This window comes from Pieris napi, chromosome 23 (genome assembly GCF_905475465.1).
Source record: "Pieris napi chromosome 23, ilPieNapi1.2, whole genome shotgun sequence".
In the NCBI taxonomy this organism is placed as follows: Eukaryota; Metazoa; Arthropoda; class Insecta; order Lepidoptera; family Pieridae; genus Pieris; species Pieris napi.
Window position 1 is genome coordinate 3528545 of NC_062256.1, and position 144179 is coordinate 3672723.

General features: G+C 34.0%; 10 protein-coding genes across 18 annotated transcripts; 6 read left to right on the forward strand and 4 right to left on the reverse strand.

Annotated features, from left to right (window-relative positions):
- Positions 1 to 1092: 1092 nt before the first annotated feature.
- On the reverse strand, positions 1093 to 12287 carry LOC125061313 (zinc finger protein 664-like). Its single transcript, XM_047666697.1, has 9 exons — positions 12116 to 12287; positions 11858 to 11971; positions 11572 to 11714; positions 11000 to 11183; positions 10069 to 10277; positions 9250 to 9363; positions 8201 to 8398; positions 7185 to 7290; positions 1093 to 1200 (listed from the first exon to the last, which is right to left on the reverse strand). Exons 1-9 carry the CDS (start codon positions 12212 to 12214, stop codon positions 1144 to 1146), a joined length of 1224 nt encoding a protein of 407 aa, XP_047522653.1. The 5' UTR covers positions 12215 to 12287; the 3' UTR covers positions 1093 to 1143.
- A 6516-nt stretch (positions 12288 to 18803) lies between these two features.
- On the forward strand, positions 18804 to 23737 carry LOC125061625. Of its 2 annotated transcripts, XM_047667136.1 has the most exons (5): positions 18804 to 18906; positions 19719 to 19788; positions 21241 to 21421; positions 21875 to 22077; positions 23500 to 23737. In XM_047667136.1, the coding sequence occupies exons 2-5, from the start codon at positions 19724 to 19726 to the stop codon at positions 23696 to 23698; spliced, it is 648 nt and encodes a 215-aa protein (XP_047523092.1). In that variant the 5' UTR covers positions 18804 to 18906; positions 19719 to 19723; the 3' UTR covers positions 23699 to 23737. The 2 variants fall into 2 exon arrangements, with proteins under 2 accessions (XP_047523092.1, XP_047523094.1); XM_047667138.1 differs by lacking the exon at positions 18804 to 18906 and having other exon boundaries at positions 19588 to 19788.
- A 1758-nt stretch (positions 23738 to 25495) lies between these two features.
- Positions 25496 to 46090, reverse strand: LOC125061392 (dynamin-1-like protein). 8 transcript variants are annotated; one of them, XM_047666814.1, is made up of 16 exons: positions 45819 to 46090; positions 45380 to 45524; positions 44614 to 44685; positions 44023 to 44231; positions 43526 to 43736; positions 42576 to 42685; positions 41812 to 41949; positions 40484 to 40724; positions 38987 to 39132; positions 37887 to 38030; positions 37135 to 37284; positions 34337 to 34408; positions 33009 to 33132; positions 31711 to 31797; positions 27570 to 27781; positions 25496 to 26652 (listed from the first exon to the last, which is right to left on the reverse strand). In XM_047666814.1, exons 1-16 carry the CDS (start codon positions 45918 to 45920, stop codon positions 26596 to 26598), a joined length of 2220 nt encoding a protein of 739 aa, XP_047522770.1. In that variant the 5' UTR covers positions 45921 to 46090; the 3' UTR covers positions 25496 to 26595. The 8 variants fall into 8 exon arrangements, with proteins under 8 accessions (XP_047522770.1, XP_047522769.1, XP_047522775.1 ...); XM_047666813.1 differs by having other exon boundaries at positions 37117 to 37284; XM_047666819.1 differs by lacking the exon at positions 34337 to 34408.
- Positions 46091 to 49198: 3108 nt separating this feature from the next.
- On the forward strand, positions 49199 to 51125 carry LOC125061603 (TIP41-like protein). The gene is made up of 6 exons (XM_047667111.1): positions 49199 to 49408; positions 49483 to 49640; positions 49744 to 49923; positions 50078 to 50291; positions 50630 to 50788; positions 50950 to 51125. The coding sequence occupies exons 1-6, from the start codon at positions 49376 to 49378 to the stop codon at positions 51046 to 51048; spliced, it is 843 nt and encodes a 280-aa protein (XP_047523067.1). The 5' UTR covers positions 49199 to 49375; the 3' UTR covers positions 51049 to 51125.
- Positions 51126 to 52539: 1414 nt separating this feature from the next.
- LOC125061546 lies at positions 52540 to 65975 on the forward strand. Its single transcript, XM_047667019.1, has 10 exons — positions 52540 to 52555; positions 52996 to 53206; positions 54461 to 54591; positions 55673 to 55930; positions 57029 to 57188; positions 57734 to 57906; positions 59721 to 59892; positions 61085 to 61393; positions 64160 to 64332; positions 65610 to 65975. The coding sequence occupies exons 1-10, from the start codon at positions 52540 to 52542 to the stop codon at positions 65843 to 65845; spliced, it is 1839 nt and encodes a 612-aa protein (XP_047522975.1). The 3' UTR covers positions 65846 to 65975.
- A 1134-nt stretch (positions 65976 to 67109) lies between these two features.
- LOC125061435 (circadian clock-controlled protein daywake-like) lies at positions 67110 to 79491 on the reverse strand. The gene is made up of 5 exons (XM_047666897.1): positions 79335 to 79491; positions 72720 to 72948; positions 70883 to 71019; positions 70177 to 70326; positions 67110 to 68080 (listed from the first exon to the last, which is right to left on the reverse strand). The coding sequence occupies exons 1-5, from the start codon at positions 79396 to 79398 to the stop codon at positions 67920 to 67922; spliced, it is 741 nt and encodes a 246-aa protein (XP_047522853.1). The 5' UTR covers positions 79399 to 79491; the 3' UTR covers positions 67110 to 67919.
- A 17904-nt stretch (positions 79492 to 97395) lies between these two features.
- Positions 97396 to 126306, forward strand: LOC125061429 (TWiK family of potassium channels protein 9). Its single transcript, XM_047666890.1, has 8 exons — positions 97396 to 97520; positions 100689 to 100881; positions 109203 to 109376; positions 110022 to 110145; positions 113144 to 113302; positions 115023 to 115223; positions 116035 to 116252; positions 126001 to 126306. Exons 2-8 carry the CDS (start codon positions 100735 to 100737, stop codon positions 126163 to 126165), a joined length of 1188 nt encoding a protein of 395 aa, XP_047522846.1. The 5' UTR covers positions 97396 to 97520; positions 100689 to 100734; the 3' UTR covers positions 126166 to 126306.
- LOC125061431 (cAMP-dependent protein kinase catalytic subunit alpha-like) lies at positions 104270 to 105623 on the reverse strand. Its single transcript, XM_047666892.1, has one exon. The coding sequence runs from the start codon at positions 105494 to 105496 to the stop codon at positions 104414 to 104416; it is 1083 nt and encodes a 360-aa protein (XP_047522848.1). The 5' UTR covers positions 105497 to 105623; the 3' UTR covers positions 104270 to 104413.
- Positions 105868 to 107081, forward strand: LOC125061433 (cAMP-dependent protein kinase catalytic subunit alpha-like). Its single transcript, XM_047666895.1, has one exon. The coding sequence runs from the start codon at positions 105952 to 105954 to the stop codon at positions 107014 to 107016; it is 1065 nt and encodes a 354-aa protein (XP_047522851.1). The 5' UTR covers positions 105868 to 105951; the 3' UTR covers positions 107017 to 107081.
- Positions 107295 to 108390, forward strand: LOC125061434 (cAMP-dependent protein kinase catalytic subunit beta-like). The gene has a single exon (XM_047666896.1). The coding sequence runs from the start codon at positions 107313 to 107315 to the stop codon at positions 108372 to 108374; it is 1062 nt and encodes a 353-aa protein (XP_047522852.1). The 5' UTR covers positions 107295 to 107312; the 3' UTR covers positions 108375 to 108390.
- Positions 126307 to 144179: the final 17873 nt, after the last annotated feature.

Sequence of the window (144179 nt, forward strand, 5' to 3'; positions counted from 1 at the left end):
TAGTTTGTCATATGCAGGAATCGAGTCTCTAAAATTCGTACTTGATTTTCGAATTGTTTCGATGGTCAGAGATAGTAAATGATCAAAATCCTCCGGCGCCATTCTACAAACGTTTTGGAATTGTCCACTTTCTTCTTGTTTTCGCATATCCGTCATTGTTTCACCTACATTATCCAGTGTCCTTCGATGCATTAAATTTGTAACCCACCAACGTCTCTTCCTTCTTTTATTTTTGAGTTTTCGCGACAAAAATGCAAATGCAGCACTTGCAATAGTGATATCGCTGTCAGAGTCAGACATAACGAAGCACTACCAATACTAACCACAGAATTGACACGAATGAGCAAAGAACATTCGATCTAGCTTTTGTTTACACTAAAAGATTACGAAAGAATGCTCTTGTTCTAGCTCTAGCTCTATGTTCATTTGATGTAAATCGATACCTCTAGCTTTCGTTTACACTAAAAGATTACGAAAGAATGCTCTTGTTCTAGCTCTAGCTCTATGTTCGTTTGATGTAAATCGACCTTAAGTGAAAGTACATTAAAAAAACGAATACAAAGAAAACGTGCAGGACAATGCCGTGTGAACCCAGTCTAACGCGTATTGGACTGTTTAACATTCAATATCGTTTAAAATTTCCACCCCAGTTCGACAGCCTATAACGTGATGTGCTAAGCCAAGTGATATACGCAATTCACTTTTTTCGATTTAACTTTGTTTGATATGGTAGGTATCACTAACTAAAATCAGTGCAAGCATCAGATAATATAAGCAATCCTATATTGGATATATATTACTTTAATTATAGGTAGATTCGGTCCCCATCTGCGGACCAATGTATTTTCTAAGTGCGCATTTAACATTCGCTCGTACGGTGAAGGAAAATATAGTCTCAAAAAGTCGAGGGCGTGTGTTATTTTCTGTTACCTATTAAAAAAAACAAATGATCACGAATCACACAGAAATCTCAGGCCCAGACCTAAAAGGTTGTAACGCTAGTGTTTCTTTATATAACAGCGATTTTTAAACAAGACAGTTATTAAGGAAAATGGGAAGAAAGAAAATAAATAAATAAAAAAAAAGTTTTTGTGTAACAATATTTATTATATGACTTCAATTGCGTATATCTTTTCCCAACCATCATCTTTGGGAGTGAATCTTGAGATGTTTCTTCAAATTCGACTTGTTTGAGAATATCTGAAAATTTAAAACCTAATTAACTGCTTCATCTTAAAAATGTATAATTTCTGAAAGGACGAAGTTCGAAAAGAATAATCCATTGGTCATAGTTAGAACTCACGTATCAATTCCAAATATCAAAAGAAGGTTAGCTGATCCATCCCTGCTAGTACTTGACTCGATCTCCTCTAGCTCTTACTATAAAAGCATCATCACAAACTAACAATGGGCGTTAGAGGCTGACGCAATCGGGAGGCGAATAAGGCTCTGCTGTTACCGCATCACTTAGTGCGATTGTTGGTGACGCCTTGGAGTTTTAATTCACAAACATTCGCGCCACGTAAACAAATGCATTTCCCCAAGTAAAAAAAATACAGTCAAAATCTGTTATAACGACATCGAAAGGACTCAAATTTGGTCGTAAAAACCGATAGTCGAACAGCCGATGACGGTGTTATTAAGTCCCTATACTCTGATTTTTAATTCCGTAGAATTCTAACAGCTATAACTTTTTGACATGTCAGAGATGGCAAACCTTTTTGGCCGGGCACATTTTTCAATTTCAATACGAGTCTGAACATCTGAGTCAATACATACATTTGATTAAGTGCGGGGCTCCACATTAAAAGCGGTTTAACGGCGAGTGATAATTACGTCCCTTTTCATCAGAAACAGTAAAAAAACGCACAAGTAAAGCAAACATTTTTTTTTAAAAGGTTTACTAAACATGGAATTAGTAGGCAGTGATGCCAGCTAAAAAGTAACAAAGTAATTAAAGTTAATTCGATATATTGTTCGTGATATTGAAATATTTGTTATTTTGTTTTAGGTCACTTGAGTAAGTAAAGTTTTTAGATTTACTTTTTTTGTAGGTAAAACGTAAAGAATACGTAGCCTTTTTTTATGCCCTCAAATAAGTCAAATTTGTCCCTTTTTCGGTGGAGAACTTTTTTAGTAGCAACACTTGTGAAATGTCAGACGGAAAAAAAAACAAGAGTATAATACAATATTGATGTGCCTCCGGAAAACATACAGCATTGTATAATGAAGAAGCAATGTATACTTAGCCATGAAGTGCGATACATACCGAGTGAAATAGTTCCGCTTAGATAGAATAGATGGCGCTGTAATCGCCTCAACTTCATACTTATCTTAACCAGCTAGGACGGTGTCATTTCCACAGTCATAGCGTTGTGTACTTTCGCCGCGTGCGGTCGAAACCGAAACAACTCAATAACGACTTAAAACCTTATAGTCTTTCTTAGTGTTAATTATTAGTAAAACGCATTATTATACATCACAATTGCGTAATGGACTCACGATGCCGATAAGGCCGCCGCCGGGGCCGATCAGGCAAGTAGTCTAAAAAAGTGTCGAGCAAGGTCGCGAACAAGACAAAGAGGACTCCACGTGCACCAGCAGCGCGTCTGATAGCGACTCGGAGCGCGAGGGACCGCCACGAAAGAAAAGGAAACGAGTAGCACAGGTAACGGTCGATCCCATGATCGACGCGTAATATAATCAGGTGAGTTTCCTCACAAATTTTATAATGCATCAACGATATTATGTACCAAATGTCAACGCCAGTGCGTCCAATGACGAGGGTACCCACTGACCGACCAACTACTATAGCCATTTTTTATTAATCCGTCGACCCGAAAATCGAAATCTCTGGGCTTGGTCACAAATATTGATCACAAATATTGATGATAAAAAGATTATTAAGAAAGCCGATAAAAAAGAAAAAAATTACAAAATAAATATATAAAAATATAAAAATATAATAATATATTAAGCTTTTAATAAGCGTAATAACCCAACGGAATTAAAACCCGCGATTAAATCTTTTCACAAAAATAACCTATATTGTTGGTAATGAATCACCTTCTTACAAATTGCATGAACAAACCCTGCAAATTGTATGCGGAAAACGAGCGGAAGGTATAGAAACTAGGCGTAAAAGATTAATAAGTAAGATTTCGGACCAAAAGTATTCAAACTGCGCTTAGTAATATACCTCCTAGCGAGGAATTTTTATTTGACAAAAGTAAGCTCGCGTCCCTAATACAATCCCTCGGTGGGCCGCAATTCTGGTTATCTCCGCCGCAACCTTCAAGAGTAAGAGCTTTTTAAACCTAGATACAAAGAATCGTAAGCGTCTACATCCAAATACAGACACCAGGCACAAAATGGAAAAAATAATTTTCGTAATACCCACCTAAAACAAGAAACGACGTTTAACAGGAAAATCGATAGTCATAAACAACTTTAAAACAACAACTTTAAAATTACTATCCAACATAATTCAAGGATTCCGCATACCTCTGTACAAGAAACCGCTTTGTTAATAAATAAATAAACACTTACAATATAAATAAAATAAATCGACTAGTAAGTCAATACGCAACCGAACCGTCACCTACGACATCGCAGATAATCATAGAACTCCTGAAGCAAGGTATCCTACAAACAGTTCTCAACAAAACCCCCAGTTTTATATCCAAAATGGTTCTTCGCAGGAAAAGCAACGGCACGATGCGTTCTGTTGTAGATTTGCGATAACTAAACCGATTCGTAAAGACAAAACATTTTCGGTTGATCACCCACGGCTTAGTCCCAGACTTTCTTCAACTAGGGGACTGGATGATAAATAGATTTATCACAAGCCTATTTCCATCTACCGGCAGCGAGATCACACCGACCTTTCTTAAGGCTCAGCTAAAAAGGGCAGTTATACGAAAACATGACTTGCCTTCCTTTTGGGCTAGCGTCAGTACCACACCTTTTCTCTGCAGTATCATGTTGGGTCGCGGAGACCTTACGTGCGAAGGGATGTCGAGTGCTAGTCTTCCTAGACGACTACCTTCTGGTCAACCAAGACCACTCCAAGTTAAATTCTCAGGCCGCGGAGGCCGTGAGACACTTGGAACACCCGCCAAGTTAGATTCTCAGGCCGCGGAGGCCGTGAAACACTTGGAACACCTAGGTTGGAAAATCAATTACCAAAAAATCCGTATTGGTACCAACCCAAAATTTTGAATACCTTGGAATTCGCTGGAATACTATGGTCAATGTGATGTCGCTACCCAAGGTAAAAATACAGCGCAAAAACCATAGTTATGCGTTGTATTCGCGAGTTACAAAGCTTTGCTAGGGCAAGTAAACTTCGCAAACTTTCAAACTAAACTCGTGCCCCGCGGGAGGCTTCACTGTCGCCAGGTACAGATCTTTCTGCGACAATTCAACAAGATCCGACCCCGTCGAGGTCAACTGCTGCCTCAGATTGTAGGGCAAGAACTGATGTGGTGGCTCGGAGCTACTCATCAGACGACGCCTATACACAAAGAACCTGCAACCCACTTCCTAGCGACGGACGCCTCGGATTGGGGTTGGGGGGGGGTTCACATCTAGACGGAAACCTTGTCTGGAAAATGGTCATACCAATAGAAAACGTGGCACTGCAACAAAAAGGACTTATATGCAGTGATAGCCGCAATAAAAATAAATGTAAAAATATTACAAAACACACACGTGTTAATACAATCGGACAAATGAAACTCTGATTGCATACATTCAAACAGAAGGTGGAACGAAATCGATAGGGTTACTTACACTAACCTTCAAACTATTGCACCTGACGGACAAATTCAACATAACTCTGTCGGTAAATTACCTACCAGGGTGATCATAGCAGACAGATTATAAAGGGGAAAAAAGGCTGCGTAGTGGCACCTTCCTCCTCTAGCATGGGTGTTTTCCCCTCCAAGTCTGTTACCCTGAGTTTTAGCACACCTAAACCGGGCGACGGGAACCTATCTGATAGTTGCTTCAGATTGGCCGCAAGGTTTCTGGCTGCAGGACCTGAAATCTAGGTCTCTAGATCACCCCCACGAAATTCAATACCTATCGCAGACACTCCTAGATACGACAATTGCACTGTCTCCTCCACAAATACAAGCATTGACCCTAAAAGTTTGGGAAATTGGGGGTGGGGTGCCCAAATAATAGACTGGTCCACACTGGAAAAAGATTTACTTTTGAAGAGTTGGTCACTCCACCTGTCCACTTATTTACCCGCAATCAAAAGAGGGCTGTCATGGTGTGACAACTCTCAAGTGAACCCAAAATCCCCTCAAACAGCCGATATTGCAAAAAAATTAATATCACTTTTTCTAAAAGAAAATTTATTAATTTATTTATTTAATTATAAGTAATCTTACAGCTAACATACATAATATTACAAAACAAACACTTAGACAGTACAGAAAGCCAAAACAGGAATTTATCCTATCAACCATCCTTGTTCGCAAATCGGCAATTTTAACTTTTTGCGGTCCCCATGTAGAACAACAAACATTTTCAAATTTTATTATTAAACACATCCTCAGAGTATTAGGAGTAGCTAAACCAAAAGTCGTGAAATCATCCGTCACGTGGGACCCGCGAATAGTACTAGACTGGCTTTCTTCCAACCCTCCTAGGGACACTTTATTCGATACGGCTCGCAGAACAGCCACAGTATTGCATTTAGCATTGGGCCGCAGGGTTAACTTTATTAGAAATTACTGACGAGCAATTCGTGGATGATGGTGGTAACATTTATTTAACACCGGTATTCGAATCTAAGACAGACACTCAAGACGCCAGTCAACATGGAAATTTTCTAAACACCACGATAAAACATATGCCCTATCACTTTAGTGAGACTTCAGTTAGTCCTGACGACTCATTGGTCTAGTGGTTGGTGCCCCTGACTGCGAATCCATGGGTCCCAGGTTCGATTCCCGGCTGGGACGGGCATTGATGTGATGGGCATTTGGCGTTGTGCTTGGGTCTTGGGTGTTTAAATATGTGATTATGTGTCTATCTTTCTATAATATGTATGTGTGTCCGTTGCCTAGTGCCCATGACACAGGCTTCGCCAGCTTAGCATGGGACTGGGTCAGTTGGTGTGGACTGTCTTTAAAAAAAAAAAAAAAAAAAAAAATATTGCTTTGAGTAACAGGTACAACAAGATCTCAAGTAAAAAATCTAAACAATATTTTTTTATCCATCAACAGCAAAATAATTAGGTCGAAAATCAACCAATAGATGAAATTTTTTATTACACGGGGTAATTGGAAATCTTCACACTTTAATCATTACTGCCGCGCTATAGACTCTCGTAGAGAAAACTCATCACTCTTTCTTTAATACATTTGCACCATCGTAATTATAGAAATACCTTGTTGTTATGATAGGAAGTTTATATTATTATGTTAATTGTACATCTAAATCAGATGAGTATATAGTTACTAGTAACTGTAGTTATATTTAGACCGTAACTAAGAATAATAATTGCTAAATACTTATGCTTTGATTAAGAATAATGGCAAGTAAATAAAATAGTTATATAAACAATAACGGCTTTAGCTAAAGCCCGGACCTTAATTCTTCATAATCATCATAGCGTTGTGTTTTATATTGTACTATATACATCCACCAGCAGATAACAAACACGTCTTCATTATACAATGCTGTATGTTTTCCGGAGGCACATCAATATGACGGTTTTACATAACAATAAAACCGATATTATGTGCCGAGAAGGAAAACATACAGCATTGTAGGAAGCTCTTCCTGGTGAAGACTCTATGACTGTGGAAATGACACCGTCCTAGCTGGTTAAGATAAGTATGAAGTTGAGGCGATTACAGCGCCATCTATTCTATCTAAGCGGAACTATTTCACTCGGTATGTATCGCACTTCATGGCTAAGTATACATTGCTTCTTCATTATACAATGCTGTATGTTTTCCTTCTCGGCACATAATATCGGTTTTATTGTTATGTAAAACCGTCATATAATTCAGCCGCGACCTTTGATTTTAGTCAATAAAACCGGTATGTTGTTCTAAACGATGTCGTCGTAATCAGTTTTGACTGTAGTTTCAAAAATCAATAGTTGCATCGGACGCTTGGTCCAAATTATGAAACAATAAAAAATATTTAAATAGAATTACCTTATCGCATATAAAACATTTACTTGTGGATAAATGTGTGCTTCGCCTATGCGACGACAAAGACACAGCTGACGTGAATAATTTCATACAGTCTGCGCACGAGTACCTAAAAAAGCGCATAAGACATATATTTCTGTCTCTTTCCTAAGGAGTCTCCAGATTTAAGAAACATTGATGTATAGGGAACAATTTTACAATTATTTTGCATCAATTTTATTCAATTGAAATACGATTTCATAAAAGTTGAATTATAAATGCAGCTAGGTGAGGGGTACCGGGTTCGATTCCCGGTTCGAGGGCAAGTTTTAATTTAATTTAAAATTTGTTCTCGGCCTTTGGGAGGGTTGTGCGGTACCGGGCGAGTGCCTAAACCGTACATGGAGGAAACGGTCGCATTTCTAAAGACAAGCACGAATTATAAAAAATCCTATACTTGACGCTGGCTAATGCACAAATCGTGCCAGAGCCATTAAAAAAAAAACAAATACATTTTTTCAATTTCGACATTTATACTGTAAGAACACCTCCACTACGAAACCACAATAGTTGCTGTGCGTTTATGTGGTGTCGAAACAGGAGCGAAATTCCATAATCTGACGTACAAAACTGACTATGATGTTGTCTCTTTCTACCGTGATTTCGCCGCCGCCCGTTGGCCGCCATTTTGAAGCGGTTTCGCGTGTGGACGCACGCGTCTGTAGCATTCGATTATTTATAAGAACGAAACAAGAAAGATGGACTTGAAATTTACTGAAAAACTTATACAAGCACTCATAAATATACCAGTTTTGTTAAATACGTTTTGAGGCTACAGGTCATAAGAAACTAATGTTTCGCCGCCCAATCAATCAATACCAGAAGGCTCGCGAGTGCGTTGCCGGCCTTGAAATAATCGGTACGCTCTTTTCTTGAAGGACCCTAAATCGAATTCGAATCTACCTACCTACCTATGTGCCCCCTGCCCCCTTGACAATCAACCACCGAAGCTCTTGTTCGAGGGTACTTTTCTCACTTACATTTTCTCATCAACATGCTTGGACGTCGTTGCAAAGTGCCTCTTCAAACTTTTCTCAGATTTAAAGCTCTTATTACACTCCACACAGTAGAACATCTTCTCATCAGAATGCACCACTTTGTGCGACTTCAAATTGGAGTTAGTCGAGAAAGATTTATCGCATTTTGTGCATTTGAAGGGCTTCACACCTGTATGCATCCTAAAAATTATAATACTTAGAAATATATATATATCTAATATATAAAATTCTCGTGTCGCGGTGTTTGTAGTTAAACTCCTCCGAAACGGCTTGACCGATTCTCATGAAATTTTGTGTGCATATTGGGTATGTCTGAGAATCGGACAACATTTTTTTTTCATCCCCCTAAATGTTAAGGGTAGTCCACCCCTATTTTTTTTTAATTTTTAGATAATTTTTTATGATACAGCATTAAAAAATACATACAACCCCTAATTTTCACCCCTCTACGATCAACCCCTATTTTTTATTATAAATGATATACATGGCAAAACGACGTTTGCCCGGTCAGCTAGTATATATATATATTATAGTAGTACGACTCTCATCTTTAGGTCGTAGGTTCGATCTCTGGCTGTTCAGCAATGGACTTTCTATGTGCGCATTTATCATTCGTTCAAACGGTAAAGGAAAACATCGTGAGGAAACCTATACAAGACGACAGTGTGTGTCAGACACAGAAGGATTTTTTTCTAATGATTTTCACCAATTGTGGTCAGCGAGAATTCAAACTACATCTGATGAAGTTTGAAAAGCTATTTGAAATTTTTTTTAAATGATTTTAGACAATAGAAACTTTGCAACTGTTGCTTGCACAGCAGACGCCACTGGACCAACACTGCTCCTTTATATCCTTTAAACTATAATATTTTTCTAAGGACACGTGCAGAACACGCCTGATGTTACTTGACGCCGCCCCGAACAAGGCTCACAAGTTCCCAGCCTTTTAGAATATTCAGAATTGGTACTCGGAATCTGAAATACTTCGGCTAATGGTGCTGCGATAATAGCTGAACGAGTAGAGTACGAACCTCAAATGAATGATAAGATGCTGTTTCGTTCCAAAACACTTGGCGCACTCGTCGCAAATATATTTTTCTTTCCGTGAATGTATTTTCTTGTGAATATCCAGAGCGTATTGATTGCTGAAACAAAATTTACTTATTTTTAGCCTTAAATAGAATTTTCATTATGGACGGGTAACACAAATAGAATACAGTGTACCGTCTCCTTAAGAAAGACTGTAAGTATGTTTATAAGCAAATTAGGCTAGACTTTAGTTTAGTAAATTAGGCAAAATCGTACAGTCCAAAATTTTCTAAATCATAAAAACAAAACTTATGTGGGTAGTTGAAGCGATCGCTTTTCATAGAAATGTAAGGGTAGTTGCAAAATTTGAAAATCTATTTCTGGATTTACAACTCCCGCTGCGATACGGATACGTAGAACGCTATCGTCCAAATGCGATTTGATTACGAGCTGTGACTGAACCCTTCCTTTGAACAGCAAGGTTTTAATAAGGCAACATAACAGACACATTATAAAAACTTATTTATGATTACATTATGTCCTAAATAAAAATAGAAATATTATTACATTTATCCCTGACAAAATAATGATTTTAAATGCCACTTGAAAGTAATATTAACATTGAAATAGTTTTATACAAAGCAGCCAATCCTAGCATAGCTTGGTTGTATCAACGGGCCTTTTAGTATAGTCATGTTTATGCCATGTTAATAGTAGGCAATGCCTTAAAATGGATGAATGAAATGAACATACCCAAAAGTTCTCCTGCATTTAGCCACTTGTAACTTTATGTAATGAATTTACTAAAAAATATCACTCACTCGAATATCTTCTGGCACTGATCACACTTTGTTAGACTAGGCTCACTCCCACAGTGGAATCGGTGACCCACAGCATGGGCCCACCGCTTAAAACTCACTCCACACAGTACACACTTAAACCGCCTCTTATGAGATAATTTGTGTTGGGACAGCACCAAGTGAGATTTGAAATGCAAGTGACATATGGGACAAATGTGTATCGCTGTGTCCTAGAAGCATTACACAACATGTAATATCTGCACTGTATAACTTACAATAGTTTAGACCACAATGTTCAGTTCTTGTAGCTCTTTGGTCATTGTGATTGCTTGGTTTAAAAACTCTAAATAACTATTAATATAGGAAATTAGTACCAATGCAGAAGAAAAAAAAAGTGTGTGTGAACAAAGTACAGAAGTGAAACAATCTTTAAGTGTTGTTCATATTTATACAAATCTAAAAGTTTAGATTTCCGATACTTAGAGGGACGGAAAAAGGAAGATATGTTAGGAATATAATTAATTTAATTGTCATTCAAATATTAAGTGTCGAATAATAAATAATAAATAATTTACTGAACTTTGATAAAAAAATGTGACAGTAATTTTTTTTCCAACGCCGATAAAGAAGTTTGACTTCAAAATGCAACATGGCGCGTAACCGAAAAACGTGACGATTTGCTACAAAATTTCTCCCATAGTTAGATAAAGAAGTTTCACTTCAATAAACAAATAATTTAATTTTAAAATAATTTACTTTTATGCAACTACAGGGTTGGCCTAGTGGCTAAAGTAACTTTCGAACCAGTGCATTAAAATCCCGGTGGCTGTAAGACCTATATATGGTATACATGGTTGTGGTCCCGCCTTTGTTTAAATTTATTTGATTCCAGATTTGAGATTAAGAAATGAAGCAATATTGTTTATATGTAAAAATAAAATGTATGACTCACATTATCATGTCTCAAATTATGATCCTTGTATGCTTCATGTGACACAAAACCAATTCCACATTTTTCACATTTATACAACATGTTTTTAAATTTGACTGATTTCTTTTTGAATAATATTTCATTTTTTTGGTCATCATGCGATAGGTATGTTACTTCAAAGTTCATGTTGTATGCATTAGTTTCACTAAAATAACAAAAAAACAATAATTTTACTTTCCAACTTAAAGCCATTATTGTTTAGGTGGAAGAATGTCAAATAAAACAATGACATTTTATTTGGAATTGATCAAATGGTGCACTATGAATAAGACCTTATGTATATAATTTGTACAAAAATATTTTTGAAGCTAAGTCATTTTTACAGTAATATATATTGGTCAATATCGTGAGCTAAAAAGCTAGTATGTATTTGATAAAAGCAATCAATACACTAAAAATTACCAAAATAATAAGTACTGTACACTACACACTAGTAAGAGTTTAAAAAAAATTGACTAGATGGAAATTTTATTATAATACATACTCTATACTTGTAAAATTTTACTAATATAATGATGATGTAGAATGCTTACCTTATATTCTCACCAACATTTTCTTCTGAATAGTCTAAATCATCAATTCCAATATTATTAACATCATTTTCGTAAGTTTCTTCTTTAATGTATATTTCTCTGATTGTAGGTGGGATATTAATCGAATCCAATTTCTGAATATTCTGAAAACAGTATTGTTTACATATTAAATGTTTATATAGTGGAAAGTAGTAAAGTATATAATATTTCATGTGTGTTACCTATTAAGTTAAACTGCCATTCAAGGGTGACAAATGATATGTTATAAGTAAAATGCTTTACCTACCAATTCTTGATCCTTATATCTCCCTCTGTCTTTGGGATGCAGCAAAAGCAATATAAACCTTTCCATCTTCAAAAGAGTCTGACAACACCATTCACATAAAAATATATTGTTCTCCTGAAATTAAAATAATATTGATAATAAATAATTGATTTATTTATAAAAAAAATTGGGAATATTATAAACAAAATCTGTTTATGTACCAACTATTCTCGTTTGAGGAGTGAGCTCGTAGCAGTGAAAGCAATGAAGTAAAATTACCTGAATACCAAAATTTTCTAAAAATTTCATCCATTTTAAATCCAGTGGTGAACCCAATCTTTGTAAACATATATTACAAGACTGATCTTCTTTATCCATCTTAAAATAAATAAGATATATCTGTATAGTTTAAATACGCCTTGATAATAGGAAAATGAAAATAATAAATTTTTTTTTTTTTTTTTTTTTTTTTTTTTTTTCCTTTATGGCTCTGGCACGGTTTGTGCATTAGCCAGTGTCAAGTAGGTATAAGATTTTTATAAGTCGCTGTTTTAATTATTTACAGTTTATGAATAATAAAAAACGAAGGAAACTTATCGCGACATAACGTAGATGATTGAAAACGCATTAAATTTACAACAAAATCAGAATAGTTACATAAGGGGAAAAATTAATCAAAATTATAGTTTAATGTTATTATTTACAATAAATATACTTATAATACTATATACAAGGGGATTTAAATCTCGAAGAAGTAAAGAAATATTGGTAGGAAGGGGAACAGAGAGAGATACTAAAGAAGTGTATAAGGAAGAATGGTCATATTTAGGACAAGAAAAGAAAACATGATTCAGGTCAGAATAGCTCTCGCCACACTCACAGGCGGTACTAGTTACGATACCAAGTTTGTGCAAATGAACTGGAAGGCTGTTATGTCCCAGACGCATACGGATTATAGTAGAAGTGGTGGTTTTACCAAGCGACAATTTGGCAAACCATGGCTTCCTGGGAACGGAAGACTGTATAGCATACAAGAAACGACCCTTAATCCGGCCTTTCTCTTCCCAACACATATTCCACGATTTGTGGAGATATATGCCGGGCAAAGCAGCAAGATCATGGCCAAAATTCTTGTACGGGTGTACGTCACCGGTCTCAGTAGCACTGTTAGCCAAACTGTCAGCTTTTACATTTCCAGAGATACCACAGTGACTAGGTATCCAACAGAATGAAACTAAATAGTTGTGTAATTGGCAGTGCAACAGCTTTCTCTTACATTCAAATATTACATGAAAAAATGGGTTAAGTTTTAGTGAAAATTTTGCTAAGCTCTGTAAAGCACTTAAGGAATCGGTAAATATAACGGTTTTTTTGAGTTTGAAACACAACACATATTCAAGAGCTTTTAGTAGTCCAAAACATTCACCGGTAAAGACCGATGATTCCGGAGGTAATTTAATTTTCTGAACTATGTTGTATTGTTTGTGAAACACTCCAACACCAACACACCCATTGGAGTGTTTAGATGAATCTGTGTACATTTGATGCCAGTTAGGCCATTTGCTATTGACATTGCAATTAAAAATTGCATTGGCATTAAAATCAGATTTTTCAATGCCAAGAGAAAAGCAAATCTCTGGAGAAAGAAGAAGAGAATCATAAGAAGAGCTAAATAGAGGAAGTACATTAAAGGAATGAGTTGGGGCTTGTAATTGTTTGAATTTCAGGAAGCTTTTTAATAGACAAGGTATAGGTTTATGTGAAGAGGGTAATTTTAGAGAAAGAGACTCCAGTTTGGAGATGAGGGGATGATGGAACTGGACAATTCTAAAAATGAATCTATCTGACAGATATTGACGTCTTAAGTTTAATGGAGGGTCACAACATTCTATTTGCAAAGCATTAACCGGGCTTGATTTCATGGCACCAGAAACAATCCTTAAAGCCCTAGACTGTATGAGGTCTAGTTTTCTAAAGCCAGCTACATTACCTGGATCTAAGAAAAAGGTCCCAAAATCCAGTACACTTCTAATAACAGCATTATACACCAACCTCAATGTGGCTGGGTGAGCACCCCACCAAACTCCACTGAGACATCTCAGCATGTTCAAGTGTCGCTCACATTTACCAACTACAAATTCGCAGTGTGGTTGACCTGTTAGTTTAGAATCAAGTATAACTCCTAAGAACTTTACTTGATTATAAACGGGTAATATATGACGATCATATGTTATAGTAGGTGAGGGAGGAGTTCGGGATTTAGTGAAAAGTACAACGGAACTTTTTGAGGGAGACAGATCTAGGCCATTTGCCTCCATCCAGGATTTTAGCAAAGATAAAGAGGAGGAAACACGTTGTTCAGCAATACTTACACACATATCAGAGGCATAAATAACTAAGTCATCGGCATATTGTAATAAACAAACTGAATCTCCAATTGAATCTTCTAGGTCATATGTATAAATATTGTACAATAAAGGGCTCAGAACAGACCCTTGTGGCAAGCCCCTCCATACCAGCCTACTAGGCATATAAGGGCCGCCAACATCTAAAATAATTTTCCTCTCCGAAAGAAGATTGACAATGAAATTAGTTAAAAAATAAGGAACCTTTAATTTATTTAATTTACTTTTAAGAATATGTAACAAAACGTTATCATAAGCCGAATTAATATCCAAGAAAGCAGCGACTACTGACTTTTTATCTGTGAAAGCATTACGAATGTCCGTAACTAATATGCCTAAATTGTCACATACACTTTTACCTTTTCGAAATCCAAACTGAGTTGGGGACAGATATTCGTTATTTTCTATATACCATTCAAGCCGATTTTTAATTAAATGTTCAACAACTTTTGTTATCACCGATGACAAGACAATCGGACGATATGATTTAATATCAGATCGTACCTTAGACGGTTTTAAAAATGGCAGCACTATTTGACTTCGCCAAGATGGCGGTATGTCATTTGTCAATAGAACTTTATTTATTAAATTTAAAAAGAAATTTAATCCATTTTCACCAAGGTGAGACAGAAATGAATATGGGATCCCATCTTCCCCAGGTGCACTGTCACTGACGTAATTTAATACACCTTTTAATTCCACTAACGTGAAAGGTAGATTTAGAGAGGAAGGGGCGGCATCAGAGTTATTTTGTTTAGAAGAGTGGATAAAGTCTCTAAGTGGAGCAGAAGGAGGAGCCAAGCGATCAAGGAATTGATCAGCTAACTCTATAGGAAGTAACGACGTGTTAGAAGGATTGACAGCTGACCTAAATCTTTTGATATTTCGCCAAATGACAGTTGAATGTGTTCCAGGTGATAAGGTGCTACAAAATTTCCTCCACCCCTCAGATTTCTTTTTTTTAAATAGCTTTTTAACTTCTTTCATCACAGTCATTAAGGTCTCGTAGTTTTCCATAGACATATCATTGCGATAATTATGCTCAGCTGCCTTGCGTTTTTTAATACTTGTGGTACACTCTTCGTCCCACCATGGTGGAGATGGCAACTTATTACTACGCGGATTTTTCTTTGGAAAAACATTATCAGCTGATTCTAATAAAACAGTTTTGAAATAATTACTATCTGTGACATTAATTTCTGAGCAAGTATTAATTTTCTCTTCTACTAATAAAGTGTATTGACTCCATTTAGAGTCAATGATTTTGTGTTTGAGGCGAGAGTTATGAATAAACATGTTACTATTTTTTTTACAGGGAAATGAAATGATTATTGGATAATGATCACTATTGTAAGATGAACACAAAGTAGACCAAGATAGAGAAGATGCTAAATTGGGAGTACAAATGGACAGGTCAATGGCACTAATTGCTTCACCAGGTTTTGTGAGGCGAGTAGGAGAACCCGAGTTTAAAATGCACAGGTTATACATGTCTAAGATATCCAATAATGCATACCCATAACTATTAGAAACCGAGCTACCCCAAGATGTGTGATGAGAGTTGAAATCACCCAGAATCATGAAAGGCTGAGGAAGCACTGAAATTAAGTTTTTAATTTCATTGAAAATTTGCAAGGAGGGGTGAGGGACATAGATAGAGACAAAACAGATATCATCAACAATAGCTGCAATAATAGAAAAGCTGTCACTATGTGAAGGAAGAGGGAAGGAAGAAAAGGTGCTAGAGTTTCTGATGAGCAGGCATACACCACCATACCCATCAGCCCTGTCTTCTCTTAAGCATAAATAACCAGGGATTTTAAATACATGATCTGGCTTTAACCAGGTTTCAGATAGAGAAAAAATAAAAGGATTAAAAGTATTTATAATATGTATAATTTCATGTTTTTTGTTAATTATACTGCGGCAGTTCCATTGAACTAGCCTGTCCATGTTGGCCATTATTAATATGAGTGTAGGTATGAATTAAATTAGCAGCGTGGGACGGTATAGATAAATTGGGTTGTGAAAGTAATTTGATTAATGTAGTAATTAGCTCTGCTATTGTCTGTGAGTTTACATTAGAGGATGATGGATATGCACAACCATTAGATGGCTCTGGTATATTATAGTCTCTTACAAGAGACTCATGTGCAACATGATCGTAACCTTTACTTTGTTGAGGAGGGGTTCTAGGTTTAGTAAAAAAAGTTTTTTTGTAAGATAGTGTACGTGGAGGTGGTGAACCAGGCAAAACTGTATTTCCACCAGGAAGAGATTTATTTGGGATAGAGGATACTATATCTGCAAATGACTTAGATATGGGGGGATGTAGTTTTGATGCTTCAACATAGGACAGGCTATTCTCTGCCATTGATAGTTTAATGTTGGTTTGTCTCACATACTCTGGGCACTTTTTGCTTGAAGCAAAGTGCAGCCCAGAGCATGAGCAGCAAGAACCGTGGTCTTCCTCCACATTACAAGTATTTCCAGTGTGGCCCTGACCACACTTGTAACACCTAGGCTTTGACCTGCATTGGACCTTAGTGTGTCCAAAGCGGCAGCAATTAAAACATTGAATAGTCGGATATATATATAAATTAACGGGCATAGAGTTGTAACACATAAATACACGTTTAGGCAAAACTTGTCCATCAAATGTAAACACAACTGTTTGCGAAGGTTTCCATGTAGGTGTGTTGTTTACCATGACTTTATAGTTAAGTCGCCTGAGTTTCAGAATTTCTCCACACCCAATGGGTACGTTAGTGTTCTCCATAATATCCTCAGGAGACCACTCGGTTGGGACTCCCTTAACTAAACCCATCCTTGTAATATTAAAAGTTGGGATAAAAGCCTTCATGTTGTTAGCAGGTAAGCAGTTTGAAGTGATAAAGCTGTTAGCGTCTGTGTAATTATGAAAAGATAGTGTCATTTTATTTCTACCAATACGTTTTAAGCTTCCATTTACAATATTTTTAAAAAGATAATTTTTTAAAAATCTGCCAAACACAACTGGGTGTAAAGTTGTACTATCATTATCATCACGTTGTATTTTCTGCACATGTACCACAAACGGGCCATGGTCATTGGCATCATAACTAGCCCTACCAATTTGTGTGGGGGTTTTAGGAGAATTGCTGGTGGGAGGAACAGGCATTGAAGTAGTATCAGTGCAAGGAATAGCAGGCAAATTAACAGTGCTCTCAGGAAATACATCTTTACATTGACAGTCTGAGTGTTTACTACTTTCAGTACTACTTTTTCGTTTTTTTTTGTTACAATGTTTACAAACTTTGTGGAGATGGCTGCGCTTCAGCTTCCTTTTAGAAACCAAAGAGCAGTCAGAATCCATACCGGATTCGTTATGCCCCATCCACACGCTTGCCAAACAATGGCAAACAGCCAACAGCAAACAGCAAACACGGACGTGTGGATGGGTGTTTGTCGTTGTTTGCCTGTTTGTGTTTGTGTTGGGCAGTGTTCGGCATCGGTGTCGGTTTATCTTGCCAGATCAAAGGATGTTTGGCAAACAGTTTGCAACGTATCCACACGTTTGGCTGCGATCAGTATGCGCGCGAGCTTGCGGGAGGCGGACGTATTTACTTGATACACTTTTACGTTGGCGCGCAAAGCGTAAAAAATGTCTGATTGGTCAGCACCTACGATTTTGACATTTTGGAAGCTTATCAAAATGAGCTCATTAAATTTTTCTTCTATAAATTGTCTGAAACGAATAAAAACTTTTAAGTAAAATTAAAATAGGTCTAAAGCAGTACCTTGTACGATTTCTATGTATTTTAATCATCAACCATCGTCTTTACTTTCTTCTTTTTTTCCTTTTTTCTTTCTCTTGCTTTAATTTATAATAAAAATATGTCAACCCGAAAGTAATAGCTGCCACAAGCTCGTCGTCCGCCATGTTTGCCGATTCGGAATGTTATGAACGTTCGCCAAGCATGTGGATGGCTGTTTGTGTTGGGTGATTGTGGTTGGTGTTTGGTATTTCGTTTGCTGTTTGCGGTGTTTGTGACAAACAGCCAGCGTGTGGATGCCCCATTAGAAATCGTGATAAATGCAACCGCGGGGGGCGCCGTGCCCCCCGGGTCCGGAGGCTCGTTCATAAAAATCCGAAAAGCTTACCCCAACTCGAAGAAAGTAGAAGAAAATATAAATAATAATACAAACTACAAATATATACAAGTTTGAACTATTCTGATCACCTAATTGATTAAAAATATTATTTTACAACAAATTCAAACAAAAACTGCGCCCGCCAAATTCGAAGGTTTCCCGCGTTTTTTCGTTTTTTTATTTATCTCCGAGATTCAAATTTTTTTTTTTTTTTTTGGAGTTTATGGCCTGGTATCTAGACCTTTAGGCCAAGATTCAAATATAATAATAACAGTGCACAGACTAAAAATACTAAAATAGACGAATAGTGTGTTCTGTCAGTGCTTCGACACATCAATGATCAAGACGACACCTCCTTTCTCACGACAGCCTCGCATTTATGCTATGCGCTATCAAATAACTAATTGTCATTTGTCATCAGCTAATAGCTATTCATTTGTCTTATTTTTAGTGATTGGTCGTTAATTGTTTTGTAATTGAATTAAATTTACATAACTTTTCTAGTTATATATTAAAACATTAAGATTTAAGGTTAGTTAGTTCTGTCTTTAGTTTTATCTTTTTATTCATGATACACAATTATATTTTTTTTATTTACAAAAATTAAGTAGCAATAGGGCCAAATAAAAAAAAAAACAAAGACTTCATTATGCTCAAAAAATATATCTGCAAGTAAATTCTTGTTAGTCCTAAAAAAATGTATGTACTCAAGATAAACACAATTAAAAATATTTATTAAATCTGCAATCCTGTGGAAACTAACAGGACCTCTTACTCAGTCTTGTCTAAAACAAATTCTATTCTTTTTATTAGAATTTACCAGGAGAAGAACTCTACTTTTTGTTTTGTTAAATATTACAATAATGTTACAATCAATCTATAGTATTTCTGTTTAAGAATGAAAGTTGCTTTACAACAATATCTTGTCTATTTTTTAAATTCTATTTATAAATTCTGTAGATCTATACTTTTCTACTCATATGTTAGTCCAGTACATAATATGAACCTAACCCCCAATCTACTACCTATCATATATGTAAATAATAATGCTAGTGCTGATCTAAGCATTTATTGGTGCCTTAACCAAAACCTAAGAGACAAATGGAAGTGGCTACCCACATCATCATAACATCAGTATAACGACTTATATTTTAATAATCAAAAGCAATAAAACCTAAAATGTGTATATTAAATATGTCCATTTTTATGTTGAGCCAAATTTATAACATTAAACATATGTAAAATTAAACTAGTGAGAGGCTGCTAAATACTAGAGTATCCTTGAGGTAACTGGTCATTGTAGACATTATTGTTGGATATTTTAAAAGATCCAATTATTTTAGGAACAATGGCCTTCTCTGTTAGCCCCATAACTGAAAACGACGTAGAGGCTGTGCTCAAATTCATGAAACGGTATAATTCTGATTAAAGGGAAAACTTATGCTTTGCTTTATTTAAAACCAAATAACCAAAGCATGCAATTCACTAAATATTCGCGTAATAGTTTTCATATGCCTCATGTAGCTAGGGAGCTGGTGAGCATTAAGTATATGATTTGCTCATATTTCGTATTGATAGGAATTATACTTCAGATGAATACAATTTTTTTTTTGTGAATTAAGGTCATGGGTTGCTGCGATTTTAAGCTACAGGGATTTAAATCTATAAAAAATTTATACTAAATAATTTGCTCTGCCTCTGGAAAACGACGAAAATCTATGCAGACATCCAGGTCTCTGCATTATCACAAGAGGTAGATGTAAAAATGCAAAAAATCTCTACTAAATCATTTACTCGTAGCTGTAATTGGGTCTATTCGATTTATTAGAACCCCCTGAATACAAAAAAAAAGGTAGCAGACTTTAAAAAAAAATGAAAAACATAAAATTTAAATGGTCTGCTTTCAGAATATCAATGGCCTGGGTCTCATGATTTAATAAGCAATATAAACAGCAGTCAAAGAGGCAGGCAGGAGCAAATGATATACATAGCACAGTTTTTTTGTCGACGCTTTTAAGGCGCTATTAATAGCCAACGCAACGCTACCATGGTGTCAGACCGTTAATATTCATTATCGTATAATTATCGCTATTAATAATTTTGCCACGTGAGCAAATCATATACCTAGATAGTTTGCTCATCAGCTCCCTAGCTAATAAGTCATAAGCCTACATTTGTGAGTTCTGAAATTTGGTACATTCTGTCTTTTGTTTACTGCATTTACATTGTTCTACTTAGATGTTATATATAACATCATATTTCGTAACTAGAACTAGAATAGAATCAATCAAATAATCGCTTAAAACGCTTATATGTGTAAAAGTCTTAAATCATCCAGCGTTGTCTTGATATCAATTGGCGTCACAAATCTCTTCTGAATGGGTAATTCTTTGTTTCACTACAGTTAACAGTCTGTTTGTCTTGTCTGCTTTTCATCAATAAAGTGATAAGAAAGTTTAAATATATATAATAATAGTCTATTAATAATTCGACTGAGATTTGGTTTCTTCCTATTTGTATCTATAATATATACTAATCTTCAAACAGATATTTAAACACATAGCTTTCAACAGTCCCAAATCGTAATTGAACAACAGCAAAGTTGAGATTTAACATTATATTCACAAGAAAGGCTAAATCAGCAGTTTTAAATCAAAATTTGAATGGGAATCCTGCTAGTCTAATCAATTTCAAGTACCACCGATTTGTGTCGTTCTATGACTGTTTCACTACAAAATGCTTTCATTTCTAATCTTGCTCTTTCTTTAAGGCCTCTATTAAAAAAATCCTAACCTCGTACTATAGACCTGCTGATGAAATCATGAAGTTCTAGCTATTTGTTTAAATATACGATATTTATTTCAGAACATTCTATGTCGATGAGCCGATTTACAAGGCTGTAGGGTACTGCACGTCTGAGAATGATGACACATTTGATTCAGATGAATATTGTAGGCACATTTTACCAGGAGTATCCTATCAAGCAAAGGATAACGATGGCAACATTATCGGTGCACTTTTATGCGATATTTGCCCGGTTGCAAATGTGAGTCGTATGAAATCAATTCACTACATATAAAATATATTCACTCATATTAAAATCAGTGGCGATACAACCTTTTTACGTCTGGGCCTCAGATTTCTATATCTGTTTCATGATCATTTGTCAATCTAATTGGCAAGTGATCAGCCTCCTATGCCTGAGATATGCAGTCGACTTTTTGAGTCTAAGGTCTTCATCATCGTTTGAGCGAATGTTAAATGCACACAGAGAGAAAAACCATTGGACTGTGGGATCGAACCTACGACCTCAAGGATGAGAGTCGCACGCTGAAGCCACTAGGCCAATACTCCACATATTAAATATTATGTATTTAATATTAATATCAGTGGAAATTTAATAACATTATAATAATCGTGACTCAAATTTTTCAAAAAAATTTTTTTAAGACACGAGAAAAAATGTTGTAAAGACAATAAATACTCTTATATATTTCAGCCGACAATTTATACCCACGCTCTTAGAGATTGCCGATCTCCAGGATATAAAACAATTATTCAAATGTGTATAGTTCGTGAAATGCTAACAGAAATTTGGAGCAAGTTTCCAAATGATGTGAACTTGATTGAAGTCAAGATGGCGTCTACTGACTCACAATGGCGGAATAAAGGAGTCATGAATCGGCTAATGGTTGAAGTGGAGTAAGTAAAATCTATAATATTAAGCTTCGGATAATATAATGCTATTTGAATAAAACACTATTTTGACCGGATTGAAGTTATGTATTATTATAAATTTACAACTATTTAACATAATTTTAAATTTATCCGACGTTTCGCGTCTAATAAGTAAAAAGTTAAAATAGTGTTTTATTCAAATGAACCTAAGTTATGTTAATCAAAGACAATACTAAATATAATGCTACTCAAATTTCCTTGTATATATGTATATATAAAAATGATAGTTTAGAGATAAAACAGACCTATTTGATTTAGTAAGTACAACATCAAGACAAATTTTCGTACCAACAAAAAAAAATACTATTAATTAAACATTAATAAGTCCCAGAGCCGACAAGCGTACGCACAAACTGACTAACAATTTGCGACTGAGTACAATCGTCTATTGTATTACGGGTACTATTCCTACTGCTTCGCAATCTGCGTAAAAGCGCCCAGAAGTCATCATCTTGACGACTCATTGGTCTAGTGGTTAGTACCCCTGACTGCGAATCCATGGGTCCCGGGTTCGATCCCCGGCTGAGACGAACATCGATGTGATGAGCATTTGGTGTTGTGCTTAGGTCTTGAATGTTTAAATATGTATTTATATGTCTATCTATCTATAATATGTATGTATATCCGTTGCCTAGTACCCATAACACAAGCTTCACCAGCTTAGCATGGGACTAGGTCAATTGGTGTGAATTGTCTTAAAAAAAAAGTATGAGCCTGTGCCATGCCCAAGGCACTGCAAAAGCGTCCCAACAGCATCCAGTACAGTACTTATATATATATTGAGCGCGCATGGCACTTAGCGAACCGGCAGCAACTAACCCATAGTGCGCATGTGTAGAAGTTTTTGTAGTAAGCCTTAAAAAGGGTTAGTCCTTGACATTGTCATCGTTCTGTCTAGACACGGCAAATGGTTGTACAGTACGTGGCAATATTGCACAGTAGCAATCATTACATTGCCGATTTTCCAAATTCTAATTTCCATATACATTATTAGATTTAAGCCCGTCACAGACTTAGCTATAATATATATTAATATACCGTACTATAATATATATTATAGCAAGCTACCACACACTGAGAAATATATATTTTGCCTTCATTTAATTGATGTCTTGCTATACCTTAATATATAGTAATATGCAATAATGTATATTTCGGTATCGCTTGGTGACACAGAAATATATATTATATCTGAGTGTGCGGTCACGCGAAAATTAGTATAGAAAATATATAGTATTATGCCTAGCCATAAAAATATTAATATATATTATAGCTAAGTCTGTGACGGGCTTTATTGTTTATCAAAATTTAGTATTCAGAACTGAATACTTGCATACCTATTTGATATTGGGAGTTTCTGGTACCTCAAGTCTAAGTCCTTTTCAGAAACGCAGCAAAAGAAAACAATATCCGATTACTCCGAATGGAAACCTCCAGTGCGTACTCTGCCAAATCGGCCGAAAGGCGTGGATTTAAGTGTATTTTTAAACGGCTTTATACTGATTTCCAGCTTGACGGTAAACCATTCATTGTAACCGAACCACCACATGTAGACGATCGTGTATATGTGAAGGAACTGTTTTAATTGCTTTTGTACCTTTACTTAATAAATACTCATTTTATAGAATTGTCTATTATTTAAAGCCATCAAATTTAAAAACATGTGTGTACTTATGTACACGCGTTATACTTCTTTTTACAAGATAAAAATCATTTTATTTTTTTCATCTTTCACCTTATTCTACGTTTGTTTAAAAAACGACACTAACAATAGAAAAAAAGGTATTTAATGCATTGAATGTTTTATTATAACGCATTATCTAGTTAAATAAAGTTTATTTAAATATAATAAAAAAAATATTTCCAAATAATTAAAGAAATGGACATTTTTTATTTTAAAATGTTGACTATGCTAACTTGAGGGTGTCGGTTTTTTGTGACGGTATGCACGCGCATCGTAAAAATTTACTCCATTTTCCCTAACGCGCCAAAAGAAGTATAACTTCAAAAACATAATATTTTAAATAAGTTTAGAATTTTTAAATTTCTCGATGTCATTATGTGAGAATGAAATTGAAATGTTCATAAATGAAACAGTATTCTTAACCTTAATACGATTGCCATGTTAGGTCAAAGTTAAAAATCATTCTTATAGGTAACAAAATGTACACTTATGAACGTCAAAAAGAAATATTACATTAAATGCTTCTAATTTTACATTTACTGCCAGTTCTCAAATCAAGGTCGTAGAACGGGAGAGAAGAACTGGCAATAAACTCTCCGCCACTCTTAATCACCAAGTTTTTTTGTTTTACACGTTTTTAAGGAGCTGCAACCATTACACCATGTTCCACATGACATCTTAAGTAATAAATAATAATAAATAAAAGTGTGTGTGTACAAAGTACACATGTCAGAAGTGGAACTTCAGTAGCAAACTAATCTTGAATTGTTGTTCATATTTATACAAATCTAAAAGTTTAGATTTCCGATACTTAGAGGGACGGAAAAAGGAAGATATGTTAGGAATTTAGTTGTCATTAAAATATTAAGTGTCGAATAATAAATAATGTGACGGTAATTTTTTTTCCAACGCCGATAAAGAAGTTTGACTTCGAAAAGGAACATGGCGCGTAACCGAAAAACGTGACGCGTAACGAAAAAATATTACACTAAATTTTTTTCCAACCCCGATAAAGAAGTTTTAAAAAATTCAATTCAATACTTCAATACATTAAAAACAAAGGTTTGTCCTCTATCAGCAGGAGGCATGGTGAAATAGGAGCACGCACTTCTCGTGGGGGTATGTTTTTCAAGGAAAATAAAAGTCAAAAAAGGATGACAATATTATATTAACAGACTTTTAAATACAATCTTATTGCGTAACATTAAATTGTTCATAAGCACACGGAACAATATCAACTTTGGAATACTTTACCAATACATGCAGCTGATTTAGACAAACAACTATTCTATAAAGCCCTGTTCAATAAATTCAAAGATTAACTAACTTTGGAAACAAAAAATATCACATTTCACTTCAAATAGAAATGGTAACTGAAAAAAGCAAAAGTATTGATTCATATTTTGTGGTATTATTCTATTATAATTGCATTTGATTTTTTAAGAGTTCTAGAATCGAATATTTCGGGAAATTAATTCAAGTATTACGTAACGAATGTTGGGGGGGGGGTCCTTTTGTAAAACGTTACGATGCGGGGCGGGGATTGAATTAAGCCGTTATTGTTTATATTATTTTCGACTTTCCAGTACTTTACACCACATAATGGTAACTTTTAGGTATAAAGAGTCACTAGGTGGTCACGAAACGTTTTACTATACTTGGGTACGGAAAAACGTTACGGCGCGTTACATGGGGGGGGGGGGAGTCAATAATCACCAAAAATTGCGTGACGTAATACTTGAACCCAAGGTGATTAATAAACTTTCAGTTTCTATAATTAAAACGAATCGTTTATAGCTGTGATGAGGTTGTCGAATTAAAAGAAAGAACCTTTTTCTAACCATAAACCATACTATTTGATATCGTTAAGGATATTCTTTTTTTTTTAAATAACCAAATCAATAATGCAATTATAATAGTAGATTTATATATTTCATTAATAATCAGGCAGTGAGTATTCCCTGACTAATTTTCACACTATAAAAACATTCAACTAATAAGTGTTCATAATTAATAATTTATACAACTACGAAAAAAATACGAGCCTAATAACAGCCACCGCACTAGATGGCGCTACGCACCACATTTCAAATAATTATCATAACATAAGTAGAAATTATTTTCATTTATCGACAGTACTTGAAACCTATTAGTAATACTAGCCACCGCACACTAGATGGCGCTGAGCACAAAAGTGTTTTTATTGAGTACTGTGCGATGGCCTTAAGTAAGGTCTTAACAGCCTTAAAACTCAGTAAGTATTATAACTTAAATTCATTTCTAACTTGGTTTTCTTAACTAGTTTCCAATATTCTAACTGTCATGTAGCAATAGACAATGCGCATACAAACTAGATACTTCATAGTAGTCGATTTATGCTGTTTTGTTTTGTGAACACAGCCGGGGTTCGAACACACGACCTAAGGGTTGAAAGTTGAGCGCGCTGAAACGTCTCTAACACAAAATGGTTTTAAATAAATTTATGACCACTTTGATAAAAATAACCTTTGATAATTGATTATTAAAAATTATTTGGTTTGTATGCGCCATTTTGAAACGAAGCAAGAGGCACCCGAAATGTTTAAATACATGATGGTCCTACGGTCATTTTAATGCCATTTTGTTATTATTAAATTTTTATCGCTTGACTTCAGTCAATTTGTCAATTTGTAAGGTTAAAACCGTAGATCCTTTCCAACGATAACAGAGATGTTAAAATGACAGCGTAATTCAGTGTGCCCTTAGCTCAGGATGCTATGTACAGAACAAATTAACTAATTCACAGACTAGATGGCGCTTTACCACATGTGCGTTTCACGAATCTCGCTGATAATTTGACCAGCGCGTTGTAGAGCCTGAAAAATCATTAAAATCGTCAAGACTAGACAATTGTCAAGTGTCATCTGTCATAATTGACAAGTTTAAGAGGTAAAATCTCTGTTTATCTAATTTCATTGTGTTCCTACATTTAAATATTGAAAAAAAAAATTATGGAATCATATTTTTTTAAATATTTAATCAACATCAATTACTGTCAAAGAAATACCTCTTTTGACAATTGTCATGTCCAGAGCTGTGTATATTCTGTGCATTGATCACAGAACACATTATTTTATTAGGGTACAAAATTTAAATGGATGCTATTTCCTTTACTTATGTAGTTTCTCTTTTCTTTACTTCTCATTAGGAGCCGTTCAAGTATTACTAAAGCACTATAGGGGGGAGGGGGGGGGGTCTTTGATTTTCTTATTTGGTGATTACGTCAAGAGTAATTATATACTTTTATAAACTGAAACTATGAACGTCAAAATAAGTTAAATTAATTGTAAATTTACATTAACTACCAGTTCGCAAGTCAAGGGCGTAGAGCGGGTAAGAAGAACTGGCAAGAAACTTTAGACCACTCTTTTTAATCGCCAAGTATTGATAAATCAATCACAAGGATTAGGATCATTTAAGTATTCGTCAATTTTTTAAAAAACTTCATTGATTAATTTACGTTTAACGAGGGCTTTGAATTTATTTAGTGATAATTCTCTAATTTCCCTTGGGAGTTTGTTGTAAAAACGAAAACAATTTCCATATAAGGAGTGGTTTATCTTCTGGAGCCTGGTTGGTCGTACACTCAAATTAGTTCTATTTCGCGTATACCATATTACAAGTCACCAATATGTCAAGAATAGACAATATGTGGGGGGAGGATAAATTGCAGTAGATCTGCTCACGTAATCCTTGAACGGATCATTATTGGTAAACATAAAAAAAAACTTACCTTAAGCATGTCGGCAGCCTCCTTCCTCCTCTGAGCGATATGTTCAGACTCGTTGAGGAGGCTCTCGGCCTGGTCTGACTTATAAAGGTGAGTCACCAACTCCGACTGTAGATTATCCTTCACGTAGTTAACCAAGAAATGCATCACCGCTTTGGGCACAGAGTCCTGAATCGACTTTCGAACGATGTAGAAATACGACTTAATCAGTCGTTCTGAAATATTAATATTTTTTATATTTACCTTTTTTTAATCGTTAACATACTATAAACCTCAAGTAGCTATTCATTTCGTGTCATAAATAATACAATAAACGAATATTTATATTAAAGTTGTCAAAACTAAAACGACTCTATAATCTGTTTAAATAAAATAAATCAGTGGCGTTACACCTTTTTAGGTCTGCGCCTCAGATTTTTAATCATTTGTCAATTTAAAAGGCAAGTAGGTGATCAGCCTCCTGATCAGACACACACCGACTTTTTGGGTCTAAATCAATACGGTTTCCTTCTCTATTGGTACAGCCGGGATTGAACCTACGACCTCAGGGATTATCAGATGGAAGCCACTAGGCCAACACTGTTTTTTTTTCTGCTCTCAAATCTGTTTATATAGAAACGGGTTATATTATTACATTATTGATTTTTAGATATTCAATAAACGGTTTAAATCTGATAACTCTATTTAACTACTTATTCGAGGTTTAATATTATGAGTAGGTATTTTATACACTGTACGCATGCAGACACAACATTCGTTAAACTATTGTATTTGGCTTATAATTAGTAATCAAAACACCAACTTTAAAATTATTTGGAAATCCTCGGCTCTGAATAAAAAAAACGAGAAATACCTATACTTTAGACAGAGTTTCTGCGAAAATTCTCGGTAAATTAATTTTAGCCCAGAATTGATTTGCAATAATTTTAAAGTCGGCGTATGTTCCAGAACATTTCATACATATTTAGTGTTTGAGGGTGCAGGTGTGAAATTTCGCGTGATTGTAATGTGTGTAAGAGCTGATTTACACAGGGTCAGTAACTGACTACAAATTCGAGGCAAGTCAGTGCTGACCCGAAAAAAACCCTGTGTAAACTGATTTGAAGTCAGTACAGTGGCTTGAAGTCAGCGCTGACTTGAATATTCGGACACGAATATTTTAAAGTCAGTTGGCGCCCCCCGCCACCCGCGCACCTCCGCGCCAGCCAAATAAACCCCGTGTAAACAGACAAGTCAGTGCGTGGTTAGTCACTGCCGCTGCGTTGTAGAGTGACCACGTTTTTTTCGCTGGCGATAAAAATGAAGCTTAGCGAAGACGAAACCTTAAAATTGGTGCAATTAAATTGCGAAAACGAGTGCCTTTGGGATATTAAATCCCTAAATTACCGCTATAAAGAAATGCGGTCTACAGCGTTGCAAAATATGGCTCAACAAATGCAAATCGAAGGGCTCACTTCTACTGAAGTAAAAAATAAAATTAAAGCCATAAGGGCTACATATTATTACGTTTCAGTTGTTTTCGCGAATTCATTTTTCCCACTGACTTCACATACGTGTGGTCATCGTGAGAAACGCACCACTACTACTTACTTCATGTAAACAGTTAAAGTCAGTCGCGGCGCCGACATTGGCGCTGCGACTGACTTGTCTACTGACCCTGTGTAAATCAGCCTTTAGCTTAGAATTCCGGCCTTATTATAAAACGTGAACTAAAGTTGATTGACCATATTTTTATCTTTACCGTTGTTCTAAGGAAACTACGGAACAACGTAACCGTAACGAACACTGTATTGTGTTCTCTGTTCTCATTTTATAATAAGGCCTTGTTTTTTGTAGATGTTTTAAAATGTCTATCAATTTTGTGAATGCCCAAAACTGATGTTTTGGAATAAGGTCCGAGTTCTATAATCGTTTTCTTATATAACAGTTAATATAATAAAGCTTGAATATTGTTCATAGAAAAATCTTCATCTCGCTAGAACGACTGGTTTTTTTGAGATATAGAACCCGGGCTAAAATATGGACAGAGCGACCTTTATCGGTGATTCGTTGAAGGGAGCGTTTAAGTATTACGTATGCAATTTTTGGAGATAATTGCCCCCCCCCCATGTAACGCGCCGTAACGATTTTCTGTATCCAATAGTAAACGTTTCGTGACCACCCAGAGACTCTTTATACCTAAAAGTTACCATTATGTGGTGTAAAGTCGTGGAAAGTCGAAAATAATATTTACAATAATGCGTAATTCAATCCCCGCCCCGCATCGGAACGTTTTATAAAAGGAAGCCCCCCCCCCCCCCAAATTCGTTACGTAATACTCGAACGGTCCCAACAACTTTGCTGGCGATAGATTATTACGAAGTGTTAATGAGTTTCTGTTAACTATAATTTAAAAAAAAATTAATAAAAAAATGTGTGTCTAACATTAGACATGATACCACTAAGTGATAATTGTGGCCATAGCAAGGAAATTCCATTAGTGCCATGATTCGAATGTACAAGCAGTCCAACACTGCCCTGCTACTCTACATAAATAATTCTTAAATTTTCATATTTTTCCGTTTTCCTATAAAATTTAGTGAAGTTTCTTAGGTTTTGTAATAGGAAAGCTGCTTGACGCAAGTGTGAAGATATTTTTTACATAGGGCCCTTAATAGCCTAGGCACACGACCAGGCAGAAGTGTCAAATCTACACTTTCCTAAAAATTACTTCACTTAAACTAGGTCTGGTCGGCTTGGCGTCTTGGGCCCGGGAAGTGTGAATATTAGATGTTGAATAAAAATACCTATTGGATATTTTGAACAATACATACACAAGACAACACAAGTACGAACACCAGAACATTCAAAAACTACGACATTCAATTAACATACCATTTAAATTATTAAATCGCTAATACTAAACCAAACAAAAGTTAATCGCTAATCTATGGCACGATAAGTCTATGGTTAAACGTGAAAAATATCTATGAGTAGACAGAATTTATCGCGGGGCATCACCTAATAAATGTTTAATTAAAAATCGCATTCATGACGTGCGTGGAACAGAAATATAGAAAAGTTCACATTAAGAATTGTCTAAATCAATTACTTAAAGGCAAAAACTGCCCTTGCCGGCAGAAATTATTAACACCAGAATTAATTTCTAGCCCCAAACAGTGGTTGTGACTATCTTTGTTCGTCCAATTATTACTTATTACCTAGTTTTAAATACCTCTCAATAATATTTCAACACAAATAACATGAAAATAATAGTTCCATCCACGAAGATATGTGCAAAATTTTTCGCTTTATACCGTTGAGTTTAAACACACTATGCGTATGGTTAAGTCAAAGTTAAAATTCCTCATAAAAATATTTGACATCGTATTTTTCGCTCGCTTTTAATACTTTGCACCTTATACAAATCAAGCGGCGCGGTGGACGGAAAACAGCTACCGAATTCAAGATTATTTTACATTACAAATTTTTAATATTACTCTATCGTGTCCCCGAGTTTCTAATTTAAGACTGAATATAATTCGAAATCTTTAAACAGATTTGTAAATAAACTTGATTGGTTGATTAACGGAAGTAAAAATGGAATTATTAAAGTAATTATGTCTGCAATAGAGAAAAATTGGGGAAATATTTGGTTTTTCTGGTTTTCGCCGCGCAGCACGAATCCAGCTACCCACTAAAGTATTTGAAGTAGATTTTAACTCTTAATTAAAAAGTAGCATAGGGAGCGTTCAAGTATTACGTAACGAAATTTTTTTCATTTTGTAAAACGTTACGATGCGGGGATTGAATTACGCGTTATTATTAATATTATTTTCGACTTTCCAGTACTTTACAGCACATAATGGTAACTTTTAGCTATAAAGAGTCACTGGGTGGTCACGAAACGTTTTACTATTGGGTACAGAAAAACGTAACGGCGCGTTACATGGGGGGGGGGGTCCAAAAAATTGCGTGACGTAATACTTGAACGCTCCCATAGCAGAAAATAATACTATGATTATTGAGAAGTACAGACGACATTTGTACATGGTGCACCCAAGCAATTGCGATGTCTTCGTGAATGTAACTATTAATTTGGACAAGCGACAAGCAGATGAGAGGTGGTCGGAAACCAATAAAAAGCATTGCCTATATTCCTCACCGACTAAATCACCCATATGGTTCAAATGCATCATACTGATGCCCTCTACTGTCATTCGATTTTGAGGGGATATCTCGCTCCGTCCACCTAACATTACAAAATTATTAAATGTCATGAAATGTTCAATTAGTAACAATGGTTAATGAAAATAAAACGGCGAACATAAAACATCGTTTATCTGTACATCTAAGAAACATCAGAGATTTTGTGGTAGCTCCGACGCGAACTTTATTTGCTCGAAGATTCAATTAAAGCGGAAACGCGTACAAATAAGAAGAAAACATAGGTACGTTATGCTTCTGCGTATCAAATGTTTAACGTTATTTTTGTATGAGGACATAAATTCTTTCCAAATCTGTCATTATTATTTCTATAATATACAGTGCCACAAACTTTTCTTGGCCGGCGGCTGAAATTGGTACTACCATCGCCATTTTGATATTGTTCAGTTTCTGTAATTTCTTGGCGCGTACAATAAATAATTTTACTATCTAACTAAAATGTATTTATTTTTATTCCTTGCATTATTAATTATAATAGCAAAGTTTGAATTATCGAACTGTTCTGATTGCTACTTAACTTAAAAGATATTATATTAATAATACAGGTAGCAAAACTTATCATATCAGTTCTTCCTAAGTTTGTGTCACATTTATTTAAGCCTAGAACTGTATTTTCTAGATACTAGTAAACATTTTTTTAATAAGTTAGCCTGCATGACTTCTCCCCTTATAATGGTTAATTTTTATTTACTGGCAATACTAATATCCATGACAGCGATGCTCTTACCGGCCAAGAAAAGTTTATGACACTGTACAATAATATAATTGCAATTAAATTTTCTATATAAAACTTGATCAGCGCATCACCGATACTAGATAAACATAGTATAATTACATTACAATACGAAATGTTTACCCTAAGATTGAATGGTAACTTAGCGTGAATTATAACTCCTGTTTGTCCGAATCCAATACGTTTTTGAAGTACCGTGACGTCTCAACTCTAATTCAGAAACGACAGACGAGACAGCGGTAAGTCTGACTCCCGTACGTCAAAAACGTTTTGGATTCTGAGAAGCAGGAGTTTAGTAATCATTATAGAAATCCGGTTCGAAGGACCAAAATGTTCAGTTCAGGGGCATGCTTCAAAATGTAATGTACAATAGCTCGCGCTGGCCCTGTTTCAAAGGAGTTACAAAGTTTGCGTCGGGCGATACACCATAAACTTAAATCACTCTTAAAATCTCAAAAATTTCAATAAAAAATATGAGAAAAACTAAAAATAATAGGACTTACCAATAACATCACAGTCGTGTTGTTCTCTATCCGAGAGCTTTCTCGATGTGTGACTCGGCACTTCGGGTAGAAGGTTCACAGGCTTTTGCGGAGTCATTGATCTATTTTCGGGACTGCCATTCATCTATAAAGATTAAAATTTATTTCTACACTCTTTACATTTTAAATGCAATTATTGTGACCTGAGACCGTAACGCTATTTAGCAATCTCTTCCATACTTCAAAAGAAAGGAAACAATAAAAAAATCTTAAAGGGCGAAACCAATTTTATAATACAAAAAAAAAAACTATGGATCATATCCAATAAGTATCTCAAGTCACAATTTGGTCTTGATCCCTGTCAAATGTGTCAATACTCATGCAGGAAAATATGGTTTGACAGCTGTTGAAACTAGATTTAATTTTGATTTTCTTTTAAAATACGGACCTAAGACATGAAGTCTAACTTATGACAATTACTTAAGCGCGAGCATTGGCGTCTCATCCCTGAGGTCATAGGTTCAAACCCCAGCTGTACACCAATGGGCCTTTCAGTCTATGTGTGAATTTAGTACTCGCTTGTACGGTGAAGGAATACGTCGTGAGAAAAGCCTTAAACCCAAAAAGCCGACGTCGTGTGTCTTTCACACAAAGCCGATCACTTACCTACTAACTCAGAATGATTACGAAACAGATACAGTAATCTGAGACCAATACCAAGGGCCACTGGTGTTTTTTTATTAATTAATAATCCCAAAAAAGTATTTAAAAAAGATTATTTAGAGGACAACCCTCAACCCAACCCTCTTAATATACAAAATGTATTTATATTTTTTGCATACGGCACTCATAAAAATTTTAATCAACTGTATTCCATATCAGGGCCATACAGCGAAAACTTTTGTCTATTATTAGCTATCACAAATAATAAAAATGATGAATTTTCCAACAACAAGACCTAATTCGTTTGAGAATTAATAATGATTCCTTTTCTATTAAAATGTATGGATGAGATAGACTTATCTCAAACGACTCCCGTATATCAAAATAGAGTTAGGGTCTGTTTCACAATGTATGGATAAAGTACCAAATGCAACACATAAATTATTTGGAAGAAAAATTGTGCTATTTGACACTTCATCGGACTTTATGTGACGAATAACGCTGACAGTCGTGAAACGCAACAATAGTGTTTATCATACCAATAAGTAATAAATAGCTAATTTGGAACTTATGTAGAACTTATCCGTACATTGTGAAACAGACCCAAGTCTCATTTCTTAATCACCCTATCTATGAATCAAGCCGAATAGCAATTTTATTTAAATGAATGTGAGTAAAGCTTTTACCTGTGGAGTCTGTGGCGATTCACTATTCTGTGAGGGCAATCTGTCATGTCCGTCAGTAATGGCGGGAACTTGCTGTAATATGCATTTTTTAATGATTTTATAATGCCAAATACTGTAGAACCTCCTAAAGTCTTAATTTATTATCATAAAAAATTCTTCAAGAGAATTGACAACAAAATCTTGCAGCGTATACGGTGGTATACGCAACACTAAGATTTTTCATATACTGCGCCAACGTATTGTACGTTTCATCATCGTATGAAACGTACGTAGAACTTCAACTTTAGAAACCATACGCCATAGTCAACTTAGGGGTTCTACAATATCTTACAAGGTTAATTAATATGAGGTCTACGCTAGGATAACTAGCCGATGTTAAAATCAATTAACAAATTTGGTCTTATTGCTTTACCTTCATCTCTAGTTAATTTTCATTATTTGGGTAAGGAAATGCTTACAAGCATACAATGGGTACAAGTAATATAGAATTTCTTAGCACCACTTTCATGATCGTTATAATTTACGTGGCTAGTATAATGTCGTGTTTGATTCTGGTCATAGCTTTTCCATTAGTTATTTTATTTGCTCTTTTAACAACAATTCCGTACTTCATTTTAGTTGCAGCTATCGACGGCTAACGATAAACGAACGACTGCTAAATTTAAGGTAGTTTGCGCTTAAGATGTATGTTATTTTGTCTGCTTTTAAGTACGATAGTACTGTATGAAACTCGGTTTTTGTGTACCGGCTTTATGCATTAAATAAAACCAAAATCATGCATTTTATTCAACAATGAATCTGTGAAAAATCTAAATCTTAAAACATTGTAAACGTGGATTTTCAAATTATTATATTACGAATAACTGAAGATCAACATAAAATTCTTCCCACAAAAAATCCACCAAAGCGCCTACCCCAAGTTTTAACTATTGGTGACAATAACGTTCCGTTACTCGTAATGTGAAAGAGAGCCCACTTTACAAAGCACATGTGGATGATATGACATTACCTGAACATCCCAAACATTAGCTAGAAACGCCAAAGTGGACCCCCTTTCACCCATTTGCCGGAGCAATTGGCGAAGAAATAACTATACAAAAAAAATCCTATTTAAATAACTTGCAACTTTATTGTCTATGTATACATGACCGACATTCTTTTGTTTTTTTAACTAACCAGACACTCCTCAATGTTGCCATGTGTTATTTTACTTCAAGTATTTTTTGATTGCCATCATATATATTTGCAATTTCAGTACAACAATTATCCCGAAGCTAATTTTTAACTGATTCATTTTTAACTTATTATTATTCTAAGTTAATTTTAACGATAAGCGATTAAGTTAGTTTTGTTAGGCTTGTTACACATTCATCATAAAAACAATGGTCTTACAAAGAATGATTTGTCACGGCAATTTAATTTCAAAGCGATATCCAAGCATTAAGCGATATCAATCACGTGTATGAATACGTTTTATACAATTTTGAACAATTCAATTGACTGGGCAGAATCTTTTTTGACTCCGTTAATTAGTTAGTAGTAGTACCGTGTAAACTCCACGTAACATACCTCGATTTAACGACAAACCCCGGAATCACTCGGCTTTAGTTGGTTTAGCTCGTCTTCCATTCAATGATACACTCAACAGCATTTCACCCACCCTCAATAACGACAACAAGTAAGACTAAAAAGTACTTTTTAAATTGCCAAAATTAGTTAAAACGTTGTTTTGTCGCTTTATTGTCCTAGCGAGAAATAAACTCTCTCGGTACTCGCCATACGTACCGAACTTTCCAAGAAATCTGTTCTTTTTTTACAAATTGCGCATGCTTGGATGTGATTTATCACGAAGATGCCTCAATATCGCAAGATATGAATTAAATAAAAAATACAACCTAACTACTGGTACAGTACAAAAATAACAGACAACGCAATAGCGTTCAAATACGAATGGTTGTTATGTAATTTCTAGCTCTAGTCTGAAATAAACTTTCTTTTTTTAATACAATTTTTGAAGTTATACTTCTTTAGGCGCGTTATGAAAAATTGATGAGAATGAAATTTTACGATGCGCGCGCACCGTGACACAAAATTAACTGAATGAAGTTGCCCACGGAAGATGCTACGGCATTGGACATAATTTAAAAACAACATTCGAATAATAGTAGAATTTATGTTACACTTAATTAATGTAAGAGAATAATAATAAATATTTATTTATTTAATTTTACAAATGTAAACTGAACTTTATTGACTATAATGACTCCTTTTCCAGTCTTTGATTATTTAATTGTAATTAATTATTTGTATGCAATCAAAAACTATTTTGAATAATGCCAAAGAAGTATAACTTCTTACGCGCGTACATAAATACACGCACCCTTTTTTTTTTCAAAATAGGGAGCGATCAAGTTTGGGGGGGGGGGGGGGGGGTTTGGTCCTTTTGTAAAACGTTACGATGCGGGGCGGGGATTGAATTACGCATTATTGTTAATATTATTTTCGACTTTCCAGTACTTTAAACCACATAATGGTTACTTTTAGGTATAAAGAGTCACTTTGGTGGTGACGAAACGTTTTAGTATTGGGTACAGAAAAACGTTACGGCGCGTTACAAAGGGGGGGGGGGGGGGGCGTTACACTTGAACGCTCCCATAGGTACAGTCCCTTAAGTGTCGTTATATAGAGTTTACACTGTATTAAGTTATTAGTTACTTAGTCCAATTGTTGTGTTAATACTACCATGTTAGTGGCACCCTGAAATAATTTGAAAAAATTACTTTAATCATATTATGTACCGGCGATGGAGCTGGTCGAGTGGGTTTGGGGCGAAATTCTTCAAACCCGTCCGTACTTTTCAGTAATCCGGACACCAGAGCAGCCTCGCGGTGGAAATCCGGATGCTTCGTGTTGATGTACGCCAGTTCGATAGCCACTAGGTTTTCCACCTGAAAAATTATAAGAAAATTGTACATTGTATATAAATAATAATCCCCCTCGCACTATGCATTATTTCAGTCTTATGAAAATTTGTAGTAAGTTAATACTCCCCGCTTGCTCTCTCTCTCTCTTGACTCTTCGCCGGAGAGCGACGTACATATTTATGAAGCGTATGGGGATACTATACTTGAAAACGTATATAGAGAAGATTAATGTAGCAAAAAGTTTTCTGGTAAATATATAAAATCACTTTTTATTTTATAATATTTTTTGTTACAATTATGTCTATATAAGATGTATTATATGTGCTATTGTATGTCTATATGTGCTTTATTTTCTTTGGTTACGTTTGTACTCTATAACAGATTTAAATTTTGTTTGTACTATTCAACATACAAATATTTCAAAGCGGCCATGGACTGAGAAATAAATTAAAATTGATTAATTTTAGTAGGGTCGTCCGTGTGACGTCATTAGAACTACCCAAGACAGCCACAACTTTTTGCTTTTGCTTCATATTGAAGAAAATAGCTTTAAAATTTGAGTTATTTTTTTAACCAAGCTGCCAGTTAAATATTTTTTAATTAAAATTTACCCAAGTTTTGCTTACCATAGAATTGGTGGCAGGCAGCCGTGTCCTCAACAACTGGGTAACAACGTCAACTATGCGCTGATGCAGCCGCGGGAACCTCAACAGCTCCTGCTGCACTTCAGTGCCACAATGCTGCACTATACGCTGCATTTCTTCATGGACCTATATAGTTTTATAAATATAGTGTTATTAACCAGTGGTCTGAATTATTTATTATTAATTATTATTAGTTATAATTATTATTATTATAACGCGTTTTCCGTTCCCAATATAACGCGATAATTGCCGACTATAACGCGGAGATTTCTCAAGTTATATTTCTGTAGTGTAAAATTTATAATGATTTATTAAGTCCATAATTAGTTTTGTGTACCTTTGCACGTCTTTCAATTGTGTTGTTCAAAGATTACATTATACTCTGATTTTTAGTTCCGTAGAATTCTGATAGCTATCATTTCTTGACATGTCAGAGGTGGCAAACCTTTTTGGCCGGGCACATTTTTCAATTTCAATACGAGTCTGAACATCTGAGTCTATACATACATTTCATTTGTAAGTGCGATGCTCCACATCAAAAGTGGTTTAACGGCGAGTGATAATTACGTACATTTTCATCACAAACACTAATAAACGCACAAGTAAATATAACATTTTTTTTAAAGGTTTACTAAACCTGAAATGAACCTGACGCCAGCTAAAGAATAAAATAAAGTAATAAAAGTTAATTCGATATATTGTTCGTGATATTGAAATATTTGTTATTTTTGTATTAAGTCACTTGAGTAAGTAAATATTTAGATTTACCTTTTTGTAAAGTACGTAGCATTTTTTTTTATTGCCTTCAAATAAGTCAAATTTGTCCCTTTTTCGGTGGAGCACTTTTTTAGTAGCAACACTTATGAAATTTCAGAATTCTACGAATTGAAAAATCAGAGTATAAATACCCTTATAAAAATCGTGTTCCTAGTTTTTGAATTGTTAAAAAAAAAACGAGAATACTCCTACAACGCGATTTCCTATAACGCGATCCGAGTCTACCGCGTTATGGACGGGAACTGTATTAGCAAAATGTGGAAAGCTAGTGATTCAATATAATGAATAAAACAAATTAGACTTACAAGTTCTACACATCTTTGCGAAGGATCTTCCAGTCTTCTTATCTGCCTTTTAACGAGCAACTCAAACGACACCTCAGGTACAAATAGAGCAGGCCGAGGTCCAGTTGCATTGCGTATAGCAGTTAATATGTCCATACGGGTTAAACCTAAAAACATTGGCTATTAGTTATTATATTAATTTATATATTAATCAAAAATGTGACTTAGCTTGTGTTTAAACACAGCTAAGTCACATTTTGACGTGATAACGTCTTTCAAATCGTTTTAGTCGGGTGACATGTTCAGAAACTTGTGTCACACCAAAACCTCACGAGCGCGATCGCAGGTATAACGAGAGAGAGACGGACCGATCTCCCGTCTCATCTCGAGCGCTGCCAGTCATTCCGTGAATGTATGAAGAAAAATGTATATCATAGTCGAATAAGTAAACTTGTCATTTTACACCCGAAATTTATCATCAAAAGTGTGAATAAAACGATAGATGTAATTTAAAATTTGAAAAAATTGTTATCTTCATTAATTCCTTACTTCCCAAAAACTTATATCACCAATAAGACGTTATCACGTAAACATCTCGATCGTAAACCTACTTTACAAACAACCAATATTTTTTAATTAATTATCCTCCCTGATCTAATTCCTGTATAATATGTTCCTGTGAAAGACTATATAACTTGATACTTATATAACAGTAAAATTATTAAGTATTACTTAAGATGTTATGTGGAACATGGTGTAATGGTTGCAGTTACAAACGTTGTGTAAAACAAAAAACGTGGCGATTAAAGAGTAGCGGAGAGATTATTGCCCGTTCTTCTCTTCCGTTCTACGCGTGATGGTGTAAATTTAAATTTTTACAGTCGTTTATAAGTGTACATTGATTTGGTACATTAATATTAGTAAATTTGTTAGATGTCCTGGAGAACAATAAAGTTTTTTTCTGAATAATAATAAATAAAATATTTATTTTTAATAATAAATTATTACTTAATGTCCTTTTGTCAGTGAAATATATAGTGCAATTAGAATAACAGTATTTTAGAACATTGAACTTAAATGTAGTTTCGGGAGCTGTTTAACCATTTTTACTGTATCAAGTTTGACATTTGACATCTCTCAATATTGTGAATCGAGATACATATTTGAATAGACCTATGATTCATAAAGTCAAAAACATTGCATTTGACAAATCCAATAAATTTTTGACACAATATACACTTATGAACGTCAAAAAAGAAATACATATTAAATGCTTCTAATTTTACATTTACTGCCAGTTCTCTAATCAAGGCCGTAGAATGGAAGAGAAGAACTGGCAATAAACTTTCCGCCACTCTTTAATTGCCAAGATTTTTGTTTTACACAACTTTTGTAAACTGGAACCATTACACCATGTTCCACATGACATCTTAAATAATAAATAAAAATAAATAAAAAACAAAGATCTGTCCACCATGGGAAGACCACGCATACGCGAGTAAAGCGTAAAGCACTCACCAACTAAAGGATGTATGGAATCCAGAGTACGGCCAAAGGTCTCATGGAAAATATAGCATATCCTCGCTCCACCACAGAGCTCGGTAGTTTCAATATTGCGTGCAGTGCCCTCTATCGTCGAACAGTAGGCGCTGGCGAACTTTGTTATAATCTGTAGCAATGTTTGCGATTTGTCTGACACATCCTCGCCGTACGAGTTGAGGAGGGATTGGAATTGGCTTATCATTACATTAACGCGAACCTGAAATGAATTTATATGATCATTAACAAGGTTAATGTGTAACCGCAGGAGTCTTGATTGGCGCGTGGCACTTTAATTCTATGACATGATGTTGTCTTGTATAGTAAGATCAAATATATAAAAAAAAACAGTGGCGCTAAAAATTTTTATGTCTCAGATTTCTGTTTTTTTGTCTTAAATTTCTATATTGTGTCTCAGATTTAAATTTTTTGTGTCTTAGATTTCTATTTTTTGGTCTCAGATTTCTATTTTTTGTGTCTCAGATTTCTATTTTTTGTGTTTCTGATTACTATTTTTTGTGTATCAGGTTTATATTTTTTGTGTCTTAGATTTCCATTTTTTTGTGTCTCAGATTTCTATATTTTGTGTCTCAGATTTCTATTTTTGGTCTCAGATTTCTATTTTTTGTGTCTCAGATTTCTATTTTTTGTGTTTCTGATTACTATTTTTTGTGTATCAGGTTTCTATTTTTTGTATCTTAGATTTCCATTTTTTTGTGTCTCAGATTTCTATTTTTTGTGTCTCAAATTTATATTTTTTGTGTCTCAGATTACTATTTTTTGTGTCTCAGATTTCTATTTTTTGTGTCTCAAATTTCTATTTTATGTGTCTCAGATTACTATTTTTTGTGTCTCAGATTTAAATTTTTTGTGTCTTAGATTACTATTTTTTGTCTCATTTTTCTTAATACGTGATCAGCCTTCTATTCCTCTCACATGTCGACTTTTTGGGTCTGAGACATGCCGGTTTCCTTACAATGTTTTTCTTGCACCGTACAATCTAGTGTTAATTGTACACATAGACAAAATATCCATTGGTGCAAAGCAAAAATAATTGAAAATACATAACTTAAATTCGGTAAAAATATGTTTTATTATCAAGAAAGATTCTGTTTTGTTTTATGTAATAGTAGGCAAACGGGCAGGAGACCCTCACCTCTCACCCGATGTTAAGTGATACCGCCGCCCATGGACACTCACATTGCCCGTAAGCTCGCAAGTGCGTTGTCGGACTTTCACGAATTGGTACGCTCTTTTCGGGAGCTAAAAAAAATTAAGGATTTCTAGCTTTTTGCATTTTTTTTTACCTTAAGTTCTGGTAAGCAATCTCTTATATGGTGCATAAGTAGTCTGTTGAGTGTCTTGGCCAAGTGTGGAGTACCATTTCGAGTTGCGATCGTCGGATATTTTCTTTGAAGGTACGTCGCTTCGTCCTTTAGCGCATCCTACAAGTTTAATACGAACATGTTATTTTTATTGTTTTAAATATTAAATTAAACAAGGAAATTATTATGCAATGAAGTTCAAAGTTTGCAGCAGTCGTGGTGAATAGATTCAAGAATTATCTAAAAAATTAAATGATGCTAAATTTAAATTTATTGCCAGTTCTCAAATCAAATAAAACGGACGAGAAGAACTGGCAATAGACATTACATTTATTACTAACAAAACACACACAGAAACACACAAAATAACAATAATAAAAAATAAAAAAATGTTATGATTCCAAATTTAAATTTACTGCCAGTACTCAATTCAAATAGAACGGACGAGAAGAACTGGTAATAGACATAGACATAACATTTATTACTAACAAAACACATACACAGAAACACAAAATAACAATAATAAAAAAGAATGAGATATAACAAATTTTTTTTAAAACAAGGTTCGTTTTAAGTGTGTAGTGCATGTGAGCAGTATATGTTCTATTAGAAGCAATTTATTCACATGAATAAATTATATTTTGAAGAATGATGAAGATAACAAAATTATATCTGAACGGGGTTTCAAAAATACATACTAAAGTACTTTAACTAGTTTGTGAAGAATTTAGTTATAAAAATAATACCGTTATAGTTTTCTTATCGATAATGTCTTGCTGCGATCGGTTGACGACACCAATGATTCCAAGTTTAACTGGAATCACGCGTCCACACAATATATCTATTGCATCAGTTCCTGAAATAAAAAAACAGAACAATTAAAAATACTATGTCAAACGTATGTATGTTGATATAATTTTGTAACATTTAAAATGGCTATATACCAAATCATATCTCAAGTTAGAATCTTGCCAAAATATCTAAATATAAATATCAAAAATGCAAGTCTTGCTAGATTTAAATTGTTTGCAGTTTAGAATAAGAACCGAAACAAACTTGAATTTAAACACATAACAAATAATGTTTTGACTAGAAGAATGTTGAAATTAAATCATCATGATTAATCAAAATTCCCTTCACAAATGACAACTGAAATGAAACTGAAACACTGAAAACTGATGACTCGACAAATTTTTATCTTTTATTAAGATTGAAGATTGAGAGAGCAGTATTGGCCTTGTGGCTTCAGCGTGCGACTCTCATATCTGAGGTCGTAGGTTCGATCCCGGCTGTGCACCAATGGAATTTCTTTCTATGTGCGCATTTAACACTTGCTCGAACGGTGAAGGAAAACATCGTGAGAAAACCGACATGTCTTAGACCCAAAAAGTCGACGGCGTGTGTCAGGCACTGGAGGCTAATCACCTACTTGCCTATTAGATTTAAAAATGATCATGAAACAGATTCAGAAGAGGTTGTAGAACCACTGATTTTTATTTTTATTTTTTAAGATTAAGATTAGTATATGTATAATTTGCACTTTTTCGTAACAACGAGTTGCCTGAAAGAGATCACTTATAAGCTGCCTTTCTAACCGTTACTGAATTTTATGGTTTGCAAATGTGTGAATATATAAAAAAATATTCATGTCTTCATTACATTAAGAAAATATAAAGCTGGAAATTAATTGTATTACCTGCATCCATCAGGTCTAGTTTGGTAACAACAGCTAGAGTTCTTCTGCCATCAGGGTCCACATCTTTAGCCATTTTGATAGCCTCACTAGTGGCCATATCTGTGTTAGCAGCTGTCACAGCCAATATTATCGAGTTTGGATTGGCAATGTGTTTAAAAATGAGGTTTCTTATTTGATTTTCAATATCTTCCGGTTGATCACCTATTGGCACCTGTAATGATTGATCATAATATTTGAATGTTTTAAATGGATACAAATTGTAGTTTGTTATTATAATTTAACAGTTTAGACTTATATTGATATACATGAAATCATTTTTGAATGCATAGTATGTAATTAAATATACAATAATAGTTAAAATAAATATAATGAAATATGCAGATATTTAAAAACATTACAGTTAGATTAATAGATGCCAGTGTAATTTTATATATAAAACAACATATTATAACAAGTATTATATACATAAGGAAATTATAAAGGAAACACCAGTTTACCTTGGTAATACCAGGAAGATCTACAAGTGTAAGATTTACAACTCTGGTTGAGTAAATCTTTAAATTTATTGGTTCGGGACAAATGCCTTTATTGTTTCCAGCCATCCTATCTGTTTCCCTGTCAATCTCATCCCGTATCTGGTCGAAATCTGTGTAAATCTTTTCTTTTGTATGCAGAAACTTGCCCCATTCTTCTAAATTTACTGTACCTGAAACAATAAAGATTAAATCATTATTCTGCTTTCAGCTAGTTATTTTATGATAAATTAGTTTGTTAACTTAGTGAAATAAGGTGATTAATTTTTAATCTTTAAACTTAACTTAAATTACAAATGTTACTAGTTATCTTCCAGTGAATCTAGTTTAATATGTAATAATATTGTTATCAATAAAATTGTATAAACTACAATAAAAATATGCAGTTGAAAACACTAACACAATAGACAAGTAACACAAACTGCAACTTATTATGCTAGGGAAATACTAAACAAAACAAAATTGGTTTCTACTAGTATGAATTGGTATCAACTAGTAATGATTAATTATTAATGAATAAAAAGTCTATTGATTAGGACATTTATCTACACTAACCTGACATAAATGATTTAGATAGCTGAGAAAGGGGATTCCATGACTCAGTCCCAGCCTGCTGGCTTCTAATTACTGAAGTTATTATTATTACAAATTAAAATAAGCTATACAACTCATTACAACATTATTGAATTATTATATTTAAATATTATTCTTGACTAAAATAATACTAAATATTGAACTAAATGTTACAGCTTAATACTGCCTATGGTGAGATATCTTATGATTATGTGTTGTTTTTAATATATTTATGATATGACACGCTTATTAAACGCAAGTGGTAAGTAAATAATTAAAAAAGAACCCGCCCCACATAAGTTTTCAAAATAATATCCCTATTTCAATCACACGATGCAAAAGTGATTTGTGTTTTTAATTGTTGTTAATAAAAGCAATTAAATAAGCCAGTTACATTCAATATAAGGAAGTTTTTGCATGTTACTAAATCATGCAATATTCCAATGAATGAGGATGTTGTTATTGATCTAGTTAACACAATAGTGTGGGATTAAATATAATTATCATTGTGTGCATGACATTGAGACTACATACAATACATAAGTATTGTTTAACAATAAAGACTTCATTTTCTTGATAAAAATGTAAACAATCATGATTCACTGAACTTGTAATGCAACCATTTTGTAGAACAAAGGAAAATGTGAATAGCAGCTTATAAAATAAAATTTGATTGTGAATTTTGGATGTAGAGGCATTCATCTAGACTTTATGATAATTTATCTTTAAAGGTTGAGGATTTTTTTACCTTCTTCAGCAGATCGGTGTTCTTTGCTATCTTTAGGGCTGTAAACTAATTGAAGAATAAGCGGGCGTCGAGTCACAATTCCTGGACCCCGTGGTAGGAAAGAACGTCCAACGAGACTTTCTATAACTGAACTTTTTCCAGAGCTCTAAACATAACAATTGGTTAAAATGAGGATAGAAGATAGAATTACATATTTAATAATTTGGTTAAACTAAAATTATTTGCGAAGCTAAAAATTTAAGTAGTTCTTTATTTCATATTTCATAGAGAAATAGCAGTTACAGTTATTTTCATGAATAAGTGAATGGGGACAATGATCAGAGATGACATACATATTTACATAACCATTGTTCTTGTTTTTATCGATTGAAAATGAAAGTCTTTTACTAGCTTCTTGAAAAGAAATTAAAGGAATTTAAATAAGTAAAAGCATGTGAACCTGAGTTCCCAAGACGACAATCTGAGGTAATTGGATGGCATCAGCTCCAACAGTGTTGAAGACGTCTTGCAATTTATTAATAACTGGTATAAGAGCTTCCATGTTTGATAATTTTATATTATTATAATATTTTCAATTTAATTAACTTTTTAAGGAAACGCGCTATTTAAGTTATTTTTATATAGATGAGTTCACTTTTTTATTGTAGCTATCAAAACACAAAAACTGACCGGTAAAAGTCGGCCATATTGCTATAAATCTAGAATCAAGCACAGACTAGGATGAATTAAGATATGTAGTTGTACAGAGTACTAGTACTATATAACTGTTATATATATATATACTTTTATATATTTTCGTTCGTTGTCGAGTTCGTTCAATGTTTAACGTTAACTTTTTCACTAGCACAACTTGTGAAGTGTATACCTTATTTCTCGGGAAAATTCGTTACGCGTACCCTTCCGTGGCACGGCTTCCTCTTGGTGGAGGGTAATGTGGGAATCGATGCTGTGCATACCCTCTTAAACCCCACAGCTTAACAGCATTGTCCGCATTCCGCCAAGTGATCGGCCATTAAATTCACAGCCCCCTTGTGAAGTTAAATGCCGTGCCAAGATATAAATATACTTAAGTGAGTCAGGCAGAGAAGGCTGATCTCCTACATGCCTGTTAGAGAAAACAAATGATCGCGAAACCAGACCTAAAAGATTATTATGCCAATGGTTTTTGGTTGGTCTCTAATTTTTTTTCCTCATTGTTTCATTCATGAAAATCTATACAGTTTGAATTTTTTATATTGAGAGAAGACAACTCTATACAATTAAACTCATTTGATAAAACTGTAGATTTGGCATGTACGTAGGTAGATTAAACAATATATTTATTTCTTCTTTCTTTCCCTTAATGCAACTGTATTGCAGAAAGAAAGAATTTTGTCTAGGGATAGATTATTATTGATTTCTTTCCTCCATGTGTGTTATTGCTGTTTTTTTAAATTAAAAAATTGTGGCAAATCGGCATTATGAATTAAATAACTTGACAATATTGAGATTATCGTATTTGTTTACTTGTCTTGGACCAAGTCACTACACGACAGGCGTGACCCATAAAGCCAGTTACTTCTTTAATATGATTTATTATATTATTCATAAAATACTTTCTACCATATTATTTAATTGAATTAATTTTAAAAGGGTGCCCCTAATGCAATGGGCATATAATATGTAAACGATGTAACTAAACATTTAGTTTTTAAGATATTATAGTTCTTTTTCTACACTGATGTAAGTTTAATTAAAAAAATGTATGATTTGGCAATAGCTCAGTTTTAATTCACAGGAGCAACTAGGATGTTCAAATTTTAGAAAACTACTAGCTGATCCGGCAAACGTCGTTTTGCCATGTATATGTTTCTTGGAAACATTTTTTTAGTTGAATAAAAATAACTCGGTATCTACAATAATAAAAAATAGGGGTTGATCGTAGAGGAGTGAAAATTAGGGGTTGTATGTATTTTTGTATTTAAAAGAAAATAAAATAAAAATTTGGGGCAGACACCCCTTATCACTTAGGGGTTTGAAATATATATATAGATAGTAGCTGATTCTCAGACCCACTGAATATCTAATATATAAAATTCTCGTGTCACAGTTTTCGTTGCCATACTCCTCCGAAACGGCTTGACCGATTTTGATGAAATTTTTTGTGCTTATCCGGTATCTATGAGAATGGGCCAACATCTATTTTTCATCCCCCTAAATGTTAGGGGGTAGTCCACCCCTAAATTTTTTTTTTAGACAAAATTTTTATTTTCTATTTTTTTTATGATACAGCGTTAAAAAATACATATAACCCCTAACTTTCACCCCTCTCCGATCAACCCCTATTTTTTATTATAAATGATATACATGGAAAAACGACGTTTGCCGGATCAGCTAGTGAATTATATTAATTATTATGAATATAAAATTTCATAAGAATCGGTCGAGCCATTTCCGAGGAGTATGGGACGAACATTGTGACACGAGAATGTTATAATGGTCTACCCAATCAGTAGACAATATGTATTATGTATGTTGGCTCATAGCTGTAAGATTACTTATAATTAAATAAATATATATATATATATATTAGATAACTTAGTGGAAAGGAACGAAAACTGTTCTTGTACTAATTTGCAGATATTCTTGATACTTTTACATTTATATGCATCTATTAAATTATCCTCACATTATTGTAAATTATTGTAGCCCGTCTCACGCCACGGCTAACGAAATAGCGGTATTGTTGAGACGAACTGTCATTTCCATACAAATTTACTTTTCAACTTTCTACAAACATTATACGTTAATGCGTCTTGTCTCAGCTCTCCGTCAACACGAACAGTATATTCATACATATATTTACTTTTCAACTTTCTACAGGCATTATTAATTATATGTTTAGGCATTATTTGTTTTATTGTCAGGATTGTGCTGACTGCTGTGCCAGAATTCTCATTTTTCTCTGTATATTGTGTGCGTTTTCCAATTACAGCACTAGCGCGCATTATGCGGCATAATGCTCAACGTTGAATGTTCCAACTACAGCAACGCTTCGCACAATTGAGCACTCTCAAAACTAATGCTCTCGCAATAAATACCAACACAGTGGCAGAAAATTGACCAGTGTTTTTCTTTAAGTTGGCTTTTATCGAAATTTTCGTTAGTAAATATTATTTATTGTTGAAAAATTTGTAAGGCTTTCGTTTCGTCGTAGATTTTGAAAATATGTAATTAAAGTTATTTCAAACTGTTTAGCAGTTTAAAAATAAATATAAGTATGGATGAAGGTATAAATAGATACTTTTTTTATATTCCATATTTAAAATATGAATACAATTTTATTTTAAAATTCAGATCTGTTAACAAATTTATTTTACAGGATTATACTTTTGTAAACATTGCAATGGTTTTGAAAAAGTATATAATTTTTTTAGAAATCATTTAAAAAAAATTACTCAAAACGTAAATGATCTACACTTCTTACATGAAACTATATATTTTACTGTTAATTTAGCTTGTTAAAACCTTATATTCTTTAAAGGTTTTCTCTTATTTCAGTAAAAAAATGTTAATGAAATAATTTGATTATTAAAATAAGCGTAAAAAGTTTTCAACCAATTATTATTGTTAACCACATTATTTATACATTAATGAGGTTGCTAACTCTATTCAGAACATTTTTTTTTCAACACTGACTTAGCGCACTCTGCTGATGCATTTGAAAACTAATAATTCACGTTCCAATTAAGCTTCAGCATTATGCGGCATTGTGCGGCACTGAGTCGAATTATGCTCTGTAATTGGAAAACGCACTGTGGCTTTAGAGTCTACTTGATCTGTGTAATAGCGAGAGCTTTGACCTCTTAGTTTGACGTATAGATTTAATTTGTGATTTTATTGTTTGGTTTTCTGATATGTGGTTGATGATTAAATCAATTAAATAAATACCAAATTTCTTAAAAAGAGATTAATAATCTTTCTTTCACATGCAAATTAGGCTACTATATCATTGAAATGAGTAGTCATTTTCCGAATTTGTTGACCGAGGTAATTTAGAAATAATAATACAATATTTTTCGACAGGCCAGTCTATAATATATTTATTTTATTTTGATAAACAGTTCAATCAAGTTGACTCGAGAGGATACACTTCAAACGCGAAGTCAATAGAGTTTGGACCATGGCATATATCATTTGATGTAAGCTGTATTCTTCCAAGTATGTGCTCAACCAAAATTGTTTGTGAACGAAATGATGATCAGTTCTGCCAGTTTTGTATGTAAGTTACATTTTGTTATAATAGAAAGTATTATTACTTTTATCTAAATATTTATGTGCGAAATAATCTACAGTTGTAAAATTAATTCTTAAAAAAATTTCAGATACAGCAGAGAATTAAGCATACCACATTTTCCTGATATGATATTTCCAAAGAATATTCTCATTTTACAGCATACCAATGGTGCTAAGATAGAGTTTAATCCTCTTGATGCATTAAAAAGAGTGTCAATTAGAACCGAGGCTATTGAAGTATCATGTGCAGAAGAATGGCTAGAAAGCAGGTAAGATTTTGTATGAATTTGGTGCATTCCATATTTGCTACAATTTAAATTAAAAAATGCTCATTATCATATATATATTCTCAAATAATTTGAAGTAGTAAAATAAAAAGTTTAGTACTTAAAATATTAAGTTGTTTTATACCATATCTTTCAGGCCAGGTGCAACAAAAAAGAAACAACCTTTTGATTGGACCTTTTCAACAGATTACAAAGGAACCCTGTCTGGCAATTTAACCGTCCAAGATACTCAAGAGACAATTGACTTTGAACTGCTAAAAAAGAAAGAACAAATATTATTCTATCATGATCTTACATTATTTGAAGATGAATTACATGATCATGGTATTTCAAAGCTATCAGTAAAAATTGTAAGTATAGACTTTTAAATACAAATTAAAAATTTGTAGAAATGTACGATCAAAGGTATTATAACTGATACACAGTATGCTGTTTGTATATCCATATTATCTTGGCATATATATTTGTCAGACAGGAGTGTGAGTAATAAGTTTATGAAAGGAAATTCTTTTAAAAATTCCTTGAAAATAAAGAATGTTACATTGAATAAAAAATCATATTTATCAAAGTGGTTTGTTCCACCATATTATATTATTGTATGACTAGTATTATGGACATAGTAAAACATTACCAAATATAATAAAGTCTTTATTAATAATATAATAACAGTATATGAAATCATTTTCAGAGAGTGATGCCAACATTTTGGTATGTCCTGTTGAGATATTTCTTAAGAGTAGATGATGTCCTTGTTCGATCCTTTGAGACCAGAATGTTTCATCTAATCAATACAGATTATGTATTAAGGGAGTTTACTGCCAAAGAAGCAAGGGCGCAGGATTTAAATGTAAGTTGCAAATTTTTTAATTTTAAATTTTGTTTAATCATATAAATACTGTTTTTATATTTATCTCCTTTGTGATGGCTATTTGTTATATGAAGTGACAGTATGTATTCAAGAAACTATGCTTAATTATCTATCTAATAAATCTTGTGTGAATTTTTCAGATGCCCACATCACTTATGAAGGATGCAGATGAAGTTATACCTCACTTGCCTGTCAAAGAAAAAATAACAGATAAACTGGTTGTTAATATAAATAATTAAAAATATAGATCTCAAAGTAATTTAAGTTGTATGTTGTAAATGTATCCTGGATTCTACATTAAAAGTTTCAATGTAAAGGTTTTTTTTAATTTTCTATATTATTCCTATATTTTGTTTTAAAATAGATTATAGAGTTACTGTATCATAACCACATAGACTTTAGAAAATATTTAGATTAGCCAAATATGAGGTATGTCAAAAAAGCTGAGACAAATTTTGAGCCTCAATCTTTATTAGGCAATCTTTCGAATTGAACATCCATCTTAATCTCAATTTGACTGGTGATGTTGTGATATTGAAATTGCCCCTAATTTCATGTTTTTATGGTATTCAATAATATTGAAGTAACAAGTACGGTGGGCAGAATTTTAGATAGTGGCTCACATACTTTCTGGTCACTATTATATGTGACTAGAAAGAGGGCATCTGGCATAAACCAGCCTGATCGGTCTTCGGCAGCTCTTGACTTCACTCCAGATCAATCCAGCTTCTTTCGCCTCAGCAATGATGCTTCGTTGCCCGGTCCACGTTTGCCTTGGCGATTCCAGTATAAATCCAGTATAGTTCTGTCAATTAGAAACTTATTGCATTATTCCCATTGTTGCTGATTTGCTCTCGGGCCAGAATATCCGGAGGAAGTCCACGAAGATTTACCCATATAGTGTTTGCCACCACTGTCTTTGATGGCAGACAAATCGCAATATGAAAAAATATGTTCTTATTTAAACTAAAAATAATCTGTTGATTGTCTAAAATGTGCCATTTATTGTGTGACGCGGTGTATAAGGCAATATAATATAACCAACCCCTTTATATTTATTATATAGCAAATTAATCAAACGCAACATAATGAATTGGATTCATCACAACCACGCGGGTCTGGTGTATTTTTACATCGTAACTTTTCAGGCAACTGAATAGTTTTATCGATAATTCACCTAGTCTATTTATACGTATATAACATAAATTCTGAAAACAAAATTAATCCTAACTAACATCAAATATACGATTAGAATATTGTTATTATTTTTTGTAGCTTGATCCTAGAACCAAGGAATTTATTAGTGATACCTATTGACGCGCGCCATGTTTAGGTGGACCTATTCACAAACTTTCCTTCGATTTGGATTTTGGCGCCATCTCATATTAAATGGATTTCCTGAGAATTTAAGAGCAAACTGCCTAGTTTCAGTTAAATTCATTCGTTTTTGGAAACAATGAAATTGGCAGCATGTAAATTTTAATACTGATAAGATTTTTTATATTCATCGTGATTGTATGAAGCTGCTTTTTGACATTAAAAATTAAATATATGTTTTGATTAATTATTATCTGATATGTGATCATTATCCTAAGATTTAACTTACAATGTTAAAGGGTTTTTTATCGGCAATCATCGATGCAACTAATTATTGATAATATTTATTTTAATTATGAAACTTATATAATATGTAAATTTAATCATCATAATTTTCTGTTGGGTGTAATGAAATGGACTTAACTGCAAGTATTTAAGTGTGAAAATGTTTTTTTTACGTACTGTTTTAAATGGTGAGTCAAAATTAAAATATATTTTGGTGGTTAAAGACACTGCAGATTACGCCGGATTTTACTTAAACTTAATTTTTCTTAACTCTTGAAAATTATTTCCATCTGGGCTTGAAACTACGCATCACGTTGATTCTTAGCGAGAAAATTGAAAAACAATAATTATTGTCTTTGGTTTCCGTGAGTCCTTGTTAAAACTTCTTTAATGTAGATAAACGTGATTTATTACGTTATTATTAAATTAATTAATTATTGAATTTATTACAACTCGACGTTCCAAATGCTTTTCAGAAATTGTCAGATTTCCTGAGCACAAATGCGTTTATGGCAATTGTAGAAATTATGTACTATTATTATTCGTCGAGTAAACGAAAATATATAGCTAAATTGTATTTGCAGTTGCTTTCCTAACATGCGCGAGCGCTGTTTTACTGAAGTTTAATGATCCATTAATTGCTCAAGAGGGTTTGGGATGGCCCCATAGCCTTCAAGTAGCTGAAGGGCATGAAGCTTTGATGAAATTGGGTGTGACGTTAGAGAATCAGGAGTCGTGTGTAATAACAACCCCAGGTGGTGTTACTTTTGATATTGACTCGCCGCCAAGCAACAGGTGATTTTTTAATATGAACTGTGTAAAAAAAAGGGTGCGTGTACTTATGTACGCGTGTAAGAAGTTATACTTCTTTGGCATTATTAAAAATAGTTTTTGATTGCATGCCAATAATTAATTACAATTAAATAATCAAAGACTGGAAAAGGAGTCAATAAAGTTCAGTTTACATTTGAAAAATTAAATTAATAAATATTTATTATTATTCTCTTACATTAAATGTAACATAAATTCAATTATTATTCGAATGTTGTTTTTAAATTAAGTTCAATGCTGTAGCATCTTCCGTGGGCAACTTCATTCTGTTGATTTTGTGTCACGGTGCGCGCGCATCGTAAAATTTCACTCACATAAATTTTTCATAACGCGCCTAAAGAAGTATAACTTCAAAAATGGTGCTACAACAGTTTTAGGTCCGGGCCTCAGATTTCTGTATCTGTTTCGTGATCATTTGTTAATCTAATAGGCAAGTAGGTGATCAGCCTCCCGTCATCGACTTTTTGGGTCTAAGGCAAGCCGGTTTACTCACGATGTTTTCCTTCACCGTTCGAGCGAATGTTAAATGCGCACATAGAAAGAATGTTCATTGGTGCACAGCCGGCGATTAGGTTCGATCCCCGGTTATGTGGTGACCTCAGGGATAAGAGGCCAAGTGCTCATATGAACTGGATATCTAATACTATGATAGCCCAACTTAAATTGTTGCTTAATTCATGGGCAATGGTTTTAAATATTTAGATTTTTTTAGTTCAATTTTGCTTTATTTGTGAGAGGTCTGAATCTAAGGCTATATATGTCAAAACCTTTTTAATAAATTAGGTATTGGATTTGATATAAGATGCAACCTTGTAATAAATAGATATACAAAATCAAAATTATTAAAAATAAGTAAAATGTTGGTTACAATAAATTATACAAATAATATAATATTAATTAAGTTTTATAAATATGTCGACGACTCATTGGTCTAGTGGTTAGTACCCCTAACTGCGAATACTCCCGGGTTCGATCCCCGGCTGAGACAAACATCGATGTGATGAGCATTTGGTGTTGTGCTTAGGTTTTGGGTGTTTAAATATGTATTTATATGTCTATCTATCTATAATATGTATGTATATCCGTTGCCTAGTACCCATAACACAAGCTTTACCAGCTTAGCATGGGACTAGATCAATTGGTGTGAATTGTCCAATCAAAAAAAAAAAAAGTATAACTTGTTGGTCCAAACGATTTTATTTTTAAAAATGCTTTAAGATTTTCGCGATGGGACGAAACTTGTAGTGTAAAAGTTAAAGAAGTCCGAGAAGGTGATACAGGAAGATGGCGGCTGACTGCAACTGGTGACAATACCACCGTCAGGGGGTGGACGGAAGTTCATGTAATAGGTACGTGTGAATTCCTTGGCGGTACTACCACGCCACCAAGCGGCAATTTGGGTCGCAGAAAGTTTAGCTTTAGGAGACTCTCATACAGTGGCGTAACAATAGGGTGGCAGGGCTGGCAAAATGCCACAGGCCCCGACCCAACAGGGCTCCTGCCCAAGAGATATTATGTTTTATGGATGAATTTGAAGTCTCCAATACGCATTGGGCTAGCGTGGGGACTACAGACCATTCCCTCTCGCTTAAATTTAAACCTACAACGTGACGATTTTTACTGATAGGGCCCCATCAAAAGAATTTGCCACGGGCCCCAGATGGTATAGTTACGGCACTGGTCCCATAAGAACTGTGCTTCTAACCTACGTCTAAATTTGTTGTTATAGACACCCTTAGGGTTAACGGTTACTTTAGCCATTTAAGAAAATTCACATTAAAAAAAAATTTTGGAGGCTAGAAAAATTGCATCCTTAAATTAATCTGCACATACTGAGTAGTTGCTTAGACAATTACAAATCTACCATTATGTATTTAACGAATCTTAGTGCAGCTGTTTCCCTATATTCTGGCTCAAGTCCTAATTTAGTATTAAGCCTCAAAATAGTCCATATATTCTTGAAGTGAAACTTCTTTATCGGGGTTGAAAAAAAATTGTGTAACATTTTTTCGTTACGCGTCACATTTTTCGGTTACGCGCCATCTTTTTCTTGTCCCTACCACGGTTGATCCGAAGAGATTCGAAGCCATTAGTAACAAAAATATATAATAACGATAACAATGATAGTAATAGGTACTAATACTAATAATTCTATTACAATTAATGAAATTCTGTAATAATCTTAGTACTACATAGTAGTACAGTAATAAGTTAAAATGAAATAATTGTATTTGTATTCATGTCTATGATAATAAAAGCCTTTTGTTAAACTTTATCTAATTTAACTTTATTTAACCAATTTCTGTAAAGTTGCATATAGTAGATCATTTTTCGAAAAATAAGGTCATAAAGAAGTTTCACTTCTTACGTGTGTACACCTAGTACACGCACACATTTTTTTCTTTATTTACCCAGCGAATATTTTTTCAGAAGAACTACCCTCGACAATAGCTCCACCAATAATCCTACGGGATGGCAAAAGTGAAGTGAAAATAGATCTATCAACTGAAGACAATTCATACTGTTTAGTCGCAAAACCGTTTTCTGACAGTGCTCTAGTACCGGGACCTATTTGTTCAGTAACCCTAGATAGAACCACGAGAGCTGTACAGGGTACGTGGGATGTCCTATTGGGAGTCCCGGGTAGAATGGAGGAGGTACCAATGAGGAGAGAGGTTGTTGTTGAAGGTATAATATTTTCATGTATAATTTTTCGGAAGAGTCTCTGGAAGTCTCGCATCTCGTCATAGTCGTAGAATAGTGACGGATCTGACAAATAGTAAACTTTACAGGGCAGCCATTTAAAAATAATATAATTATGTTAGTTTTTGTTATAACTATTTTAATTCATATTCTGTTATTATTAAGCATACAAGCAAACAAAAGGGTTTGTTTTGAAACAAAATAAAAATAATAACATTAAATTATTACACAGTAAGTAATCAGTATTCTAGAAAAATCACATGTTTCTATCGAATCCGTCACTTTACCTACTGATTAATTTGAAATTTAAAACACAACGATTTTTTTTAATGTAGCCGTAATATTTAGTCAATGTTGTATCCATATATAATAAAAAGTGGAATTCGGATTTTTTCAAATCCGACATTGTTCTACGATCATGACGATCTATATTATAAATATTTTGTGTTTATCCGATTCCACGCGAACAAAGATGCGCGGGAAAGATACGTCAAATCTCATTTATCAAAAAAAGTTGAAATGTAATAAGAATATAACACGATCTACCATCTTTTCTGTCGCTTTATTTTATCGCGAATATTGTTATCAATTGACGATAATCACGGTTTTATCGCAATATTTAGATTTATAATATATGTAGAAATTTCGTGATATTTTCACTAAGCGTCAGCGATATAAATTTTGGTACGTCACAAATTGACAGTGGTAGAATCCAGGAAAATCTATTTATAGTCTAAGCATTTAAGACTACAGTATTGAATTCATTTTTGGATTTTATATATATTTATATACCCACATATGACATATGCCTTTTTCGCGAAGGGGAAGGCAGAAATCACGAATCTCCAATTTCTACTGTATTATCAAATTTATTTCGATAAAATATATATTGTTCAAATTAAACACATATTAAAGACGCTTCAATCGTAACATAATAAGTAGAATTTATAAATTAGGTGAGATTTCCCGGGCTTTATGGATAATGAAAAGCTGTGTTTTTATTTAAAGATTGTATCACACAAACAGTCTGCCAATGGTTAGTGATCGGAATAGGACAAATTATGATATGTTTAATGTTTTTAGCGGAACGCCTGGATGTTGGTTATATCCATGACAATAATAAGCTGCACTTATATTGTAATATTTTGCACACGGAGAAAAATATCACCTTCTGTCGATTTCAAAGAACATCTAAATTATTTGGATATAATGTGGTTGATGGATTAAGCGATGGTAAACACAGGCAAGTTGATCAGTACTGCCTTGCGATTCTGTAACTCACTTTTCGTAAAGCAGTCATTTTACGATTTGGCATTCTGATAAACAACAAAGTACAAGCTCCCACCTAATCAGAGTGCCAAATCAAAAAATTACTGCTTCACGACTGATTTGAGCACGACCGCCGCAGTGAATTCGAAAAGTGAGTTACAGAATCGCACGGCTGATCCGAAACAATTATTGTTTCCTCGGAAATCTAACTCCATGTGACCCAAACGTGTTTAACAAGTCTCAGCGAGATGAACTTCGAACATATTAATTGAATTTCTGTAAGCCCTAAGTGTGAAAAAGAGTATTTAGTAGAAATAAATAATTAGCTTCTATTTTAATAAAATCCGCTTTTTATTACAACTAATGATCAGCCTTCTTTGCCTATCATTACGAATATTATTTTTCTGGGAATCGAAACTGGAACCTTTGAGTTATCCACCCTATGTGTGTGTCAGCCACACAGGTAATAGCGGATCGAAATAAGATCTTCCGTAATTTTGGTAAAATATGTATTCGCAGTTATTATGGGAAAGGCTTCCTAAGAAGAGAGTGCGGTATCACGATCCAGAATCCAATAGCGGATGACTACGGGTCGTGGCGATGTACCCTTGGTGTCAATATGTGGGAGGACAAAGTGATTAAAGAACAACCACCTATGCAGGCCTTGATCAGCGTGGCTCCTAAATTTAGAGGTATGTTATATTAATTTTTACTGTTAGTCAAGTTTTAAAAACCATTTCAGATAACTTTCAAGCGACCAAGAAACTTATGTTAATTATTATTTTTGTTTCGTTAAATTTTAATCCGCAAAAACGCTCTATGCAAGATGGCGTTGTGCCATTTTCTGTGACATAACGTGCTTGTAAACAACAACGTTGTAAACAAACGTCAAGTTTTATATCTGTTAATGAATACTTGGCGATTTGTGTGAAACTTTAAGTGATTTCTGTGTAAAATGAGTTACAAATGGTGTGCAGTGCCAAAATGTACAAATACGTCAATTAAAACCCCGGAAAAGTTATTTATATGTGTTCCAAGAAATGTTAAAATGCGTCGAAAGTGGTTGGAACTTTCTCGGAGGAATTGTGATGAAATAATGCCGAGTTCCAATATATTTTTTTGTGAAGACCACTTCAATGTAAGTAAACTTGTCTAATATTAGTAAATTAATTGTATTGTGAATTTGGAAATATAAATTGCTACAATGATTCTTGTCGCCCGGCTTGCATATTTATTTCCTTTTCTATAATATAAAATAAAGATAATCATAGTTTTACGGTTTCAATGAGTTTTTAACTAGATGATCCTAAGATTTTCATATTCATAACTAACTAATTTACTTGTTACAGTTGCAACAAGACATGGCAAATTATTGTGAGTATAAAATGGGTTTCAGTCAGAGGATAATTATGGTGGATAAAGTTTTACCTTCTAAATTTATTTGTCAGTCAGACTGCAATAAAAGAATTAGTGGTGCTGGCACTTCTCGTAAAGCATTTGTCAAGAGGCAAAGAAAGAGACTCATTCAGGAATGTGAAAACACCATACAACAACCAATAATAACCAAAAATCAGCATTCTGCTATTATAGAACCAACTTTACTCAAATACCTCCCCACTGATACTGTAGAACCTACAATAAACAACAACCAGCCTGTTGATGAACAATATATATTGGGGTTATAGGGTAGGTAAACTTAGATTCTTAACTCTTTAACATGTTTTTTCTAAAATGTCTACAAAAAATCATGATAATTCTTGCATTTTGTAAAACTTAATATTTTATCTTTTCAGAATTATTGAAATTAGCTGATAAATGCACAACAGATAGTTATTTTCTAACTGCTAAAAATGTGATGTTTCTTCAATAAAGTGCATGTTAGAAGCCATGCGGCATATGATAAACAATGATTCTGAGATCATGATGTAGCTGTTTCTCCACATTAAAAATTACTTACTTTACAGGACGAAAAGTAAGGTACAACAGGGTTGGTAAATTTAAGAAGAGGATTAAATATGGATGAAGATTAATTTTAAAGTGATGCATTTTTATATATCACATGCATGGTCATGAAAAGCATCTTAGACAAGTCCTTACACAAAAAGTTTTTTTAAAGTTGAAGATTTAAGAAATAGATAGTGGTAATCCCAGGTGCTTAGAACACTTATTAGAAGAATTAAAATTATATGTGGTTTCTTGTGTCTTTTATCTTCTCCTTATGGTGTTGATTTTAATCAGGTCATAATTCAATTTTTTTTTTCAAATTTAATTCTTTATTACATTTTTCTTTCAATTCAAATAAAACTTGTTTAAGAAATAAAAAACCCAATTTATTATCTTAATTAAATAATAGGACATTCTGTGTTTACAGTTGAACACAATTTTGTGAACATAAACAATACTAGTTGTCTTTGAAAATTCAAGATTTTGCTGAATTTAAACTGAAATAGAATACATTAATTTTGTCTATGAATAGTATTATGTCAATTGTCAAACCCTTTCCCAGGGTCTTCCCGCCAACAACGCGATATCGAAGATACGACGATATTCGTTCAAGAAGATGGCGCATTACTTGTATCTTGTCACGCAGATTTTTCACTTAAATACTGCTGGTTCCAACATCCAAATGGGTCTCAGTTTACACCTGTACGACTTGTCAATGAAGATCAACCTTTTTGGTAGGTATATACTCACCACATTACTAGGTAGAAATAGACCGCTTCCTTTAACTAAAGTACTCTTAGATCTGTGCTGTATTAAAAAGAGACAAATTACTGACTCATAGACTTGTGAAAATCACTTGTTTTACGGAATTATAGTGGTTTCTGTTTCTGGTTTTAACATATTAAAATAGCTTTGTTTTCGGAAACGATTACTTCAGAATTTAGATATTAAAAAATATATATAAAAACAGAATTTTTCAAAATAGATTGTGAAATAGCTTAAATCCAATGTTAGCACATGCCTGTGCTAATGTGTATAATAATTAGAGCTGTAGCAAACCGTATGTATTCGTTACTGAGTAACGAGTACGCCATCTAGTACCGAGTAACGAAACGTTACTCACAAATACATTTCGTTACTCGCATTTTTCGTAGTATGAGTATCTACATGTTTCAGTTTACGCAAGTACTATTGATGTGTGTATAGAAACATTTGCTGATCGTATGTTTTACGCATGCGCGAGCATATTCGGTGAATTTAAAAACGTACATTACAAAGAGCGATGTTTGTTTATTATGTGAAGTAGGTAGAATTTGAAAATTCGTCGTCGTCCAAGTTTTATTTTTTACAGATGTTTAATTTTATTCTAAGCAAAAATATTTTTATGTTGATTTATCGTTAGAATGCTATTCAAGTATTATTATCAATAAATAATTTTCGACACCTATTTGTTGCTTTTTCATTATAATTGATGCATATGCAATAGATTGCGATGTTATTGATATATAACATTAACATTTAACATAAGCTCACGGTTAAAAGTGTCAAAATAGTAAATCCGAATTTTTTAAGAGAAGTAACGAGTAACGATACTATAGTAACGAGTACTAATTGTTATAGTAACGAATACATACGGGTACGCTTTTTTTCGTTACTTTTACACCTCTAATAATAATCCAAAGAAATCAATTTTATATGAACACGCATAGAACATAGCGTAAGATTCAAAGTTGCCACTCCCAAAATCCAATATTTTTTGACTGATACATTATTATTCTTAAATTTGTTAACTCGATTTGACTCTGAATTTTATCCAACAATTTATATACAAATATTTGGCATCTGTCTATTAATACTTCATCAAACACAGAGTTCTGTATCAGTATATCGCTATATCACTATACTACAGCATATGAACTTCTCTAGGTACACGGGCGAAGGTTTAGCCGTTGGGCAATGTGGAATTACGTTTAAACATGTAACAAAACAGGATTCTGGTATTTGGCGTTGTCATATGGGCCCTAAGCGTCAAGCTGGTATAGAAACCACAAATAATATTGAAGTGAGAGTCACAGGTCCTTTAGCTGCTAATAAGAGGGAAATTCAGGCTAGGATCGGGGAGTCAATCACTTTGTACTGTCATACAGCTAATGGAAATCGGCCGTTGTATTATTGCCGATTCCTCTCGCCTTCGTATGTCGGACTTAACATAGATTCATCGGTGACTAAGGCAGAGTAAGTAATCATTTGTGATACTATAATAATTAAGTATTAATGTCCCACGCTAATAGCTTTTCCGTTCGCTATTGACTGTATCATGTCATGATAGGTTTCAGAGTCAACGTTTAAAGCAACGAACTTTGTGACGACTTTTTATGTAAGGGATTAGGGATGACGTATTGGTTTATAAGATTTTATACAATTAAGTATTTTGTCTGTGGCATTTGTGTCACAACAATATAGTCTGTAGGAATACTTTTTAATATTACTAGCAGATGATTTACGAATTATATAACAAAGCGATTACTGATAATAAAAGTCTCACTATTATTAAATTATAAAATACGAGACTATTAATGATTAACTTTATGTAACAAGCGTCAAAAAATTATCACGCTACGAGATAATAATTCAATCTAGGCTAACTGATTGTACTTTGCTATTGATAACACTTAGTTGTTATATAATCCTAAGTTATTACCTAGTAGTAAAAATATATTGCTGGATTTTCTCGGACACTTATTTCATACTTAATAGTGTGGCATGGCTGGCAAAATGCCACGGGCCCCCGACCCAGGAGGGCTCCTGCCCAAGAGAATTATGTTCTATGGATGAATGTGAAGTCTCCAATACGCATTGGGCTAGCGTGGGGACTACAGACCATTCCCTCTCGCCTAACAGAGGAGGCCTATGGCCATTAGTGGGACATATACAACGTGTAATTGAGTACGCTGAAAATCTAGAAGTTTATTAAAACTAAACTGAAAACAACGTGACGATTTTTACTGATAGGGCCCCATCAAAAGAATTTGCCACGGACCCCAGATGGTATAGTTACGCCACTGCTTCAACTAATCATACAAGATAAACTGGCAAGTAGATATCTGGCCGCAAACACACGTCTTGTTAGAAGAATCTTGGACAATGGTTTGGTCAAAATACCATATCATTGTTCCGAAGCGCGACCTTCGAAACATATTTTTTTTTACTTTTCTCTCTGTTACTGATGCTCGAAGGTAGTGTGGAGGCTGTGGTGTTAACAGACTTTGTCATTACCATTTAGTTTTGCTGGAGTAATAACTGAGCGTATCTTCCTCTCCAAGGGACAGCTAAACTATAGTATACTTTTATTTTGTAGCCATACTTCTGTCCCTGTGGAATAAATGATTTGTTTATTTGTTTGTATTATAAAGCCGACGCGCTCCCTGGTTTGGATGGGCGCGTAACTCCCAATCGCGATACCGATCCCAATAAAAGCTTGTGCTGCGCAATCCCTTAGGCGATATCAGCGCCATGGATATTGAAAGAACTACATCGAACTTGCTTACAAATCGGAAATGTTATCGCTATAGGCTATTACATAGACATACAAATATAGTCATCAAGAAACGCTATAGGACGACCAAATAAGCGCGGATGAAATCGCGGCACATAGCTTATCAAATATCTGTGTTAAAACATTGATTAATTTCACGTAATACGAATTACGAAGTAATTTTAATAATAGCTATTAATCAGCGCATGTGGTTTTTCCGGGTGATGACAGTTGACATTTGACACTTGAGGTTACAATAGGTTATAAATGTTCTCTAGAATAAAAACTCGTTTTGAATATATTTTCCTTGTTTAATTACGAGAAAAAACCGTATTCATAATTAAGATCTCTGTCAACGTTATATCGGATAATTTATTGATTTTGGTGTGGATAAAGTATTAAATAATTCCTATTTGTCTTATATGCCGCGTTGCGACAGCTTTACTAGTTCTGCAAATAGAATGCTGCGGAATTCCAGTTCGGGGATGTTCATACGTTTTATTGATATAATACATACTAATATATTAATATTTTGACATATTGCATACAAATTTGACATAGTTGATCTGCTTTCATGGTGAATAAAGACTAAATATAGTGACCCGCCACAGCTTCTCACGTCCACGTTGTCACGTCCGTTCTAGATATTGGTGATATTCAATAAATTCCGTGTGATAGCTTTGAGTTTATCGCGAAAAGACTGATAGATAGATACGGCGGAGTCTCCATATTATGTATTAATAGCGATTTCGTCATTGCTTGTGGTGGCGTCCATGCGTAGGGTTGTCCCTGCAATATGTCCGAAGGGGACGATGGCTGACCATGCGTCGTCGACGGGTGCTTGTGGTGACTGGCCATGCTTGAACTCGTCAATAACAACCAGTCACTACACGCTCTAACCTCGATCGTATTTTGCTTGCTTTTGTTTTTCCCGATGATATTAAGCGTATGTTACTTTATTATTATGACATTTTGTTTCAATATGTCAAGTAAAGCATGACAGTCCCTTACAATTTCCTTGTTCAAAACTAGGCGATTATAAGAGTCGCGGAGAGTGTCTTGGCAGTTCTTTTTGCTCGCTGTACGCCCTTGACTTGAGAATTTTAATTTTTGTTTATTTTTTTTAAATATTGACGTTCTATAAGTTATATAGAGAATTATCACTGAATAAATTCATAACCCTCATTTTATAATCTCATTACTTTAATGGGATTGATTTTCTCCAGATCAAACAAATTGTATGACTCAAAACTTGGCAATTAAAAAAAGTGGCGGAGAGTTTCTCGAAAGTTCTTCTTGCCCGCTCTCCGCCTTTGACTTCCGAACTGGTAGTAAATGTATATTTAGAATCAATTTAACATCTTTTCTGTTGACGTTCATAAGTGTTCTTATTTACCTATATAAATAAAGTTATTTTGAGTTTGAAATTTTGATTTGATGCCCATAAAACTGTTCTTACATTCTAGCGCCATCTTGGATCGCTTCTATTTCACGCCTGGACGTAACATTACAGTGGGTGATTGTTCTCTTACGATAAGTTCTGTACATGAAGATGACATTGGTAACTGGACCTGCGCGGCTATTGTCAACGATGACGTCATGGAATCCAGTGATGTGATACGAGTTTTCAGCGTAACAGGTAATATAGATGTTAATATTTCTAAGTACAGTAAAAGCTCCCTATTCGCGCTTCCTTTATTCGCGTTTTCACTATTCGCGGATTAAAAAAATGCAACACACTTTCTTTATTCGCGGCAAAAAATTTCTTTATTCGCGGATCTAAAATTTCATACAAAATTCCAATAGGTGTTTAACGCAATATCATATAGATAATATGGAGTGTAATCCTGATATGAAAGTTGCTGGAAGAAATTTGACATAGCAAAATGCATCGTAAACATAAAAGAATCATTGGACGAACTGAAACCACACACATTGAAGTCATGCTGTGAAAAAACTATGGCCTGCTCTGACTGCGGAAAATGACGAAGAATTCGTGCAAGTTCCAACTTTGACTGCAAACATAGCCGAAATTGCAAATGGAATAGGACGAGATGGGTTCGAACAGACAGAATCAAGTGACATTCAGGAATTACTTGAATCGCAAGATGAAGATTTGACTGAAACCGACTTGGAGGAAATGTTAAATTCACAGCCCATTGAAGAAGAGGCTACAACTAGCACTGTAAATGGGACATTTACTCTAAGCCTGAGGATAATGATTACATAATGTTCAATAACATCAATAAAATTGGTTTTCTTATATATTTGTGTTTTTTATTTTGGCACCTAGGAACGTATCCCCTATAAACCCATATAAATTACCATTCTGTATTCACGGTTTCTGTATTCGCGGCATATTTATGGAACGTATACCCCGCGAATAAAGAGATTTTACTGTACTTATAAATGATCGTCTTGCCTTTGTAAACAGGGTGTCCCATTATTTCAAGCTGTATTCGGGTTATGGGACTCAAGAAAATTAATAAAAAAAATCATGGTACATTACTTTTCAAACAGTATTTAATTTTTGCGCAGCCTGTGATGAAGTTGGTTTACGGACGATAGGTTAACGTGACAACGTCATAACGAAAAACGTCTTCTAGTGAAAGAGATAGATAGGCTCATGCGTACAATGAGCGTAACGGGACAATGAGTCATACTTTTTCGTGCGTGCAGCCGGTGTTCATCGTTTTATTACTAATATAATCTTAAACAGTCTAATAAAAACTAAAAACTAACAAAAAAATACTTCACTGAAAGAGACAAAATCGTAGATGAAACAGTGCAACATTGAGTTTTTATAAAGTTTTTTTTTTTTAATTGCTCTGGCACGATTTGTTCATTAGCCAAATATAAAGGCGTTTCTTGTATTATCAGTTACTAGGTATTTACATAAAAATAATTAATTTTCAGAATCTCGTTACCAAGCTGGCATAATTGGCGGAAGTATTGGGGCGGCAGTACTTGTTCTAGTTCTCATGGGCTACGTGTTTTATAAACGGGGATCGACAATTTTATCCCTGTTCAAAAGGCAGGACCCATCTCCAGATGGTTTCTCTCAAAGAATGTCGGAAATCACTGGTGTCACATCAAGATCCAGTCAGAGCAGTAATGAATCGGAGAGAGATTTGGGAACAAGACAAAACTGAATTAAATAAGGGCAAGACTCTTGCCTGCTTGCTGCTAATTCATTGAGAGATTAATTTTATTCATAATAAAATTGGATAAAATTTATCAATTTTATTTACATATCATTAATTATAAAACTAATTTTAATCATTCTAGTTTTTATCAAAATCCATAATAATTGATATTAAACTTAAAAATTCAAATTACTTTCGTCTCATTATCTTGAAACAAAATTTTTGAAGTGAATGACACATGTTTTTTGTTAAATTAGTTATGCACTTCTTTCTTATTTTTTCAGAGTAGCCTGTTGCATCCTTTGTAATGTATGTTAATTTTTTATCTTCGTAACGAGGATTCAATAAATAAATACTTCAATTCCATAGTCAAAGTTTATTAATCGATATCTCGACGATTTTTTATATTACGTTTCAGGGGTTTTGATTTGGACAATAGAGTTTCCCTGTTATTTTTTTGTATAATTGCAGCAATCGTAGAAAATACTAATAATAATCACCTATTTGAAGTAAGGTTCGATTGAAAATATATCTTCTTGGCAAAATTTAAAATTACCGTTAAGATCTTCATTATCTTATAGGCCAGAACCTTCCCGACTCAAAAGTGAATCAGACTTCCGAAGATTGTGATTGGTCAACAGAATAGTAAAATCCGCGACGTAGTACGTTTAATATTACGTATACGTTCGCTAATCACAATTAAACACGCGTTTCGTTTTCTGTTGTTTTTTTTTTCCCACCCCTTGGTATACATATATATATATAGCATTGTAGGGTAGATTTTACTTGACGTTTAACTGTGTTCTCACAAAAGCCGACACTCTGAAGTTAGCAGTATAACATTATAAAATAAAAAATCTTCTTTAATTATGTAGAAATATTTTTTTGTGATATTTAAATAAACTTCATTTAGTAACTAGATAATGTGTTATAATAAAACTTTCAATGTTAGTGTCGTTTTTTCAACAAACGTAGAATTAGGGGGAAAGATAAAAAATTTAAAAAGATTTTTATGTAACGCGTGTACATAAGTTCACACACATGTTTTTTTATACATAGGACCCCTGAAAGCCAATCAGGCACGCGATCAGACAGATCTTTGGCCGAGAAACTAAACAGCAGGGCCGTGTCAGTTCCCCCCTTTCTTTCCCCCCTTTCTTAAAAAGGGACTTTATTTACTTGAACTAGGTCTTGGCGGCTTTTTTTTCTTTTAAACATGTTTCTATTATAATTGATATTCGTTTGATGTGATATGAAATAAATCAAGGAATATAAAAATACATTTTATTTTACTTAACTTTACGGAAATCACAAATATAAATATTTTGGATATAGCAAGCGACATTTCCTTGTGACATTATAAAACTTGAACCGAACTTGAAACTTGCCGTGAGAAATTAAATCGAGTTGATTTCTATATTAATAATACTGTTAAGCTGGTTTGACCACAATATTTTTTAAAAGGAAATGTTGCTTGTAATTGTACAATTACCTGACAAGAACATCAACAATCGAAACCTCAAACTTGTATTCGTCAGAAAATTATACAAGATTCTATAATCATTTAAGAACTGTCAATCAAGACGACGCTCACATAAGATACGACATGGATCTCTAAGAGCAATAAAATACAATTTATATGTACTTAGCCTTAGAAGTAATACATTTAATAAATGTTCATCCATTTAAGAAGTTTTATTTAAAAGATTATAACAAAGACAATAGCCATAAGCCTATTTTGTTTGCCAACTTACATTCTGACAAATGCGGATGAACTAAATCCATACAACGCACTTGGAAGCCATTTTAATATTGCGTTGGCCAAACAATTGTTGAAATCCTGTTTTGTTCATTTATTTTATATCAGCCTTCTATGCAATAATTGTCATTAGATTTGCTCCTAGATTTGTGGAAGATTTGCTCTCCAGGACCTACGTATTACCATTATAAATAGAACCTTTTAAGTACAGAACAGGGTTTAATTTTCTATGAATCGTACTGGCTCCGTAAATTCTATCGCTGAAGAATGACAGCCCAAGTACGCTCTATAGAAAGTATACCTAATAATGTAATACATTAATTACTGGTTATAACCTTGGACAATAGTGGAAATTTGAACTTTGGAGAAGAATTTGTTTATATCTTTAACAATAGTTTTAACTATCTGCTTGATGACGGGTGGTGCGAGGTCATCCATGAGCTGTCGCCAATTTTCATTCGCGAATTGTAGGGTGGTTCCCGCTGGAATTGTAAAATAGTATTTATTATAAATATTATAATACGAGAGCAGTGTTGGCCTCGTGGCTTCAGCGTGCGATTCTCATCTCTGAGGTCGATGGTTCGATCCCCGGCTGTGCATCAATGGACTTTCTTTCTATGTGTGCATTTAACATTTGCTCGAACGTGAAGAAAGTAGAAACCGACATGTCTTAGACCCAAAAAGTCGACGGCGTGTGTCAAGCACTGGAGGCTGATCACATACTTGCCTATTAGATAGAAAAATGATCATGAAACAGATTCAGAAATCTGAGGACCTACAACTACAACCTATATGAGGCCTAGGCCGCAGATTGCATTCGTTTCTTCGATTATTTATATTTCATAGACAAGTAGGTGATCAGCCTTCTGTCTGATTCGAGACAAGTCGGTCTCCTCACGATATTTACTTTCAACCGGAAAGTCCTTTGGTGCCCAGTGACCTCAGGGATGAGTCTCATGATGAAGCCAACTGCTTTAACCATTATACATATTCAAAATGTTTAAAAAACATCCGTGCCAAACGGATAAAAACGCTAATTTATTACATTATTTACATAACTCGATGTATCGAGTGCTGTCAGCAATTTAAATGATTCAAGAACGTGTAAAAATCGTCGTTATAAAACTGGAAACATAATTGGAGTTTAAGGTCATTGCCATCTTATCAGCACTGATTTTCGTGTCGGTGATATCACGTAATTGGCATAAGATAATCGAGCGGTTGCCCATGTCATGAAAAGTAATTTCAAGGCATACCTTATCGCTTTCGAAGTGAAACTTCTTTAGGCGCATGAGGGTAAATTTTTCGAAAACATCACGAAGAGAGTGAGAAGGGCGAATTACCTCATAGAAATTCTATTTTTAAAATTAAAATTTTGTAAAGAAAATTTATGAAATATTAGTATTTTATATTTTATGTAAAATAATTAATTGAAATCTCAAATGACGAATTGTAAATTAAAATGTCACGTGTTTTTACTATAGAAGAAATAAATTAAATTCATTAAATTCCTATGATATCCTTTTTCCCTCCCTCAAAGTCTCGGAATTCTAAAGTTTTAGATTTGTATAAATATGAAGAAGAGTTAAAAATTAGTTTGCCAAAGAAGATTCAATTCCGACATGTGTAGGTACTTTGTACAATAACAATAGCAGTCTATTCAGAAACGCGACACTTAAAAATCATTTTTGTAATTCGTTTTTATGTTTCGTTAAACTATTTAATAACAGACTGGTTTGTCTATTAATTAACCGCAGTGGTGAATACTTCAACGTTCTCTCACCATAGACGTTGTTACTTCTCTCATTGGCGTATCTAGGATTTCCTCATCATACGCATAAGTAATTTTTGCGTCAATACCAAAATACATATTGATGTGCTTCTGTTTCTGGGATATTTTTGGAGAAAAAGTCTAACGAGAATTAAATGCAGCGTATCCGTAAAGATAAATAAGCATTATAAAAAGCGTAAATCTTGACGCGCGGATATATCTTTTTTCGACAGCATTTATAAAACGATTTGTCGTAATTACGACTGGTTATATAAACAGAGTTGGTGAACGTGTCATCTTAAGGACCTCATAGCCAAACGGTCTTTGTATGTGGCCGTGGTGGGTGTGGGGTACCAGGTTCGATTCCCGGTTCGAGAGTAAGTTTTAAATTTATTCTCGGCCTTTGGTAGGGTTGTACGGTACCAGGCGAGTGCTTAAACCGTACAGTGAGGGCACGGTTGAGTTTCTATAGTATGTAGTGGGCATCGAACTATAGAAATTCCTATGTAGGTTTAGAACGTCGCAATACGCTCTAGGCCGAGGATGGCAATTACAAGTGGTTAAGTAATTCAACATTCCTTTTTGCCCGGGTCCCTTGGGTAGAATGCCTAGCGAACCCCGAGGGCCCATATTAAGGGCGTGTGAAGGGCTGAGGCGTTTTTAGTGGGTGGGGTTTCGCTACCTCTCTGAATAGCAGAGGGATTTGAGTGTAGACGCAGCCCCACAGTCCCCGCGTCAAGCTCGACAACCTTGATGCGGGCCTGCGTAAGCGCATTTTCACCTCATAAAAAAAAAGTGTCATCTTACCAAGTTGTTTGTTTCCATTGAACAGGTTTCTTAAGTCGAAAGTAGTTTTTTCGATATTATATTTGTAGTGCGGCGTTTGTAACTTAAAATGTTCCCCATTGCTATCATTTATATGCAACAACTTGCTGTTAATCTCCACTTCCACGTTTCCTGTGAATTTAATTGTTTAAACAAAAGTTAATATATTGTAATTTACAATTAGTTCTCGTCATGCTAATTTTCCCTTGCATTTTGTGACACATTTTTAATACATGAAACAATCTGGTGCATGGGATACTGTGTTTACATAGACTAAATCAGTTAAAAATGTCAAAAAACCCGGAAGTTAGTAAACACGCGAGTCGATGAAGTGTTTCGTCTGATTTTGATTGGTCAATGCACAGACACAAAAATCTTTAAAACCTAAGATTGACACAGATTAAAAATAAAATCATTATCATTCTATTTTTGAACTCAGATACTGACAAAGCAAATTTAAAGTCATTCATCTTCATTAACTTTGACCTTTATTTAACACTAATAGCGGCTGTTCGTTTTTCAAAACTGTAGCCGCATGTCTATGACTAGACACTGTTAACCAATGATATACGAAGATCGTCATCGAATCGTCTTTTGTTTTAAATTCTCAACCTCCGTGTTAGTTTTTTTAAGTTTAGGCAAATATTAGGAATATTAAATATGCTGTGTAATTAAAGGTAATACTTACGACATTCAATAAATGCGTCGCCATCTCCTTTAATAGGTAGGATTAAAATTTTTCCATCTGCGTTGTAAGTCGAAGTCATACTCAGGTTGCCTTTCAAACTAAGTTTGAATTTTTCTTCCTTTTCGCCGATGTCGATGCTAAAACAAAATCTTTATTGAAACAATGGGCATTGTTAACTAAATAGGGTGCGATTCTTTTGTTTTAACGATTGACGCTTTTAGAAAAAAATAGTCACAGACTATATATTATAATCCGTGTATTTTTTTTAAATTAAACGTTAAGGTTTTACACGATTTATGTACTAGAACAAATGTGTAGGTATTACGTTTTATTGTCAAATATGTATATATTACATCCTAACAATAGTAATCATGTACGCGAGACATTAATATTTTTTTATAGATTTTTTTATCAAACTAAGAATTTCCTTTACTTTGCAAATAAAGTAATTTTTATTTCTAATTAAAGTATAAAAGGCCAAATATATCAGTTTTATTAAACGGATTTAAGTTATGTTCTCATTCGGTCTCATCAAAATCCAATACTTTCTGTCATATTGTGTAAACTATGTGATGCAGAGTTTATTGCCAGTTCTTCTCTTTCGTTCTAAGCCCTCGATTTGAGAACTGGCAAGAAATGTAAAATTAGAAGCATTTAATGTATATATATTTTTTGACGTTTATAACATTTTGTTACCTATATGAAAGTATGATTTTGACTTTTGACTTTAGAAGCTTGGATTTACTCTACTTATATGAACAACTAAAAGCTAAAAAAGTGATGAACAGTATGGTGACCCGTTTCAAAAGCACTTGCGCAGTCGCAGTAAAAAGCTAGAGATCAAGCTAAAGAACACATCATTTTTTTCTAACTACTCCGCCATTGTTCACATAATATGCTATGTTATTTGCGTATTTACAATGAGTAATGTAAGTAATTGAACAATTTCATATGGAAAAATTTACAATGGCTATAAGTATGGGAATTTATGAATCGTTTGCGTCTTCATATAATTATGAGATTTATTCATTAAAGGGGCTGTTCAAGTATTACGTAAGCACTATAAGGGATTATGTCAACAGTAATTATTTACTTGTTTACACATATTACCCACGAGGATTCCTACAAAAAATTAATTCGTTTATGTACTATTATTGAAGTTATACTTCTTTAGGCGCGTTATGAAAAATTGATGAGAGTGAAATTTTACGATTGCGCGCGCACTGTGACACAAAGTTGTCAGTGTGATTATAGCGTGCGCGAGCGAGATGGGAATAAGATAATCTACAAGTAAAAAGAAATAGAATATGCGTGAAGTTAGCAGCGATGCCAAGAATTTTGAATGACCATAATGACATTTACCTTTTAAACAAATAAAGGAGTTTTAATTATTTTTTCAAAGAAATTTAGCAATGTTTTTTCACAAAGACCTATTGTTACTTAGTTAAAAGGTTATGAAACATACCAAGTTATTAAATTGAATAAATAATATAATAAAATAATAAATAATAATATTATTTGTTATTAATATTAATTAATAATTGAATAATATACTATATAATATTATTAAATTGTTTACGTTAAATATTAATTATATTAAAAAAAAATAAAGAAAGCCAAAGAAGTATAACTTCTTACGCGCGTACATAAGTACCCGCAACCTTTTTTTTTTTCAATTGAAACAATTTGACTTAGGGTCCTTCAAGATAAGAGTGATTCTTAAAAGGCTGGCAACGCACTTGCGAGACCTCTAGCAGTCTCCATGGGTGGCGGTGTCACTTAACATGATGAGCGTCCTGTCCGTTTGCTGTTCCATATATATATTTTGAATACTTACTCCAAATCCTTCAAGGAGACCTTTGAGAGGCCGTGCATTTTTGCATTTGTGAAGGTCAATTTTAAACCACTTCCATCAATGTGTATATCGTTCAAATCCACTGGATCGATAGTCGGCACTCCAAGTTCTGGTATTCCTTTTGCAAATAATGGCAGACTTTTTTCCAACTGAACTCGCACACATTTTTTGAAATCACTCTTTTTTAGCTCGCATGGTGTAATGTAGGACGCTGAAAATGAAAATCCTTTAAAAATCAACATCACAGTCTTAATGTAACCTATTTCATTTTAAATCGTTGATTAGAATATTCAATTTATTAGTGTATTGATAAACTTGGGTTTGGAAATGAGATAATAGTGCAGGTAGGCGATAGATATAATGAAAAATCCTATCCTCATCAATCGTGACTTGTATAATTCTTATGTTTCCTTTTACATCACTATTCGCTGTTCATATATTTGTAAGATTAGCTTTTAAGTTTTTAGTTTGTTATTAATATTTTTTTTTGTATTACTTTAGATTAAGGATTCTGCACTTCTCGCACGCATCATGTTTCTTTTTTTTAGTTTTTCTCTTAACTAGGGTTGCCTGGAAGAAATCGCTTATTAGCGATAAGGCCGCCCGTTGCATCCCTTATAATTTTTATGTATTGTGTTTCTTTTATTTGCAACGAAGTGTAAATAAATAAAAAATAAAATAAATAAAAATGACAAAGAAAACAGATATCTGAGGTCAATCGTTGGTCTGCCATTGTTCCGAAAATATAAGAATTAATTTGAACTTTAACAAGATAACTGATGAGTGTAAACACAAAATAAACTTAAATTCCTTTGAGTTTCTTTATTCGTTCATACTACTCATATAGACTCTAAAATGCTGATTTTCTATCAGCGATGTCAGGTGATAACAGGACCTATTATAGGCACCAGGACAAAGATGGTCAATCTCTGTATTGGAAAACTTGCAAATTGCAAATTTGTACAGAGGCAAATTATTGTTGATTTTTTATCTTACACACCAAGATATATGGAGCCAAATAACCACACTCGGCGTGGTAAACGGTCGCAATTCACTCAGAGAAGCATCATTTACGCATGTCTTGCGCACCCTAGACACTTGCTTGTGAGACGGATATATTTAGTGGCACGTGAATTCACATTACACACATTATTTCTTATCTACTATATAAAAATAAGTCGGGTTTTCCTTCCTGACGCTATAACTCCAGAACGCACGAACCGATTTCCACGGTATTGCATTCGTTGAAAAGGTCTCGGGCTCCGTGAGGTTTATAGCAAAGAAAATTCAGGAAAAATTTCAACAGAAAAGCGGGATCACCAAACGAAATGTTACATAAAACGAAGCCATCTGGTGGCGAAACGGAGTTCGCCGTGTTTGCTAGTTAGTTATAAAAAGGTTTAGGTTTTAAGTTTTCAACATAATATTATGTTTTGAGTGAAAGAACTTTTGTGTGTGGGATAAAAGGAATTTCGTGTGTTAGCAATTGCAAGCATTTTTAGCGAAAAAATAGTAATGATATATATATATATATATATATATATATATATATATATAATGATATATAGCTTGATAAACATTATTCGGACTCTGCACCAGGAAAATCAACCGTTGAGAAGTGGTTTGCTAAGTTTAAACGACACGAAATGACCACCGAGGACCGTACACGCAGTAGACTCGTGGTCGAATGTTCGCTGGACAGTAATTTTGCGCCTAGGTAATACAATTTATCGAAAATAAGTATGACTGAAACCTCCTTTTATACATAGACATACAATTTATTATTAACAAAATACACACAGAAAAACAAAATAGCAATAATCAAAAAAATATAAAAAATGTTTTTTTTTATAAAAAAAAACAAGGTATATTTTAATTGACTCTAGCTCAGCATTATGCTGAGGAGCAGACTGTTCCACAGCGCTGGTCATTCTGCCAGAGACCACAACAGCTAGTTTTCGCCTCAGTAAATATACCTCCAACAGTAAAAAAAATCATAAACCCTAAACTTCATAAATTCGAAGGTCTTTAGTATTTTGAGTTCCGTAAAGAATATGGATTAACGCGCGCAAGCCCTAGTGGTAAACACCTTTATCAGGCGTGATATTGCAATAAGGAGTATCGCAATCGATTGACACTCTTATCACGAGACACACGTATTATTTCGATACAAATACGATTGACATTAGCCGTCCATAGCGATAGAATTCTAAGGCCCCAATCCTTTAAAACTAGCTGTAATAGGGAAGATGTTTATTTATTTCGTAATCCTACAGCTAACTAATAATATATAACAAAAACAATTACTGAAAATACCTATAGCCAAAGATGCAATACATAATATATACAAAAAGGTGCAAACATTTACGAAAAGAAAAATCAATGAAAAATATTAAATACATTTAATTAAGTAATACCTAATTGGGCTGTGTTGTGTGATGGTGTGAAAGTGAGGGTGTATGTGGGGCTCATGATACAGGTTATTAAGCGCTACGGATATTCTTAATAGTCCTTTTAAACAAATTCCGCGAAAGTTTAAACAAGTCAAGGCTTAAATGGTGGTTGTTGTATGTCCGGTCTGCGCGATACAAAACTGAGTTTTTTTGTTTATTTTAGTTGCAATGTTGAGAATATTCCGAGTATAGGTTTTGTTAATTTATTGTTGTTCTTACACATATTTGAAAAAAGGGAATAACATTTAACTCTAATGGTTGACAGTTAATGACAATTATATATAGGAAAATGGCTAGTATTCAATAAATATAAGTCTAAAGTATTAAACCATATTACTATATGTCAGGTGTTCAAGGCAAAACTATGCCGTATACCTAACTGGAATTCTAAAATTAAATTAAAATTTTTGAAACAACCTTCTTACAGAAAGGCTTTTCTCCTTGGCAAACATATGAGTCTAATGGAACGGTTTCTAGTATTTGTTAATTAGTGTATCTAATATATAAAATTCTCGTGTCGCGGTGTTTGTGGTTAAACACCTCCGAAACAGCTCGACCGATTCTCATGAAATTTTGTGTGCATATTGGGTATATCTGAGAATCGAACAACATCTATTTTTCATCCCCCTAAATGTTACGGGTAGTCCACCCCTAAATATTTTTTTTCTATTTTTATTTTTTTATGATACAGCATTAAAAAATACATACAACCCCTAATTTTCACCCCTCTACGATCAACCCCTATTTTTTATTATAAATGATATTACTTGGCAAAACGACGTTTGCCGGATCAGCTAGTATTATCTATAAAAGTTTTCTATGAAAGTATTCTAGTTGTACATGTGTGTATTGTAAGTTTTAAAAGGCTGCGGCGCTTAAGTAATTGTAAATCAAAAGCCTTCGGAAAATTAATTACACGTTTAAAAAATGTTGACAAGGATTCATTTATGCAAAGGTCATTGCTTTGTTTAAGTATTTACTTATTAATATTTCATTCGGGTACCATTGATTATATTTCCTAAGTGATTATGAAATCTTTAAGTAATATAATTATCAAACATTATTCATATTATTTTGTCTGTACATTATTCGATTATATTAGTATGTATTTTAATCCCCATATAAAAGGATACTTAGAATGTTTTAAATATAAATTAAATCGTTTGAGGAAGACTTTCTGTAGGCAATTAATATTTAAGGAAATTAATTTAAATAATAACATTTTAATAGTAATAAGAAATCAATAAAGCTAAATTAGATTTTGACTATTGACTATATATAGAAGATCTCTCACAGTTCTGACACAGTCAGTGTTCATTATGATATTTAAAAAAAATAGGTTCATTGTGTACAATAGTCTTGACAGTAATAAAATATTCAGCCTTTTGTTGCAGTCCATCCGATTAAAAAAACAAAAAAAAAACTGTCAGGTCTGAACCTCAGATTGTAGAAAAACAATATTTTTCTTAACAGACTAAGGTTTGGGTCTAAGACCAAAATATGTTTTCCTTTACTGTACAGCGAGCGTTAAATACGTATACATAGGCAGCCGGGGATTGAACCTATGACCTCAGGCATGAAAAGGCAATGAAGCCACTATACAACTCTTCGGATTTATATGTACCTATCCTTCTGATTTTTTTTCGGAGTTTACCCAGTTTGATTCCACTATAATTCCTGTTATTCCAGCTTATTTTTTTTTAATTTGATGCGCCATTGTTAATTAATTATTTCCATTTAATTAATAAATTGCGTTTCCATTATTTACACTCCGTTCCCAGGTAGCATGAAATGTCACAGATAACAACTACACGACTATACTCAAGGAAAATGTCATTTCAAAGGCTATAAGGGCATTTTCTTTAAAGAGGACACCCTTACATGTAGAGATTATGCGAACACGACATTTTGACATAAAAAATCAATTAAGCTAATGGTATAATCCTGTTTGTCTACTTTATTTAAATAATTTACCCGGTAAAAAATGTTTATTAACATTCCATAGGCTATCGAGTTTTAGAAATTACGTTGTTTTCTAAATCACACAGATTATTTTAGGCAGGAACTATTTATTGGTTAAATTGAATTGAAATAAATGTAAAGTCAACGGAAAGAGAGTTCAGTAAACTTGTCTTCTTTTCTCCATCTCTATTAAATGCTTTGTCCTCATCAACATAGTTTTTTTTTATAAAGAACCAAGTAAAATTTTATTTTGCTTTCAAACTCAACGAATAAATATCGCATGAGGAAATGCTGCCAGCGTTAAGGGTACACTACCACAGGGATCCATTTTTTTATATTTATTAATTTTTAATTATAATTATTACTATGTAGGTTAAGAATATATAAATACTGTATATTTGTGTGTTGGAAATAAATTAAGTAAATAATCGAGCTATTGTCGTTACAATAATGTATAGGAATTAATGATAAAACCAGAACAGAACAAAGAAATGAACAGCTTCAAAATATTACATATCGCATATAAAGCCTCTTTTTTAAATTCTTGCACTTGAGTATATTTCCGGAAGTAAATGACTCAATATTGTGACATTTACATTTGAAACAATTTATTTTAATATTCTTATTACAGTTTAATTGTCTACTTACAACTTATATTAAGCTATTATCCTCTGTTTTTGGTCAAGAGTAGACCCATGAAGATAAATTTAAGAATGGTGTAAAAGATTACAAGCTGGAAGACGCCAAGCATCGTAATCAGTGGAGGATATTAAAACACCACCCATGAAGGGTTGTTGCGCCACTAGACAACATATATCCACTTATAAACTATGTACAGTTTGACCTAGCTAAAGTTATTGCTGGATATATCCCATTAATTTAAGGTTGGAGTCAGTGGAAGACATTTTTAAAATCTGTGGAAAGGTATACTGCTTGAATATCCATTAATTGGATGACTAATGATCTATACCAGTTAAGTTTTCCTGTTATATTTTATAACTTGATCTTTAAAGTGCAAAGCAAGGATGTGTTTTAGTTAAATAAATAATTGCACAAGGAAACAAATATATTTAAATATTTTAGATTTAATGTAATATAACTAGAATTTTGTATCTATTTAAGCTAGTTTAACTACCAAATATTATATATAGTCTAAATTGACGGCATCAAGGCTCTATGTATGAAGCCAAAACCCATATAGAGTAGGTAACTCATATATTTCGGGAAATCTGTATTGTTACTAAGTGTTAGCATAATATACCTAATTGATCGACGTTTTAGCTAAGCAAACAGTAATAAAACCTATTGTTTATATAACTCTACCGTTGTTGATATTCTATTGATTGCCATGTCTATTATTGCAATTAATTATTTCTTAAAACTGTTTCATTGTTTTTTTTTAATTTGAGTTATTAACATGCATTAAATAGCCTTCCTGGATTAGTTTAATTATTACTATTGTGTTAATAAACACATCTGCAAAAATTGCGCAATTTCAGGATTTAATACTAAAATTAGTTTAATTTATTTCATAATTAAGTTATAAGATACGACGTTATAATTTTAAGTATAATACTTGTAAAATTTTGGTGTATTATAGGTATTTTTATCCCGTTAAATGTATGATTAATTTATTAAATATTTATAAGAAATCATTCATAATACTTACTAATATTTAACAAAATAATATTTTAAGAAAATTGAATGGAACACGCAATATTTTTGTAATTTTAAATATAAAATTATTAATTGTCTTTAGTTTTGTTTTTTAAATCTCTCGTTTGAAATAGAAAATAAGTGAATACGTATAAGTAGTGAAAATTGTGGCATTGGTTATTAAAACATATATATGAATCTTTAAGATATAACCGTAATTCTAATTAACCAAAAAGCCTCGGGAAATTATGGTATAAATTAGTTCGAGTCAACCAAATTATGCTTTCCTAAAGTAATTCTCCATAAAAATATTCTAAAATATAACCGCAATGATGTCTATAAAATTTGAAGAATACCACTATTTCTCCAAGATAAGATGCCGATGTCAAACAAAAAATAACCATCCGTCAAGTAGTGGAAAAATACAAACACTCCAACAATCAAGAGTCTTTTAAATGTTTTTATTATATTTAACTAGAAATAATATTCACTCACAATTAATAATTTATTATTAAATAAAACTTACGTAAAAAATCCTCCGAGTTCGCGAAGCAAGCCGCTGTTAGGAACACAAAAATCGACAGTTTCATTATGAAGCTTTAATAAGTTTATGTCAAGAGGCAAGCACCCACTGCTTCTGTGCAGCCTTTGTGCTATATTTATGTAGTCGCCGTATGACGTATCACTTGTAAAAATCACAAAACAACTATAAATATTTGACTGTGTCATCAATTTTTTGCTTTTTAATGTCACAGTGAAGTTGTTTTTATATTTGTATGTCCAGTCAATAGATAGCTTTCTGTTAAAATAGTTCCGAGTGGCCAGCTTGTCATAACGCTGCGTGATTGACAATCAAAACACGTAATAGTGCTCTGTATGAATTATTCATATATTAATCATCACAAATGAATAAATAGATGTTCGATTCTTCACTCTTTAGTTATATTACTCCCTTATAGAACTAAACAGTCTTATACACTTGTATTTAATTTTTATTGAAATTTTCCTTTCGTAAATGTTTTACGCTATTTATATTTTGTATTCCATCTTTGGCTATATCTTTAGTATAATTGTTTTTTTTGTTATATTTAATTTATGTTAGCTGATTACGAAATAAATAAATATAATTTTACAGAAACAATTATTACTTTGTGGGTTGTCTCTCTCCCTAAAATATGGCTGGCCATGCGTCATACTCGTGAACGGGTGCTACTTGTGGTGACAGGTCGTACTTGAATTCGTGTATGCGGTGATGTTAGTTATTTCGACTATGTATTTACATGTTGTTCCCACGAGAATGTAAGTGCGTGCTCCTATTTCACCATGCTTCCTGTTGATGGAGAACAAATCTTTGTTTTTCATTTATTTTATTATTATTTATTAATTAAGATGTCACGTGGAACATGGTGTAATGGTTGCAGCTCCTTACAAACGTTGTGTAAAACAAAAATTTGGCGATTAATAAGAGTGGCGGTGAGTTTATTGCCAGTTCTTCTCTTCCGTTCTACGCCCTTGGTTTGAGAACTGGCAGTAAATGTAAAATAAGAAGCATTTAATGTATATTTCTTTTTTGACGTTCATAAGTGTACACTGTGTTACCTATATGAATAAATGATTTTTGACTTTGACTTTAGTTATAGTTTGAAACCAAAGTCCTGAAGCAAGTACGGATTTGGGATAGTTTTCATTCCCTGAGTTTCTAGGGTTAAGTTTTTATTCCCTAAGTGTATTTACTGAAGTATATATGCGTGTTTTATGTTAAAATTTGATCGAACAATATTTTATGTATTTATTTTCCTTAACGACGTTTATACAACTTTTTGTTTTGTTTTTTATTACTTTTTGAATTAAATGCATATTTAATGATTGACTATATTTAGATGTTTAGAGTTGCTGAAAGTCTCGTGACCCCACCGAGGACATTATTATTGATACTAACTAATACGCCTGTTTCAACATTTTTTTTGGAGTTTACTTCTTAAGAAACGATTTGAGTTATAAGGCCCGGTACGGAAATTTTATGAAGAGTAAAATCAAGTGTAACACGAAAAGTGGAGGTGTTTTTTTTAATTTCTTTATTTTACATAAACATATAATACAATCGTAATAAGTTACATTAGCAAACCGCTGTTGTTTGTAGAATAGCTTAAAGACGCATAGGTAACGCTTTTGTGCCTTCCAACCAGCCCTGCGATTCTGTAACTCACTTTTCGAACTCACACAGCGGTTTTCGGATCGGCGGTCGCTCTCAAATCAGTCGTGAAGCAGTCATTTTATGATTTGGCATTCTGAAAAGGTGGGAGCTTGTAGTTTATTGTTTATTAGAATGCCAAATCATAAAATGACTGCTTCACGACTGATTTCAGAGCGACCGCCGATGCGAAAACCGCTGTGTGAGTTCGAAAGTGAGTTACAGAATTGCAGGGCAGAATCTTGTCCGGTAACACAGTGCTATTTATTATTTTTACAGCATGTGACAAAACATTTATGCTTAAATTACACAACATTTAGGTAACTAACAACCTGTGATAGTCTTCCGCTAGCAGTCCTAAACCATGCAGTGTTAAACAAATTGTTTATTTGCGTTTTCAGTCGCGGCATAACCCTGCTGAGAGTGTTCAAACATCAGCCAACAGCTACCGGGAATATCTATCAGGAGTTAATAAGTATTCCCTAAGGAATGACACTGCATTTCAGCCCATGATTCAAATTTTAACGAAGGGATGTCGCTACGGTTGTCATCGTTAAGCCCATTATTATTTCCATCTACTATATAAAAATAAGTCGGGTTTTACTTCCTGACGCTATAACTCCAGAACGCACGAACCGATGTCCACGGTTTTGCATTCGTTGGAAAGGTCTCGGACTCCGTGAGGTTTATAGCAAAGAAAATTCAGGAAAAAATTCAGCAGTAAAGCGGGATCACCAAACGAAATGTTACATAAAACGAAGCCATCTGGTGGCGAAACGGAGTTCGCCGAGTTTGCTAGTTATATATACTAAAGGAGGCTTTATTTGGTTTCGTTGATAAAATCCTTCGATAACACGACATATTTAGCATAACAAAAGTGCTTTTCTTTGTAGTCACCGAGAGACGCTCTCTCACATTGCCACTGGTAGTGACAAGGTATTTCGCCTTTACACCCGTAAAAAATATATTTAGTATTCAAAACATCACCATGGCTAACTTATAACAGTACTTTAAGCCTTATTAACAGTACTTATAATCGAGACTTTTGGGGACTCTTGCACAGATACCGGCAAACATCTTGAACAAATGTCCTTGCCTGCGTAGAAACGATTTTTAGTTATCACTGGCAGGGGGACGGCGGGCGGTGGTGCGCGGCAGCGGGAGAGTAACGTGTCGATTGGTAAATCAGTTGACGTTTGTGTCCCGCGATGCGCAAACTTTCCCCCACTCCCTTGTTTAATGCTCAAGAAGTTTGCCGGTATTAATACAGTGCTAAATTTAGTTACCAGCGCGGGACCTATATCCATCTCTTTTTACGAATTAGGTTGAATTTTGACATTAATGGCCCATCATGCTTCTCAATATACATTAAGAAATGGCTCTACCTTAATTACTTTACGGTCTAAGGGTCTAGACTGGTGTTTTCCAACCTCTTTTGTGCCATGCCCTTAGCCTTACTGAAGTTCTTATGCCCCCCTATTCAAAATACGTAACAAATTATTAAAAAAAAATATTTATCCTTTTTAGGAAGAAATTATTAGGAACTTGTTAACGATACACAGTAAAACAAATAATGAAAAAAATAAATTCTAATTACAAATAATTTTAATAAATTTTTTGAATAGCCCCTTAACAATCAAATTGCCCCCCTAATGCGTAGGCGCTGGGAAACACTGGACTAGACTCTATACTCATAGGCGAACTGCATACGTAGTACGGTATGGTGTTTTAAATTTCTTGTTTTGTTTTTATAAAGTTAACCATAGCATACGGTTAAGAATATTGTAAACAATGTCTATTTGTGTGTTAGAAATAAATATAGATTACCATAGATAAGTAACATAAATAAAGATATAGGCCTAGACAACTCTCGTGTGTCAAAATTCAAAGTGTTATTCATACTGAGCTGTACCGAGCCCTAGCTAATCCGCCTCTGCCCACAGAGCTACTGTCTATTGAGACATAATTGTTTGCTAAGACATATATATGTACATCTCCTTTAATAGCCTACATTAGTTAAATATTGTACGTGACTATTGTATCACTGCGGTACGTCATCCGACAGATCCCCTTTAGGTAACAAGGCTGTTCGAGTCATGAACCAGAGTTTTACATAAGTCAACAAAAATATTGTTAGACATTAATTATCGCAAGTAGTATTATGTTAAGGAGGGGGTTATATAAAAAAATAAAGCAATTTCAAATACACCTATAGATTATTTTATATAGTAAATAATATATTTCTTATTGGTATGCACCAAAGGTGAAAACTAGATAAGGTGATAGTACCGCGGTGACCCCAGAGCTGGTGCTTTCCTGGCTCAACGAATAAGTATCGCAATACAGCGAGGAAATGCTGCCAGCGTTAAAGGTACACTGCCACAGGGACCAACCTTTTTAATTTGTTTTAGTTTTATATATTTTTAATATTACTATATAGGTTAAGAAAATTGTAAATGTTTTGATTGTTAAATTACTAAAACCTATTTAATTGTATTATATAGTAAAAAAAAACATTTTAAGAATATATTCTTTAACGCTCGTTTTACCATGAAAGAGATTGTTACGGCATTATTTGAAATACAATAATTTAACACCATAATACAAATAAACTATTTAACAGTAGAATACAAAGAAGTAATTAAACAATATCATAGGTATTTCATAATTCAAAGGTAATAAATACACAATAATGTAATCGTTATTATCATTTCATAACTTTAATAATTATCCCATTATCCACGTAGATTTCCAATTTCCAAGGTTTCTAAGATCCCCTAGTAGACCTAGTAGGCTTAGGGTCTGTTTCACAATGTACGGATAAGTTCTACATAAGTTCCAAATTAGCAATTTACTACTTATTGGTAGGATAAACACTATTGTTGCGTTTCACGACTGTCAGATAGCGCTATTCGTCACATAAAGTCCATCAAAAGTTATGAGTCCGATGAAGTGTCAAATAGACCAATTTATCTTCCAAATAATTTATGTGTTGCATAGCTATTTGGTACTTTATCCATACATTGTGAAACAGACCCTAAGTATGGCAAGAAAGGTATTGTATTTTGACATACGGAGTCATAGTTATGTCCCGTTTCTAAATCTCATCCTAGAGCCCATCGCCTCACTATGTTTTCCAGTAGGAACAAAATTGCGCACAGAAAAATCAATTATTGCATAGCCGGGACTTGAACCCACGGTTGAGCGGCGCATGCTTGCTTCACAAGTCTTCATATAAAAACTATACAAAAAACCAAGTTCAAAAGATGAGAAACATTTGACGAAAATATGGTATTTTTAGACTAAAACAAACACTTTTTTCAATCGTTCGTTGTCATCAGATGCAAAAAACTACTTCATATCTGAGTAAACATTGTACTTATGATAAGATATTCATTTGTTTGTACATTAGCTATCATTTTACAGCATTTTTTGTTCATATTTTATTGAAGTTATACTTGTTTAAAAATATGGTGAGAGTCAATTTTTTTAACAATGCGCGCGCAAACCGTCACAAAAAACCCTGAAGTTAGCTATAGTCAAGATTTTAGTTTTTTAGAAGTTATACTTTTGGCACGTTAGGGAAAAATGATGAGAGTAAATTTTTTCTATTGTTAGTGTCGTTTTTTCTACAAACGTACAATAAGGCTTTCGTTCGAATTCTTCGCGATTTTAACGGATTGAACACAGCTTATCACCTGGATATATTCGGTAGTGGGCTGATCGGTTTTAGAGAAAGCATTTGCAAGTGCCTTTCTCAAACCTAATTTCGCTGTTTTGATGATGATTTTTCTTTTTTTTCTGCTCTAAGTGCCAACAAATTTCTATAATTTTTATTTTTATTTTATTGTGTGCTTTTACTATCGTATATGTTTTAATTGTATTTTTTTATTTTTAATATCTATTTTTTTTTGTGAAACTTTGTTTACTTTAATTGTCACATATTTTAGATGTAAGATTTTGTAAAATAATTAGTAGATTTAGTACTGTGTCTGATGTCGTAAGCTTAATAACTAAAAAAATAAGACGAAAGATACATTTTTTGTAAAGATTTTAATCTTGTTACGCCAAAGAAGTATAACTTCTAACGCGTGTACATACACACACGTTTTTTTCATCCGTTGGTCTGACCAAATTAAGACTATGATAGGTATCAACATCTCTAATGCACTGAGACAAGCTGAGGATACCTCCATAGGAGATCGTATTGCCAGTTCTTCTCTTCCGTTCTACGCCTTTGAATATGACTAGCATTTAATATGTATTTATTTTTTGACGTCATAAGTGTACACCTATATGAATAAATTATTTTGACTTTGACTTTGATGGATTGGTATGGAGGCAGCAGCAGAACAGGTTAGAGCTTTTCAAGACAGGCATGACCTCCAGTAATGTAGATTACGACATCACTACGAAGATGAAGAGAGTACGTTTAAACTGCCACTTTCCCGCTTTGGCAATCACGGTTTTGGGTATGGTGGCTACCACCATCAGACGACCACCTATTCGATTTGTTAATTCTTAAAACACCGACAATTTATACGGCAACTGGTATTGTACAAGTTGTGAACATTTTTAGGGTAGCAGTAGCTTTTGCGCCCAAGTCCTATCAAATATTATAAAATAATAATTTATTTATTGAACATTATAAATAAATAAAAATATAAAGATTAATAATTAATTCATAAATTATTTGATTGTTGTTAAATACAATATTAGTAACCATAACTAACACTGAACACTGATTCTAATTGCTCGTAAAGGAATCTACGCTTAAAATAGTATTTAAACGAGAAAAATTTCCTATTAATAATATTTTAAAGGGGTAATCCCACATTATTCCTGAACATAGGCTATATAAATAAATAATAAGTTAGGGTTATGTGTAGAAACTTTGATAGTATGTACAAAATAACAAAGGGATGTACTACAGTTTTATAGAAGACATCAATATCTTCAATAAAGTCTATGATACCAAATTACTAACTATTAGGTACATTTATATAAACAAAAATAAATCGCAAATCGCGTTGCCAAGCGGAACACTCGAAGACCAATTCAAGTTTTTTATTTATTCCTTGAACTCTGTGGAAGGTTTTATGAAGACAAAATATAGACAATTTAAAAATGTAATACTTTTTATTCCGAAAAAGCGAAGTCAATGGTATGGAGAAATGTTCCATATGTTGATGTGTTCTAAAAGGGTAGGCTAATTATATTGACATAACTTTTACACATTTAAAGGACACGGATTGACGCTTTGACCAACCGAAAGTACTTGCGAAAGAAAAAAGATTCTTCCCAAGATTGGTACGCGAAGCCATTGAAATCAAAAAACAACCCAATTTCAATAGAGAAGACGGCCTAAAATTGTCCTAGGATCCAATAATATCCAAATTAAAATCTCAAGATAAGCAATCCGCGAAAATAGAGGACACAGTGAGCCATTTCTGCCAAAACCCTCCATCTTTTAGTCGATACCAACTCCGGGGAAATAAATACAGATAACACTTTTTCTACAGCTGTGATACTTTTTGACATTCAATACCTTTTGTCTTCAGTCACCGTGACCATGCACGCTGTAAAGCACGCGAAATGTCGGTTAAATTTAAAATTATGTAAAATAATTGTAAAGGGGCCATTGTAAAATATGAGGGCTGATCGAAATTACAGACTTGTCTTAATAAGTTCGGGCCGCGATTATTTCGGAGTGTGTTATTGATTCACACTCTTAAACTGTATAATATTCGATTATTTATTAATCGCCAAAATTAAAATAACACGTTGTGATAATTTTGCTATATTATATCTTCCATAAGTCGCAATATAAAATAAATAAATGCGTAGTTGTCAACCGTTTATCATGTATGAACTTCCTGACCCAGGCATACGGAAAATCCACAAGTCATTGACATTTTCCCAAAGCCGTTTTATTTCCTACATTTCGGAAACAGCTGCATTGTAAAATAACTTTGGGGATATTATCTTTTAACGAATTTGTTAATGTTAAATTAAACTGTATGAGTATGAATTGAAGGTGAATGGAATATTTATTGCGTGGTATGTATTAGGGATTCGTTTCTATATAGATACTATTTTATCTCTATATATTTAAAGTTCTCGTGCCACAATGTTCGTTCCCATACTCCTCCGAAACGGCTCGACCAAATGATTTTTTATGCATATTGAGTAAGTCTGAGAATCGGCTTCTATCTATCTTTCAAACCCCTAAGGTATGAAGGGTGTCCACCACAAAATTTATTTTAAATTTTTTAAAAAAAGAAATTGTTTTTATTTTTTCATGATACAGCATACAAAAATACATACAACCCTTAATTTTCATCTACCCACTACGATCAATCCCTATTTGTTTATTTGTAAGTTAAGAACTTATAACTTGAACTCTGAGGTTTATATAGAGAAAAATCACAGAAAAACATAATAAGTTTTCATTCCGGAAAACCGGAAAAGTGGGTTTGTACTAAAAAGTTAGGCTAAGTAAAATCACATTAAGGAGAAACGAAGTTCGCGGGGGCAGCTAGTTTTATATAATAAATAAATAATAAGAGCGTACATTAGTACGATTAATAATTATCTTAAAAGGCCGGCAAGCACTCGCCCTCTGGAATTGAGTGTCTATATCCATATCACTTAACATCAGATGAGCCTCCTGCCCATTTGTCCCCTGTTCTATAAAAAAAAACTCTATACTCTAGACATCATCATACCAAAACAGGCATTCACACTTCAACCATAGAGATTAATTAGCTTGCCCCAATACATCGACAACTAGTCATCATGTAAAAATATTAGAATCGGGTGCTTTTTTCTTTGGTCTCAAGATGGAGATGATTCAACGGCTGTATGCCATGCAGGTTGTAATCAAATCGAAGTTGAAACTGAGCGCTAAGTATTCCGGTATAATCTTTTGAGCTAATTTGACTGAGTCCAAGTTAATCAATACTTCAGCTTACGATTCACGTCACGTCATATCTGTAAGCTAAAATTATAGATTATAAATTCCTGCTTCCACATTTATCTTTTTATAGTGTCATCTTTGTTCAAAGGTTGGCTTCTTTAATTTTGGATGCCGCGCTTCTGAACAATGACTTGGTGCTTTGACCAAAAGTAGGACCATTGACTAAGATTCTTCAACCAAGACGCATCTGCGGCCAGGTCTCCTTCTACCTGCCACTTTGCCTTGTTTGATTAGTTGAAGGATCACACATTTTTTGGTGTTACGTAAAACGTGTCCGAAATACTCAAGAATCCTTTTCTTAACAGTCTTAAGCACTTCTTTGTTCTTCTGCATTCTGTCCAGCATGTTTGTATTTCGTATGCGGTCTGTCCAAGATATTTTAAGCACACATCGATATACCCAGATCTCGAACGCTTTCAGTATATAAATTATAGTATTTATTCATTAATTTTGAACGTCAAATAAACTAAGCAGTGACGTCATTTCTATTTTTATCGTGCATTAAAACCCATCAATAGTAGAGGAATTCGAAACCATTGTTTCATGCAACAAATGAAATTACTGCATAGCAAACTGAAACTTTCCGGGAAGTTATTATTGGGTCACAACTTTGCTTTTAGATTTGATAAATGGACTATCTAACATTAAAAGAATTCAAATTCGAACTACCATTTTATTAGTTGTAATAATTGTTTAATGGTGTTAGATCGTTTAAGTCTGTGGATCTGTGTATCTTGCCTCCAGCACTTGAGCCAGCATATTTCCGCCACCCGTCACAGGTAAGATTTTCTTTTCACCAGTCAGCAGAGCAGTGCTGGCCTAGTTCAAAGTGCAAATCTCATCCCTGGGGTCGGAGGTTCGATCCCCGGCTGACCACCAATGGAATTTCTATCCGCATTTAACACTCACTCGTACGGTGAAGGAAAATATCGTAAGGAAAGCGGCATTCCTTAGATCCAAAGTTGACGGTGTGTATCAGGCACAGAAGACCTACTTGCGTATAAGAAATGATCACAGAACAGATACAGAAATCTGAGGGCCAGACCTATTAGGTTGTAGCGCCATTGGTATATATATATATATATATATATATGTTTCTTTACAATAACTTGAGAATGCGTATTTCATTAAAGTAACCATTAGTCAGACCTAGCTTCCAGAATATTACATGAATACGATAAAGTAGTTTTACGTGGTTCGCATAAACTAACAAAATTATACAAGCCCTTAAAATTTAAAAAAAAAATTGTATGGAATATTGTGGGGTTTTTTTGTAATTAATCAATCTGAATATACTACTTTCTTTGAAATTTACTCGGGGCACTTAGCAGCCCAAGATTAAGGTTTAATATTAAATAATTGTAAATATAGTTGTAATCACTTGTAATCCGGTGTATTTTTTATCAAACGTTTATTTATATTTATAAAAAAAATCCTGTTAACATAGCTTTCTCAAGCTTTTTTATACATTTCTTTTCAGGCCAAAGATTCAATATAATCAAATGGATTCATCACAATACAGATTAACGTTTCGTAATAGTCGTTAGAAGTTACTTAAACGTATCAAAACAAAACACGACCGAAATGGGCATAAAGACAAAAGACGAGCGCCAGATTGTCGAATTTCAATATTCCAAGTTTTGCAAAAGCCATGACCTTACGATCTTCACCTGTCCACTAGGTCAAGGAAGTGATAACGACCGGTGTAATGATTAAAAATTCAATCTGCACATTATAATGTAATCAGTAAACCGAAGTCTCAAGGATTTGCGTCATCCATAGATTTGCATTTTCCTCAAGGTGTATTTTCTGTATATATTATGTATGGGAGGAGTGTTTAGTAAAGCACAAACTACTGGTATTCGAAACCCGTGCGTATTTTAATTGAATTATTAATAACGTTCTGAATCATACTTCTTCTCTGTCGGATTATTCTTTGTTGAAGATCGCGTCACTGTTAGGCCTGTTGCTAGCAGGGCAATTTGTTCGATCTATGAAAGTCAAAAATCATTTATTCATGTAGGTAACACAATGTACACTTATGAACGCCAAAAAGAATTATACATTAAATGCTTCTAATTCTACATTTACTGCCAGTTCTCAAATCAAGGCCGTAGAACGGAAGAGACGAACTGGCAATAAACCGCCACTCTTTTTATTCGCCAAATTTTTTGTTTTAAATAACGTTTGTAAGGAGCAACCATTACACCATGTTCCACAGGACATCTTAAGTAATAAATAATAATAAATTAAAACAAAGATTTGTCCTCTATCAGCAGGAGGCATGGTGAAATAGGAGCACGCATTTAGATTCTCGTGGAAACAACACGCAAATACATAGTCGAAACTACCAATACGACCAGTCACCATAAGTAGCACCCGTTCACGAGTATGAAGCATGGTCAGCCATCGGCCCCATCGCCATATTTTAGAGAGAGAGAGACAACCCGACGCATGGAATATAGCTTTAGTTAGCGCAGCTATTCTGAGGAGACCTGTGAGAAGTAGACTTGATCATCTTCAGCTTTCCACCTTGCTGACAACCAGCTTGTCCAGGTTATCTGGTTTGCAACGGGTGATATGACCAAAGTTAGAACAATAGCAAGTTGTTGAGTCTCGTACGAACTCTGAGTTGATCCAAGATTGATTAGTTAGTTCTTTTAGCAGTCCTTGGAAGCATTTTTCTCCAAAAACACATCTTCAATGAATAAAAATTTTCTGCCTTGAACTCGAATCGACCATCACTCTAATGGTTAGAGGATTATAGAGAAAATCAACTCGCGTCTTAGTTGTATTTAAGATTTTCTTATCTTGCCAGATGCGTGTTTAGTTAGTATAATTTTTGGCCATATGTGCTCAAAATACTATTAACGCTAACAAATTAAATAATGGAGATGGGTGGAACATGAGTGCAGGACAATGACTGATGGTAATTTATAATCGAATCAATCACTAAGAGATCACAAGAGACCCACATACTCGTAGTTAGTCCAGGGTGGATAAGATTTGAAAGAGTAAGAGAGTATAAAGTGGTATAATTTTATAAGTAACCTACTTGTCGACTATAAGCTATGACATATATATTTCTTAGTAGTAAGTGAATCAATAGGAAATACTTCTCGCTATATGTAGTGAATAAAAATTGTAAAATTATTACTTGATAGCAGCTGTTACGAATACGATATAATATTGATACGTGATTCTTATAAATTACTTTTAATTCATTCAATTTAAACTAAAAAAAAAAAACTAGCACAGCAAGCACACTTATGCTTGTGTAAACATAATTAATAGTTTAAAATATGATGTAGATTTTTGATGTACTAGCTATTTCATATAAATAACAATTAGGAATTAACTGGAATCTTGTTGCGGGAGAGTGCTTTTGAATTGCGTCGGCAATGTTCTGACAACTCATGTCAGTGGTATTCTAAAATTAATGTATTATAATGGCTGGCTGATATTTGACAAACTCCGGTACACACACCGAACAAAACAAACATCATCCAAACATTCTCACATCCACCACACTCACAATAATTTCACAAAATAGTTTTTTTTAATGTAACGGGTTTATGTTAAGTGAAACCGCCGCCCATGGACACTGACATTGCCAGAAGGCTCGCCAGCCTTTTAAGAACTGGTACGCTCTTTTCTTAAAGGACCCTAAGTCTGCTAAGGCTGGTTCAACATAGTGGCGCGGCAAAGACTCTCAAGAAACGCTCAGTTGTGGATCACCTCGCTCACCACGGATGTCGAGGTGATATGGATGGTATTTTGTATTCTCGTACTTAGTCTGCGTTAGTTTCCTGAACATTCGATTTGAATCTCTTCTTTGCCCCCTTCAGGTAAAAAAATGTGGGAAGACCACAAAAGTGATGGGCTGACGACATAAAGGTTTCTGGGGGGGAAATGGATGGCGAAAGTAAAGATATTTTTTTTCATTGACTATCATAGTTTTATATTACCATCGGTTTTGCGTCATCCGAAATTTTTAGATAGATTTAATTAAAGTATGTATAATGTATATGCAACATATAGTATTAGCAAATACAGAGTTTATGTGAAACATGGTTGCAGCTCCTTACAAACACTGTGTAAAACAAAAAACTTGCGGAAAAAAGTGGCGGAGAGTTTATTGCCAGTTCTTCTCTTCCGTTCTACGCCCTTCATTTGAGAACTGGCAGTAAATGTAAAAATAGAAGCATTTAGCATTTAATATTTATTTATTTTTTGACGTTTATAGATGTACCTGTGTTACCTAAATGAATAAATGATTTTGATTTAATTTCTATATTTACGGTCATCCATTAAACAAGATTAAAGGAAAAAGAATTAAATAGAGATAATAAATGAGGCATTAGGGGTTTAGAATAATTTATTATTTTTGTCTTCAATATTTTATTTCTTTTTAATGGCTGGAAAAATGTTGGCATTTAAAGTGCAGTAAAACCGGTAATAAAGTAAAAATAATCACAGGTACCACCCTGATGAGAATACATGCTTTAGTCAACTAAATAAAATAAATCAGTGGCACTACAACCTTTTTAGGTCTGGGCATCAGATTTATGTATCTGTTTCATAATCATTTGTCAATCTAATAAGCAGGAAGGTGTAGCCTACTGTGCCTGACACACGCCGTCGACTGCTTGGGTCTAAGGTTAGCCGGTTTAACGATGTTTTCTGCCAGCGTTCGACCCAATTTTAAAAGCGCACTTAGAAATAAAGTCCATTGGTGCACAGCCAGGGATAGAACCTACGACCGGATGAGAGTCCCACGCTGCAACCACTAGGCCAACACTGCTTCGATAGCACAAAACGAAGTAATAAAAGCTTTTTGACATTTTTAATGCAAATTCGCAGTGGTTCCCCATCATTCTTCGTTCAATGAAAAACAACGAACTGTAAAGGGCAATGAGAAATATAGTAGTTACCTTACATATATGTTAACTGGTTTTACGGTCAATACCCTCAAGCTGATTGTTGCACTTGAAACTGAATTACTTATTAATATGTATGATTGAACAAAAATTCACTCAGAATATTTTTTTTTGTATATGCTTGTAACAATGTGATTTCTTTACATATATTAAAGTGATTTTAAACAGGGCATTGGAAATTTCAGAAACGAAACTTAGAGCTAAGTACTGTTTGTCAAACACGCTTTGGATTTTGACATACAGGAGTACGTTAGTTAGGAGTCCGTTCGCACTAATAATAATAACGGACATAGACATAACATTTATTACTAACAAAAACACACACACATAAACATACAAAATAACAATAAAATAAAAAGAGAAAAATAAATTAAAAAATATAATGAGAGATGTCAAAAAAAATTGTTTTTTTCTTTTCCCATTCGGTTCGTTTCAAGTATGTAATGCGTGTGTGCTGTGGCTGTAATTGGCCCTGGCTCAGCATTATGCTGAGAAGCAGAATGTTCAAAAGCCTTTTAATTCAGATAATTTTTTTTTGTATTTTTGTTATGTGTATGTTTGTGAATAAGGTAATAAAGCATGAATAAATAAATAAATAAATAAATACTTTTATATTTAAACTTGTTTCTATTTCAATCTTCTTTTAGGTATCTGTGTGCCATTCTTTGGTAAAGGAATCTTCCAAATCCCGCCATTCCTCTTCGCATTGTGCCATTCTCTGCTATGTACCACCTGCTGTTTCTTTAAGTTGGTCTTCCACCTTCTAAATTGTCATCCTCTTCTTCGTTTGCTGTACGCACTAAGTCCTCTCTAAATCCTCCAAAAAACTTTGATCACGTAATTGCGTGATCTGCCCTGCGATTCTGTAACTCACTTCACGAACTCACACAGCGGTTTTCGCATCGGCGGTCGCTCTCAAATCAGTCGTGAAGCAGTCATTTTATGATTTGGCATTCTGAAAAGGTGGGAGCTTGTACTTTATTGTTTATCAGAATGCCAAATCATAAAATGACTGCTTCACGACTGATTTGAGAGCGGCCGCCGATGCGAAAACCGCTGTGTGAGTTTGTGAAGTGAGTTACAGAATCGCAGGGCTGTATTCCACTAGCGATAGTTTCTGATTCTAGAATAAATAATTTTTACTTAGATAGAGTTTCTAAAGACGGGCTTGAGACAAAAACACATCGCTATAGGCGTGACCTAGAAACGCTAGACAATTTTATTTATTTCATTATTGTCTCCCCAACTCGGGAATTATCCTGACATTGAGTAAGTACAAAACTTGTTACAGACCCACTCAGTCTTTTGGTGAAGATACTATTGCGTGGGAATGGTCACGTGACCAAGCGTGAGCCAACGCAAAATTGGTATTGACACTATTAGAGGTTGAGCTTGTATGTGACAGGAGGCAAACAGGCAGGAGGCTCAGCTGATGTTAAATTATAGGCGCCCATGGACACTCACATTGAAATAGGCTCGCAAGTGCGTTGCCGGCCCAAAGTCAAAAATAATTTATTCATGTAGGTAACACAATGTACACTTATAAACGTCAAAAAAAAATACATTAAATGTTCTAATTTTATATTTACTGCCAGTTCTCAAATCAAGGGCGTAGAACGGAAGAGAAGAACTGGCAATAAACTCTCCGCCACTGTTTTTAATCGCCAAGTTTTTTGCTTTACACAACGTTTGTTTAAGCAACCATTACACCATGTTCCACTTGACATCTTAAGTAATAAATAATAATAAAATAAATTAAAAACAAAGATTTGTCCTCTATCAGCAGGAGGCATGGTGAAATAATTATTTTTTAACTATTACAGATTAATGGGCCTCTATATATCTTGTAATATATATGTAGCTACATAGATAGATATACAGAGTATAGGTATACCACAGAGCCACAATTATTAAAAAATATATTTGGCACAAGTCAATTATAATAACGCCTGTCGAAGGCAAGCATTTTAACAACGTATTGTTAATCACAGAGAACGATCAGGCGTTTGCGTGTTCTAATGAATTAACCTGCAAACCTTATATATGGCGTCAACTGTATATTGGTTATTTATGCTGTATTATATCGGTTCTAATCAGTGGCGTAGCTAGGCAACCAAGGGCCCTGGGGCAAATTGAAAAATGGGGCCCCCTGCTGTGTAAACTGATTAGGTTTTATCAAATAAAAATATACAAATACTTTAAAAATGCTTAGCTACTTAAGCTATTTTGTGCACTGCAGGGCACTCGAACAACTGTGTTGTTTAATTCTTTCTTATAAATGCTTCCAATCTCGAATTCCAAAACGCACATATCCGTCAAATTGACGACACTGCCAACCTACAGAAAGAATTTAGGGGAATTCCCTAGGCATAACTTTTGAATTTCTCTCAACTGAGTTGTCATGATTAAAGTGGGGTTGCAACCTGTCATATTTATTTTGAAAATGGGAGAAACTTCCAAAATTTCAGTTCGATCGAGATTTCTGGTAAGGATTTGAGGCCCCCCTGAGGTTGAGGGCACCGGGGCACTGCCCCGCCTAGCCCCTAGGTAGCTACGCCACTGGTTCTAATTATTCTTGGAAAATTACACACGAATATTAAACTTGAATTCAATAAGGAGTATTAGATGTTACGGGGGCGATCGTTCTATGTATATACCATTTTTGTGCCACAGGGTTTAAAGAAACTCCTGCGAAAAGGCTTTTTTGAGTGTACATGAACATTGTTAGATAGCTCGTGAATGCGTGGCCGGCCTATTAAAATGGGCGTGTTCTCCGTAAATTGTATGGAAATATCTTAGTACGCAGTTGGTTCCATACAACAGTGGTGAGCGATAAATTTTTAAATACACCCTACGGAGCGCTCCTTAAGTTTTACGTACAAAAATCTATATTTTACTATTCAACTCAACACATATACCAACATACATGTAACTTCTAACTCTCTTGAGTGTCAAACAAAACATCTAAACTCATATTTACTGCCAGTTAAAATCAAAGGAAAATGGACAAAAAGAGTTCTTCTCTTTGCTGGTGAGCCACTCTTCGTCACTCCTTTTAATTGCCAAGTACTTTCTTTTAGAAGAATCTGCATACTGCTGTCAATTACTCTAACAATACTGCAATCATTACTCCTTGCTCCACATGACCTAGAAAGTTCGTTGTAATACTGATTATATAACATTTTATGAATAATCGAGTTTATTTATCCAAATATTTTACGTTTAGACATTAATAATTCTTAATTAAAATCAGGGTGTTAAGCTAAAACAAAATTCCTATATTTAATGATCAATTTCTATATATTGAAACAGACAAACAAAAGTATCAATTAAGGCAAAAGTATGCCATAATTTTAAGAATATTCTCTTTAGCGTGCGTATTTTATTTGCCTTTGAACTCAAGTTATGCACCAAAAGTATTGTTTTATGCGCAATCAATACTCGGGTCTCTGACGTTGAAACAAAATCATGAAGAAACCGACTAGACTAAACCAAACTTTCATGACAACTGTCAGTCACAGAACAGAAGAAAATGCTTTAATGACAGATTTAAAAATCTATTTACTCAGTCCCATACATTTTGTGGCTTTTTGTGGCTTTTTGATAGAAGTATTTTAGTAAATCAAATAATTTAATAAAGACACGAAAAACGCATCATTGCACAAAGACGCAGATAGTATCGAGATAATAATTTAAGTACCTGAGAGATTTATGTCTTGAAAATATTTGTGATATATTTAAGGAAAAAAACATTGAATTTGTTGGTTTTATATTTAAATGAATTTATAACTTGTATTTTGTTATTTCTAGTGTGTTATCGAATGATTAATGGTCTACTTTATTTTCTGTCTTTTATTTATAATTCTGGTTTTAGCCCATGTTTAATCGTTGCTAGGTATTTAAAAAAGCGTTCCATAAATACTATTTTATCTCTTATTCACAAAATTAAGATTCATAAAAGGCTTTAGGAAAGTCAAAGCCAGAGAGACGCCAAGAGAGAGCCAGTCCAGGTCTCGTTCGAGCTGGTAATTTTTTTTTATATTTCCGAATAGTAGGTTAGTATAACCATAATAATACATAGATTTGAGATAAGTGTAGTAGTTTTTGTGTTTATTCATTTCAAACATAAAAAATACAAATATTTCTTTATAGTAATAAATATGTAGGGTCGACAGCTACTTTGCATATCATGAATGTAACAAAACAGACGTTTTAATGTTCCATTTGTCGATAAAAATAGCTATTTACGTGTATTATTTTTATATGGTTTTATAGTTGTGTCTGAAAATCACTGAAAATCAGTATTGCTGACGCAATCGAACGCTGAGTTGGATTTTAGTTAACATTCAGTTAGTAATCTTTATAATTTTAACGAAACAATTTTTATTAATACGTGAGCCCTATTAACCTAGTGAAATATATTAGATTTGATACAGTTTAGTATAAGGCTTATGCAAAGCTTTCCGTTGCCTGAAATGCTTTCAGTACAGCGCTTTCCACAGACGCGATTGGGTGTTCCCATTTATTCGGTTACCAATTTGTTCGTTCGTTCGGGTTTTTAGAATTGTGTTTATAGTGAAGTGAAGTGATTTAACTGATATGGTAAGAGATTAAATCACGTGAAAAATACGTTTTTCACCAATTCTCGATTTTATCTTTTTGTATAGGTTTTTTTTGAGTATTTGATATGTCCAAAATTATATTTAGTAACACACATTTTACAGTGTTTTTATCAAAGTGTACAAAATATACATTTTTTATAAAGGGTTATAAAAACTATTTTGATGTTGGCTATTGATGTAGTAACTCGTACAAGGATAGGCTTTCAATAAAACTCTTTATACCAATAATTTATTGAAATAATGATTTTCTATAGGCGCTAAAATACTTTTGGCACAATTTTGCAATAAATGTGTTGGCTATATCCAAAGAGAAGTGTAGGCTTGGTGCCTTCAGTTCTCTGTTCAGAACTCTCATACCTGTGGTCGTAAGGTTCGAACCCCGGAGTTGCACCAATAGACTTTCTATGTTTATAGCAGTCGCTCGTAGAAGAAAAACGTCGTGAGGGAACCGACATGTCTAAAATCCTAGTAGAGAGTGTGTGTCAGGCATAGAAGGCTGAACACTTTTTAGAAACAAAACAATAATCACGAAACATACAGAAGTCTGAGGCCTAGACCTAAAAGTTTGCAGCGATTTTAAATACTGTAAATTTTATATGTATAAATAGAAAATATAACTTTTATATGAATTTTTCTTTAGCAATATTAAAGATCTATATGGAAGAGTTTCTACCTAGCTATTGTATGTTTGGCACGGTTTTCTTTGACATATAAATATGTATTTATTTATAAAAGCATGCCAATGCTCGGCACACTGATACATTAATACAAGCACAATAAAATACAATATTTAATGTGACAACCACTTATAGGCAAACATAACATACACGAAGAGATAATAAAAATAAATCCAATAAATAAAATTCTCGTGTCGCGGTGTTTGTAGTTAAACTCCTCCGAAACGGCTTGAGCGATTCTCATGAAATTTTGTGTGCATATTGGGTATATCTGAGAATCGGACAACATCTATTTTTCATCCCCTTAAATGTTAAGGGTAGTCCACCCCTAAATTATTATTTTTTAATTCTTAGATAACTTATTTTTATTTTATTTTTTTATGATACAGCATTAAAAAATACATACCACCCCTAATTTTCACTCCTCTACGATCAACGCCTATTTTTTATTATAAATGATATACATGGCAAAACGACGTTTGCCGGATCAGCTAGTTAAACTATAAAATCTAAACGAAAATCGATTTTAAAGTGTGAGGGGTCAACTATGGATATCCAGACCGAGCTCGTTTACCAGAATGCTCAATTTGGACATCGGTGAGTTTTGACAAAACGCGTAGAAGAAGAAGAAGAAGGGATGGAATGAGAGACGTCACAATTCTTATAGACTAAAAAACATCTTTCTTAGGGTCTGTTTTACAATGCATGGATAAAGTACCAAATAGCTATGCAACACATAAATTATAAGGAAGATAAATTGTGCTATTTGACACTTCATCGGACTGATAACTTATGATGGACTTTATGTGACGAATAACGCTATCTGACAGTCGTGAAACGCAACAATAGTGTTTATCCTACCAATAAGTAATAAATAGTAATTTGGAACTTATCTAGAACTTATCCGTACATTGTTAAACAGACACTTAATAATGCTTACGGCATTGCAGTTGTATTAAAATATAACCTACTTTTGTTATCAAAACATGTATTTCTAAGCTTAAACAAAGAATGTAGGTCATTCGCTGAACCCCAAATATACAATTAATTACTCAAGATAAATACTTATTGAATAATCAGATAACATTTATCAGAGTCAATTTGAGATTTATGCTTTTGTCTTTAGTTTGTTTTTTGAGGGCAAGTACGATAAAAAGTGATATAATTTTTTTATGTAATAGGAGGTACACGGGCACACCTGATGTTAAGTGATACCGCCGCCCATGGACACTCACATTGCCAGAAGGCTCGCAAGACCTTTTAAGAATTGGCAAAAAATTACATAAAAATTATGATGTATGTTAATGCCTTCTATGCCTGACACATGTCGTTAAATAGTCTAACTCAAACTCAAAATAACTTTATTCATATAGGTAAACAAGTACACTTATAAACGTCAGAAAAGAAAAAATTAATTGTAAATTTATATTTACTACCAGTTCGCAAGTCAAGGGCGTAGAGCGAGCAAGAAACTTTCCGCCACTCTTTTTAATCGCTAAGTTTTGAGTCATACAAATTCTTTGAACTGGAGGAAATCAATCCCAAGGATTAGGATCATTTAATATGACCATCCTCATAATGTGTATCTCCATCGTACGAGCATATTAAATGCGCCCATAGAAAAATTTGGAGCACAGCCGGAATTTGAACCCACTTCAAGGTCACACGTAATATACTGTTTGGGCTGATACATGCTGCCTTGTTTCATTACCGCACGAGACAAAATACTTCCAGGTTTCGAACACACCATCTCGATAGCTGGATAGCCAAAGCCCGCTTTAGCATTTCCTTATGCGAAACGGCGAGTTGTGGAATCGGCTTTCAGTGGTCTTTGCTGAGAGATGCTGACCTCTACAATTTAAAAAAGAACATTCTCCTCTCTAAAAGACTAGCAACGCAACCACTAACATGTGTGTCCATGTGCGGATTTATGGCTGCAGCATAGGTTCGATTGCCCCTATCATAAAAAACCAACCAATCAACACTGCTACTATATATAAAGTTGTTTAATTTTAAAAATAATATAGAAAAATTAAACCAACTTCAAACACCTGTTAACATACCATGAGGTATCTACTAATGTACCATAATAGTACATAGGCCTTGTAGTACATAACTGGACCAAATCCAGAACGTACTATAAAAGGGACAAGCTAAAACCCATAACCAACGAGCATGCATGGTCACGAAAGTGGATAAAGCGAGAGAGGACCGTAGCAAGAGATCCGTGGTCTCTGCCTACCCGGGAAAAAGGCAGTGAAGATAAATATATATAATAGACACGCATATCTCTAAAACTATTGTACCGATTTTGATGAAATAATGAAACGTGTGTACGAAGTTAATCCGAGAAAATTTAAATCATCATACTGAACTATAACCCACTTCTAATATCACATACATACAGTTCAAACTGGTAATTTTTTGAAGGCGGTTAATATAAAATTAATATTTCCAAAAATTTGTTTCAGATATGGGTTTGATACATTAGGAAATGAAGGATTTTGAACTCTGACAATGTGTAAGAAGGTTAGTTGGGAGACTGAGACTTTGATGGGAACAGCACCACCTGCGTCGCGATGGGAAAGATATATACCACGAGCAGCTATACCACACGTCGGTCTGTTTGTTGCCCTCATGCTTTATACTGCTGGTGGTGGGTTGGTGAGTTATCTTTATTACTATGTATTTGTGATTATATATCCTAGGAAATCAAATGTTCAATTTTCGCAATCATAATACATATTTATTCGTAAGTTAATTATATATGTACTTAAGTAATAATTCTGCCGTTTGTATGTCATCCGGTTAGTACAACATAGTATCGCCGGTCCCTTGAATGTCGTTATATCCGGATTCTACTGTATATATAAAAAAGCTACTGGCATGACAACCTTTGGCCTGAGATTTCTGTATCGTTCAGCCATCTGATACACGTCGACTTTTTGCGTTTATGGCGGTTTCTTCACGATGTTATGAGCGAGTGTGATACGCACATATTAAGACAAGTGCATTGGTGTTCACAGCTGGTATTACGACCTTCCAGGAATATGAGTCGCACTCCAAGCCAACACTGCTTTACTATATGTCATAAAGATGAAAGATTTGTGTTTTTGTAACAAAGTTCATGGACAAAGTTAAAAAATTATCCCCGTTTTTTAAATGAGGTGAAAGTGCGCTTACACAGGCCCGCGTCATGGATGTAGTAGACCTTGACGCGGGGTCTGTGGGGCTGGGACACTCAAAGCCTCTGCTATTCAGAGGGGTAGCGAGACCCACCCACTAAAACCACTTCAGCCCTTCCCACGGCCTTAAGATGGCCCCTCGGGGTTCGCCAGGTATTCTACCGGGCTTATATCCCACATAGAGAGATCAATCACAACCTGCCGGGCCTGTGCCGACTGAGCTGACTGTTCCGGGCCACTCGAGACCGAAAAATCTTATTATATATGAGTAACTTAGGCTGGCTATATTTATTTCCGGGACAGATCCATAGATTATCTGTATCCGATCTTATATAGACAATAGCCACTCTTGAAAATAGACTAAGACAAGACAACCGTTTCAAAGCTCGTCAAACCTCACCGATGTCCAGATTGAGCATTCTGATAAACGATATCCAGAGTTGCTCCCCTCACACTTTGAAAACTGATTTTCGTTTAATTTTTGAAAAAAAAATTAATCGTTTTGAATGATAATTGTATTATCTCTTCGTGTATGTCAGGTTTGCCTATAAGTGTTTGTCACATCAAAAATTGTATATTGTGGTTATTTTACACTATCAGGCTAATCACTCACGAAGCGGTTTCCACCCGCGCCCGCCGCGGTGGTGGAATGGAGTTTTATTTTCAATTTTTTTTTTTTTTAAATAAAACAGGGGGCAAACGGGCAGGAGGCTCACCTGATGTTAAGTGATACCGCCGCCCATGGACACTCACAATGCCAGAGGGCTCGCGAGTGCGTTGCCGGCCTTTCAGGAATCGGTACGCTCTTTCTTTTTTTTCTCTTTTTTCTCTTCTTTTTATTTCTTTTCTTTAATGTCACGAGATCGGAGTTTTGTGTGGCTACGCAGCCGTCGCGGTTGTGATTATCGCTCGAAAACTTGGCGGTTGATTATCGCAATACGGGTGGTTAAACGATTAGTTAAGTTCCAGACCGCCATGGACACTCACCAGAAACGAGCTGTTGCGTTTAAATGTGCTTTAAGTTTTTACATAAATATCCGTATTCTACAAAGGCTGCGGGCAACCGCAACCACCGCTTCGTGAGTCCTTAGCCTCAGTGTGCCGAGCGTTGGCAGTTATTCAATTTTTGTCATTCGAGTAATTTAGCACTAGGTCTCGACTCGCATCTAATTCTTATTACCCTTACAGCCGTAATCAGAGTTGTTCATTAAAAGTTATCTTATTAAGCGATTAAGTATACATATTTTATAAGTCCACTTATATTCCGATAGGAAGTTTCGTACTCTGAATTGGATAAAACTATAAAAATATATACACTATATAAATAATTCTAGTAAATGCTTGTAATACATGTTTTATGTATATCCTTTTCTCGTAAATTGAGTTATTGGAATTGTATATTACAAAATGATGTCAGCTAATGTATAACGTCATTGTCTTTTAAATAATTGATGTATTGCCAATTGGCTTATACAAATTCTTAGAAATAATTTTCATATTCACATTGTCGTATTGTTAATTAGTTTGACGTCTTTAGCTCGGATTACAGCAGGAACAGCTTTATGGTTAGGGCGGCGAGTAAGTTTAATAGTCTATTTTGTGATGACCTCTTCGCCTCAAGTGTGGTGGCAAGGAGAGCTATGACATCTGAGCTCCTCAGTGGAATGAATGATGAACCATACGTTTTTATATAAGTTATACTAAACTGTTTAGTGTTACTTAACCAATTTTTACTTAGTTTATTACTTTCTTTGATATATATTTATATTTATTTATTTTTTTATTTTTTCTCACAAAAACTTAAACTTAGGACATAAGCAAGTGACAGTTATATTATACTTCTGTTTATGGAAAAGTAAGTCTGTGTCAGACTGATGCCTGCTAAAGGTAAGAGTACCTGTGTTACAGGTCATCAGGCCTCCACCACTTCGGATCGACAGAAGATACAATACAATACAATACATTACAATATATAGAGGAAACCACATAGGGTTAAAATATTTTGTTAGTTATATAGTTGAATAAAATCATGTTATTGTTACCAATTCAGTTAATATTATTAGTACTTAACTATTTGTAAAGATTTATTTAATGGCGTAACAGAACATTGTATTTAGTAAGTTAGTAATAAGCTGTAAATCTTTCTCAATAAATAAAATAAATAAATATCCTGTTTATATGTCAAAATGAACAGACAAAACCTACAATGTATAAGAAAGAAGAATCAGCAAGACATTGTCACCAATACAAAAACTAGCTGCATAAAGGAAAACAGAAAACAATCGCAAATTTTAATCGCCAGACAAACGATTATTACTGATATTTCTTTACACCCGTATGAAAATAATAAAATGCAAAAATATTCTACGGAATGATAACTATGAATTTCTATCAAACAATAACTTTGTTCATAAAACTGCTCTGTTGTGACGAAAGTTGTTTTTTTTTAAAGACAATTCACACCAATTGACCTAGTCCCATGCTAAGCTGGTGAAGCTTGTGTTATGGGTACTAGGCAACGGATATACATACATATTATAGATAGATAGACATATAAATACATATTTAAACACCCAAGACCTAAGCACAACACCAAACGCTCATCACATCGATGTTCGTCTAAGCCGGGGATCGAATCCGGGACCCATGGATTCGCAGTCAGGGGTACTAACCACTAGACCAAAGAGTCGTCAAATTATGGTGCAGGTGATTTTGCGCTATGGATATTCTTAATATTCCTATTAACCATATTCCGCGATAGCTTAAACAAGTCAAGGCTTAAATATTGTTCGTTGTATGTCATTATAAAATACTGTGATGTGAATGAATGAATATGAATACCAATGAGTCGTCAAATTTGATAAATGTTTTGTTGTAATATTTATTTATTGTAAACATGACAACAGCTCGGCTCTAAATGCACTTCAACGTTAGCCTAAAGTAACCTTATTTTTAAACTAAACTACTTCTTTAAGTAAATAAAATCTTTAAAGTCGATAAAACGATAGTCGTTAAAAGTCGGCAAACTCCTCTTCATATAAGCACACGGGGCTCTCCTTAACTTTCTCGTCATCGTAATTTTCAAAGTACGACGTGTCTCCCGGTGATCGTATTTTGGGCACAAACGGTGCTTGAAGCCGGTTGTTTAGCAAACTATCCCAATCAATATCTTTAAACCACTTATGATTCTTATAATCAAGAGCCCCGTCCTTGAGGTTTCCATAGCGCTTAGTTATATCCACCTGCAGTATATGTGAGAGAATATCTTTTAGATCGGGCGTAAAGTGGCTAGGACACCGGTATTTACCAGCTACAATCTTCTCATAAATCCTCATAGGATCCGACGCGTAGAACGGCGGGTAACCAGCACTCATTTCAAACAGTAAAATTCCGAGGGACCACCAATCAACTGACAAACCATATCCTTTACTTAGAATTACCTCTGGTGCGAGGTACTCCGGCGTCCCGCAAAGAGTCCATGTTCTTCCCCGTACGAGCTTGCAAAATCCGAAATCAGTTATTTTAATATACCCTGTTCGTTCGATGAGGATGTTTTCTGGTTTCAAATCACGATAAACTAGTTCGCAAGAGTGCAAATACTCTAAAGCTAACACCACCTGGGCGCCGTAAAATTTGGAGGTTGATTCGTCGAACTTACCCAATTTGCGTAAGTGGGAGAACATCTCGCCTCCAGCAACGAACGGTAGTACATAGTAAAGATAAACATTGTCTTTGAAGAAATATTTCATATATACTACAAATGGAAAGTTGAGTGCGCACAGAATCTTCTTTTCATAGTAGCTATGTTCAATTTGTTTCATCTTGAAAATTTTTTCCTTTTCCATAACCTTCATTGCGTAGTATTTACCCGTTTTGGTATATTTCGAGAGATATACCACGCCGAAAGCACCGGTGCCTAAAACTTTTATTTTTTCAAAATCACCTAAACTTGCGTTGCATTCAATTTTTTCGTTCCACGAGTCTATAAAATTATGTTGTAGTTTTCGAAGATACTGCTTGTACTGCTCTTGGCGAGCCTGCGAGTATCCTTCAGGATGCGGCGAATAAATATGTCTTTTGGCATCATCTGCCATTTTTTCTATTTCCTCAATTGAAATCAGTTTGAACAATTCTTTTTAAGTTAGTGAGATTAATTTGGATAGACTTTTTCTTTTTATTTATGACATAATCAGGACATAGTTCAACTTCAAACAACCTTCAATCGACTGTGTTTTTTTTTATTCTAAAGACGACTACTCACATTGGTAACTGACATTAACACATATGAATTGAATATTCAATATATGTTCGAGAGTTATTTATATTTATTTAAATGATTATATATTTTAAGTAAAATCAATATTGTTTCTATAAAGAGATAAATTACTTCATTTCTCTGTTCAAATTTGTATCATCTGTGTCATCACCAATAAATTGCCAATGTCTATTGACAGCGACACAATGATTTATATGTATTTATATTTTGATGATTTTAGCTTTTCGTAAATATTGTTATTAATTATGTAGGTATAGTAAAACTATTTTGAGTATGCAAGGTCGCAATACATACTGTCCCGGATATACAGAACAAAACCACAAGGACCACCTAAGATACTTAGATATGTTGCGTGAAGAATTTATAAAGAGATACGAAGACCCACCCGCTCACGAAAAGAACAGTGATGATTTTGATAACGTTAAAGCTATTGGAAACGGAGCTTATGGTGAAGTTTTCTTAGTTCGAGATAAAGGAACGTTTACATACCATGCGATGAAAGTAGTAGATAAGAAAGTTGTAGTTGAAAGGAGGCACGTGAAACATTTAGTACTGGAAAAGAAAATATTAGATAGCGTTCATTTTCCCTTCGTTATATCATTGGATGCTGCATTCAAAGATAATGTCTACCTTTATTTTATACTTCCCTATATTGCTGGTGGAGAACTTTTTACATATATCCAAAAATATGGTGGATTTTCTGAAGTTCTGGCAAAATTCTATGCCAGCCAAGTGACTCTAGCCTTGGAATATATGCATCATTGTGGTATTGTACACAGGGATATTAAGCCTGAAAATATTCTAGTAGACACTAATGGTTATATTAAGTTATGTGACTACGGATTCTGCAAAGTATTAAAAAAGAAAACTTGGACTTTATGTGGCACTCCCGAATATTTGGCTCCAGAAGTCATATTGTCCAAAGGATATTCATACGGTGTTGACTGGTGGGCTCTCGGTGTATTAGTTTTTGAGATGGGTTCTGGTCATCCACCATTTTTTGCCTCAGAACCAAGTAAGTTATATGAAAAAATATTAGAAGGTCAATTTAAATGTCCAGACTGTTTAGCGTCAGACTGTAAAAACTTAATAAAAGGTTTATTGCAAGTAGATCCCACGAAAAGATTAGGTGGCCTTAAGAATGGGGTGTTTGACATTAAAAACCATCCATGGTTTTTCGACATCTGCTGGCAGTCGATACTTCACCAAAGATTACCGGCGCCATTCGTTCCGATATGTCCTTCGCCGGGTGACACGAGCAACTTTCCTGAAATGGAACATACAAAATTAAAAAGATGCTCCAAATGTTTATATGAAAAAGAGTTTGAAGACTTCTAATAAAATTTGCGTTAAGTAAAACTATTTATTTGTAGTATTACTTGTCTTTGTATACGGAATGGAATGAACATTATGGATTTATAAAATTAATATTCTGTATACAATGGAACATAATGACACAATACGGTAGCATCAATTTAAAATCTGTCACGGGATATGTCACCCGCAATCTGAAAGATTTATGACACTGTTAATTTGCATATTTGTAATTTATAGGAAAGAGTAAACACAATACTTCACATACAGCATTTTATTGATATGAATATGTTGCGTCGTATTCCTATGAGCATAAAGCGATGATATTTGCCCAACAAGAAGATAAAGTCGTTCCATTTAGTCATGAACATCAGTACAGTCATAAAAGATATTTAGACCTATTAAAGCAAGATTTTTTGCAACGTTACGCAAATCCACCAGTGCGAGAGCTTAAGACTGTGGATGATTTTGATACAGTTGCAACATTAGGTTTTGGTTCATTTGGTACCGTTCTATTAGTTCGTGATAAATCCACTTTTGAGTATTACGCAATGAAGGCTTTAGAGAAGGCTAACGTAATTAAGAAGAAGAACGTAAAGCAGCTGTTACAGGAAAAGAAGATATTAGAAAGTGTCTCGTTTCCGTTCGTTCTTAATTTAGAGAATAGTTTCAAGGACAACGTGTACGTCTTTCTCATAACGCCCCATTTAGCTGGCGGGGAGATGTTCAGTATATTAAAGAAGCTGGGTAATTTATCGGAACCCTTATCACAATTTTATGCTGCACAAATGGTGCTAGCGTTAGAGTATTTACATCACTGCAGTATAGTACACAGGGATATTAAGCCTGAGAATATATTTCTAAATGAATCGGGTTATATTACGCTAGGTGATTTTGGTTTCTGCAAAATAATACGTAGTAGAACTTGGACAATTTGTGGTACGCCCGAATATATTGCTCCCGAAATAATTTTATCGAAAGGTTATACCTTCTCCGTCGATTGGTGGTCTTTAGGTATACTTATATATGAAATGATCGCTGGCTATCCGCCATTTTATAGCTCAGATACGATGAAAATGTACGAGAAAATCTTGGGTGGTTCGTTCAAGACACCCGAATGTATGACCCCTACTTGCAAGTCATTAGTGAAGAGTCTTTTGGATGTTGATCCAATGAAGCGTTACGGGTCTTTGAAAGCTGGTGTGTACGATATAAAAAAGCATGCCTGGTTTATCGATATTGATTGGCATACAGTGCTTCATCAGAAAATGTTTCCACCGTTCATTCCGGTGAAAAAAAACTTTAGTGATTCAGGCTTGAGTGACGTTAAGCTTAAGAAAGCGCCTGAGTGCTTATTTGCGAGAGAATTTTCAAATTTTTAAGTTTATTATTGTATTTTACATTATACGTATAATATACACATTAATTTTTGACCTTGTATTACTTATTAGGTTTAAGGATTTATGTGTGTCATAGAATATAGACATAGACATTACATTTATTACTAACAAAAACACACACACATGAACACACAAAATAACAATAATCAAAGAAAAAAAGAAAATGAGAGTTACAATAAAAACCTTTTCCCATTCGGTTCGTTTCAAGTGTGTAATGTGTGTGTTCTGTGGGTGTAATTGGCCCTGGATCAGCATTATGCTGAGGAGCAGAATGTTCCACAGCGCTGGTCATTCTGCCAGAGACCACAGCTAGGTTACTAGGACATATTTTAATTACTCCTGTAAATCTTAATAATAAAATAATATGTAGGCAGTGTTGGCTTACTGGCTTCAGCGTACGACTCTCATCCCTGAGGTCGTAGGTTCGATCCCTGGCTGTGCGCCAATGGACTTTTTATGTGCTCGTTTAACATTCGCTCAAACGGTAAACGAATACGTGAGGTAAAGGCTTGCATAAGACTCAAAAAGTCGACGACGTGGGTCAGGCATAGGAGGCTGATCACCTACTTAGATTGGCAAATTATCATAAAATATATTATACCGAAATCTGACGTCCAGATCTAAAAAGGTTGTAGCGCCACTGATTTATTTATTTTAAAATATACATCGTCGAAAATGAATAGGTATTTTTATCAATTACTTTTAATAAATTCCGTCCAATACATTCTACACTATTGATGTTGAAATATCCCAGATCTTCTTACGTATACCTTCAAGGATAAAGCAATTCCATATATTTTTACTCACTAGGTATTTCGGGCGTTGGAATATCCAGCTGAGATGGCGAAACAAGAGTATCTAAGAGACCGTTTGCTCACGCAACGGTGGAATTTGATACGAGCAGTGTCAGATTACAATTTTAATGGCACTGAAGTTGTGAGCATGGAGAAATTGCTCAGCGACCAGCTATCTATCTATGAAAAAGTACGTACAAATTTGTCGTTTTCCTCCAAAATTGTGTACTTTTCAGGATCGTTAACACTTATAAATAAATAAAGACGTGTGTGTACTTATGTACGAGTACACGCGTTAGAAGTTATACTTCTTTGGCGTAACAAGATAAAAAAAATATATTTCGCCTTATTCTACGTTTGTAGAAAAAACGACACAAACAATAGAAAAAAGGTATTCAATACATTGAATTATAACGCATTATCTAGTTAAATAAAGTTTATTTAAATATCACAAAAAAATATTTTTACATAATTAATGGACATTTTTTATTTTAAAATGTTTACTATGCTAACTTCAGGGTGTCGATTTTTGTGACGGTGTGCGCGTGCATCGTAAAAAATTACTCTAATAATTTTTCCCTAACGCGCTATAGAAGTATAACTTCGAAAATATCCTATATTCGAGTACAGTATAGTATATAAGATAACATCAAGTTCATGTTATTATATTTATTTATTTACACTTAGTTAAATTTATTGAAAAACAAATAACATGTAAATATGTATTACATACAAATGATAAGGGATGCCTTATCATTAGCAATCTCTGCCAGGTAACCCTAGTAAGGAAAAACACTAGATACATATCTACGAAGTTTCAACGTTAATCTAACAGGTTTTAGAAGAAGCTTCGGGCAGTGGCCTGTCGTTGGAAATTGAAAATAATTTCCCACCTTTAGAAGAGAAATGGAGTATTCTTCAAGCTGTTTTCTTTGCCTCCACTGTTCTCACTACAATAGGTGTGTAATACATGTAAGCATATTGTAATTATGTTATTAATCTCTATATTTAAGCTGTAAGGATCGAACTATAAACCTGTCAGCCGCGGTATTCTGCTACTCCTAATAGCGACGTTGAGTTGACGATTCCAACTACTTATTGAGAGAAATACATCGTGTATAGAAATTTCGACATCAAACTCAAAATAACTATATTCATATAGGTACATTTATGAACGTCAGAAAAGAAGTTAAATTAATTCTAAAGTTACATTTACTACCAGTTCGCAAGTCAAGGGCGTAGAGCGGGCATCGCCAATCGCCAAGTTTTGAGTCATACAAATTGTTTGAACTGGAGCAAATCAATCCCAAGGATTAGGATCATTTAAATAATCGTCAAATTTATAAATAGCTCAATAGCTTTATTTAATAATTCTCTAATTTCGCTTGGGAGTTTGTTGTAAAATGAATACAATTTCCATATAAGGAGTATCTTCTGGAGCCGCTTAGATTAGTTCTGTTCCGACTTATACAGATGAAAGTCATCATTTCGTCGCTGCGCGTGCAATACCGCGGAAGAGCACTTTGTTAATACCGCGTAACAGCAAAAGGAACAAAATTGAGATATCGCGCCAATAGATCCTTAATGCAGATTGGCTTAAACTAGCTCTCACGCAATTTGAATTAGCCAATGGGAAACCTCTTTTTTGGCATCGTAGCAATACAGCGGAACAGTAGTATCCCTGAAGTTGGCTTCAAGTCCGCGTATTTACCCAAACGGTGAAGAAATTATGATATTACCCTCACAATACGCCACGATCACGAAGGAAGCGAGAAAAGTACCAAGTCATTACGAAGTTATTACATCTGATTATACATTTTTTAAAGACTTCGGTCTTAAAGAATGCTTGATTTATGACTCAATAAGACCTGGTCGTGGGGCGGGTGATCACTGTGTCGTTGAAATAAAAGCACTCAGATATAATCCAAGTGGCACAATAGACTATAAGCTCCGCTTTGCAGATGATTTTATTCCTTTACCAAGACGGCCAAAGAAAATAGTTCCGATTGACAGTGTGCCTTCACTTTATGAATCTAGACAGCCAATATCCAAGACCAAGTATGATCACTTACAGGAGCTTAAGAGTGTCATACCTAAAGACTGTCATAGTTTTTATAATAACTTACCTTATAAATAATGTTCTTATTGTGATTGAGAGGCTCAATGCTTTAATTATAATTATTTAAATGAGAGTTTAAATTATTAAAATTATTATGTTTTGTTATGTTTATTTGCTATTTAATGTTTTTGTTTGCTAAATTGTACTCAATAAGTATGAGTACTTTTGAATAATTTAGTTGATTGTGAAAACAATTCCTATTTTTCACAGTCAACTAAATTATTCAAAGCACTAGGGTTGTAACTGTACCTACAGTATTCAATGATTAAAAACTAATTTTACTTATTCTGTATTCGCACAAAGCATTTAACAAAGATTACGTTAAAATATTTTCTGTGATTTTAGAGGAACCTAGGAGACTGATCTCTAAGAAAACTACTTTTTTAGTAAGTTAAAGAGATGAACTCACAACGTCTTACTTAATACAAAATTTAATACCTAACTTCGTTAATTCTCTTGAGATTAGAAGTTCAAATCTTAAACTTACCAATAAAAAAGTTTTTTTATATACGTAATGTTAAGTATAGATGAATGTTGATAGAGAATAGTAAAAAAAAAATTATAGTTTCCCTGTAGGTACTTCTTTTAAAACGTTTATAAAAAGTTTTTTCTGTGTATTACTAAGTAAAAGATGTGAACTCCTTATGAAAATAAAAATCTATTCCTCGTCCAACTAATGAATAAAATATTAATTTTCTACAGATTAGAAGTTTTTTTTTATAAGAAGCTCACATCTTATACTTAGCAAAAATAAGTTTTCTTTATAATGTTGATTATTAATAATAGAAAGATATTGTTTTTCTGAAAATTTTTTGCTTTTTATCACAATTAATAATGTTTTCTAATAATAAAAAAAAATTTCAAACCCGCGTACTTACTGATACTATACTACTTTTTCTATCAATTGTTGCAACAAAACCGCGTAAGTGATTTTACAGGGAATTTACGGAAGTTACAAATAAATTTACATTATTACTCCATAAAGTAAGCCCCAAACTAGTAGTGATAGAGTTCAGTCAGCAAAATGTAGTTAAATGACTGAGATATTTAGTTTTTTCTTCTTCCTGTAAAATCGCAAAAACGCAGATACGCGGTTTTTACAAAGTGCTCTTCCGCGGTATTGCACGCGCAGCGACGATTTGTTTTAAAATCGTTTATATTTTTTTGTACATACGACAAGGCTTCAAGAATATATTGACCAGCTGACCATTAGTCGTATTGGAAGTTACTGAGTACTAACACAATGAAAACCACGCATAAACAAATTGATAAAACCTTTTTGGTGATTATAAGGCGTTGTCATACTAATTAGAAAGAACATTACTTTTTCTAATACGGCCATAGTATGGTTGGTGTTTAAAGGATAAACTTTAAGATTGCAATTCACTAACACGTAAAAGGCCACAATTTAATTTTCTAATCCTTATAAAGGGACAATTTAATACCCGTCATTTTACATATCTAAATAACATATTCTTTACATAAATTTTAGATTTTACAACGCAATAATGCAAAGTATTCAATGATATATAAATTTATCTATATATATATATATATTTTTTTTTAAGACAATTCACACCAATTGACCTAGTCCCATGCTAAGGTGAAGCTTGTGTTATGGGTACTAGGCAACGGATATACATACATATTATAGATAGATAGACATATAAATACATATTTAAACACCCAAGACCTAAGCACAACACCAAATGCTCATCACATCGATGTTCGTCTCAGCAGGGTATCGAACCCGGGACCCATGGATTCGCAGTCAGGGGTACTAACCACTAGACCAATGAGTCGTCAATATAGAGGGTTAAATTGGAAAATTCTTTCAGGTTATGGCAACATTGTACCAGAAACATTCTGGGGGAGGTTGTTCTGCATCATTTATGCGCTAGTTGGTATTCCCTTAACGCTCACCGTTATTGCTGATTTGGGCAGAGTTTTCGCAACATGCGTGTCCGTTATAGCTAAACACTTGCCAGAGATGCCAAGTAAGTACCGGAAATACGAAATTCAAAATCATTTATTCATTTGGGTAACATAATGTACACTTATGAACGTATAGAAATACATATTAAATGCTTTCCATTAAATTTACTGCCAGTTCTCAAATCAAGGGCGTAGAACGGAAGAGAAGAACTGGCAATAAACTCTTTTTAATCGCCAAGTTTTTTGTTTTACAAAATGTTTGTAAGGATCTGCAACCATTACACCATGTTGCACATGACATCTTTAAGTAATTAATAATAAAAAAAAAGAAACAATGATTTATCCTCTTTGTAGGCATGGTGAAATAGGAGCACGCACTTACATTCTCGTGGGAACAACACGCAAATACATAGTCAAAATAACTAACATCACCGCATATACGAATTCAAGTCCGTCCAGTCACCACATGTAGCACCCGTTCACGAGTATGACGAATGGCCAGCCATCGGCAAATAGGTTTAAAGATGTCTACTGGCTTCAGCGTGCGACTCTCATCCCTGAGGTCGTAGGTTCGATTACCGGCTGTGCACCAATGAATTTCTATGTAACTTTCATCATTCGTTCGAACGGTGAAGAAAAACCTTGTGAGGAAACTGGCTTTTCTTTGACCTTCCATTGTCAATGGGTGATCATGAAACTGAAAGATCTGCCCAGACCTAAAAAAGGTTATAGCGCCACTGTTTTTTATCTGTAAAACCAATTTCAATAATTGACTTAATAATAAATATGGCAACCCAAATCATTTTTTTTTTAATATAGTTATATTAATATCCGTAGCGCTGATGTCGTAAACTTAAGTACAAAAAACTCAATATTAAAACTGTTTACGTCTGACAAGTGGTTTTGGTGTTTACACATTTATAAATTTAGAAGGGGATGTGCCTTAACTGATTAATCAATGTAAAAGGTTACTTAAAGTTGAAAACATCGTGCGGGCTATTAATAACACAAATAAGGTGAAATTAGCGTTATTGGTTTTTTACTTAGAGCGCTAAATTTCCTATGTTAAATTGTAAATAATTTCTTAGTTTCATATATTTAATTGTTTTAAATGTAGTGTAATATTATTTTCACTATTGTGTTCGTAAAAATAGCTACACATTCCGTATTTGTATATTTGTTAACACTTTGTTGCCTTAATAAAATCAGTGGCGCTACAAACTCTTTAGGTCTTGGCCTCAGATTTCTGAATCTGTTTCATGATCATTTTTAAACCTAATAGGCAAGTAGGTGATCAGCCTCCTGTGCCTGACTCACGCCGTTGTCTTTTTGGGTCTAAGACATGTCGGTTTCCTCACGATGTTTTCCTTCACCGTTCGAGCAAATGTTAAATGCGCACATAGAAAGAAAGTCTATTGGTGCACAGCCGGGGTTCGAAGCTACGACCTCAGGTAGACTGTAGACACTAGGCCGACACTTGTTGCATTAATAGTACATAATATATAATCACTGATAACATAAATTATAAGGAAAACATAAGGCGGCCTAATCGCCAACAAGCGATCTGTTTATGGCAACCCTAGGAACAAAAATAAAAAAATAATACTAAGGGTAAAGTGGAAAAAGCGCATAACTACATTAACAAAAATACAATTACAAGTAACTCTACAATTATAAAACAAACATCTTTATAAAAATTAACCAAAAAAACTATTTTTTTTACGTCTATGTAATAATAGTTAACAAAAGTGTAACAATTTAAAGAACCATTTTCCATTCCAGAATGGTGCAGCCGCGTATCTGAAGCAAACCCAGCGGGCCAAAAATCGCTGTACGCTTTCTGGGCTGTAGGATTCCTATTTGTTTATCTATCCGCTGGTGCTGGTTTATTCAAGATGTGGGAAGACGATTGGACATTTTACGACGGATTTTATTTCTGCTTTATTACTATGACAACTATTGGTTTTGGCGATCTTGTTCCAAGTAAGATATTAATGATATTTATCATACAGGGTGGTCAAAAAGTCAAACGCAAAAAGGGGATAGATAAAAAAAGTCAATTTTCTTATAAAAACGCAAAATAAATTATAACTTTGCAGGGGTTAAGCTTAGAGACCTCCCGTAGAACAAATTTTTTCAGCTGATGACCTCGTCTATCCCCTATTTGCGTTTTATCCACGACTTTTTGGCCATCCTGTATATACATAGTAAAAATAATTATTAAACATTAATACATAGAAAATAAAACAAATTTAAAATGTTTGGTCCCTGTGGTAGTACACCTTTAACGCTCGCAGCATTTAAAAAAAAGCACCAGCTCTGAGGTCACTGGTACTATCTACCAGGCTGGCGCCTGGTACTTAAATATTTAATTAGCGCCTGTGCACTTGAACCCCACGGCCCAAGAGTCTCTACTCCAAAGGGAACACTCATATTAATAATACTTAATATTGATTTAAAATTATTATTATATTTTTTTTACAATAGATAAGAACGCTGGTATATATATGGGAGTCTCAACGCTGAATCTTGTCCAAAAGGTGCGCAAAGTTCTAATGCATTAAGGTTTCGTTTGATCGATATCGGTTAACGGGGCGATCAGTCTTCTGTACCTGTCACACGCCATGATATTTCTAACCCCTTATAAAAAAAGTTCTCAAGTCGCGCGCCTAATCGCTAAAATAATCCTTCAAAGCCTATTATAAGATCAAGATATACATGTTACTTTGTACCTTAAGAAAGATGTCACCAACACGTGATTCTTACGAATATGAAAATAGGGATTCTTTTTCAGAAAGGCCAAAATACATGTTGCTATGCACGTTGTATATATTAATCGGTCTGGCACTAACGTCTACTATTATCGAGCTGGTACGTAGACAATACGCTCGCTCCTGGCAGCAATTGCGGGCTCTCTCAGGCCCCTTGGCAGACACATTGCGAAGACTTGGCGACGCCGGTCGTGGAGTCGACGTGTCTGCTCTACACGACCTACGGAAAGTTCTAACAGTTGTGAGTAGCAAAAACTAATTTACCCTCGCAGCGTGACGCCAAAATTCATTAAATACGTGAAGTTGTCTAAGTTTCACTGTTATTGTTTAGAAGACATTTTCCTTTTAGTTTCACTTATTCCTTTTACTTGTTCAGTATAAAATGTTGCGGATTTTGATGACATTATTAAAAAAAAATCATGTGTCCACTTCACACGTGGTAGAAGTGAAACCTTCAAAAACAAAGTTTTTATAATTAAAATATGTAAATTAGACTTTTTCTCTATCGAAAAAATCTTTTCTATAAAAAAAACATTTTTTAATGTTAAATTTTAATTTATAACTTTAATATCAATCTTTATTTGGTAAAAACTAATATAATAAAAGTTTGAAATAAATTCACAAGTCCAACGTGGGAGAAAATGAGATAGGAAGCATTATACAGTGTATAAACATTAAATTAAGGTAGTAAGAAGTTTTCACTTCAAAAAGTTTCTATAATTAATGATATTATGTAAATAAAATTGATAAATTTCATCTAATTTTATAAATGAACTACTTACTTGACTTACTTATTTAATTTTTTGCACATCTGTTTTTTTTATTTCAGAAAATGATCAAATACACACTAATTTAAAGTTTATACACTGTATAATGCCTCCTATCTCACTCTCTCCCACGCCAAATCCTATTAATTTATGTGTCGGTCTCTTTTTACTGTCGCTTTTTCCGTTGCATCCGGTTTGAAATCATAACGATTCTAAAGAAGTTTCACTTCAAAAATTTAACACGCGAAAGGTCCATTAGATACGGGGTTTTATTTTTTAGATGTTCAGCCTAGAATTTTTAATTATGTCCTTGGCAATATTGCCAATACTCTGAAGTAACTTATACATTCCTCTAAATACACCAGTACTCTTGAATAGTAAATGTGAAGTTTCCAGATAAATATAATTAGTTTTCGATCGATGCAATACTCAAGAGATATAATCACAAGTTCTGCGCAACTCATGTTTTATTCACAACATCAGAGCTACCAAATGTGGAGTTCAAAGAAGCGTCTGATTAATCAAGATAAGTCTGGCGGACAGATCATCGATTGATCTCGTGCAATATAAAGCTCTTTGAACATTATATTCCTGTTATTACGATATGATGTATATTAATATCGCTCTATATAACGTTACGGTGCAATAATCTTTTGGCAAAGTGTCGAGTTTGGGGTGAAACTTTTGGGGCCAATTAGTGACTAATATAGCTTTTTGAATATTTATTTTTCCATATTAGAAAACGTATCGAAAAAATAAAAAACAGTGTAGGACTAAAATAACATTTTACTGCTGCCCTGCGATTCTGTAACTCACTTTTGCCGCTTTTAAATCAGTCGCTCTGTCGCTCTCAAATCAGTCGTGAAGCAGTCATTTTATGATTTGGCATTCTGAAAAGGTGGGAGCTTGTAGTTTATTGTTTATCAAAATGCCAAATCCTAAAATGACTGCTTCACGACTGATTTCAGAGCTTCCGCCGATGTCAAAACCGCTGTGTGAGTTCAAAAAGTGAGTTACAGAATCGCAGGGCTGGACTGTGATTTCCTTGATATTTTACAACTAATCTAAATAGTTGCAGCTATCGATTTTTGGATGTCGCAACACCGTTTTAGTTTTATTATCCCATAAATTCGCTCTTTCAACACATGGAATGTTTATAGGCTTATTTTGAGACTGTAATTATCACTGATAGATTTTCCCAAACATTTGTCCAACGTACACAGATGGATATTTTTATATGTTTCCGATCCGGCATCGTAAAAAAGTGCGTCAGTCTTTTGACCTTCAGTTTGAACGTACGTATCCTACCTATATATATATAGTATAAGACCGTAAAGTGTATACCTATCAGGTTTCACATGTTTAATTTCAATGATCCTTGAAAAATAAAGTATTTCCCATTATGACTGGGTAGATTACTATAATTGTTTTATTATTATTCTAGCGGCACGTCGCGGCTTTGCACCGGTGGAAATTTATTTTTTAAACATTATTATAAATATTGATAAGTTCTTTAATATTGTGGAACATTTTATTGTTCTATCATCAATCGTTTTCGCAGCGCATGCGAAGAAACATGTTTTATAGGCATATTTTTGGGTAACATTGATGTTATATTAGTTATTTTTTATTGATACTTATTTTTTCTTGCAATTAAAATATATTAATCAGTGATAAAGCATTCAAATGGTCAAAGAATTATTAAAATCGGTCCAGTACTTTTGAGCCAATTCGTTACAAATATACAAATCTTTCCTCTTTATAATATTAGTATAGATTGGTAACATAATATTTATATATGGCTGTGGAATCTTTATTGCTTGCTTGCTTAAAATTATCTTGAAGTATAAAGTATTAATTTCCCATTATAACTCACACGAATTACAAGATTTACTAATTGTTTTATTATTAAGTTACATAATATTTATATATGGTTACTAGCTGATCCGGCAAACATCGTGCCATGTATATCATTTATAATAAATAATAGGGGTTGTTCGTAGAGGGGTGAAAATTAGGAGTTGTATGTATTTTTTAATGCTGTATCATAAAAAAATAAAATTTATCTAAAAATTAAAAAAAAAACAATTTAGGGGTGAACTACCCTTAACATTTAGGGGGAAGAAAAATAGATGTTGTCCGATTCTCAGACATACCCAATATGCACACAAAATTTCATGAGAATGGGTCGAGCCGTTTCGGAGGAGTTTAACCACAAACACCGCAACACGCGAATTTTATCTATTAGATAGAATCTTTATTTCTGCAAATAAAATATATATTTTCGTTTAATATTATAATATTTTATCATTTTATTAGAATTTTTGCACGATGAGGACAAAATATGTTTTGTTAGATATTAAACATGCATTCAGTTTAAAATCATTTTACGCTTACGAATGTCGTTTACTCAAATAAAGGAAAATTTACAAGGAAGTGTAGGACAAAAACTAACTCATTCGAGTAACTAATTGTTGTGTTTATTAATCACTAGCGTCCTGATGGATGGTGATAGAAAACCAAATGAAATCACTGGTAATTTGTTCGTTATAAATAAAACAAAGAATTATAATAAGCAACAATGGTTTTTAAATAAATACATGCATTTATTGACTTGAAGTAAGTGCTTTATGTAATATAATGTTTATAAGTAAATGATATAATAAGTATAGGCAAACAAATGTTATTCATCTACGGCTTGTCTTTCGTCTTTCGAGGACATGCGTACATTCGACCCATGTTCCATGGACCTTACAAACAAAAAAAAAATATGCGGCTTCCTCTAAAAATATGCGGCTTTTTTATTGAATGATGCTGAATGGCCTGAAGGGCCTTAACATCTCGTTCTGTTTTGGCGAGCGTATAGTATTATAGACCAATTATAAACGATGAGGAATTGAATCTGGATGATACAACTGTATTTCTTGGAATCACCATGGATTCAAAACTTCAGTGGATATTAACGGATTGGCGAAGAGACTTAGTTCTGCAGCTTACGCGGTTAAAAAAATTCGCTCACTAACTTATGTCGATACAGCTAGACTTGTTTATTTTAGTTACTTTCATAGCTTAATGAGTTATGGCTTATTATATATATATAATATATATATTATGGGGTCATGCTGCTGATGTCGAAACTATTTTCATCCTGCAGAAGAGGGCTATTCGTGCAATCTATAATTTAAAATGTAGGGAATCTCTTAGAGATAAATTCAAGGAAATTAATATACTAACCCTTCCCTCGCAATATATTTATGAATATATTATGTATGTATACAAAAATAGTGAAAAGTTTACTAGAATAGAACATACGCACAATGTTTATACTCGGGACAAACGCAGGCTGCAATTTCCCCGTACTAGACTATCTGTTTTTTGGGAAAAGGCATACTCTTCTTTAATAAAATCTCAGAGGCTCTGCCTTTTAATACATTTAAGAAATGTATTAAAGAAAAGGCTTACTAAAAAGTTAACGAATATCTAGTTGACTAAAGGGCCTGGGACTAGTGCTAGACAGGTTACTTCTAATTAATTTGCGATATGGTGTCCATTGGCGATGACTTTTAGGGCGTCCCCTAGGCCCGACCTATCCTATAAAATCAATCTACGAAGAAAATATAAAGTGTTTTGAGTCTTTACGATCGGTTTTTTATGCTTTTATTTGGTCATATTATGTGTTTTTTTAGGGTTAAGAATAACTTTATTTCTCATAAGAATTGCATACATAATTCACTTACTGAGAAAATATTTAAAACTAAGATTAATAATTAGAGCACACAGATGTACGTATATAAAATAATAACAAAACAGCAACAAAAATGTGGGTAGACATAATAAACTCGATGAGTCAAGCAAAACATAGATGTTCGAATTTGATTTTTTTGTATGTTGTAGTTAATAAACTTACTTTGGGGCCTCATAGCCTAGCGGTCTTATTAAGTGGCAGCCAGGTGAGGGGTACCGGGTTCGATTCCCGGTTCGAGGGCAAGTTTTAATTTAATTTAAATTTGTTCTCGGCCTTTGGGAGGGTTGTGCGGTACCAGGCGAGTGCTTAAACCGTACATGGAGGACACGATCGAATTTCTTAGACAAGCACGAATTATAAAAAATCCTATACCTGACGCTGGCTAATGCACAAATCGTGCCAGAGCCATTTAAAAAAAAACTTACTTATTAACCTTATATTTTTGTCCATAATACCCTTGTCACTTTTAAGTAAACGCGACAAAATATTCAGAGAAGCGTAACAAAGTTTGTTTAAACGACTTAATTCACAGTAATTTAAGGATTAATGGCGGAGCGGTTTTAATTGAATTTACCGAAGCGAAATTAGTATAAATCACACAACCTAGATTAAGCTTCTAGAAGATTTAAGCTCGGCTTTAATGTACTTTATTTTAATAGGCCTGTGACATGCTTTGTATAACTACGGTTGCTTAGCAACCAAAATATCAGGTCAATTTCTTCCCGCAAGCGATAAAACGCTGTACCGCAAAACCGCACCGCACTTTACATTTGGAAACCACAAATCGTTACGAACTTTTAGAAAAATGTTTCGCGTTATAATTATTTTTATATTTTTGAAGTTATACTTCTTTAGGCACGTTATGAAAAATTAATGAGAGTGAAATTTTACGATTGCGCGCGCACCGTGACACAAAGTTGTCAGTGTGATTATAGCGTGCGCGAGCGAGATGGGAATAAGACAATCTACAAGTAAAAAGAAATAGAATATGCGCGAAGTTAGCAAAGAATTTTGAATGACCATAATGACATTTACCTTTTAAACAAATAAAGGAGTTTTAATTATTTTTTCAAAGAAATTTAGCCATGCTTTTTCACAAAGACCTATTGTTACTTAGTTAAAAGGTTATGAAATACCAAATACCAAGTTATAAAATTGAATTAATAATATAATAAATAATAATAATAATTGTTATTAATATTAATGAATAATTGAATAATATACTAAATATTAAATATTATTAAATTGTTTACGTTAAATATTAATTATAAATTAATTATATTTAAAAAAATAAACAAGGCCAAAGAAGTATAAATTCTTTCGCGCGTACATAAGTACACGCACCCTTTTTTTTTTATAAATTTAATCAGACGTTTTAAGAGCAGTGATAGGTGCGCTATCAAATGTGCGTCGAACTTCCAAAGCAATGTATTTTTCTATTATTAAAATAAAACAATGACGCTACAGCCTTATTAGGTCTGGGCCTCAGATTTCTGTATCTGTTTCATGATCATATGTTAATCAAACAGGCAAGTAGGTGATCAGCCTCCTGTGCCTGACGCACGCCGTCGACTTTTTGGGTCTAAGGCAAGCTGGTTTCCTCACGATGTTTTCCTTCACCGTTCGAGCGAATGTTATTAGAAATTATCCGATTAAAACAGTTAAAAGAGGGTGCACTAATTACAGTTTAGCCTAAGTGAGCCTGGAACATTTAAGTGGCCAGTAAGGATTTTATAGGTATCAATGAGATTACATCTTAATCGCCTTCTTAATATGATATGTACCTATGTGCTCTGAGCAATGCCTGGATTTTCTTTGAACCCCTTTAAGTATACTAATGTTTTTTTTTGTACTATAAATAAAAGGTTATGTAAAATCGTTAAATATCACAATTCAGTCGCAATGCGACACATGATATGTTTTCTAAGTTATTGGTTGATGAGTTTGTGTTACGAATAAGCATCGTGTTATGGGTAATTGAATTCGCAAACGACTTCCGAATATGGCTATATAATAGACTTATATATATAATCTGTAAGTTTTATTCTTACAAGGCCGGCAACGCACACGCGAGCCTTCAGGCATTGAGAAAATGGACGGTATCACTTGCGTGTTTTATAGATTTTTTAAACTATATTTATTTTCCACTTTTTAGTCCTAGCAGCAATACGTGTTGTCTCCATTTAATCGTATTGCTATGTGGACTTAAAAAAAATTTCATCGTTTTTTCGAGATAAACCTATGAAATTATTATATTGTCGCTGATTCTTTATAAGTGTACAAAGTTTGAATTAAATCTGTCCGTTTAAAATGGGTCAAAATCGAGTCCGAAGGAGTCGGTTACATACATACATACAGGTGAAGCTAATATAAAGCGTGTAAAAAATGACACTACTACATTATCATCAATCTTTGTTTCATATAATCGGTTTTTAACTGAATTAAAAACAAGAGAACGTTAATTTAAATTCTATGACTTTTTTTATTATTTTAAATGGTTTTATGTAGGGCCAAAATACGGTTTGGAGAATGATTCTGGAGAAGTAAAGTTTTGTATGTATTAATAAAAATGAATCGCATAATTAGGCTAAGCGCCAAAATCATATTTATGAAGTTATACATAAATAAGTACACGCACCTTTTTTTATATTTATTCGACGAACTCTGAGTAAGCTTTTTATGGAGAGAAAAAAATTGAAAAATTCAAAAGTATCTAATAGTTTTAATTAGTATTTAGGTTTATTCCGGAAAAGCGAACAGTCTGTATGTATGATATAGTAAAAGTTCAATATGTTGGTTTGTTATGTTAGCTACTTAAAAGGTAGGTTAAAAAAAATCATATTAAGGCGAAGCGAAGTTTGCGGTGGCAGCAGTAATGAATAAATTAATAAATAATAACATCTTTATTAGATTTTTCTTACATAATCGTCGCTGCTCCAAAAAGGGTTTTAAATTTAATTTAAACAAAGTTTATATTCACGTGATAGCGGTTAATTATGAATAATTATTCTCTTTCCAAAATTAATATCAAGGGATTATCTGTTAAGTTGAATTAACGCATAAAATTCTCTGAAATATAATGCTTGTTTAAAATTATTGTCATCAAAGTTATCTTCATTAAAAATAAGGAAGACCTTGCGACGAAATTGTTTTGTTTTTCACAGGGCTCCCCCGCACACGCCTTATATATATACATATATACTATATATATATATATATATATATATATATATACAGCTTGCTTATCGTGGCGTAAAAAAAGTCCACACATACACAACACATATAAAATAGCTCAGTGCGGCATAGACATACATAATTACACGAACAAATGAAGATGGAATAATGAAACAATTTGTAACTGATATACTGTAAAAATAATCATTAACATTTTAAATTAAATTAAAACAAATATGTAACGATGGAACATAAAATAAATAATAAAGCCTTTAATTTCCTACTAAAATTATATTATTAGCTATTATCTTTATAGAAACTAGTGATATACTTAAAATCAAAAATATTTTAGCGAATTAAATTAACACATAAAATAGCTATCTATGATTACTACTCTATTATTGATATCGATTCGCTCTACGTGACCCTTATTCTCTCACGTAACATTGGACGCTATATATTTGATTACCTCGTAGTCTAGCCGAGATGATTTATTCTGACAATTATTGCGTTTTCATTGTTTGTCCGAATGATAACAATGTTATATTCAAAAGAAATAAATGCTTTAACAAGTTTGTTACAAAAGTATATATAATTTATTTATTTATTCCATATCATTATTCTATCTTTACAGTAATTACTAATTCGATAGAACGACACAATATTTATACCCACACCAATTAACCTAGATAAAAAACATAAAAAAAAATATATTTATATAACTAAATCTTATAACTAATAATATAGGAAGCAACTCTTGTGAACTCAGCCAGTGTACAAACAAATAGGTCTACCTTCACAGAAATCTTATTTATTATATGTATTGCTCGCGTGAGTGACGCTTTGCTAACCAAGTTGGAATGTGCGCGCGGTACTTCCAAAAGTTGAGACTTCCGCCTCAGGTTTCTACTTGGTACCCGTAGACTCAGTCTCTCCATTATATCCAACCAACCAACCAATCCAACCCGACCCGTAAGTATATTATATAATATATACACTGACAAGGCTAGCTCTCTTCTGAGGCGTAGCTGGTAATAATATATAATAATAACGCGCTGATAAGACCCCATATCGTGTTACGTACAAATTATTATATGTTATGATTTATATATTATCAGCATTATACATTTCACAGTATAGAAATATAACGTGTGACATTCCCGTGTTATATGGAGACCCTATACGAGGGACTGAAATCGCGTAATATGAAAATGCGTCGTAAGAATACCGTGTTATTATTGAATTTGTTTCTTTTAATTGCGTGTAATTATATATGTAATGCGGCAATCCTATCGTTCTTCATTTGGTCCATCCATACAGCAGGTATTGATCCCTTTACATGCTTTTGGTGTACACTTTTAATACATTCTGAACGTGTACAATATCCAATACTAGAATGTAGAAATTATTGTCAAGTACCGTTAACATGACAAAAGGAAGAGACTTCCATGACACAAGGAAACCGAGTGTGAGGGCTAGTGCACTTTCCTTTTAACTAAACATCCTGTTTTATTATTTATACTAAAGGGTTTTCTTTTTTTTTTCTACTAAAATAGCATGTTACTTAGGTAACCAGCCTTCTGACTTGTTCCGTAGAGTTTATGCCTAAACCGGTCTTATGCCGACCTTAATGTACAATGTTGCCTGTACACGGCATGTGTTTTGTGTTACTTGTGTTTGTAAAAAATTGGTCCACGACGTGAACGAAGGACTCAGGGATGAGTGGTACACATAAGCAACTACTGCACTGCTGCTTAAATCTAATATGTATATATTCTTGTCACAATGTTCGTTCCCATACTCTTCCGAAACGGCTCCACCGATTCTTATGAAGTTTTTATGCATATTCAGTAAGTCTGAGAATCAGCTACTATCTAGCATTCAAACCCCTAAGTGATGAGGTGTGTCCAGCCCAAATTATTATTATTTTTTATATTTATTTATTGATTTTGTTATTAAGCTTACGACATCACACACAGTACTAAATCTACTAATCATTTTACAAAATCTTACATCTAAAATGTGTGACAATTAAAGTAAACATAAGTTTCACAAAAAAAAAAGAAAATAAAAAATTAAAATAAAAAAATATAATTTTTATTTATTAGACAATTTTTTTTGCTTTTATTATGACACAACATACAAAAATACATACAACCCCCTAATTTTCACCCCTCTACGATTAACTCCTATTTTTTATTATAGTAGATAGTTATTTTTATTGAACTAAAAGTGTCCTAGAAATAATATACATGGCAAAACAGATTGCCGGGTCAGCTAGTAATAAAATATTTTTTTAACAGGTAACAATGCCACGTATGGGTGGGGGTCGAAATTCTCTCGCGGACAAGCGACAGTTGGAATGGGAAGCTGCGCTGGAGGCTGTCATACGAAATATTAACAGCCCATCACCGACACAGCAGAAACCGCCAATAGTTCAAATAGTTATATATGAGTCTTCCGTATAGTTTTCATTTCCTGTTTCGAAGCTTTAAGCTCTTTAAGATAAGATCTTGCTATTAAACCAAAGTTTAGAATTTGCGTACCATTAAGCATTTGCACATAGGTTAAGTTGCTAATATTTTGTAAATAAATAAATATGATATGAATTGGTTCCTTATTTATCCTATACAGAGCTTATCTAAACGTACGACCGATCTGGCTCCAGAACATAAACCTAAAAGGCCGGCAACGCACTCGCGAGCCCTCTGGCATTGATAGTGTCCATGGGCGGCGGTATCACTTAACATCAGGTGAGCCTCCTGCCCGTTTGCCACCCGTTCTAAAAAAAAAAAAAACTCCTTATAAAAACTCCTTACATGGAAATTGTATTCGTTTTTACAACAAACTCCCAAGCGAAATTAGAGAATAAATTAAAAACTCTCGTTAAACGTAAATTAATCAATAAACCTTTTTATAAATTTGACGATTATTTAAATGATTGGGATTGATTTGCTCCAGTTCAATTTGTATGACTCAAAACTTGCCGATTAAAAAGAGTGGCGGAAAGCTTCTTGCCAGTTCTTCCTGCACTCTCTACGCCCTTGACTTGCGAACTAGTAATTGTAAATTTAGAATCAATTTAACATATTTTCTGTTGACGTTCATAAGTGTACTTGGTTACCTATCTTAGCTTAGCTAAGTTAAGGACCTTAAAATATTGATGTTTTTAAATGTTCTAAAAAAACATAATCTTAATTTAGGCAAACTTCGTTTGGTTCAACGCGTTTGTTAGTTAGTGGTCTGTGTTAAAACCAGTGTTGAAATGTTGTAAAACAATCTCCGAATCGTTTATTAAAACCTAAACGTAACAATGAAATATACGGTCTTTACAATTTTCTGAACCTACATCGTAATAATAAAATAAGTACATATCGCAATACAGCGATGAAATGCTGCCAGCGTTAGGTACACTGCCACAGGGACCAAACCTTTTTAATTTGTTTTAATTTTCTTTTTATTATTAAAACAATTAGTGTGTACTAACATGAGACAAATTATAAATAACAATTTCTAAATACCTACTAAATTATTGTCATTTTTGTATCGCAATGTCTAAGCCAGTAGGTATTTTACTGTAAATAACATATATATATCTGTAGCTTGAATTCTATATAACAATTGTTCCCAATCTACAACACCTAGGTACACTGTAACTCAACGCCGTAGGTACGAGCCGTATCAATTCAAAATTTCATCAACATCGCCTTGATGGCACTTTCGAACGAACTAGCGAACTGTGGAATCGACTCCCGGTGGGGTTCTTCCCTGAGAGATACGACCTCCAACTATTCAAAGTTAGAGTGTACAACTCCCTAAAAGGCCGGCAACGCATCGTAGACCCGTTTTCCCCCCTATTATATAAAAAAACTTGCATACTCGTAAATTACTGGCTTTGGTATCGCTATCGGAATACTGCGCAGTTTTGTGTAGTTATTTATAACTCGTTACTATGTTGGTAAGTGTTTTGAAGGTTGAGATTTAAGAGAACAGCACAATAAAATAGTTAAGATCAGTATAAATCACGTTACGAATATATAAAGTGCTTTTATTTCATGGAAGCGTATTTTATTATTCCTATACAGCTACAAAAACACATTTCCTGAAATTGATTATTTACAAATCTCTACATTTTATTTGATGTAGTTTCGTTAATTATTTTAGGCCTTTTTTTTACGTAATAGGAGGCAAACGGGCAGGAGGCTCATCTGATGTTAAGTGATACCGCCGCCAATGGACACTCACAATGCCAGAAGGCTCGCAAGTGCGTTGCCGGCCTTTCAAGAATTGGTACGCTCTTTTCTTGAAGGACCTTTAGTCGAATTGGTTCGGAAATACTTCTGTGGGCAGCTGGTTTCAGATAGTGGTGGTGCGCGGCAAAAACTGACTTAGAAAACGCTCAGTTGTGGAACGACAAACGTCGAGGTGATACAAGTGGTATTTTGTATTTTGCCTTGACAACCGATGATGAAACTCAGCTGCAGGAAATATTTTAATTATTTAATTACATCATATTTCTTATATCATGTGTACAATAAAATAAATATACCAATATATATATATTTATATATTATGTGTGTTGTTGTTGTAGAAGAGAGGTACATTTTGTAGGCAAGAATTTGTTTCTGGTTTACTATTATATAAAACCATGTGGCCCATCCCATTTTTTATTTAGTACACTTAATTACAGTTGAGGTCTTCCCAGCTGTGTGTGCATATAACATTCGCTCGAACGGTGAAGGAAAACAACGTGAGGAAACCTTAGACCCAAAAAGTCGACGCTGTGTTAGGCGCAGCAGGCTGATCACCTACTTGCCTATTAGATTTACAAATGATCATGAAACAGATACAGAAATCTGAGGCCTACACCTAAAAAGCGGTTATAGCGCCACTGATTTTTTAATCTGGTTCAATAAGCGTAATATTTACGCAACACAACAATACGGTAACATACATTTTAAAATAACAAATATATCTTTATCTTCATTAAACGAAAGCAAATGGCTGCGGTGTGAAACGCGGTATTTGAATTTTATGACGCAATAAAAATATACGCAATATAATATCAATGTTTGTGTAATATCGGTAATTTATAGTCCAAACATTGCTTCGATGCGAAGTGGTATATATATGAATACGTAAGTGTTGATTAGGAAACTTAAAACCTTCAAAGGCAATTTAGCTGCACTATATTTACACAAAATAAGGTCAGACGTGTATAGCCCGGTCATTTTAGACAATTGAAATAAAGAAAATTCCGACAAAGCCAAATCTTCGTAGCGACCTTAGGTTTACCACAAGGAATAAAGTGTCAAAAGTCCCCATCAGTCCCATGTGAGCTTAGGGACTTATTCGGGGTCCAAGGTCAAAATTTTAGGTTTTTTGGATTTTTCTCGAAAAGTACCTCAAAGCAAAGTTGTAGATCTTAAAATTTTCTATAAAAATGGTCTCTATGATTTTTTCTCTAAGACCCACTATTTCCCAGATATTGCGCTTGTAAGAATCACGTTCTACATAATATGCACACATTTCCTCACCACCTGTGAGGTAGTGTACTCGGCGCGTTTTTTTTTAACGTGGTATCCCCGGTAGGCCTATTCCACGAACCTTTCTGACGTTATTTTCAGGAACAATAATTATTTAATAGTATGAAGATTATTGATATGGGTTACTGAGTTTAACTGTCGTTCAAACTTTTTTTTATTACTTTAATCTGACTCATACTCTTCATATTATTCAACTTCAACAATCATGTTTTCTTCAATTTCTTTTTGTTCTTCTTCTTCTCCTTCCTGTTGATAAGCGCTTAGAAATTGTTCAAATGAAGATGAATCAGTTGTCTCTTCATCAAAATCACATGAATCTTCCTCTCTTTTATTTAATTGAACATTTGAGCAAGAGACACCTTGGCAATTGGTACACGCTGGAGAACACTGCAACCCTAATTTTTTACAGCTACATTTGGCACTACAACCTTTCTTGCAATTGCAAAAAAATACTAGTGTTAAGAAGTTTTTCTGGAGCAGGGGGCAGTAAAGTTCGAATCGGTTCCAAAGTATTATTTATCAATTTCCAACCCCAGACTTCAGGGTTCAGTTCATTGCCTTGCCATGTCTGAACTTGATAGTATACTCGAAACAAATGTTGACTAGCAGATGCCGATGTTGGAGGAAAACAAGATAGCTGTACTTGCTTTTTGTTTCGTGTATTTTTTACAAATGTTAAATATCTGTACGTATCTATGCAATCAATTTTTTTTGGAGCTCCATAAACCGCAAGAAGAAACCGAATTCCTTTAGTAATTAGTATTTGAGGTGAAGAATTAATTTCTGTAAATACTTTTGCGCAGTCAATCAAATCATTTTTTTTTTCAAATAATTTTAATACTGAATTTTTGCCCCTTCTAAACATTTCTGACGTTGTATCGCATCCGGTCATCGCATGTAAAAATAAAATAAAGTTTTGGCATTTTGGATAAGCTGATAAACTTTTAGAAGAATATATTTCTGTCCGTTGCTGCGCCTTCCCAGGTTATACTAATAATGTATATATAAAAGAGACACGAGTAGGCATTTTTGCTTGCTTGAGTACCTAAATATGTATATACGTGGCATATGTGTGCATACTATGTAGAACATGATTCTTACAAGCGCAATATCTGGGAAATAGTGAGTCTTAGAGAAAAAATCATGGGGATCATTTTTATAGAGAATTTTAAGATCTACAACTTTGCCCTGACGTACTTTTCGATAAAACTTACCGAACCCAAAAAACCTAAAATTTTGACCTTTGACCCCGAATAAGTCCCTAAGCTCACATGGGACTGATGGGGACTTTTGACACTTTATTCCTTGTGGTAAACCTAAGGTCTCTACGAAAATTTGGCTTTGTCGGAATTTTCTTTATTTGATCACTATTTTTATGTCTAAAATGACCGGGCTATGTAGTAGTGTAGCACATAACAAAACACTAACTCAAATGGTTTTCCTTGTCCGCCTACTAGGCTAAGTTAAACAGCCTCGAAAATCAGATGGTGGCCTTTGTTTGTGAGCATCAGTATCTTTTTAATTAATAAATTGACGACTAGTCTAGTCTGTCTAGTGGTTAGTACCCCTGACTGCGAATCCATGGGTCCCTGGTTCGATCCCCGGCTGAGGCGAACATCGATGTGATGAGCATTTGGTGTTGTTCTTAGGTCTTGGGTGTTTAAATATGTATTTATATCTATCTATAATATGTATGTATAATGTATATCCGTTGCCTAGTAACCCATAACACAAGTTTCACCAGCTTAGCATGGGACTAGGTCAATTGGTGTGAATTGTCTTTAAAAAAAAAAAAAATTGTTCTGGCTACATATCCATTGACGCCCCGATTGAGTTAACCACGAATATAAGAATAATAATAATTTATTTTCTCGCATATAACATTTGAAATAAACAGTACGATTACAATAACGAAGGTATTGGAAGATTGGTTTCCAAGCTCGGTAAGAACCTGTGACATGGATAACCAGGCTTCCATTCCACAGCAAAATCATATTGAGTTATAACAAAAAAATAACGAATATGGTCGACTACTCCCCTGAGCACTTTTTTAACTATATTCGCTGTAACCAAAAGAGACACGCTACTTTATAATTAGATTGATTTATTATTTACAAATAACGGGGTAATAATCTTCATGTCAAATAGTTTGTAGTCAACTAAATTATTTTTAATAGAACAGGGGCAAACGGGCAGGTTTGTAATCAACTTGATGTGATTCCCGCATCGACACTTTAAGAATTGGTACGCTTTTATTGCGCCTCAAAGGAATACAATTTGTGCCCCGGAAAGGAAGTATTAGCCGGGTAGGATATCTTCTGTAAAACACTCGAAACATAGTAAAAAACGATAAATTAATGTTCTATCTTATATTTCACTTATTATTCGCTCTTTAGTTTATTTTATTTACAATCAAGTATACAGTATTTACAATTTTCTTAACCTACAAAGTAATCATTAAAATAATTAAAAAGAAAATAAAAACAAATTTAAATAGTTTGGTATCTGTGGCAGTGTACCTTTAACGATGGCAGCATTTCCTCGCTGTATTGCTATACTTATTCGTTGAGTCAGGAAAGTGCCAGCTCTGGGGTCACAGGTACTGTCTACTATCTGTATATCTTATTAAAAGTCTTTTCATCTAGAAGAGATATTTAATTCTATTTTTTATTAGCTTATTTTAAAAAGAGAACTTTTTTAATATAATCTTATACTATATTTAGGCCTAAAATTTCGTACTTATATATCTTTATCTAATAATTTTTCAGCATTACCACAATTCGTAGAGTAGAGTGCAGGGTCAACATTTATTAGGCTTATAAAAGAAGCAATAAAGTATTATTTGCTACGGTTAATGGAATCCCAGACGATCTGTCGCTGACTTTTACGACTGTTTTCCCGACGCGACGTGCGTAACGTACACAAAGTAGTGTACACCTTTAATGAAATATAATGTATATATAGTGGCTATATTACAGGTTTCATGGTGTAATGGTTGCAGCTCCTTACAAACGCGTACAACAAAAAACTTGGTGATTAAAAAGTGTGACGGAGAGTTTATTGCCAGTTCTTCTCTTCTACGCCCTTGATTTGAGAACTGGCAGTGAATGTAAAATTAGAAGCATATTTCTATTTTGACGTCCATTAGTGTACATTGTGTTACCTATATGAATAAATGATTTTTGACTTTTATATATGTATATATACATATATATATATATATATATATATATATAAAATAAATTAAAAACAAAGTTTTGTCCTCTTTCAGCAGGAGGCACGGAGAAATAGGAGCACGCACTTACATTCTCGTGAGAACAACACCTGGTTATCCATATCACAGGTTAACTATAGCAAAAAGTGTCGTTACAACTTTTGGTCTTAATTTATTTCGTCTAGCCCCCTTTCGCAACGCTCGATAATATATATATATATATATTTATTTCTAACACATAAATATACAGTATTTACAAATACTTATAATTATTATTAAATAGAAAATTAAAACCAATTTAAAAAGTTTGGTCCTTGTGGCAGTGAAACACTTTAATTTGTATTGTTGCTGTGGGAAACTTATTCGTGGAGCTAGAAAGGTACCAGCTCTGGGGTCACCGGTGTAACCGGGAGTCTTTGGTATCAGCATCCGTGAATATATAATGTTAATACTAACAAAGACATTAGGTAGAAATATAACAACGCAAAAGAAAACAATAATAATAATTAACAATGCAAGGCGACTCTATGGAGTTGCCGAAAATGCCCACCGATGAAGTTTCATCATTTTATTGCAAACCCGACATGATAATCTGTTAACAGGATGATGTATACATACATATACAGTTACACAGAGGAGGCTCACAATTACCAACCCTTCGTACTTAAATTTTGTTCAAAATAAAACTTACGTACGAAATCATCGTCAACTAACACGTATAAAGGTGGGAACTGACCAAAGTTACGAGGTGTAATGTAACATGTAATGTAATGTTACACAGCGAATATTCGTGCAGTCAGTACGTCGTGTTACGGGGAAACACGACGTAACACGACGTACTAACTGCACGAATGCTCGCTGTGTAACATTAAGGTGGGAACTGACCAACGTTACGAGGTGTAATGTAACATGTAATGTAATGTTACACAGCGAGCATTCGTGCAGTCAGTACGTCGTGTTACGGGGAAACCAACGAGCAACGAGCCGCTCGTTGCTCGCTTTGAGTGCTCCACCCGGCTGTCGGTTTTTTGGCGAATCCTTTGACTGTTACGCGGTTCAGTAATTACGCGTCGCACGTCGCGAGTCATCATGATTATGATTTTCTGTAAATTGTGTCTTTTTTAAGTACTTTTGGTCCAATTAAATTCAACAGTTCTTCAAAATTGAGACCTGCGTACAAAGTTTTTATACTGTCCAGTAATCATTTGGTTTTTAATATTGCAATCAATAACAAACCACCTCATATTCCTGTGTTTTTAAATAAGTTTTATGTCCAGTAACATTTTTTCTTCTTCTTAATTTGGATGAAACAATAATTAAATAGAATGAAAGATATTTACATTATTACAACATTATCACTATCACATCTCGTGAACACTGGCGGCGAAAGTGGAGCACAGAGTTTTGACGAGCATGTTACGCTGATTTTAGAACACAGCGTAACATGCTCGATGCGTAACACGCTCGATGCGAATGCTACATTACACCTCGTAACTTTGGTCAGTTCCCACCTTTACATTACATGTTACATTACACCTCGTAACGTTGGTCAGTTCCCACCTTTAGACCCAAATATGTATATGTCACCGTAAAATTGTAAAAACCGTTAGATTGTAATCTATCTCGCGAGATTATAAACTGTCGAAAGATGGTGAACCTCAACGAACTGCTTACAATTTAACGTATTATTCGGTAGTTATATGAAATTGTTGGAAAGTAAAATTAATCTGTAATTGACCAAAGAAGTTTGAATGATAACTAAGTTAGTGTAGTACAATCTACCGAATAATAATACGTTAAATTGTAAGCAGTACGCTGAGGTTCACAATCTATAGACAGTTTATAATCTCGCGAGACAGATTACAATCTAACGGTGTTTACAATTTTACGTTAACATATACACAGAATGATCACCTTGCTTGTTCAGCAAATATTAGCAAGGAAGATGACCATTTTTTTAAATATAAATATAGCTGTTGATTGCTTCACTCCCGTAAGTTTACAGTTATTATGATTTTATATTATAGTAAAAGCTCGCGGAGTATATGTTCCATAAATATGCCGCGAATACAGAAACCGTGAATACGGAATGGTAATTTATATGGGATACCTTCCTAAGTAACAAAATAAAAAAACAAATATGTAAAAAAACAATTTAATTGATTTAATATATGTAATTGAACGTCTAATATGTGGCAGCATTTAAAAATAAACTTTATTTTGAGAGTAATAAGGTTGCTTTCATTATTTTTGTTTACATTCTCAAAAACACCGATCGCGGCGAATACGGCTTATGACAGTGTCACACACCGGCTATATCATTTGACAACATATGTACTTTAGGCAAAGTTGTAATAAGGTATATTTTACTTTTTATTAGACCATTTGACGGAGTTTACAAAGAATATTAGGTTAGATACCTTTTGGAATCCTTTTTATTATTATGTACTCGTATGTACTGATTAGATCCCCGAATATAGAAATCTTTAGCCGCAAATATCGGAATTGGGTCGCATTTTTTAGTATATCTGTATTTCAAAACTAGATTTTATATATTATTTTCTGTGAAACTGTTGTTTGTATATATTATATTTGTGTTTGTATATAATATTTCTCTGTGAAACTGTTGATACATCCTATACTCTAACTTTATATTTTATCTTCTTTGTTTTTATTAAAGTGATTTATCTGTTTGTTTCTGGATAAATGAAATGGATGGAAAAACATTCCGACCGCATGGATTGAGTGTATTTTGGCAAGATATTTATATATCTATCTATCGACCTATACCCACTGTAATACTTTATATTATTACTGAAATATACTTTTGGTTAGGCGTGACTGTATTTATTCAATACTATAGCACGAACATTTTCGTGATTTCTACTTTATCGCATTCATACATACTGACATCATGAGCAGTGTTGGCCCAGTGGCTCCAGCGTGCGACTCTCATCCCTGAGGTCGTAGGTTCGACACCTGGCTGTGCACCAATTGACTTTCATTCTATGCGCGCATTTAACATTCATTCGAACGGAGAAGGAAAACATCGTGAGGAAACCGGCTTGCCTTAGACTCAGTCGACGGCCTGTGTCAGGCACAGGAGGCTGATCACCTACTTGCCTATTAGATTGACAAATGATCATGAAACAGATACAGAAATCTGGGGCCCAGACCTAAAAAAGTTGTAGCGGCATTGATTTTTTTTAATTTACATACTGACATCTCATATAACGCATGTATATATACGCATATTTATTATATTTTTACATAGCTCACATCGGTATTATTATTCACAATGTTAAATCTGGGTCAAAACATAACTTTAAATTTTACAGTGGCTTAAAAATTTATAGTCAAAAACCGTAGATAGAGTATAGAACTAGATGACCTTCTAAAATAACAATAATAACTAAAGAGAGAAGGTATTAACGTGAAATACTTAAGTGCGAGCGAAACAGAGTATCAGTATTTCTGTCTCTATTTGCGTATCGGGTTTTATTTGTTATTTGTTTACCACCGAGCCCTTGGTGGTAAACCAGTTTTCACCGCTTACTGATAAATCGGTGAAACCCAAGTCAAACCCATATTTTAAGACTTTATGCTTATAAGAGGTGTATTTAAAGTGTCAGTCATGTTGAATTGTTGCATAATTGAGTGTAAAAGCTATAGTGAACGTAAATAACCAAACATCTTTCATCGGTAAGTAGCTTATTTTGTTACGACTCAGTAACTTTGTTCAAGAATTATTAATTCAAATGTGTATTTTGGTCAATAATAAGCAATCTTCAATGAATTAAAACTCTAAATATGACATAGGTCGATCATTCGCTATCTCACACGCTGTACGCTGATGCCTGGTCTATACCATAGTCCGTCTACGTCAAAAACGTATATTAATTTGACATTAAAGTCATAATTTAGTGACGTACAACTGACGCCCACGTCAAAAATGGATTGGATGTTGACGTACGTGAGCCATGGCGACGTCGCGACTGACAATCTTAAGGAACTGTTTTAAGGTAATCGTCGTTCTATTGTTCATTATACACGAGTCTTTACCCCGCTTTGTCATGACTGTGAGGGATATTAATGACTAAAATGATTAATTATGTGCGCAGTGACTTGTGTTATTGGCAAGCTATAGTTTTTCAGTTTTTAATGTTTACCTTGTATTTTCATACATTATCTTCAATACTAATCAACGAATGTACAATAGTGTGTGTTAATTTGTTTTGTTTTTGAGTTAGTTTCAGCGTTTCTTCTCAGAGTAGTCAGATAGGAAACATCGATCTCATCTAGTTTAAAAAAAAATATGTCTGACGTGTAAAGTGTTTGTACAAACCTACTTACAGAAATAAATCATTTATCATTTATCATCTATATATATAAAAATGAAACCCGTTTTCCGTTGTCACGACATAACATGAAAACGGCTTGACCGATTTGTCTGATTATTTTTTTATAATATTCCTTGAAGTACGAGGATGGTTCTTACGGAGAGAAAATTTTAAAAAATTGAGTGAAAAAGTCTAAAAACAACACTTTTCTATATTCCCATACAAAATATTCGTAATAATACTTAAAAGTCAATTTGAACTTTAACACCATAGCATAAAGTTCAAGTGTTAGTGGAGGGGTTCCGGGAAGTTAAATTTAAATTTTTTGACATAATGTATTTGTTGTCTTATCAACTTTCTTTTTTTTATCTTACTAGCTAGACCGGTGTCCCGAATAGCAGAATAAGTATTTAAAAAAAATAAAGAATCGACTGTTAGGCGGTACGATGTTCGCCAGGCCAGCTAGTTTAATATAAATGTATTAATAAAAATTGGGTACCAAATCTGCGCATTTCAGTCGAACATCGTAAGCATGATTTGAACCCAACTCTCGTGGAATTGACTCCAAAACGTCGTCAGAAGTAGAAATCTGTACCTATACCAGAAAATTTTTCAAAGGAATTCAAGCTGTGGACTTGTGTACCAATATTTGCGTATTTCAGTCGAACATCGTAAGCATGTTTTGCACCCAATTCTCGTGGAATTGACTCCAAAACGTCGTATGTTTGCCGAATTTTGCCGTTAAAAAGGGAAAATCAATATTATTCTAATAAATTATCCTCGGTCGTATACCAAAATAAAATAACCAGTTTAAGTCGCGACCTTTCCAGATTTTAAGAATTTCTATATTTAGACAGATGTCGTGAGGTGAACGTTTGGCCGACATGTCTTAAATATCAAAGAGCATTTATAAATACTAAGAATAATGTTTTCCTTAACAAAAATAATCTTGTGTCATTGTACGACAGTGTCATGTACCGCGGCTGTAAACACGCTAAAATTGCTAATATAGGGAAAATATTTGTAAATTTCTTTTCTTCAATAAACACATAAACCAGTCGCGCTACAAACTTTTGAGGGTCTGGGCCTCAGATTTTTGTATCTGTTTTATGGTAATTTGTCAATCTAATAGGCAAGTAGGCGATCAGCCTCCTGTGCCTGACCACACGCCGTGGACTTGGGTCGTAAGCAAACCGGTTTCATCACGATGTTTCTTATGTCCATTGGTGCAAAGCCAGGGATCGAATCTACGACCTCAGGGATGAGATTCGCACGCTAAAGCCATTACACCAACACTGCTGCCAATAGCGGAGCTAAAAAGCGTTCGTGAGGTTGTGACGTTGAATCACGGTATAAGGGATTTTAAAACGGTTTTATTTAGCTTGACTTGTTTGAGTCAAATCTAGTACATACTTGAAATTTGAGAAATCCTGTTGACGTATTGATCTGAAATTTGTACGCACCTTTAGTTTTAATGAGAAAATTATTTAATACATTCGGTATCATAGTAAATCCAAGATGGCCACCGCTACAAAAGAGCGGATTACGCGTTTTTTAACTTTAAAATTTTATTCTTTCATTCTGCGCATTACTTGCTCATACTGTAAGAAAACCAGAAAGTCACTACTTGTCTAGTATCAAAATGAATGGCACGAGAACAAAGAATGAACGAATGATAGAACGCAAAAGAATGCAATCAGATCATGAGTGATTATCGTCATATAATCCCATTTTAGTTTTCCGTAGATATATATAGTATACACGGTTAAGGTAGCAAAATCACGTTTACAATGAGGAAAGGGTGCGTCGAAACGATTAATCAAAGGCATTTCAATCATCATAGGTGTGGCGCTAATGTGCTCCCGTGCTGAAGTCAATAGCCCACGAAATTCGCTCGCATTCCATTTGCCACGGTAAATATAGTTGGAATCCATACATATGTAACATGAAATTTATATGAAAGCAGTGGCACTACAACCTCTTTAGGTCTTGGCCTCAGATTTCTGATTTGTTTCATGATCATTTTTAAATCAAATAGGCAAGTAAGTGATCAGCTAAGGGTCTAAGACATGTCGGTTTCCTTCACCGTTCGAGCAAATGTTAAATGCGCACATAGAAAGAAAGCCCATTTGTGCACAGCCGGGGATCGAACCTACGACCTCAGGTATGAGAATCGCCCCCTAAAACCACTAGGCCAACACTGCTCTTGATGAAATTTATATAAGGAAACCTTTTTCGAAGTGTTTTAATTTTCAGCTTTAAAAATCTACTTAACGAGAGTTCGGTGACTTTGTTTGAAGCTGGGTGTAATCGTTTAAAACATCAACAATTAGGGGCCTTCGCCTTGTCGATGTGGCGAGTGGACGCCAACTTCATCCATTGGGCTTGAGCTCTAGCTCATGGTGGACATCGACCTTCCTCATGTAGATGGGCGAGCCTGAGCCAAGAGCATAGCCGGTGGATATGGGAGAGGTTGGCTGCGCGAAGACAACGCTAGCGTAGGTCATGCATGGTCGGATACAGGCCTTGTACAGTCTCACCTTATGTCTAAGGGATGCCTTTTATTTTGGAGGAAGAAGTCACGAGCCCTGGTGGAAAAGTCGAGAAGTATATTCTTAGCAGCCGGAAAATCTTTGTTAGCGCGTTTCAGGGGATGACGTCATCGTACTCATTGCAGATTGTGGGTGTTGCTACATTTGTAATTATTTTTAAAAGAATTCTACTGAATTCCTTTATAGTATTCCTTTTCCTATTCTTATATGTATAAGAACTTTCTGAATCAACGCTACCGACTCGTATATATATTACAAATTTTATCACGCAACAACGATCGTTGTTATATGTAATAAGGCATATGTATGATCTCTATTATGCGCCTAGAGGGGTGGAAAATGACGAGGGTTTCTTATTTTACGTGTGATAAAACCCTAATAAGAAAGAGATAACATTTTTTCCTCATTATATTACAGAAAATTTGAATAGAAACAGTAAGCTGGTCTGTTTTTATAAGAAAGAAACCAAAAAGTTTTCATTAATTATAAAAACTTCAAGACACCATCTATATTAACATTGTCTTTCACGAATGCGTGATTAATCTTCACATTTTTAAATTTAGAATTACAAAATTTATTTACCGTAAAGTAAAGAGGGAAGAGTAGTGTTGGCCTAGTGGCTTCAGCATCTCTCAGCCCTGAGGTCGTAGGTTCGATCCCCAACTGTGCACCAGTGGACTTTCTATGTGCGCATTCAGCATTCGCTCGAACGGTGAAGGAAAACTTCTTTAGCATCATTGTGATATGAAAGTCGATGAAAAGAAAAAGCGACAGTCTAAACATACACATAAATTCATAAGATTTAACGTGGGAGAAAATAAAATAGGAAGCATTATACAGTGCATAAACTTATTTTTTTTTAGTATTCATCAACATTAAAGATTGATATTAAAATATAAAATTGAAATAAAAAAATAATTTAAAATTTAAAAGTCTAATTTATATATTATTCATTATAAAAACTTTTTTAATCATTGTAGTTTTTATCAAAATTTATAATTGATATTAAACTTAAAAATTGGTGAAGGAAGGAATTTTTGATTTATTTCAGTAAATTTGCAATAGAGAAGAACATAAAGAACAGAATATACATCGAGTAATAATTCAATATTGATGTTGCCTATTTCACAAGACTATCTGCTACATTGCAATAGCTTTACGGAACACATTTGTAGAGTGATTCCTGGCAATGAGTAGATTTAAAGGTAGCCCATACTTCGTGCCAAATAGTAAGAATTCCCGAGGGATCATTCATCTGAAATGTATGTCGGCCTCAGACAATAATAACATTAACTCGAATGACCGTTGTCAAAGCGATAAAGTTCATGATTTATTACCATTGTTTACAAGTTATTCATTGTGTACTAGACTTTCTACATTTTGACACTTGAATTTATTAGTGGGAAAACAAAATTATGAATCCTATACTCAATTATACTAAAGGAGATAAGGAATCTATACATATTACGGCTTTACATCTTAAGTTTCTTAATAAAATACTCGCCCTAAAGACCAATTAAGTATACCTGATACTTCATTAACTAATACTTTCTACTATAGGTAATATTTGGCATGATTTTGAAAAACCATTTTAGTTTTTTATTAGTGACTATTGAACCTATGCAAATTGTATTTTTTAATTGGCTTTATTACTTAATAATTAAAGATTTGTAATTTTAAAAACCCTCTAAGTCTCGGAAATCTAAAGTTTTAGATTTGTTTAAATATGAACAAGAGTTTGTCAAAGAAGTTTCACTTCTGACATGTGTACTTTGTACGCACGCACATTTTTTTGCAAGAGTCAACACTGCTTAAAATTATCATTGGACTTCTTGAATCATACTTTTAGGTAAGTTATGTCATTAAGGGTCTGTTTCACAATGTACGGATAAGTTCTACATAAGTTCCAAATTAGCTATTTATTACGTATTGGTAGGATAAACACTATTGTTGCGTTTCACGACTGTCAGATAGCGCTATTCGTCACATAAAGTCCATCAAAAGCTATGAGTCCGATGAATGTCAAATAGCACAATTTATCTTACAAATAATTTATGTGTTGCATAGCTATTTGGTACTTTATCCATACATTGTGAAACAGACCCTAACAATATTGATGGCGTATAATTAAAATACGTACTCGTATGTAGTAAAGTGAATGATACTTAGGTTACAACGATCTAATGGAAATCTGTTGATTAATTGGGAGTGTCACGGAGTCACGGATTTATTGATAAACGTATTAAATGACACGTGAAGTTAATTGTGTCATTAGCTTTACCTGTTTTTTAGTATATATTTTTTTGTATAATATACTGGTTTAAGTATTTTATAATGACATACAACGACCAATATTTAAGCCTTGACTTGTTTAAGCTATCGCGGAATATGGTTAAGACTTCAAAGGAATATTAAGAATATCCATAGCGCAAAATCACCTGCATCATGAGCGCACCCCACAAACACACCTTCACACGTTTACACCATCACACAACACAGCTTGTTTGTTCCTTTTGTACACTTTTGAATTTTTTGTAGTTAAATTTATTATGTATTTGTTATTATATATAATTTGTATAATAGGTTTTTACGAAATAAATAAATAAATAATTGATGATCGGGTTATATGCTTAAATTATTATAACCGTAATACATATTAATCTATTTAAGGACGTGAGTATAAAAAAATGTATTTAACGCGGTATTCATTTATGCAGACTTTCAAACGCGAAATATAGGGTATCTCATAATAGGCTTTTAAAATGAATTATGAGGAATAAACGTTTTAATCGTTGTAACAGACAGTGGCGTAACAATAGGGTGGCAGGGCTGGCAACATGCCATGGGCCCCCGACCCAAGAGGCCCCTGCCGATATTATGTTCTATGGATGAATGTGAAGTCTCCAATACGCATTGGGCTAGCGTGGTGACTACAGACCATTCCCTCTCGCCTAAGAGAGGAGGCCTATGGCCATTAGTGGGACATATACAACGTGTAATTGAGTACTCTAAAAATCTCAAAGTTTATTAAAATTAAACTGAGTAAAACGTGACGATTTTAACTGATCCCCCAGAGGGCCCCATCAAAAGAATTTGCCACGGGCCCCAGATGGTATAGTTACGCCACTGGTCACAGAACCGTTTTTGGTTATCTTGGGCACTTAAAGTGGCAATGGAGAAACACATACAATAATATAGAAGAGAAAGGAAAAGTAAAGACAAAACATGCTTCATTAAGCTTGTAATAAGACTAATTCTTTAGTTTTCATTTGAAGGTAGTTTTTGTATGGGTATAGTTTTAACTTTAGAGCAGTGTTGGCCTAGTGGCTTCAGCGTGCGACTCCCATACCTGAGGTCGTAGGTTCGATCCCCGGCTGTCCACCAATGGACTTTCTTTCTATGTGCGCATTTAACATTCGAACGGTGAAGGAAAACATCGTGAGGAAACCGACATGTCTAAGACCCAAAAAGTCGACGGCGTGTCACCTACTTGCCTATTAGATTGAAAAATGATCATGAAGTCATTCAGAAGTCTGAGGCTCAGACCCAAATCGGTTGTGGCTCCACTGATTTATTTATTAGAGTTCTAACTTTATGCCAGTTTCAAGTAAAGGCAGGGAAACAAAATATGGATATAAACAAATTAAATCTTAATATTATTATTAATTATGAAAGAAGATAATACCTTATAATACAATAAGAGATAAAGCAAAAGAGAGGAGATTTTAGTCGGAAACGGAACAAGTAGTAAGGAATTCAGAAAGGAGGTGCGGTCATATTGGGAACAAGAAAAGAAAATATGGTTGAAGTCACCAATCATCCACATTCACAAATATTACTATCAACATTGAAGGTAGTTTGGTGTTGCATAACATCCTCCAACCTTAACTGTTTCAGTTTCAGCGAGATCGACCTTGGACTCCTTCCAACGCCATTTAATAATAATAATAATGATAATACTAATATTAATAATAATTGCAAGAATGTGCGCGAAGGAATTTTACATTTTGTATTATTAGTCATATGAATTGGTCAATTCTTATATTATTTGTATCGTACATATCATATCAAACGTTAATAAATTTATATATATATATAAATTATATACATTTATATTACACTGACAGACACTGTAGTTATATATAATAATCATTTATAAAAGTTATTCAATATGTAGCAGCATAGAACCTTTTGGTAACTCACGAAAGAACCGTCACCAGTTCTGTATGGCCACCGTCTTTCTGCTGTCCAAGGAATTCTAAGCAGCCTTCCAGATAAGAATCAGCTTGGTCCAAAAAATTATATTATAACAATATTAATATTAATACGAAATTCTTCGGTTCCTAATTATGTATTTATTTTAAAAAATTCAAGAACGTGGCACGTTTAAACATTGATTAATAGCTGTAAGAAAACACGAGAAAACAAATTCTTGCGTAAAACAAATATTGAATCGTTTCGAGTTTTTTTGAAATATATAAGAGTTTGTAATTTGTTTTTCGGATCGGGACGATCTCACATTTCTCCTTTTTTTATGACAAAATCTAAAATATAAGATTGTTACGGGCAACCATGACCCGTAAACATTGAAAAATTACACACTTAAAGCTTCCCCTGCTCATACTAGATTAGTGAAACCGCAATAAACTTCGTGAAACATTTTTTGAATCCATGCCATCGAAGACACGGCAGAGGACTTATTATGCTATTGCATAGATTTTATCGCGGGCTTTGAGCGCGGCGACCGAATCAAGAAATTCCGTAACGAAAATACCTAATACACGATGACGTAATATAGGTGCGGCAAATACGCGTAGAGTGGTAGATTGA

Coding starts and splice junctions, on each gene's coding strand:
- LOC125061313 (XM_047666697.1), bottom strand. CDS start 12,214: ATGGATAAAGAAGATCAGTCTTGTAATATATGTTTACAAAGATTGGGT. Junction 8,399..9,249: donor CATCTTATCATTCATTTGAG/GTTCGTACTCTA, acceptor TATAATTTTTAG/GATGCATACAGGTGTGAAGC. Junction 7,291..8,200: donor AAGCATGTTGATGAGAAAAT/GTAAGTGAGAAA, acceptor GCGCTTTTTTAG/GTACTCGTGCGCAGACTGTA.
- LOC125061625 (XM_047667136.1), top strand. CDS start 19,724: ATGGCCTTCTCTGTTAGCCCCATAACTGAAAACGACGTAGAGGCTGTG. Junction 21,422..21,874: donor ATATTTGCCCGGTTGCAAAT/GTGAGTCGTATG, acceptor TATATATTTCAG/CCGACAATTTATACCCACGC. Junction 22,078..23,499: donor CGGCTAATGGTTGAAGTGGA/GTAAGTAAAATC, acceptor AGTCCTTTTCAG/AAACGCAGCAAAAGAAAACA.
- LOC125061392 (XM_047666813.1), bottom strand. CDS start 45,920: ATGGAAGCTCTTATACCAGTTATTAATAAATTGCAAGACGTCTTCAAC. Junction 45,525..45,818: donor TTGTCGTCTTGGGAACTCAG/GTTCACATGCTT, acceptor TGTTATGTTTAG/AGCTCTGGAAAAAGTTCAGT. Junction 42,686..43,525: donor ACTAGACCTGATGGATGCAG/GTAATACAATTA, acceptor TTTTTATTTCAG/GAACTGATGCAATAGATATA.
- LOC125061603 (XM_047667111.1), top strand. CDS start 49,376: ATGAGTAGTCATTTTCCGAATTTGTTGACCGAG. Junction 49,924..50,077: donor GAAGAATGGCTAGAAAGCAG/GTAAGATTTTGT, acceptor CATATCTTTCAG/GCCAGGTGCAACAAAAAAGA. Junction 50,292..50,629: donor CAAAGCTATCAGTAAAAATT/GTAAGTATAGAC, acceptor AATCATTTTCAG/AGAGTGATGCCAACATTTTG.
- LOC125061546 (XM_047667019.1), top strand. Junction 54,592..55,672: donor GACGGAAGTTCATGTAATAG/GTACGTGTGAAT, acceptor ATATTTTTTCAG/AAGAACTACCCTCGACAATA. Junction 57,189..57,733: donor TTAAGCGATGGTAAACACAG/GCAAGTTGATCA, acceptor ATGTATTCGCAG/TTATTATGGGAAAGGCTTCC.
- LOC125061435 (XM_047666897.1), bottom strand. CDS start 79,398: ATGAAACTGTCGATTTTTGTGTTCCTAACAGCGGCTTGCTTCGCGAAC. Junction 72,949..79,334: donor GAACTCGGAGGATTTTTTAC/GTAAGTTTTATT, acceptor TTTCATTTTCAG/CGTCCTACATTACACCATGC. Junction 71,020..72,719: donor GTCTCCTTGAAGGATTTGGA/GTAAGTATTCAA, acceptor ATTTTGTTTTAG/CATCGACATCGGCGAAAAGG.
- LOC125061429 (XM_047666890.1), top strand. CDS start 100,735: ATGTGTAAGAAGGTTAGTTGGGAGACTGAGACTTTGATGGGAACAGCA. Junction 100,882..109,202: donor ATACTGCTGGTGGTGGGTTG/GTGAGTTATCTT, acceptor TTTACTCACTAG/GTATTTCGGGCGTTGGAATA. Junction 115,224..116,034: donor TTTTGGCGATCTTGTTCCAA/GTAAGATATTAA, acceptor ATTCTTTTTCAG/AAAGGCCAAAATACATGTTG.
- LOC125061431 (XM_047666892.1), bottom strand. CDS start 105,496: ATGGCAGATGATGCCAAAAGACATATTTATTCGCCGCATCCTGAAGGA.
- LOC125061433 (XM_047666895.1), top strand. CDS start 105,952: ATGCAAGGTCGCAATACATACTGTCCCGGATATACAGAACAAAACCAC.
- LOC125061434 (XM_047666896.1), top strand. CDS start 107,313: ATGATATTTGCCCAACAAGAAGATAAAGTCGTTCCATTTAGTCATGAA.